Source organism: Oryzias latipes, chromosome 22 (genome assembly GCF_053564925.1).
Source record: "Oryzias latipes strain Hd-rR chromosome 22, Olatipes_Hd-rR_3.1".
In the NCBI taxonomy this organism is placed as follows: Eukaryota; Metazoa; Chordata; class Actinopteri; order Beloniformes; family Adrianichthyidae; genus Oryzias; species Oryzias latipes.
In genome coordinates this window covers 2,669,569-2,813,747 of record NC_136258.1, presented here as the reverse complement: position 1 = coordinate 2,813,747, position 144,179 = coordinate 2,669,569, and the positions used below count along the sequence as shown (strand labels likewise).

At 41.7% G+C, this 144,179-nt stretch overlaps 1 protein-coding gene and 1 long non-coding RNA gene across 4 annotated transcripts; both read left to right on the top strand.

Moving 5' to 3' along the window:
* The first annotated feature begins 43,933 nt into the window (after positions 1–43,933).
* Positions 43,934–109,529, top strand: LOC144988994 (uncharacterized). Of its 3 annotated transcripts, XR_013653112.1 has the most exons (4): positions 43,934–45,089; positions 54,056–54,151; positions 90,306–90,543; positions 108,998–109,529. XR_013653112.1 is itself a non-coding variant. In XM_078940535.1 (3 exons), exon 3 carries the CDS (start codon positions 90,645–90,647, stop codon positions 91,533–91,535), a length of 891 nt encoding a protein of 296 aa, XP_078796661.1. In that variant the 5' UTR covers positions 43,934–45,089; positions 54,056–54,151; positions 90,306–90,644; the 3' UTR covers positions 91,536–92,658. The 3 variants fall into 3 exon arrangements, 2 of the variants coding, with proteins under 2 accessions (XP_078796661.1, XP_078796662.1); XM_078940535.1 differs by lacking the exon at positions 108,998–109,529 and having other exon boundaries at positions 90,306–92,658; XM_078940536.1 differs by lacking the exons at positions 43,934–45,089; positions 54,056–54,151; positions 108,998–109,529 and adding an exon at positions 85,550–88,217 and having other exon boundaries at positions 90,306–92,658.
* Positions 109,530–120,280: 10,751 nt separating this feature from the next.
* LOC144989010 (uncharacterized) lies at positions 120,281–123,864 on the top strand. The gene is made up of 4 exons (XR_013653138.1): positions 120,281–120,971; positions 121,454–121,610; positions 121,937–122,032; positions 123,358–123,864. It is a non-coding gene; the product is annotated as an uncharacterized LOC144989010 (long non-coding RNA).
* The last annotated feature ends 20,315 nt before the right edge of the window (positions 123,865–144,179 follow it).

The window sequence follows — 144,179 nt, the reverse complement described above, 5'->3', positions numbered from 1 at the left end:
GTAGATTTTATATGGCATTTCTCATTGCTTTGTGTTAAATTCAAACTCCCAACCGACTTCTGCATTTAGGAAGCTGAAACACCCTGGTAAAAATTCAAGTTAGCTCAACTTAAAATACTTTGTAACCTGGCTGCCTTAAAATTTTGATTTAAGCTAGAAAAATATTTCTAATAATTTAAACTCAATGATAGTTTTTCCAACTTAAAGTTCAAGTTCACAGAACTTATTGATTTGTTGTGGGTACTTTTAATTTTGTAGTTTGTTGTGTCAACAATGCAAATTAAGTAATCACAACTCAATTTTAAATCTGGCCAACACATTTTTTTAAGTGGTTGGAATATAGCTGTAAGTTGACATTACTTAAAAAATTAGTTACACTTGATAAGAAAGTTAGTGGAAAATACTTGACTTCCTTAGTTGATAAAATAAAAATATTTGTTTATTTAACAAAAAAAAAACATTTCCCAAAACAAATATTGTGATATAAGTGATATTTTTAATAGCTGTAAGGTCTAAGTTTCTCTGCATATATGTATTGCTGGTAGACTAGTAATTTTCTTTTTAAAGCACAGAAATATCCATTGATAACTTGAGTAAAAGTTTACAAAGTGATTTTGTGCCACTGCATTGAGAACATTTTTGCATTTGCAACTCAATTTTTTTTCAGATGTGTTGTCTCTTATCTTGTTTTCTCCCCATCTTTGCTGATGTGTTCACAAATGAGCACAGCATAATTTTGGTCCAGTAACTGACAAGAGGGTTCATTCTGCTTGGTCCAGTGCAGGGGTCTGCAACCTTTATCACTCAAAGAACCATTTGGATCAGTTTCCCACAGAAATGAGAACACAGGGAGCTGCAACACCCTCTGGAAAACCCAGTGTTTCCAGTGAATGACCTAATTTCACTTGTTTTTAAAGTTTCACTCTTTCACTTCTCATTTAACATGTACTGTCTTCAGAGGTGGTCATGGTTAGCTTGACGCCCTGGGCGAAACAAAATATAATTTATTATCAAACATAAGTAAAACATACTTGTATAGTTGAATTCACAATTAAGATATGGTGTGTGCTTACTTAGTTTACACTTAACACGCATCAGTTTATGTTTTCTTTTTGGATGGCTGGTTTATGTCTTTTTTTTTCTTGATCTGAATACAACCCTGACATGAATTCTAATGAATACATTCTGTTAATTTCCGATGGCTTCATGAGTAAACATCAATTGCCACTAAAAGAGATATTCTTCTGTTTTTTTGTGCTTAATTGTCACATAAAACTGAACAAAAAAAGACAAACGAATGTCTACATTGCCTCTGGAGCATTGACTGTACAGTAGACCCTTGTTTTTAGCGGGGGTTACGTTCCAAAAAGAACCCGTGATAGGCAAAATCCGTGAAGTAGAAACCTTTATTTTTTAACCATTATTATACTATTAAATACTCTATTATACATTGAAAAGAAAACACAAACCATTTTACAGGCTCAAGCATTAGTTTCACAAATCAAAGGACTTTAGAAACGTTTTTTTCAACAAATAACTTCTGTACTGTACTGTCAAATAATAATTTCAATCATCAATGTAAACAGAAAGCTTCAAATTGCGGAGATTAGCCCCGCCCATCGCGACCCGAGTAATTGGATTAAATGGGAGAAAATTTAAAATGATTATGAATTAAGTACAAAGTACAGACGGACAAATAGTGACTCAGGTGTATTTCACTGCTCTTCAGACTGAGCCGCTGCATCCTGACTCCGCTCTGCAGTGTTTTTTTCTTCTGAAGCCCGCGGTGCAGCTGTGTTTGTTCGGGAGAAGAACACAGTGATAGGCAGTTGTTGTCGCTCTTTTTCTATGGGTTTTAGAGAAACTCGAAATTGCAAGATGATTTGCAAGTACGTAATGTAAATTTGGCTGTTTTACGTACGTGTACATATTAAACTGCAACGTTATTGACGCACAGGTAGAGAAGAATCGGAGGGACTTTTTAGCCAATCAGAATGCAGAACACAATGCAAATCCGTGAAGTAGCGAAACCGTGAAAAGTAAACCGCGTTATAGCGAGGGATCACTGTATATGAGAATGGCAGAGAAGCTTAGATGAAGCTAATAAACAAGACTAGTCTAATTAAGTGCAATCCTTCATTTGCCAAATGTTGCTCAAAATTTTACTCCTCAAACAGTAAATTTAGTTTTATTTGGCACCTATCAAGTTTTAATTTTGGGCACTGCCTGCCTTCCTTTATCCTTGGAGTATTTTTCTTCCTCTTCTTTCTAAATTTATGAAACTGATGTTTCCTTTGAGTTCAGATGAGTGAGATGATGGTGTGGGTACCGTATGTTCTCGGGCTGCCGGATGTTCTCGGGGTCCTTCGGGGTCCTTCGACCAATGATGACGTCACCCTATTTGATTGGCTGTAAGTTGCCACGATGACATCTAACTAAGTGATTGGTCAATTTAAAACTTTCTGTTATTTGTGAGCTCGATAATACAATAACTTTCCGTTATTTTGTGAGATCGCCAGCACTATAACTTTCCGTTATTTTGTGAGAAACATGGATTAATATTACATCGAAATTTCCCACTACATTGCACAAGGGACTCATAGCCTCACCCTCACTTCTAAGAATCCCGATAGCAGAAAGGCCACCATTCGAAAGACGTCAAAGAATTACACAATTAAAAGTAGGTAACAACAATGTGATGTGTGAGACTTGTTCGATACACGCAGATGTCACTGTTTTTGAAGACAGATTTACTACCAGTATAATTAGTCATTACTCAGTTACTAAGTTAACGCCAATTGACGTTAACATTCTCTTTTCCTGGTGGTTATTAGATGAGCAGTTGTATTACAACCATCGGGGCAACCTGCGCTTGGTCGTGTTTCAAGTGCAGGTTTGCAACATTTTAAGGAGCTGCCACGATGACATTGGCAGTGGGGGTCATCATGGCAGACGGCGGACATTGGAGAAGGTTTTAGCATCGTACCACTGGAAAACTGCACGAGAGGATGTAATGAAATGGGTAATATATATGTGTTCCCCAGAATGATAATTAGGATTTTCTGACTTGATTAATTAATTACTGAAATTAATTTATTTCAAACTATTTCAAAGGTTGATGAGTGTCCCCGCTGTCAGCACCACGAGACAGTTAAAACTGTTGCTCCTGTTCTTCATCCCATCCAAGTTCAGGAAGCTTGGAGTGTCATTGGGATAGACCTGATTGGTACCCTTCCTACCACTGCAAAGGGCAAAAGGTATCACTAAATTTTGTAGTGTGTCTGTGTGTATGAATTCATTTAAAGTTAATATAATCAGTTTTTGGATTAAAAACACCCAACAGAACATGACAGTCGTGGGTGCAACGTATATTAAAGCTAACTGAATCTCATGTTGCAGGTTCATTCTAACAGCCACAGATCTTTTTACCAAGTTGGTCGTGGCAAAATCCCTCTATACCAAAACTACCACAGAGGTGTCAAGAAAAATTGTCAACATAAACTTAAATTCAATTTGATAATTATAATATATACAAGAGAATAACGTTCTATCACAGTTAGTGATCAGAGGAGCGATGTTATATGTTTGAGAATTTATTTATGTGCTTTACATTTTATTATTTGATAAGAAATTCAGTTGTTGTAATTTTAACAAACTATATGTGTCTCTTTCGTTTCTAGGTCCTCCTCTGCTGGATTGTGGCAATTTCCGGCTCACGGATTGGTGGAGAGAGCTGGCGCATCACTATACACACACTCACAGACACACATATATATATATATATATATACATATATATATATATACATATATACATATATACATACATACACTTATGTACATACACTTAAGCATTTGTTCTAGTGCCAATACTTGTTTTTTTTTTTGGTTGTTTGTTTTGATAAAACATGAAGAGCAAAAAAAAAATTGAACAAAAAAAGTGTGTTCTTTCTTGTTATAAGTTTTTTTAATCCTTTCAACAAGTTTTAAACGGGAAATATAAACTTTGCAATCATAAATGTTAAATCTGATGAAGTTCTGTAATTCCATAGTGTGGAATTCGATTAATGCTTAGGACTGTAGGCTGCTCCTTTTGATTATAGTTTTCAAATGACAATGTTTTTTTTCTGAGATAAAAAAGGGAAACTGACATTTGGGAAAATTAAACCAGACTGCACACCATAAATAAATATTGTTTTTATACAGTCATACATTTAAATACATTTAACAAGCCCGTGCATGGATCCAACTCCATCATTAAGTTTGCAGATGACACCACGGTGATTGGCCTCATCAGTGACAACGATGAGACTGCCTACAGGGAAGAGGTACAGCACCTGGCCACATGGTGTGCTGACAATAACCTGCTCCTTAACACCAACAAGACCAAGGAGCTCATTGTGGACTTCAGGAAGAAGAATGGAAGCACTCATGACCCCATCCACATTAACGGGATGGTTGTTGAACGTGTTTCCAGCTTCAAGTTCCTGGGAACCACCATCTCGGAGGAACTGTCCTGGGCCACAAACACCTCCAGCCTGGTCAAGAAGGCTCACCAGCGCCTTTTCTTCCTCAGGACACTGAAGAAGAACCAGCTGTCTTCATCCATCCTGGTGAACTTCTACCGGTGTGCGATCGAGAGCATCCTAACGAGTTGCATCTCAGTCTGGTATGGGAACTGCTCAGTGGCTGACCGCAAGGCACTGCAGAGGGTGGTGAAAACTGCGCAGCGCATCACAGGGACACCACTTCCTGCTCTTGAGGACATCCAGAAGAAACGCTGTCTACGTCGAGCTCGCAGCATTCTCAAGGACTCCTCTCACCCTGACCAGGGACTGTTTAACCTCCTCCCCTCCGGGAGGCGTTTCAGGAGCCTCCGGACAAGGACCACAAGATTCAGGAACAGCTTTTTCCCTAAAGCTGTCTCCTTGCTGAACTCTTCCCTCTGACACCCCTTAAACACCCCCCCACACCACCATAGACTCCTCCCCCCCTCTTCAACACTCTGAATTATTTATCTATTCACAACAAGCAAAAACAGTAACTTATTACTTGCACTACTGTCTGTTCATCTGGGAACACTGTATAATCCATCTGCACATTGTAATATTTTCCATGCACTTTACTGTCCATTGCAATACTGTAATATGTTCATAGTTCTGCCTATAGTGTTCATACACTCTTACATAGCCCATCTGAATAGTTTGTTCATAGTACACCTATCTGTATATCGTGCTTATAGTATTAATATATGTAAATTATGTCCATAATATTTACCTGTATAGTTATTGTACATACTATAGACCTTTATTCTGAACTTACTGCTTATTGCACTTCTGGTTAGATGCTAACTGCATTTCGTTGCCTTGTACCTACATGTGCAGTGACAATAAAGTTGAATCTAATCTAATCTAATCTAAAATACATTTGCTCAAATTGGAAAAATAAGTTTATATTGCCAATGGTTCTCTCTGTACTACAGTACAGTTTGCATTTGGTGTAACAAATAATAATGTCAGACATAACAAACAATTATGTCAGACACCTTAAAATTAAAAATGCCATTATTAGTTATGAGTGAGAAAAACTTTACAAAAGGAAACGTAAAATCGCTAAGTAGTTTGTCCAACTGGTGTTACCGAGTAGGGTGACGTCGCTAAGTAGTAAAATCGCTAAACGTTAAATCGCTCGCTAAGTAGTTTGTCCAACTGGTGTTACCGTAGGGCAGGGGTGGGCAATTCCAGGCCTCGAGGGCCGGTGTGTCTGCATGATTTCCAGATACTCTTGCCCTACTCATGGCTGATTACCTGGTTCAGGTGTGTCCAGCCAATCAGAACATGCCAGAGCAGGGTATGCTGGAAAACATGCAGGACTGCGGCCCTCAGTGCCCACCTCTGCCGTAGGGTGACGTCATCATTGGTCGAAGGACCCTGAAGGACCCCGAGAACATCCGGCAGCCCAAGAACATCCGGTATCCACAATGGAAACAAATTCACTTTGATGCAGACTCGTTTCTAATTTTTGTTCTTTAACTTTTCATAAAATCCAGTAACCCCAATAAATTATATTCATTTTAAGAATGACAACTATTTTTTATTAGGAAGCAGTTGTTAGTTTATTGTGGATCTGAAATCATAAGCAGTGAGTCTCAGCGGTGAGTCTCAGCCCCTCCCCCGCCACTCTGCCTGTTCACATCCTATGCAGCTGCGAGTTGATTTCCCCCGTGCGCAACCCCACCTCCAGCGTGTTCTGCACAGAGAGCGCAAAAACCCTCATCATAGCAGCTAGTTGACACGATGGTAGGGGTGCCCTATGCAAATTTACATATTTTTTCGAGGAAATGGGCGGTTTTAGTCTAGAAAACTGCTGGTGGGGAAATTAAATACCTGACAATTTTTACTTTTGTCTTTTACTGCGCGCTCATGTGCCCTCTACGAGATTGCCACTGACTGTCTTTTTAGAACTTTCCAACCCATAACGGACTCTGGTCCGCGTTTACAGCAGCAGACTTTGTAGTTTTTGCTATTCCCAGAGCAGTTTGCTTCAGTAACCCAGTTGCAAGAACCATTGAAAGAGGGGGCACTCTTAGAACATCCCATCGGAGTAAAAATTATTACAAGGAAAGCTTTGGTGTGGTGGAACCAGTTCTTTACATTCTTGCCCCCCCCCCCCAAAAAAAGACATTACAGTATGTTCTGTTTTTAAAATTACTACAGCATATATTGAGTCAGAAGGCTATCCTTAACAAAGTAATAGAGAACCATAAAGGAAAAAATGAAACTGAACTAGCCTCTTTTTATTAATATGGGTCCATTAAAGATGGCAGTAATTTCATGGAAAACAATTTCTTAAATTCAGAAGAATTACGAATTTTAATTTGCATGTATATTGATGATTTTGAAACTTGTAATCCTCTGGGCACGTCTAGAAAAAAGCATAAACTGTGTGGAGTTTACTGGGTACTAGCTAACCTGCCACCAGGTTCATACTCTTGTTTGTCCTCCATTTATCTGGCTGTAATATGTAAAAGTAATGATTTAAAGACGCACAGCTATGTAAAAGTTCTAATCTAGAGCCTCTTCTGAAGGATCCCAAAACTTTGGAGGACCATGGAATCTATGTTCCTTTTTTAGGTAAATTTGTTAAGGATACACTACATAATGTTGTAGCCAATAATCTGTAGGCGGATGGCTATGCTGGCTTCATTGAAAGCTTTTCTGGAGAGTACTTTTGTCGATTTTGCACATCAAAAAGTTGTGATAGTAGGTTTCACTGCGTTGCATCTGGTGCCTTCAGCCTCAGATCAAAAGAGAGCCACAAAAACCATGTAAAAATAGCTTCTGAGAAGAACACGCACTATCTCGGGGTTAAGCAAGAGTGTGTCTTCTCCAAAAGTTTGTCCCATTTTGATGTTGTCACTGGTTTCCCCCCTGACATTGCACATGACATTTTTGAAGGAATTGTGCCTATTGAGCTATCTTACTGTCTGGCTTCTGTGATATAAAAAGAAGATTTTCACTCTAGATGACCAAAATAAGACTATCTTGTCATTTCCTAATAAATGATCAGATAAAACTAACAACCCACACATTGTGTCACCCAATTTATGTACCCAAAAAACTATCAGAGGCAATGCTCACGAAAACTGGAGTTTGCCAAGGCTTCTCCCATTTCTGATTGGGCATCATGTGCCAGCATGGTAAGGTGTTTATGGATTTAAAATAAATCGTAGAGTTAGTTGTTGCCCCTGTTCATAATGGCGAATCCATAACATACCTTGAAAGCAAAATAGTTGAACATAGACAGAAGTATGTGGAACTTTTCCCCAACATCAGACTTCTGCTAAAGCACCACTATTTGGAACACTACCCTAAGAGGATAAGACTTTTTGGTCCTCTCTCAGCTCTGTGGACAATGAGGTTTGAAACCAAACATAGTTTCTTTAAGAATATTGTGAACCATATCAGTTGCTTTATAAATTTACCTCTCACCTTAGCTTAAAAACACCAGATGATTGCTTTTCACATCAATTCCCCATCTTGCAGATGATCAAATCTTGATGTGCATCATGTGTCCTCTGTTGATGTATTGAACTACGAAGTCGGTCAAGCCATTAAGTCCAAATACCCGGACAGTTGAAGTACATCTTGCCAATAGTGCATCACACAGGGGCATTTTCTACAGTAAGGGGATGATAGTGGCTCACAGATCCCTAAGTGGAATCAGAGAGTTTCCAGTGATAATTCAGTTGTGCATTTTCAACGATAAATTATTTGTGATTGTTAAACTGATGCATGCTTGGTATTTTGAACACTACAGAGCCTTTGAACTAAATTCATTGTCCTCAAAAGAAGTCAGGCTTTTGTCACTCCATGATCTGGCTGACACCTATCCATTAGCTGACTATACGGTTGCAGGAGGTGTGTTAGTATTTCTTTATTTTTTTTGAAATTAAAACATTCATTTTTACTTTGTTTACTTAAAATAAATTAACAATGGGTCCACACATTTGCTTTATTTGTTTTAAGTGGGAAAAAGTAGTTTATTGACTTTTGTTTGTTTTTTCTGAGTTTTCATCCCAGATGAGCCCATCCACAGTAATCAGCAGAGGAGATTGGGAAATTCCACTGGGGAACTGCAGGGGTTGCCAACTTGGTTTGGTTTCTGTTTCCCTGTTTTGTAATCAGATAAATTAGTTTGAATGTTTGATTAGTTAGTTTTCCCCTCCCTCATGGGTCCAGTATGGTTTGTCCCTGTCTATAAAGCTTCCCCAGTGTGTCAGTGCAATGACTGAGTCTGGTCAGGCCTGTTCAGTTTAGTCCCACTTGTTTTGTTTCATTTAGTTATGTTTGCAGTTGGGGCCAATTTACTTTAGTTTTGAAACTATTTTGTTTTTGTACCTTTTTGTCTTCCTTTAAAAAAAAAAACTCTACCAAAAAAAAACCACATTAAAATATCTTTCAAGAAAACCCCCCTTTTGTCCATTGACTAATTGTGAACCTTCACAATTGGTGTCAAAAGCGGGGTAGTCAATTGGACATTAGGTTAAGTCTTGCGAGGAGCCAGAGCCAAAGTTTCAAACCTGTCATTAGACAAAGATGTACAAAAGGACTGAGGAGAGTGGAGCTGTAGGTGGCACTGCAGGTGAAGAAGGTAAGGAGCCCAGCTTATCTGACCTTGCAAACATTCTGCATACCCACATTGGACAGCAAAGGGCACAACAGGCCATGTGGGATAAAGAAGTTGACAGACAAGATCAGAGGTTTAAGGCTCTTCAACACCAGTTCAGCCTTCTTCAACGTGAGGTCCAATCACACACTACAAACCAAGAGCCCACTACACCACCCAGGTGTCAAACAACTAATGCGTCTGGTGGCTCTCACTCAGAGGCTTCATCTCTGCAAAGGGACCTTGGCTCAGGTCAGGTGATGTGTTTAATCTTCCTTCACATTTTAAGCAACAACCAAAGTTACATCCTGTGATGTGATAAGCCCGTGATGAGGACCCCACATATGTGGTGAGATTCAAGACCAAGTTCAAGGAGGACCCAGCATCCCGCCAAGAACAGCTCAACAATGTATGGCTCGAGATTGCTACAGTTTTGGATCCAACCTGCCATACAGAGGCACAGAGCAGCGCCCACCATTAAATTGGAGGACTGCCCCTTAAGGCGGTGGGCATCTCATTCAGGAGCCCATGAGAAGCTAGCTCACAAATATCTAGCCACTCCTGCAACCACTGTTCCCTGTGAACGACTTTTCTCAGTTGTAGGTCACATTGTGAACAAGAAAAGGTTAGCTTTACTTTCAGAAAATGTGAAAAAGTTAGTTTGCCTTAACAACTGGCTGAAAGATGATAAAGCTCAGTAGATTTGAAAGGTGATGTTCAAACAAAATGACCAGTTTCAGTGCAACATGTTAAAGTAGTTAGGAACTGGATTTTTGAGCAACTGGATTAAAGAATTGAGGAAAAGCTAATAGAATTTCTATGGTTTGATTTGATTTAAAAGTTTTATTGAAGATGTTTTTTTCCACATAAAACACAACAGATGACTCAAATTGTGATTTGACTACAGTAAATTGTACATCCTGGTTAAGAGGAATGCCAAAGAGGAAGCGATGGGATATTAAATAGACAAATACTATGGTGTGTAGTATGTTTCAGCGGGATTTAAACCACCATTATATGGGTGTGTTTATAAACGGACATAATATGAAAATTGTAAATCTGTGTCCTGTTATTTATCTTTTAGTATGCATTTCATGTTATATATATATATATATATATATATATATATATATATATATATATATATATATATATATATATATATATATATCTTCTTCCACTTTCGGCTTCTCCCATCAGGGGTCGCCACAGCGAACGAGTCGCATGGTAAATTTGGCAATGTTTTACGCCGGATGCCCTTCCTGACGCAACCTTCTCAAACCGGGCTTGGAACCGGCAGAGGTAGAGAAGGGAACAGGGAGCAGCCCGGAGTCGAACCCGGGTTTCACGGACGGAAGGCGCCGCAAACCAGCACGAGCTAAACTGGCTCATATATATATATATATATATATATATATATTTGTTCTCACATCCAGTGGGGCCAACATCAGTTATCTCCTCTACATGGATGACATCAAGGTATATGCTAAGAGCGAGCGTGACATTGACTCCCTGATCCACACCACCAGGTTCTACAGATCTGACATTGGGATGTCATTCGGGCTTGAAAAATGCAGCCGGATGGTGACAAAGAGAGGCAAGGTAGTCCGCACAGGAGGGGTCTCATTCCCAGAAGGAACAATAGCAGACATTGAGGACAGTTACAAGTACCTTGGAATTCCGCAGGCAAATGGCAACCTCGAGCAGGCAACAAGGAAAGCTGCAACTGCTAAATACCTCTAACGAGTAAAGCAAATCCTGAGAAGCCAGCTCAATGGCAAAAATAAGACCCGGGCAATAAACAGCTACGCACTGCCAGTTATCAGATACCCTCCAGGAATAATAAGATGGCCAAAGGAAGAGATACAGACCACGGATGTTAAAACACAAAAGCTCCTCACCATGCATGGAGGGTTCCATCCCAAATCCAGCACCCTGAGACTGTATGCTAGCCGCAAGGAAGGAGGCCGAGGACTAGTGAGCGTAGAAGCCACTATCCAGGATGAAACATCCAAGATGCATGAGTACATCAAGCTCAAGGCCCCAACTGACAGTGCGCTCAGTGAATGTCTCAGGCAATGGAGAGCAGAGGATACAGTGCTGGAGGACAGATCCTCATGGGAGGACAAACCCCTGCATGGGATGTACCACCGGACCATAACTGAAGTGGCAGATATCAAGAAGTCCTACCAATGGCTAGAAAGGGCTGACCTACAGGACAGCACTGAAGCGCTCATCCTGGCAGCTCAGGAACAAGCCCTGAGCACCAGAGCGATAGAGGCTCAGATCTACCACACCAGACAAGACCCAAGGTGTAGATCTACCACACCAGACAGCACCCACGGTATAGATCTACCACACCAGACAAGAGCCAAGGTGTAAGCTGTGCAAAGAGGCGCCTGAAACAATCTAGCACATAATGCATGATGTAAGATGCTGGCAGGTAAAGCATACATGGAGCGCCACAATCAAGTGGCTGGAATAATATACAGGAACATGTGTGCAGAATTTGGACTGGAAACTCCAAGGTCAAAATGGGAAACACCTCTGAAGGTGGTAGAGAATGAGAGGGCAAAGATCCTGTGGGACTTCCAGATCCAGACTGATAGGATGGTAATGGCGAACCAACCAGACATTGTAGTGGTGGATAAAGAACAGAGGAAAGCCGTTGTGGTGGATGTGGCAGTGCCAAGCCATGGGAACATCAGGAAGAAGGAACATGAGAAACTGGAGAAATACCAGGGACTCAGAGAAGAACTGGAGAAAGCCTGGAAAGTGAAGGTGACAGTGGTGCCTGTGGTAATTGGAGCACTCAGGGCAGTAACCCCCAAGCTGGAGGAGTGGCTACAACAGATACCTGGAAAGACCTCAGACCTCTCAGTCCAGAAAAGCGCAGTGCTAGGAACAGCTAAGATACTGCAGGACCCTCAAGCTCCCAGGCCTCTGGTAGAGGACCCAAACTTGGAGGAGAAACGACCCGCGGAGGGTGAGAATGGCGTTTTTTTTTATATATGTACAAATATAAATATATGTATATATGTGTGTGTATATATATATATATATATATATATATACACACACATATATACATATATTTATATTATTTATATTATATATATATATATATATATATATATATATATATATATATATATATGTGTGCATGTGTGTGTGCATATATATATATTATATGTGTGTGTGCATATATATATATTATATGTGTGTGTGCATATATATATATTATATGTGTGTGTGTATATATATATATATATATATATATATATATATATATGTATGTATATATGTGTGTGTGTATATATATATATATATATATATATATATATATATATATATATATATATATATATATATAAATAAATATATATATATATACATATATACACATGTGTGTGTCTGTGTATATATATATATATATATATATATATATATATATATATATATATATATATATATATATATATATATATATATATATATATATATATATATGCGTGTGTATATATATACACTGACCAAAAATATAAACGCAACGCTTTTGTTATTGCTCCCATTTTTTATGTTATGAACTCAAAGATGTGAAACATTTTCCACATACACAAAATAACCAGTTCTCTGAAATATTGTTCACAAATCTGTCTAAATCTGTGATAGTGAGCACTTCTCCTTTGCCAAGACAATCCATCCCACTTCACAGGTGTGCCATATCAAGATGCTGATTAGACAGCATGATTATTGCAAAGATGTGCCTTAGACTGGCCACAAGAAAAGGCCACTCTGAAATATTCAGTTGTATCACACAGCACAATGCCACAGATGCCGCAAGTTTTGAGGGAGCGTGCAATTGGCATGCTGATAGCAGGAATGTCCAGCAGAGCTATTGCTAGGGAATTGAATGTCCATTTCTCCACGGCCTCACAACCGCAGACCACGTGTAACCACACCAGGCCAAGACCTCCACATCCAGCATGTCCACCTCCAAGATCGTCTGAGACCAGCCACTCGGACAGCTGCCGAAACAATCGGTTTGCATAACCACAGAATATCTGCACAAAACTGTCAGAAACCGTCTCAGGGAAGCTCATCTGCATGCTCGTCGTCTTCATCGAGGTGTCGACCTCACTCCAGTTTGTTGTCGTAACCGACTTGAGTGGGCAAATGCTCACCATGCAATGGCGTCCGGCATGTTGGAGAGGTGTTCTCTTCACGGATGAATCCCGGATTACACTGTTCAGGGCTGATGGCAGACAGCGTGTGTGGCGTCGTGTGGGTGAGCGGTTTTCTGATGTCAATGTTGTGGATCGAGTAGCCCATGGTGGTGGTGGGGTCATGGTATGGGCAGGTGTATGTTATGGGCGAAGAACACAGGTGTATTTCATTGATGGCATTTTGAATGCACAAAGATACCGTGATGAGGGGCCCATTGTTGTGCCGTACATCCAACAACATCACCTCATGTTGCAGCATGATAATGCACGGCCCCATGTTGCAAGGATCTGTACAAAATTCTTGGAAGCTGAAAACATCCCAGTTCTTGCATGGCCAGCATACTCATCTGACATGTCACCCATTGAGCATGTGTGAGATGCTCTGGATCGCGTATACGACAGCGTGTTCCAGTTCCTGCCAATATCCAGCAACTTCGCACACCCATTGAAGAAGAGTGGACCAACATTCCACAGGCCACAATAGACCACCTGATCAACTCTATGCAAAGGAGATGTGTTGCACTTCATGAGGCAAATGGTGGTCACACCAGATACTGACTGGTTGTCTGAGTCCCCTGACCCCCTCAATAAAACAAAACTGAAGATTTCAGAGTGGCCTTTTCTTGTGGCCAGTCAAAGGCACACCTGTGCAATAATTATGCTGTCTAATCAGCATCTTGATATGGCACACCTGCGAGGTGGGATGGATATGTATATGTCTATATTTGTATATATATATATTTTTTTCTATGTTTATGTCTATATATGTATATATATATATATATATATGTCTATATATGTCTATATATATATATATATATATATGTCTATATATATATATATATATATATATATATATATATATATATATATATATATATATATATATATATATATATATATATATATATATATATATATACATACATATACACTGACCACAAATATAAACGCAACACTTTTGTTATTGCTCCCATTTTTTATGGTATGAACTCAAAGATGTGAAACATTTTCCACATACACAAAATAACCAGTTCTCTTAAATCTTGTTCACAAATCTGTCTAAATCTGTGATAGTGAGCACTTCTCCTTTACCAAGACAATCCAACCCACCTGACAGGTGTGCCATATCAAGATGCTGATTAGACAGTATGATTATTGCACAGGTGTACCTCAGACTGGCCACAAGATTGCAAGATCTCACCCTGTGGGGACAACATGATCACAGCGAGAATATTTCAAGATTAGCCAGTCAGTCACCAATCATTACCAGTAAGTCTTTTTTGGAAGTTTAGTGTTTGAAACAGCTTTAAGCTACTCAGTTAACTGGTTTATTTTTTTAAATACAGAAAAAATAGCAATAGGGATATTTTTACAACCACCACTCATTCCACAATTGTTTTGCGTAGTTATGATTTTTGCATGATGAATGTATTTAATAGAGCAGACGAGCATTTAATGCAAGACTGATAAAAGATTAATTTCCCCTGAGTGGAGTATAAATGTTTCTGACTTTGAGTGAAGTGGGCAGATTTAGAGTGCTTTGCCTCTCACAACAGAATCCCTAAGCTGGTGAGTTTTACTCAGCCTGTGGAAAGGGTCAGGCCACTTTGTGGTTTGAGGCTGCACTCTGGTGTACTGTAGTATTTAGCACTCTCACCTACAACAAGAAGGTCATGGTTGAAATTCAGGCTGGGTCCTTTCTGTGTACAGCTTGCATGCTCTCCATGTGCATGTGTGGCTTTTCTATGGGCACTCCCACATATGGTGACTAAATTGTCCATTAAGTGTTGCTGTGTATGATAATCTACCCTGCATTTAACCTAGGATAGGCTCCAGCATCCCTGTGACTGCACAGGAACAAGCATGTCTAGAAGATGACTAAATGAAGTAAATAACCCAACCTTTCAGATGGGAATCCAGCTAACCATGTAGATGAGCTCTCTGCCTAAATCCAGCAGCTGTCACAACCAATAAATCTTGGTTTATTCTTGGAGTGTTAAGGGCTGGGATGTACTAATTGCTTCATTGATTTGAAGTTTTTCTCCAAGACAACGCCTGATAAAGACACTCGCAAGGCAAAAAGCACAAAAGCCTAAAGAGCTTAGGTGTCCAACTTTTAGCCATTCCAAATGATAGGAAACTCTGTGAAAAGGTGATATGAATTGTCTTTACCCTCTATGTTCTGTTGTCTGAGCACATGTCACTGGCTGCATATAAACCTGAAGAGAAAACAAGCTGTCAACATCTGCCGATATGAGTCTTTAGGTGTGAAAGCCCTGCATGCAGCCCCGCAGAGAACTTTATCTTGCTTCCTCATTTTCCAGGTTTGCTATAGAGATCCAGCACAGTGATTTAATTAAACTGAGGCTTGGGCATTGTTTATCTGACTATGGCAAGTCATGCATTTCTGATTGTGTAAAAGGCAAGGTGGAACAGTGACCTGAAAGCACAGGTTCCAACTCAATTATAATATCTAATTGAAATTGTTTTTAATGAGAGCCACCTGAGTATTGGGGAAGTGTCTTTAAAACAAACTCCACTTTTAAGGTTTAAAATGTGTGTTTTGTAATTCATTGCTGAAAGTTAATAGAAAAAGGGAAGCTTAAAGCAGCTGTTCTTGGAAAAAAGTTTTCAGAGGAGCAAAACCACTACTGTTGCTAGGAGATGGACTTGCATGTAATGACCACTGACATTAAACATTTAATCTTGTGCCCAGTTTGGGTCAGAAAAACTCTGCTAACTACATCTAATACCATGTTGGTGCTGTGGACTAATATCCCATTAAAACAGCAACAGGCAGGGTTATTTTCATTTATTTCATATAACAATCTGTATTGCTAGTGCATTGCTTAAAAGGAATTTAAATGTTTTCAAACATTTTTGATAAGGAAGTCATGACAACATTGAGTAAAGATGATGTGTGGTATACGCTATTGGATGTTAATCTCAAGGAAACACCTGTTTCCACTGTAACCAATGTTTCTGTAAAAAAGTTCCTTTTTTTTTAAGGTAGTTTAATATGTCAAGAAAGAAAAATCCAGTTCTGATCCTTTGGAAAGAAAAGCTAATTCAAGAAATGAATATGAAATAGATAATAGTATGAATGAACATAAATTGTATAGACTAAAGATACCTTTTAGGTTTAATAAACAATTATTAAATAACAAATCAATCAATTAAACAATAAATAAAATCATCCATTTTTATATTCCTGAGTTATGAAATGAAAAAGCCTCTTCTACCTTAAGTACCTAACCCTTTAACACTGGACCATTGTTTACCTTCGTTGGTTAATTGGTACGAAATTAAGGTCATTCCTACAGATTTTGAAGTAAAGAAAAGCAGCTTTGTATTGACATGCAATAACAGTTTTACATATTGGTCTAAAGCCACTTTTCTTTGTGTCAAAATCAGTTGATGTATGTTGGTCGCAGGGGTGTCAGACTCCAGGCCTGAAGGGCCAGTATCCTGCTGGTTTTCCAGAAAACCTTGTCTAGTTACATGGACCAGCTGTGTTTACCTAATAAGGAGCTTTAATGGCCGGTTGGTTGGAAAACAAGTTGGACACCGGCCCTTGAGGTCTTGCGTTTTTTTACGTGATACTAACAGTTGAAGTGTAATGGTATGTCCATGTATGGTAGAAATTGGATAAAGTCCTCCACCTTCTTCAGGTGGAGGACTAGGTGGTGCCCATTGGCCCCCACTTCAAATGTTTGTAACGTTTGACGTGTCAAACGTTCGTAGCATTTGACTGATTTTGTGTAGCCCACTTATTTTTTTAAAAGCATGAATAGTTTTGCAGAATCTTTTGTTTTGCAAAAGGGTAAAAATATTAGAACGATTCCGATGTTCAGAAGTTGCCGTTTAAGAGAAATTCACAGCATTAATCCTGGTCGAAGGTAAACTTTTCTGCTCCTCCAAGCGGCTGTTTTCCTTTAAATTCTGTGACACTTCAAGAACAACTGAAATGACACGAAAGTCATTCGAACATCACCTCCCCCAAACACAAATGCAAGCACTCACATGTTCACACAACTGTTGTGCCTGTTATGAGTCAGAGAAGTTTCTCTTTATTCTTATCCATATGAGAGGTTTTCACGCAGACAAATGTTTTCAAAGCTTCAAGTAGACATTTCAGGGAGGGAAAAATAAAAGGTTCCTTTTATGTAAAAAAAACCAACTGACAATTAATATACATTTTTTTATTTTGTAATATCATAAAAAGTGTTTGGTAGCCACTCCTTCACTGATCAACCAGTGATGTTTGGGTGCAACAACCTCTTGTACTAGTCACGAGGTGAAATCCCAGGTTGGGCAGACAGTATGTTTTTGAGCAAGGCACTTTAAAGTCCTATTCTTTAGAAACCCTTTCTGATGAAAATGGTGTTTTTGGGGTTTTTAATATGCTTTTTTTTGGGTATTTTTCTAATGATGGAGGACATATGTAAAGAAAATTAAGCCTTAAATTGCAGTATTGAGTACTTCTTTATTCAAATTGTTAGGAATCAAGAGCAGACGAAAAAATGCTGTTTGAAAATGCGCTGGGTAAGCCACAAGATCCCTGCTGTGCTTAAACGGAGGGCTTTCTGCAACAGGGAGGGGAAGGGATGCAGGGTTTGCTCACCATTGTTTAGTGTTCACAAGTCAGAGGTGAATTTCTAATGAACTACTGCCGCTCTGCAGAAATTATACCATAGAAAACGACACATGGGTCTTGATTTTGGCTATAAACAGCATAATCATATTTAAAAGCACTGAAAACGCTTTGAAATGGATCAAAAGATGATCAGTGATAATTTAAGCTTTAGCTAAATGCTGTCATGCATGGATTTGATATCATCGTCGCAAAAAATAAATTTGGGATTCTTGGACTCTGCTTGATGTGAGTTGGTTTTTATTCTTCATGGGACCACTGTTTTTAGACCCAACAAACTCAGAAGAAATGATTACAGAGCTGCACTATTCTCATGTAATGGAAACCAAAAAGTGCTGTTTTTTTATATAGATACAGTACATATACTGTAAATACATACATATATGCTTAACTTTATCTCTTTTTTGTTTGTCTAAATTGTTCTGTCCAGCAGCTGAGCAAACAGATAAGAGCTGAAGGCCTTTGGCCAGATTTTACCATTTCAATAGGGGGTTAGAAATCTTCTGACATGAGGTTTGTATAAACCCCTTTTGTATTTGAGGCTGAATTTTATCTATATGAAATATAGTTACACACAAGTCTCCTTGGACCAGACAGAAAATGGAAAAGAGAAGGGTGAAAAGTAAAGTATGGATTTTACAGGTAAGAAAAGAGGAAAAAAAATAAAATAAAAGGGGGTGAGGAAGCAGGCATGTACAAAGTCTTGCCCACAGACCGTTCACGTTTTTCGCAAGCTCATGTCATAAAATCAATAATCTGCAGCCCCTAGCACTGTGTGTACGAACGCGTGATTATGATTGGTTTCTGACATAGCAAAATACAGCAAACCTTTTCCTGATGGGGAAGTTATTAAAACTGGGTGATGAAAATGGTGGAGAGCATTTGTCCTTAGAAGAAGCAGGAGTTTGCTAATGTTTGCCTGGCTCGGAACACTATGGTCTGGAAAATTAAAGACATGTCAGCCGATATAAAGAGACAGTTGGAGGCAAAAGGAGAAGAGTTTGAGTTTTTTTCATTAACCTGTGATGAAAGCAGGGATGCGTTGGACACTTTTTTTCCAACTTTTATCGCCAGCTGGATAAAGGCAGCTTTCAACAGGTGCTATGAAAATGCTGAGCTTGTTTGGCTCAAAGTACTTCTAAAAGAAGACATTCTTTGTTATGAACTTTAATAAAAACCATGTGAGGACAAGACTAACTCTCACTTGCGGGACATCTTGTGCATCAGAACCACAGTCTTTGAGAGGTAGTAGAGATCTCAATATCCCCTATCAAATTAGTGCAGGAAAGTTTTTGTTCAGCCTTCTGTGGTGAATCAATTCTAAAATTGCTGTATTTTTTTTCTTTTTAAGTGATTGAAACTACAGTGGTTTATGCTGAAAAAGATAACTGTGTTAAGTTTCCCTGTTCAAACAGTTTAAATTTAGAAGTTTCCAGTGAGCATTTAATAGTAAATAAAATATAACCTTTCATATGAACTTAATATTAACTCATTTTTATTTTCCAGACAGATTATTTTTCTCAATTTTAAAACAGTCTTCAAATGCGGACTTCACTGTCATTTTAGTTTATATCTATTTCAATGTGTTTTTGTTCCATGTGAACAAATAAAAATACCACTGCAACAAAAATGCTCATTAATCTGTTCATTTGCATTTAATCATATTAAAATAGTTCAAGAATCCAGACCGAGCGGTTGGTCCTCACACAGTTTTACCTCACCAAATCTGGACTTCTTTCCAAAAAGTTTAGACACCCCTGGTTTAAAGGATGATTAAAAGGTGGGAGGGGGTAGACGGAGCCTCTTTGAGCAGCTCTATACCACACAAAACAACAAGAAGACCTCAGCTACAGGCAGCTTTTTTCGTTGTTATGAGGCATGAACCCCTTAGTTTTTACTAAAAGGATACCAAACCAAAAACTCTGTGCCATCTTGCTGCCAGTAACAGATAAAAATGCAGATTGCTGTGCTTTTTAGGCCGCATTTACACTGCAGGTCTTGATGCCCAAATCCGATTTTCTGACTATATCCGATTTTTTTGACGACTCGCTTACATCATCATTTAAAAGTGACCCGTATCTGATTTTTGCATTTACACTACAATGCTGAAACTATCAAACGTAGACGTTCTGAGGACTACGTAGCAGCATTTCCGCACTCCGCTGACCTCTTTCGGATTTGTGTGACTGCGGTTGTCATGGAGGCAAGGCGGCGACGGAAGGAGGCGTTGCCTTGGGCGCTCCAGACCAGAGGGGATGCACGGGGGAGGAAAAAAAGGAGGGCTGCTCGGCTCTCTCTGAGTTTTGAATGAGGAAGTGTTTGAAGACGTGATGTACTAACAGTTTGATCCAAGTGTTGAACCTTTCCTGCGCGATGACTTCTCTTTTCCGACCGTAGTCAGAAACACACGGGAGATTTCCTCGGGGTTCACTTTTCCGTTCTGAACCCTCAGCCTCCAGAGTGGGTTAAGAAAGACTCCAAAACTTTTAGGGGAGACACCTTATTTTTAATTTACGGTCCTCCGACACTCCCCCGCTCCGTGCTCACCCCCCTTCTCTCCTTACACACACACACACACACGCAAGCACGCGCGCGCACACGCACACACACACACACACACACACACACACTCGGTCCCCATCATACACGCCACCCAAAGAAATAAACGGCTTCTAGCCTGTTCCAGAGCAACGGTGTCCCGCTTGATTAGTTACCGTTTCCGTCCCGACCGGGACCGGACCGGGAATAACAGCGGTTTCCGACTTCGGTCTGAAGCCTGAGGCTGAAAAGTAACACGCTGACAGCAAAATCAGCGCACAAAAGCACCTTAATAAGTCATGTGATCTCAGTTGGTGGTGTCCTGATTTGACGTCACTGAAGTACGACTCGCTTTTACTGGGGAATATCCGATCTGTCTGCTTACATGGCACACGCAAATGCACGTATCCGATTCGTTTCAGATTTATTTCCACATATGAGAGAGGCCTGTATCCGATCTGAGAAAAACAGAATCCATGCGCTTTTTTCCTGCTTACACGTTCACCGATCATATCCGATCTGTGCCACGTGAGAGGAAAAAATCGGAATTTTGTCACTTGAACCATGCAGTGTAAAGGCGGCCTTAGAGGCTCAGGTAAGAACGAGTGAAGTACTGCAGCAGAACCTCCAAGCAGTAGATTCTAGTTTAGCGACCCGATTGATCAGACTGATCAACGCTCTGAAAAAAGGCCAACATCGTGGCAATGACCGTTACTAGTTTACTTCCGCATATGAGAAAGCATGGCTGCAGCGGTGCAGAGCAGACTGATATGTAAACAAAGCATCTATGCCACATCAATGCGCTCTCCTTCACCCTGTCACGCTGCCTCATCATCACACTTTATTGTTTCTGGAAAGAATTAGTGTTTTTTTTCACCCTTTATTTTTGAAGCACCATTCAGGCTCCTGAACTGTTTAAAAGTACTGGAGAAGCTACATTAAGCAATATTGAAAATAAACAGCACTTTATTTACTTAATCATACTTTTATTAGTTAAGGCACATTCATTCCATTTGTTTTCTTATACTGAAAATTTTTTGTGGTGGAAATCAGACAATGTTGACTGTTTCCTTTCTATATTTTAAGTTCCTAAAATAAAAGTAATATGAATTTGTTTGGGTAAAAGGAACTTATATTTGAGAGACAGTTGCAGTGCTTAGCATTGTGATCATTAAATAATCTGAATTTGACAATTTTATTACAATGGAAGACGTGTTGAAATTCAGGTAGAGCTTTTTCATGGTCATATTTAAAAAAAAAGAAAGAAAACGTTTTCTGGTACAATATCGGGACTTGTATCATATCAGGATACGTATCGTATTGCCAGACTCTTGCCAATACACACCCCTAGTAATCAGTCTGAAGTCAATAACTCTCCATTTAATGGGGGTATGACATTTATCATCTTTATAGAAACACCCTTGCTGTTTTCTTGGTGCTGTTTTGTGTCTACGTGTGTCATGTTTAGCAATTTCTCTTCAAAAACATGTATGCTGGCTGAGAATTATTCCCTTTTCTCAGAAGATTACAGTTTTGGCTTTCCAAGTTCCATTCATGTTTTTATTTTTGTAACTGTCAAAGCTATTTTTGTCTCTGAGCATAAAAACAGATCCAACTGAAGACCAAGAAGCAGCGAACAGTCTCACAAGCCCAAATAGAACTTCCACAACAAAACAGAAATTGGCATCCAGATAAAGAAAAGCCTTACTGTTCTTCATTTCAGACTCGCTTACATTATAATTTAGGATTTCTTGACCTTTAGAAGAGTTATGAGACATTTTATGAGAAACTCATCAGTGGCTAACAAAGCATACCAAAAGATGATGTTATTCAGTTAGGAACACTGCTGTGTGGTGCTTTTATTGCATAATCTTAGCAGTTCCTGGTTAAATCAAATGCAGTGTCAAATTGTGAATGTATTAATTGAACTAAATGTATGAAACACAAAACATTGATGTTTTGAACTAATGCCAGTGTGGCTTCAACGTCATTTTCATCAAACACAGAAGGAAAGTCTCATCATGTACTGTATTTCTGCTGGACCTGCTAACCGGTCCAACAGGTGGTTAGATGAGTCTTTGATTTTGTGTTTAGCTCTGCTGAGGTAGTGAAGGCATTAGTCACAACTGCCATTGGTAAATACTGGCTGTCAGCAAGTGAAAAATGGGCAAACCTGCATGGGGCATGGGTGTGGCCCGTCAGAATGATCAACATTGTAGACCGCTTAGTGAGCCCATATATGACCCTCACCTGCAGCATACCTGTAGAAATAGATGTGCATGAACATTTTTGCTCTACAGGTTCACAGAGTGGTGTTGTGTAGGACATCTGCGTTCCCTGTACAGGTTTGCCCATTTTTCACCTACAGACATTCATGAGTTCAAAAAGGCCTCATCAGTAACTTTAATTTAAAGATACATTTTATCAAGCAAAGTCTTTGAAAATCTTCAAGCTTCTAGTGCAGGGTCTCAAAACGTTTTGCAAAAGGGCCAGAAATGGTGTGGTGAAACACACAAGTCAACCATTTGGTCTACATTCTTTGAACCCTTATTATAACATTAAATGCAAATAAACTATTTTTAAGAATTCTTTTGGGAATGGGTTATCTCTCATTCCTTTACATAGAACAGAAATAAATTTAAACCATCCAGTCCAACAAAAAAACTGTTGCAAAAATAATCAATAAAAATGTGGCAAGTGGTCGTAGGAGATAAAAGAAAAAGCAACAACGCCACCCCGGGTACAGGGTCCGGGGAACCCAAAGCGCTGCAACACAGGCGCGCAGATTATTGTTAAAATGAGGCCAAGACGTGGTACCACTTAAAAGTAATTTTATTTACATAAAATGTATTAAAAGCAAAGAACTCAATCACAGTGGGGAGGGAAAAATGGGAGGAAACCCTTTGAGGGCCGAGGCTTACCAACGGAGCACTGGGCAGACCCACGTGGAGATTGGCAACCAAAAATAGAACTGTGGCATGCACACACGTGGAAAAATTAAAAGAACAAAAAAAAACAAATATAAACTACATCTGAACACGCCCCAATTGAGCCTCCACTGTGGTCGCCCGACACGCTCCGTCCCTGCACTCGGCCCTAAGAAAAGAAATATAAAAACAAGGGTCGGCAATATTGTTTGAAAGAAAACCACAAACACACAATCAATGCCCACCGTCACACAAACACTCACAATAAAAACAGGTAAAACAGGATAAAACCTTAAAAACAGATACAAACAGGATAAAACCAGCACAACACAGCAGTGGCCCTTGGGAAGGGCGTGACACCTCTTAGCAGGTCCTCAGTCCAATGACCATAGAGAAAAAGAGGGGTTGATGCCACTATGTTGGCTGCCGCAACGGCCAAAATGAAGAACCGGGCTCGGTGTGCGCCTGAGGCCCTCTGGCAGGAGCTGGAGCACCGAGGCCCAGAGCCAGCAGCCACTGGTTGAAGCAAGGCACACTTGCTGTGCGTTCAAAAATCAGAAAAACCAAACAAAAGCGGCAGTGTGCCTCTGCTGTCCCTAAATACAAACAAAAATTGGAAACACAATTCATGAAATGTAAAAAGGCTCAGACCAAACAAACTGATCACCTGAGCAGTGAGGAGAAGCTCATCCACGCCTTAAGCTCACTGGGGCGTAGAGAGGAGCTCCGGATGCCAGAGCTCTTTTCTTTTTTTTGCTAAAGAACATAATTTGTTTAGAAAAACCCACAGCAGAGTCACTGGAGACGGCACCACCACACTTACAGGGGGTTAGCCACCAGGAAATGGGCGGGGTTTGAGCACCAGACACAAGTGTTCAAGTGATGGGCCAAGCCATTTTTAAACTGCTCCCAGGTAGTCAGGGGGGTTGCCTGCAGCTGTGCAGCATCATCCTGCTACATAAATAAGGTTTAGTTTTAATTACAAAAGCTTTTTTTTAAAATATCCATCTGTTTTATCAGAAGATTTATAACCCCATGGTGTAAAAATAAAATATGTCCAACACCTTCAGCTCTCATCTGTTTGCTCAGCTGTTGGACAAGAAAAATAAATGAATACAGTTTTATCAAAATTACTCTAAATTTCTGAAATGAAGACTAAGTTGTTGCCACAGATGTGTAGTTGTTTATAATATACAGAAATTCATCCAATCACAATCAAAAATTGTACAGTCAGTTTGGAAAAGTGCTGGGGGCTGTGTAATAGTGGTTTTATGATAGCAGCGTGTGGGCCGGTGGATTTGTTTTTATATTTAATTGTCCTGTCCAGCAACTCACCAAACAGATGAGACCTAAAGGCCTCTTGTTTCTGACACATTTTACTGTTTCAAACACGGTTATAAATCAACATTTTTTATCAGAACATTTTTTAAGGTACTCTGACAATTAAAAACATGTTGTGTTGTTCATCTTTTTAAACAGGTGGACATACATTTTGTGCTTGTTGACAGATTCTTTTTTTGTTTTGTTTTTAAAATTATGATCTTTTCATGAGATGTGATAATCCAACCTGACAGATCACTGGTTTGATTTCCGTTGTGACTAACCCACCACGACCATAAAAAGGGCTGTTAGACTGCCATCAAAGATGGAGGAGCTGGTACATAATTGCATGCCAGGATTGTGTTGAATCATCTGTAGTGGTTTAATATGGGCATGATATGCCTATTGGACTCGGGGAGAACAGGCTCCTATCAGTTTTTAGCAGATTGCTGAGACTGTTCTGCTATATGTTAAACAGCAGAGATAAGGAAAAACTCCCACATTAGTTCTGAGCTTCAGCATCCTACACAATGATTTTGCCATGGCTGGAATTTCTCTCCTTGTAACATATTTTTGATATGCAAATTGCTTTGCCATCAATATTTAACTAAAACAGATAGTCATCACTCTATGCATGGAAATGCATATCAGTGTGGCAGCAGAAGTTTTACATTGAGACTTAGCATGCACTTTATTGGCCAAGTAGGCATCTTAACATTTAAAATGTGAATCTTCAGTAGCACAAGCTGCAAACATTTACAATAAAATAAATGGCAAAAGAAGAACTTAAATAGAGTATTTTAGAAATTAATAATAAGATTTCAAATATAATGCATATGTGTTCAAATATGTTCATTTAGATCAGGGGTCTGAACCTAAGGCTCCAGAGCCACATGCGGCTCTTTTATTCCTCCATTGTGGCTCTTTGGCTTTGAAAAAAAAAATGCTAATAATTTACATAAATAATGGTCTTATAGTTAGTTAGGTTTTTTCATTTATGTTTAGATTTTTTAACAAAAGGAAAAGTTTAATCTACTGTCCATTCATCTATCCATCCATGCATTCATGCATATGACATTAAATGGCCTGTTTGACTTTAGTGTCTTGCATTTTAAATTCAGGTAAATAAGCTGCAGCAAGAGGATCTTACTTTACTTATTTGGAAAAGAACTTGTATGTGTTACTATGAAAAGTAAAGGAAATCAAAACTGTTTTATAGAAAATTTTAACACTGTTATAATTTGATTATTGTTTTAACCCAACAATTTATAAGCTATATTTTATAAACAAATGGCCTCACGGCCACAAAAAGATAAAATGGTGTTTTCTTAATCGTGAAGTTGGACTTTGCTGCTCTCGCTGAGTTTTGGTATGTATGAAACTTGACAAAATTGCTCTTTTCGTGTTGCACACCCCTGGTTTAGGTGTAAAAATATACGCAGATACTAAAAGTATAAAATCTTCTTATGAGCAAAATACAGGGTATGGGTGGGGTAATTCTGCAGTTCATCAGGTTGGCATTTATGGGGTGAAACTGTTTTGGCATGCAGTGCTCTGCAATGTCTGCCAGAGAGCAGTGTTTGCTAGAAGGGATGCCACAGATCTGCAGGAATTCTTTCTGCTCATTTTCTACTAGTTGTGATGGATGGGAGGCAGTTTGGTGCACTGAGTCTGCATTGTTGGTTTTGTTGTGTTTGTTGGCAGATCTAACCCACACAATGATCGAGGTGGACAGAACAGACTGGTAAGAGAGATCACGCAGCATCAAGAGAAGGGGGAACTTTCTTAAGTGTTGCAGAAGACATGACTTTTGCTGAGCCATCATGATGCCTGCAAGCTCTTTACCCAATCTCCACTTTCCATTTTTGAGGCTTTTTGGTTACCTAATAAACCAATCTTTTGAGGTGGTCTCGGTTCGTTTCCAATGAGCTTCGGTCCGCTCTGGGATTCCTCAGTCTGAATGCAATCCGTTCCCAAAGCGGAGCAACTGAACCAAAATGGCCACAGTAGCCGACACAGAGTAGAAATGGAGCAACAGATGAGCCGTGGACAAATGTAAAGCATGGATTGGCGTGGTATCCAACAGCAAAAAGTGTCCAACTGTTTATTTGGAAGGATGTTTATTTTAACACAGCTGAAAACACTTCTTACATGCTGTTTTGTGTCTCATTACACAGCATGGCCCCACGACAGGCCCTGCTGTGGCATCATCCTAAAAGCTATCTTGTAGTTCTTTGACAGAATTATTTAAAAAAACAATGCCATAACACCACAACGAGGAGATTGAAATGGGTTTGGATGAATGCAGGCCAATTAAAACAAATTTTAACGTGATCTACATTGCTTCTCACGGTTGTCCCGACAATCTATATGTCATAAACACTTATTAGCGTACCCTCTTAGCTGTCTTCTTGCCAGTAACTGCCCTGCAGCATGCCTCCACCAGACCAAAAAAAGCGAGTAAAAAGTGTTGAGCCTGACGTTGATACAGACAGTCAACATTTTTGAGCAAAATATAAAGTTTACATGAACTAAAAGTGCAGGACTTCCATAATTCCTGCCTTTTATTGCTTTGCCCCGAACTTGTAATTCCTGCAAATGAGTGAAGATATAGTGAAGAGATCTTTGGTAACATGGCTTTGTTTACAAGCTTTGGTTTTGGACAGAAAAGTCCACTTGAAGGCAGTCTGAATACAGACCAAACGCAAGGTTCAGGACTCGATCCAGACCAACGGAGTGTTCCAGTCTGAATACACGAATACTAATTTTCTTTTCCATACTGCATGTGTATAAACTAAGGATGCCACCATTCTCAGTTTAAAACTGAGTATCTTACTGACCCAAGCTGTGCTGTTCTGAAAAGAAAATGCCGTTCGACCTTATCAAAGGCCTTCTCTGCATCCAAAGAAAGCAGGGCCTGATCCGCAGTGTCTTCCAGCCCATGGATGATATTTAACACTCTGTGAACATTGTGCAAGCCCAGGCGACCTAAAACAAAACCATTCTGATCCTATTAATAACATTGGCTATGCAGACGCATCGCCAAAATTGTACATAGTATTTTTAGGTCAGAGTTTAGTAAACTTATAGCTCTCATGTTTTCACATTTATCACTTGGCTTTCCTGGCTATGGTAGTAGAATGACTAGGGCACCGGTCATTGAATTAGGAAGGACTCCGTTATGAAATGATTCTAGAAGGATGTCTAAAATTGGATTTAGGATTTTATGTTGACATTTTTTATAAAAGTCTATTGTAAACCCATCAGGTCCAGCCCCTCTTTCCAGAACGTGTATTTTCTATGGCCTTTTTCATTTCCTCTACAGTTATATTATCTTCTAACTGCAGTTTGAAATCCTCTGGAATAACAGGTATATGCAATCTGTCAAGAAATGCATTTTGAGCTTCATGGTTTACATTGTGAAACGAGTTATCAAGATTGCAGAAGAAGTTTTTAAATTCAGTATTTACTTCCTTTGGGTCCACTATGGTCGTGTCATTTTTGTTAATTATTGAAGTTATGTTCTTTTGGGCCTCCAATTGTTTAATTTGCCAGGCTAAGATCTTTCCAGGTTTGTCTCCTTGTTCATAGAAAGTTTGATTTAACAACTATCCTGAACTATCCTTTAGAAATGCAATCAGATGCTTCGTTTACTGTTTGGTGTGAAGTATGTCATCAAAATAAAAGTAAAAAAGTTAAATATAAATAAAGTAAATGTATACATTTTCAATGTTAATAATAACAAAAAGCAATTAGGTTTAACGCTTAAATGTATTAAAATAATGTTCAAAATTGTTTAACATAAAGTAACAGCCTGCGTAGTAATATTTTTCACTGTACTTGCAAACAAGATAAAATAAACTTCAAACCAAAATTCACTCTCTAATACTTAAGACCTATATGTATTTATTATTACTGTAACCTGCTGTTTCTTTTATACTTTTGGTAAGAGTGGGTCATAAAATTAAACAACATAAAAATGAACATATCCTGTGTTTTAAAGTCTTACTCTGTATTTACCATGTGAAGCAAGATTTCCATGTAGTTCTTTAACGTACTTCTTTGCCTTCTTGGATCTTAGATATGAAACTCTGGGCCTCCTCTGCGTTGGTGAATTTGTGCACAACGTCTTTGTACGTCAGCACCAGTGTAGCTAAGGATAGCATGCCATGCCTCAGTCCAAGCTGGCGCAGATGCTGGCGTGAGGTGTCGAACTGCTTACGCTGTTTGTGTACTTTTGTTGCAACATCATTCTAGAATCTCACACCCTGGTTCTTATATAGAATTTCCTTTTTGGATCTTGCTGCTTTGGACACGAGTTCCTTTTGATTGAAGTTATGAAACCTCATGATCAGCGTTCTTGGTGGTGCGTCCGAACTCCTTTTCGGTCCAGTCAGATGTGCTCTTTCTATGGTTAAGGGCTGCCGAAGTTGAGTGATATCCAGTGCTTCAGGCAGCCAGTTTTCCAAAAACACACATGAGTTGGAGCCTTCTGCACCTTTGGGTAGATTAACAAATCGGAGATTATTCATCCGTGATCTTGATTCCAAATCGATTATTTTCTCCTCCAAATACTTGTCATTTTTCACCAGCTTCATTACTTCAGCATTCATGCTTGTTTGAACATCCTCCACAGAGGAGAGACGCACCTCTGCTTCATCCATCCGCCCCGTGCATTCAGTCACCTGCCTCTGTGTGTCCTCAATGGCTTTCATAACACCATCAACCCTTCCAGAAAATTCGGACCTCAATCCCCGTATTTCCATCAGTATTTCCTCTTTAAAGGCAAACAGTTGGTCATTGCTTATCTGGTGTTGAACTGAGTCAGCCGGTTTATTTCCTCCAGCAGCGGCCGCTATTCCTCTGGTCACCGCAGCAGATTCCTGCTCGCTCACGGCGTTAGCTGTTGTGCTAGCATTAGCGGTTAGCTTTTCCGTAGTTTGCGGCCGGAAGTCCATCCATTTACATTGTGTGGATGGCTTCGGCCTGTCTATACCTCCCTTGCCGGTGGCAGGCATTTTCACAGATCTATATTGCTGTTTGGAGCAATTTAAATCATCGTTTTGAAGGATAGTTCAGAGTTTTTGTAGAGAGCAGAGTCGAGCCTGACTTTCTAGTTGCCGGCCATTTCCGGAAGTCACCAAAGAACAAATTAAACTGAGCAACTTTCTAAAAAACTCCCTTTTGTACCAGCCGGTAAAATAACTACCTGTAATTCAATTTAATTTAGTTCAGTATATTAATTGTATTCTAATGCCCTAATAGGTGACCAACAGATAACAGTATACTGAAGGGTTGCTGTTGTTATTCTCCTAAACTTGTATTTTAATTCTAATGAATTTCCTGTCTCATGTCACACGAGTAAATGTCTCAATACTGTCTTCTTCTTCTTCCTCTTTCGGCCTTTCCCATCAGGGGTCGCCACAGCGAACAAGTCGCATGGTAAACTGTGATTAGGTTAAATAAGTTTCACTTAAAAAAAGTACTTGACGTGAAAATGCTTAGCTGCTAACAGTAAGCTATATCAGAAAATAAGAGCAGATGAGACTCGCTTTGTGTTCTTGAGGCTGTCACTGTCACTTTACACAAACTGTCTGAAGCACTTGAACAGAATTGCCAATAAAGAAGATCTAGTGAAGGAGACGCATTTTATTTTTCTGACCTCTTCAAGCACTGAAGAGTCTGAAAACACATCCACACAACCAATAATCCACTTTTTAAAGATCAATCCCCTTTAGTCTGTAAATGTATTATGGTCATTAAAATGGTGACAACACAAAAATTATTAATAGTATTAAGTTCTGATATATTTGGTGAATCAATGAATCGAAAATTGATAAATAACATTTAGATTGAGACATGGTAGGTTTAATTTAATATAATGAGAAAACAACCAAGAGTCATCACAGCAGACAACACACACGTGAAGACTGCAAAAAATGACCAAGCCATCATCACTGTCCAATGTGTGGAAAGAATTTGACTCTAACAAAGACATGTGACCATACAGTCTGGTAGAAGGGGGCGACAGTGGCTCAGGTGGTTGAGCGGGTCGTCCAATGACCGAAGGGTTGGCGGTTCAATCCCCGCTCCCACCAGCCAAAATGTCGTTGTGTCCTTGGGCAAGACACTTCACCCTCCTTGCCTCCAGTGTGGCTCCACTGGTATGTGAATGTGTATGAATGGTCCCAGTGATGGTCAGAGGGGCCGTAGGCGCGAAATGGCAGCCACGCCTCTGTCAGTCTGCCCCAGGGCAGCTGTGGCTACAACTGTAGCTACCGTCACCAAGTATGAATGAGGAGTGAATGAATGATGGACACAATGTAAGCGCTTTGGGTGTCTTGAAAAGCGCAGATAAATCCAATCTATTATTATTATTATTATTAAGGTTCTCATAATGTTCCCTTTGGATTATTTTGATATGGAAAAAAAAACTGGGCTGAATTTAATGAAACTAAAATGTGAATGGATTTGCTATTAATTCCTGTTTACTTGTTTGTTTGGAAACACTATTTAATTTACACTTGATTAACTTGCAAAAAGTCTTTAAAAATCAAACAATGTGACTTTTTATCTCATTTTGTCTCTTATAGCTGAGGTACAGTCAGGACCATAAACATTTGGACAGAGACACATTCCTTCTAAATTTTTTTCTGTACATCACCACAGTTAATTTTAAATAAAATAACTCCGTTGCCATTGAAGTGCAGACTTTCAGCTTTTATTCCATGGGTTGAACAAAAAGATTGCATAAAAATGTGAAAAACTAAAGCATTTTTTAAAACACAATACCGTAATTTCCCGACTACAAGCCGCTACTTTTTTCCTGCGCTTACAGCTCTGCGGCTTTTTCAGTGACGCGCCTAATTTATGGATTTAATTGGCGGCCGCCGAGTACGTATTTTCGAACTCAGTGAATAGTTTGAATTCTCTAACACCAAGCACGAGGCATTTTTATTCAACACACCACTAGGCAGCCAAACAGCATGGACTTGACTTCAGGTCTTAGACACTTCAGTCATGGTTCAACAAAACGAAACACGCATGCCCGGCCGCATCCCAGAATCCTTTGGGGCCATTAGACCCAACGTGCACGTGATCGCCGCTACATTATGATGAAGCTTTCAAGTTAAAAGCAATCGTTAAAAGCAGCGTAAAAAAAGTCCACCGTCACCAACGGGTTTGGAAAAGCCGGTTTGCTGCGTGACGGAGAGAACAGCGCATGGAGTGAATTTACACTCCATTTACGGTTTCTAAGGAAACCGTAAAAGCGGAATTTTGCTTTGAAAAACTCACAGCCTCCGTGTGAGCTGGAGACATCTTCTCCTGCTGATTGAGCTGCGGGGCCGATGGCAGTCTGAAGGCTCCCACACGTAACAACGCACCCGCCCCTCATACACAAAACGTACAGTATTAAGTCCGATTGCTCTGCACAGACACGATTTGCTCCATCCACCGGCGCAACGGGGACGAAGTGCTCCTCCTTGAAGCTGCCCTGGCCAGAGGTGTCGGAGTAGATAGGAAGGGGAGACAAGGAGCGCGCGGGGCGGGAGCGGAGCGCAGAGGCGTCCGCGGAGTGCATTGGCTTCTGAATTCTGACGCACGCGCCGCACTGTGGCGCGCGTATCGCGCTGAGGCGCGCGCTTTTCAGTCGCCGCTGCTTTATTTTACCGTTGTGTTTTCTAACCAGTCCTGTTACTCCCATAACGCTGCTGCGACACAAGCAAAAGGAGAGCTTTTCCCGTTCACCCCTCCATGCACTGCTGCTAATTCTTAAACACGTACAACAGAATGGCGAGCCGGGCGTTGGCCCCGCCTTTAGCCCCTAAGACTCATGGGAAATGTGGAATCGCGGATGTAAATTTCCTCATTATAACTGAGGGATGTAATGTTGATTATATGGTTACTGTTTGTAATTTTATGTTAGATACCTAGATTGTCAATAAGTAAAAAAAAAAATGAAATAAAAACACCATAACTGAGGAACTTGTGAACAGAATATAGGTCCATGCTGTTTGTCAGATGTCGATACACTCAAATACGTGACCCAGAGGCAAAATTGGCACCACCCACAATGTGCTAATAAATTGCACTCACTCTGGGATGCTGGGCGTGATCTGTCAGGATGACAATATCGGCGCGGCTTGTACTCTGACGCGGCTTGTGTATGTATAAAAGCAGTCAAACACGTGAATATGGGTGGGTGCGGCTTGTGCGGCTTGTAATCGGGTGCGCTTTGTAGTCCGGAATTTACGGTACCTTAATTTCTTGGGCTTGTAAGTAATTGGACAAATGAAATAACTGAAAACCAAATGGTCATTCCTAATATTTGGTTGAAAAGCCTTTGTTGGCAATGACAGCCTTAAGTCTTGAACTCATGGACATCACCAGATGCTGGGTTTTCTCCTTCTGAATGCTCTGCCAGGCCTTTACTGCAGCGGCAAACAGTTGCTGTTTGTTTGTCTCTGAACACCTCAGAATTCATTGGGCTGCTTCTGTCCTGTGTCACGTCATCAATAAACACTAGTGTCCCAGTGCCACTAGCAGCCATGCACGCCCAGACCATCACACTGCCTCCACCGTGTTTTACTGATGATGTAGTGTAGTGCTTTGGATCAGGAGCTTCTCCACGCCTTCTCCATACTTTTCTCTTGCCATCATTCTGGTAGAAGATGATTTTGGTTTCATCTGTCCAAAGAATGTTTTTCCAGAACTTTTTTAGATGCTTTTTAGCAAAGTCCAATCTAGCCTTCCTATTCTTGAGGCTTATGAGTGGCTTTCATCTTGCAGTGTTCCCTCTGGATCTTCATCTGCATCTTTCATGCAGTCATCTTTTTATGGTAGACTTGGATATTGATACGTCTACCTCCTGGAGAGTGTTGTTCACTTGGTTGGCTGTTGTGAGCGGCTTCCTCTTCACCATGGAAATGGTTCTGCCATCATCCACCACTGTTGTCTTCCGTGGACGTCCAGGTCTTTTTGCATTGCTGAGTTCACCAGAGCTTTCTTTCTTTCTCAGGATGGACCACACTGTTGATTTTGCCACTTTATAAAAGTCTATTGTAAACCCATCAGGTCTAGCCCTCTTTCCAGAACGTGTATTTTCTATGGCCTTTTTCATTTCCTCTACAAAATTGGCAATTCATGGCATGTTTTTTTTTCTGTTTTCTCAGCTTAATGATGGCTCCTTTCACCTGCATGGAGAGCTCCTTTGACCGCATGTTGTCTGTTCACAGCAAAATCTTCAAAATGCAAGCACGAGTCCTCTAATCCAGTGGTCCCCAACCTTTATTGCGCCATGGACCGGTTTGATGTCTGGCAAAATTGTCACGGACCGGTATGTTATATGTTCTCTGCACTTTTATTTTGACACGCTAAACATTGTACATCGCACAGGTGTCATCATCCTCTCCCCTTCCCACACTCATGGTGCTAAAAAGAAATAAACACAACAGGAAGAAATAACTAAGGGTGAAACAACAGAACTGCCAGATGAAAGGACCCGTAGGCAAAAACAAACACCCGTACTCAACCCTATTTTGACCAAAGCAGGCAAAGGGGATTGATTTAATTCTCTGTGATGCCAGCTCCGACAGTAACCCCTGCAGCCTGCGGAACTCCGACAGCAGACAAAACGTGCACAACAAAATAATATGACCTGCATGAAAACGGTGGTATTTTCTAAACACAACACTAAACACGGATTATGACATGAGCATCGACCTCTCTGCCCACAACTCTCCCTGGTCGCTATTATTATAACATTTAAACATGCCTTAAAAATAAGTGCATGGAAAATCCAACTCACCACAATGCTGAATGGTTGGAGGGAATCTCCCGTTGGGATAAATCCGTATTTTAAGTAGGACTCCTGATAAAAATGTAGTTTTCTTTTTTTGGAAGTGGAAGGCTCCTCTTCTGTCTCCTGGTTTGGCCTTTTCCCCTTGGCAAAGAAACTTTCCAAAGACGTTTGTTTTTTATTCATTTTGCTAGTTCCTGGGTTTTATTTAGCGGTATCCTATAACGTGACAGAGACGAGCGAATTGGCCTGTGTCAAAAGTAACATAGACAGATGTAACAGAGAATCCGGCCATTTTTCAAAATAAAACATCTTTCAGATTCCGAAATAAATAAAACGGAAGTCATGTAAGTTATTTTATTTTTTCTGTGCGGCCCGGTACCAAATGACCCACGGACCGGTAGCGGTACACGGCCCAGGGGTTGGGGACTGCTGCTCTAATTAACTCCAGGCCTTCCATCTGCTTCACTCATAATGACATAACAAGGAAATTGTCCACACCTGCCCATGTAATGACATGGAAGTCAATTGTCCAATTACTTACGAGTCCATGAAATGAAGGGATTGAGTGTATAACACGTCAATGTAAGGGTGGGGTCATCTAAGATAACACAAGGGTTAAAAAAACCTTTAGTTTTTCACACTTTTATGCTATCTTTTTGTTCAACCCATGGAATAAAAGCTGAAAGTCTGCACTTTAATGGCATCTGAGTTGTTTTATTTAAAATTCACTGTGGTAATGTACAGAAACAAAATTAGAAAGAATGTGTCTCTGTCCAAATATTTATGGTCCTGACTGTACACCTTTCATGAAATTACAGGCCTCTCTCATATTTTTAAGTAGAAGGCAAGGCAAGGCAAGGCAAGGCAAGGCAAGTTTATTTGTATAGCACAATTCATACACAAAGTAATTCAAGGTGCTTCACAAAACAGAAAAATGCATTAAAATCACAATACATCATAGAAATAATCAACATAAAATTTACTTTAAAAGAAAAGAAAAAAAAAATTGAAAACTGATTTAAAAATAAAGGAAGGAAAGGAAAGAAAAGTGCAGATAGGACCTTTCAGTCATATACACGGCTAAACAGAAATGTTTTAAGTCTAGATTTGAACATGAACACAGAAGAGGCCTGTCTTACGACTTCAGGGAGGCTGTTCCAGATTTTAGCTGCAGAATATTGAAACGCTGATTCCCCTTGTTTAGTTCTGACTCTGGGAATCAACAGGAGGCCGGCCCCTGAGGTCCTCAGAGTACGAGATGGTTCATATGGCACTAACATGTCAGAGATGTACTTTGGTGCTCGGCCATGGAGAGACTTGTACACAAGCAGAGCTGCTTTGAAGTCTATTCTTTGAGGTACAGGGAGCCAGTGCAGAGACCTGAGCACAGGACTAATGTGATCATACTTCCTGGTTCTGGTCAGGACTCGAGCAGCAGCATTCTGGATGTACTGAAGCTGTTTTACAGCTCGTTTGGAGAGGCCGGTGAGCAGGCCGTTACAGTAGTCTAACCTACTGGAGACAAATGCATGAATAAGTATCTCCAGGTCTGGCTTTGACACTATGTTTTTGATTTTGGCAATGTTTTTCAGATGGTAAAATGCCGCTGATGTTACTGACTTGATATGGCTGTTAAAGTTCAGGTCAGAGTCCATGATTACCCCTAGATTTCTGACTTGATTTGAGGGTTTAAGAGACAGAGAATGAAGGTAGCTGCTGACAATTTCTCTTTGTTTCTGTGGGCCAAAAACAATAACTTCGGTCTTGTCTGAGTTTAGCTGGAGAAAGTTGTTCTGCATCCACGCACTGATCTGTTGGAGGCAGTAGCTGAGTGAATCCACCGGCCCATATTCACCTGTTGTCAGTGACACATAGATCTGAGTATCATCTGCATAGTTGTGATAAGATATGTTATTACTGCATATCAGTGACGTGCGGTGAGGTTAATGGATGGTGAGGCACTGACGTCATCAATCATATTTACAAACATATGAACCATACTGAGTAACTTATTCACCATTTAATTGACAACAGTTAACGTGTTTTGTTTAAAATATCATTTCAACATGTTTTTTCATATACAAACTGCAGCATAGAAAAAAGCACAAACCTTATTATCGTCTTACCTTTACTTGTAAATAAAGCCCATATGCCGCTCCTTCTGAAGAAAATGACTTGCCGCTTGCTATCACTTCTTCTATTATTTTTAGCGTCATAATCTCAGGGCTCACCGGCGCCCCCTAACTTGAGGCACGGGAACTTCTGGCCTCACCCAGTTGCTTTTTTGCCGGCGTTTAGCGCTCAGCACAAGAAACACGTCCCTCAGTTATTTATAAAAACAAACACTTTACATCATATACCTCTGTTAAATTATGTAAACTCAGCTCATAGAGTACAAGTGATTGAACCGACATACAGAGAGACAGCAGTACCGTCTGACTGCATAGGTATTGCGCAATCCAAGGTGAGGCTCAGCGGGCTGCTGCCTCATCGCACGTCACTTCTTAGTATCTGAACGGCAAATGCGGAAATTCAGCGATTTTGAAAAGAAAAAACACCCAAAAATGATACATTTAAATGGAAAATGACTGCAAAGCACAAATTACTGAACTTAAATATAATAATAATTGAATTTATTTTTCTCTTTTCTTCCCATGACAGGTGAGGCACAGCCTCACCTGCCTCTCCTGACTGCACGTCACTGCTGCATATTAACTGCCCTAGTGGCAGCATGTAGAGGTTGAACAGAAGGGGTCCCAGGATCGATCCCTGGGGCACACCACAAGTCAAGGCCATGTAGTCTGAGACACAACTCCCAATTTCAACAAAATATTTCCTGTCTTCTAGATAAGACTTGAGCCAACTTAGGGCAGATCCAGAGATGCCAACCCAGTCTTGGAGTCTGTGCAAAAGGATCCCATGATCAACAGTATCAAAGGCAGCACTCAGGTCTAGCAGGATTAAGACAGTGACTTTGCCATCAGTGTTCAGGCGGATGTCGTTGGTTACCTTGATAAGAGCAGTTTCTGTGCTATGATGGGGTCTAAAACCTGACTGGAAAACATCAAATGAATTGTTTAATAAGAGAAAATCAGTGAGCTGTTGGTAGACAACTTTTTCAAGGACTTTTCCTAAAAATGGCAGATTAGAGATAGGTCTGTAATTATTCAGTACAGTGGGATCAAGACCGCTCTTTTTCAGGAGGGGTTTAATGACTGCAGTTTTTAAGGCCTCTGGAAATATTCCAGATTGAAGACACATGTTAACTATTTGAGTAATTGATGGCAACACACTGTTCAAGACAGACTTTAGAAATCTAGTGGGTAACACATCAAGGCAGCATGTAGACGAGCTCAGACGGGTGATGGTCTCTTGGACAGTTTGGTCAGTGACAGGTACAAAGTGAGTCAGCTTAGAGTGAGTAGGTGGCCGTTCGATAGTTATATGTGTTGTGGAGTTGATGGCTTTTTTAATGCCCTGAACCTTGTCATTAAAAAATACAGCAAACTCATTACATTTAGGTGTGCAAACCAGTTCTATTGGTAGCTGGGTTGGAGGGTTAGTTAATCTGTTTACTGTTGTGAACAGGACACGAGAGTTGCTGCTGCAACTTCCAATGATTTCAGAGAAGTACCTTTCCCTTGTTCTGCATAAGATCTGGTTGTAAGCGTACAACTCCCCCTTATACATTTCATAATGAACCTGGAGTTTTGACTTGCGCCACTTTCGCTCGGCTCTGCGGCACTGTTGTTTCTGTGCCCTGACTAGATCATCATTCCTCCAGGGAGCTTTCTGTCTATGTTTTCTCAATTTAACCTTCATAGGGGCAATGGCATCCAGAACATTCAAGATGCTAGAAGTAACAGAATTCAGCATTTCATCAACATTGGCACCAGAGGCGTTTTCAGGGTTTATCATTTCTACAAACTGTGCCCTAGTGCTCTCATTTATTTGTCTCCTTTGGACAACTGCAGGGCCAGGCGGTGGTTTGGGAGCAACAGACAGGTCGAAGAATACACAGAAATGATCAGAGAGGGCGACATCAACCACACTGACATTGTAAATATTAACCCCCTTTGTGATGAGCAGGTCCAGAGTGTGCCCTCTGCTGTGGGTGGGGCAACTTACATGCTGAATTAGATCAAAGGTTTCAAGGACACCATTGAGTTCTTTTGCATTTCTGTCATTGACATTATCAACATGAACATTAAAATCACCTGTAATGACTAGACCATCAAAGTCTGTGCACACAACTGAGAGCATTTCAGTGAAATCATCAATGAAACTTTGGCTGTGCTGAGGAGGTTTGTACATGACTATGCAGAGTAAGGGAGGAGTTTGTTTTAACTCAATCTTAAAGGACACATACTCAAATGATGAAAACACACCAAATGATAGTCTGCGGGTTGCAATATTATCTCTAAACAGTGCAGAAACGCCTCCACCCTTTTTATTTTCTCGTATTTCCGATACATGTTTGTAGTTGGGGGGAGTTGATTCGACTAGAACTATGTTTCCTGTGTTTTTGTCAAGCCATGTTTCAGTTAAAAACATAAAATCAAGATTAAAAGAAGAGATAAGATTATTGATTAAAAATGATTTGTTGCATAAAGATCTGACATTGAGTGGAGCAAGTTTGAGATTAGTTTCCTTGGGACTGGTCAAAACCTTCTTGCTGGGGATATGAACTAGATTTCTTTGATTGGACAGTCTAACTGCCCTTTTTTGCATTCTACGTGGTGCAACGACAGGTATAGCACCAGAAGGAAGCTGTTCATCACAGGGCCCCAGTTTGACATTACCTTTCCTAGGACACTGGGGGCCCGTTTCATCCTAGCTCTGGGGGATAGCACGTCTAGAGGCGCGCAGGGGAGGTCGAGTTGAGGGTAGTTTGGGTGTTGGACCAGGAGGAGTGGGAGCTGGACGGGATTTGGGTGAACGATGGAGGGGGCATGTTGGAGGGGCTTTGGAGGAAGGACGTGTTGGAGGGACTTTGGGTGAAGGATAAGGAGGGAGTGCTGGAGGGGTAGGAGAGCTCCTGTGTGGTGTGAGGCTCACAGGTGTTAGGGGAGCCATCTTAATTCCTGACTTAATGAGGCTATCAAAATGGCTAGGTAGGGCCATGGGTGAAAGTGGGGGGGACGAAAAGGAAAGTGAGTCTTCACTGGGAGTAGATGTAGCAGGGGGCGTCCAGAGCTGGTCAGACGGTGGTATTTCTGGGGCCAAATCTGGTGGCTGTTGTTGTGGTTCTGCGGTTGGGTCCTTAGCTGGCGGTAGTTGTTGTGCTGGTGCTGCCGGATCCAAGTCTTTGACCGATGGTGGTGGTGGAGGTAGTTGTTGTTGTTGTTGCCGTTGTGCTGTGGTTCCTGGGACACTGGCTCGGTCCTTCCTTACTGCCATTTCAGGGCCTTGGCCTCTATGCCCCAGAGCGTGGAGGAGGTTCTTCACTAACTCTCTTGCTCCACCTCTGTTCAGGTGTGGGCCTCTTCCCATGAAAAGGTCCTTTCGCTTCCAGAATGTATTGAAGTTCTCAATGTAATGCAATCCTCTGGAAGCACACTCTCTGGAGAGCCAATTGTTCAGCTGAAACAGACGGCTGAACTTGAGTGACACCCCATCGATGTTAGGAAGAGGTCCACTGATGAAGGCTTCAACCTCTACCTTGTCAATCTCTTTAAATAACTTGATGAAGTCTTTTTTCAGACGTTCAGATTGTTCTTTTTTGATATCGACAGCACCTACATGGATGATTATTCGTTTGACTCCTTGGTACAAGACTTTAGATAAGAGTCCTGTAATCACTGGAACAGTAGAACTTGGGCAACATAAAGTTTGCATTCTTCTGTGGCTGACTCCACTGATAGCGCCATCTCCAAGCAGCAGCGTATATCTGACCTTGACGTTTGGCACAGATTTTCTTTCTGCCTGTGCTTTGTTTCCAACATTATGACTCCTATTCTGTGGTCCAATTTTACTTTGTTCTTTAACATCACATTGTGTTAGGGGTAAAAATCTGTTTGTGAGCTTTATTTCGGATGTTCTGTCATCTTTACGCTTTGGCTTAACACAGAGTTCCTCCGCACAAAGTTTCGGAAAGGACACAACATCACTCAGGTCTATGTCACTGTTATTCTTCTCATTTGTAGTAAGAGCAGGCTTCTTACCACCCGATGTTACTGGAAGGGTCTTGTGAAGTCCATTTTCAGAGTCCAAAGTAAATATCCGTGTTTGTAGCTCTTTTATTTCTTGTTGGTAGATCCGACAGCGTTCACAGTGGGAGTTTGTTTTTCTTCCTCTTCCGGACATGTCGCTGGCTTGTCAGACGTAAAAATATTGATTTGTATAGGTGGAAGTCACAAAAAAGGACCAGTCTGATATTCCAGGAGTTGTGGATGAAGTAAAATAATTAAAAATGATTAATTAAATGATTAAAAAGCAAATAAAGCAGGAAGCAGCAGGAGCAGGGGAAAAAGCGTCTGCACTGTTTTGCAGGGGGAGGAGCAAAAAAAGTAGAAGAACTTGCTCAATTGATGGCTCACAAAATACTTTTTTTTGCCCTTTCCTGTAGGTTTCCCAAAGCTCCACGTTAATTGTTTTTTGGATTTTGACATTCTTATGACTGACAGAAACATTCAGACTTATTGAAAGTTCATTACTCTGTCCCAGATTCATGTTAATAAACCAGCAGGACAAATTTACAGTGAGTAAATTCACAAAAGACAAAATTAATGTGATTAAAAAGCTACTAAAATGACAGAAAAAAAGCATTTCACTTATCTACTGGTCCAGAACGAACTGTTAAAATGTCTGTGAATGAATAAACACAATACTGTGTTCGTCGTAAAATTTGTTGAACTGTCATATTACTCCACAAAGCTTAAAAAAGAGTGCTCAAAAATTAACAAAAGTCCGTTAACAACATGGCTATCCACAAAATATTTCCCTGGAATCTTGTTTTTCCTTACCAAGAAGGAGGGTCTAAGACCAGGGATGCCCGGTTTAATTTAGTCTGTTTAGTTAGTTTAGTAATCAGCTAGTGTATTTCATAAATCATTTTATGTTTTTGTACAATTAGTGAAGCCCTTTAAGACAACTGTGTTGTAATATTGGGCTATATAAATAAGACTGAATCAAAAAATTGAAAATAACCACGAATCAATGTTTAGAGGAACCTGGAATTTTCTTTACTTGCCTTTAATAAACTGAACAGCTCTGATGCTGTAAATCAGGGCTGACCAACCCTGGTCCTCAAGAGCCTCCACCCTGTCTGTTTTCCAGATCTCCCTGCACTGGTTGATGCTGACAACTTAATCAGTAGTGTGCAGTCAATCAGGATGTGGAATTACTTGAGTCTGCTAATCAGTAGCAAGCTGGTCAAGGAGACCTGAAAACAGGCAGGGTTGAGGCTCTAGAGGACCAGGATTAGCCAGCCCTGCAGTAAATGTTGGGAAACCCAGGTATAAGTGACAGCTATGAAAATCTACTCAATAACAGAATGTAATTTCGTCCATCCCTTGACTTTTCTGTTGCAGGGCCACACAATCACTCACTCATACCCAAGAGTCAATTCAGACTCATCCATTAACCAATGAAGCATGGTTTTGTAGAACCTCAGCCACACCCGTAGAGACCAGTAGCCCCCTCAGCACTGGCAACTCAAAAACAGATGACATTAATTAAACAAACCAAAATAAGTAAACTAAACAAATGTACATGTGCTAGAAATTATTGAAAATAGATAATAAATGTATATTTTAACTCAAAGAAATGCGTCCATTTATTCAAGAATAAAGAATCTGAAATAATAAAATGAAAAATAAAGTGTGCAATGCTGGGGGGAGGTAACCGCCATTTTGTTTGTGGGTGTGGCAGGGTATGCTGCCATCACACTCACCACACCGATATTTTGGCGGACCCCTAATTCCTGCATTGTACTTTGTTCAGTAAAATGCGCTACGATTTGTAGTTCTATGTGTTGTACAAGATAGAACAAACCAGCCTGGACAAACCAAGAGATTACTTGCTGCAGTTGCAGGTCTTTAACCACTGCCCCCCCCCCTCCTAATCATGTCATGTCACATTAAGCCATGCTCCTGCAAACCTGTTTTTGAGAATAATCACTTAAGCCTCTTCGTGTTTCCTGTCTCTGTATGAAGTCACTGGGCCTGGTCTTACTGTTGGTCACCTGAGAATGAGTTTGCATTTGACCTTGCATGTTCTCCTTGTGCATGTGTGGGTTTTCTCCAGGAACTCTTTGAGTTGCCAGTGCTGAGGGGGCTACTGGTCTCTACGGGTGTGGCTGAGGTTCTACTGCTGGAGCTGTGCTGTGAGGACTGGCAAAGGAGGAGCTCAAGCCTTCACAGCCTTTAAATACTCCAGTCAGACAATTGGGAAGGCGCCATCTACAGGAACCTCCAGGGGAGAAACTTATGGACTCATTTAATGTTTATTTGCTTTGCATCTGTTGGTCATTATTTATTTTGTTCCACTTTTGATGATTTTTCTCTTCCACTAGGGGACCAAGTGTTGTGTTTAGTCTTGTTTTTATAGTCTTTGTTGAATGTCTGTGCAGTTATGTTAGTTTCCCCCATGTTTCTCAAGTGGTCTGATCAGCCACTATATGTGTTCCCCTGTTGTGTCTTTGGTTAGGTCAGTTTGTTTCTGTTTCTTGGTCTGTTCAGTTGGTTAACTTAAAGTTATTGCCTGAGTTAATTATGTTTCTGTTGACATCTTTTAAGGGCCCAGTTTGTTCAGCTTTTTACATTTTTTGAGAAAAATTAAAACTTTCATTTTTGATAAACTTCTGTTGTCCTCATTGGCCGCTCGATCCCTCACAGTGAGACATCGCAATATTTAGTCCAGTGATTGAATTCTGTGCATTATCATCAAGTAGCGATCTCTTATTTTCGTTTGTAGACCCTGTAAAACATTATGTCGGCAACATTATATCTGAAAGTCTGCACTAGTTGATCTTCTGGGTCAAACCTTCAAGATGACTTCTTATGCCCCTACATCAGCGACCTTCATTGTGGAAAAAGAGATCACTGAAGACCCATTGTTGTGGTGGAAATCCCTCTGCTCTCCAAACTGGCCCATGTGCATTTGTGTATTCCCTGGACAAATGTGGCAGCTGAGAGAGTTTTTTCAACTGCAGGAGTGTCCAAGAAAGTTCACTCACTCATGAACATGCTGTGACCAACTGCTCTTTCTCAAAATAAATAAATAAAATAAAATAATATATATATATATATACCACACCATCTGACTTCACCTCCTGCAGGAGATGATTGCAGCCCCCTTCCCTCCTCCAATCACCAGGCTGGGCGGTAAGCATAAAAGCCTCAAGCAACCCCTGTTCCAGTGGCAGCTGAATTCCTGGGAGGAATCTGTTTCATCAGCTGGCTCCTGTTGTCGGACTTGGCATTAGAAGCCTGTGGAAACTGCCTGATTTTCCCTCTTGCGTGTGGTCTTTGTTTTCCGTTATGTTTAGTGTTTTGGTGATGTCCTGCTAGTTTAAAGTCCCTCTTTGGTTTTGTTATTTATTGCATTAGTGCCTGAGCATTTATGTTTGTTACCTTCTTTCACCTTTGCAGCTGTCATTCAAATAAACGGCTGCACTGACAGCCTTTAACCTTTACCGCCTTAACTTTATTTTCTTTACGCTACCTATTTTCTCCCTCCCTTGGGGTGGGATGCAACATAAGTGGGGGCTCATCCAGGATATCTTATATGGTATACGTGGCTGTCTGCTCTGCAGTTTGTGTATTTGGCGGCTGCGCAGGGGTGCTGACGTGTCCTTGTTGCGGTTCTGTTTGTGCCACGCACGCATACCTGTAAAGGGGTGAAAACCATGGCGACTGGCTTTAGTCTGGAGCATTTTATTGCTCACCCATCCTTATCTTTGTGAAACACGTGCCACAAGTGCGATTTGGAGCAAATTTCAAGTCATTTTGGCATTTCATTTTCCAAACCTATTAACAAGCAGGCTCTTAAGGATCTCTTGGTGGGTGATCTGATGAGAATGGGCGTGGTTCGTCTGCTTGTCACTGAGGTGCCTGTTGTCCATGGACGGCGCCTCGTGAAGAGGTTGCGTGACAGCGGCGCCCGGATGATCGTGTGCACACGGAGACATCTCTGGTGCTGGAGAGTGATGAGAGGCTCGAACGGGGAAAAACGCCCTTCAGCCTCCCTCGCTATGATCTGCTCTCTCCCGGCAGCGGTGGGTCACGGGATGAGGTGCGACTGAAAGTCCGGCTTGCCCGTCTGCAACTTGACGGACAGGAAAGGGCGTAAACCCGCCACATGCAGCTGGAGATTAAGAGAATAGAAATCGAAGCTCAAACAGCTGTCAGGATCCGTCAGCCGAAGTTGGAGGCGAAGGCTCAGCTTCCGGTATCCTCAGTTAACAGCGCAAACCCTCCCCTCCTTGGATATTCCACCAGTTTGCTTGATGTAAGTAAAATAATTCCACTTGTGCCCGCTTTTTGGGAGAGTGAAGTGGAGTCGTATTTTGCGTCCTTTGAGCATATTGCTAGCACGTTAAATTGGCCCCGTGATGTTTGGCCATTACTGCTTCACTGCAAAATGTGTGGAAAGGCTCAAGAGGTCGTAGCGTCGCTCCCTCTTGAGGACAGCTTGAATTATGATAAGGTTAAATCGGCTGTTTTACAGGCCTATGAGCTAGTGCCTAAAGCCTACCGCCAGAAAAAAGCAGAAAAAATCTTTGTCTCAAACTCATGTGGAGTTTGCTCGGGAAAAGTGTGTTCTTTTTGACCGCTGGTGCACGGCATCCAAAGTGGATGATTTCTCTTCTCTCCGTGAACTTATTTTGTTGGAGGAGTTCAAACGAAGTCTATCTGATCTTGTTGTGGTTTATTTAAATGAGCAAAAGATAACTTGTATCACATCAGCGGCCGTGCTGGCTGATGAGTATGTGCTGACGCACAGAACAACCTTCCCAACATCAATGAACCACTACATTTAACTTTTGTTATAAAATATTATGCAAATATTGTACTAAAGACAAAGAAAAAAGATGTATATTTTTCTTGCAAATATATCCATTATTCATAGCAGCTCAAATTGGGGCAGAGAAGAAAGCCATGTCTTACTTTAAAGCAGCTGCACTGTATATCTATGCTACTCTTAACTAACTAGGTGCATTCCCTCAGGTTTTAAAGGAATACTTTGGTGTGACAAGTAAAAGTGCAAAGATACTTGCTTTGCAAGAGTCTGAATAAAGAGAAAAAAATTTTTTATACATAGAGATACCAGGTTTAGTGAATTAGAGTACAATAAAGCTGCTTTGTGCCCTTTGTGAAAAACTCACCTATGGGATAAAACTTCTTGTTTCCTCACATCTGACAGAAGGATTGCAACAGCTTCACTAACAAGCAGGTTTGTTTACCAGCCCTCAAAAAGACTCTTATGCAACATGGAGAGGACAATTTAGTTGCAGAGCTTGGCCTGTGAAAGCACAGCCAGCTCAGAGATAGAATGTTGGATAGCAAATGCAGGCGAGGCCGAGGAGTACAAACTCCAGTGTGCTGCCTGTTTATGCACCTGTCTTAACACCTGGCACACAAACAGACAATTCAGAGGGTTTGTCATTGAAAGACAATCAGCAGAACCACAGACATAACACTAGACAGAAATCTGAAGCTATGGTTCATGTCCAGCAGATCACTGGTGAACAAACCCTGATAACACAATCTGGCATACGTTCTCATTTACACTGTGATTTGTAGAGTCTTTGCTGGTCATCATTAGGGTATAAGTCACTTGTTACTTTGACTTTTAGGAACAAAAGTCAATGAAGTCTGAGCACATGGGTGTTGCTTTATTGCTTTAATTAATAATAAGCAATCAAATAAGCAATTAACAAAGGAATGTTGCATTACTTTTATTTACCCTTTAAAACCGGAGATGTCGTCAGCGTCAGCTAATGCTCTTTGACATACCATAACTCTTCGACTGTTTTGCGGGGTAACTTTAGATCGGCTGATTTTAAAATTGAGATAAATGGCTCTTTGTATCACCTTTGAACCGACAGACAACATTCCGGCTTCATATCAGCGAGAAGCTGCTTTTCTCTGTGATAGAATCTGTATTCTCTTGAGACTTTTCTCTGTCTTTTGATATTGAGTTTTGGATTGCTGGTTCCTTGATTGTTTGCTGTTCTCTGTGTGTGACCTAGATTGTGACCAGAACTCTGGGCATTAAAAGAGAAGAGCTTTTCATTGCTGAAAGCTGTCACAAGAGGAGGAAGGAGCTTTATTAAATCAGCTACAACTAGAAAGGGAGATTGCTTTCACCTGGTGAACGCACGATGAACCAAAGAGTCATCTTGCTGCAGTTTCATCAGCCTCTGAGCTCTTAACTGCCATCATCATCATCAACTCTCCTGCACTAAAATGATGCATGTCGATATCCAATCTGTACCGGAAACTTGATCAGTACCATACATACGCAAACCCTATATAACTTCCTCTTGTCGCCAACATTGCGACAGTTAAGCAATTTGAATGACCTTGGGTTCCGGATAGGATTTCCTGACAGCTTTGCCTCCGTTACGATTGTCCAAACCACCTAAACAATTAATATCTCCGTGTTTTTTTAATCAACAACAGACAGCTTCCCCCACGGAATTACACCATTGTAGAATATAAAAACTTTGCCTAAATGCAACACATCATTATCGAAAATTGTTGTCAATACAGACAATGAAAATCTTAATGATGCGTGATATCATGGAAACCACACGGCTCAGAGGCATTCTTCTGTATGTTTGATGTTTTTTTTATTTTTTTGCCAGACAAGTTGGCAGCAGAAAAAGGGGAGAAATGAGGGCTTTTTACTTGAGTTGCCCCCACCCGAACTACTTCAGCCTTTTTTGCAGTCAAATTAACCCTTCATATAGTGTCTGTAGCAGCGTTTCCATTAACAATGAAATTGCGCAAATTGGTATTACATTAGTAAATTCGCCTAAAGGAAACAACAAATTTCAACAAACTCGCATTTCTTTAAAAAAGTTTTTGCGCTTGAAGGAGGTGGTTTTTGAAGTATATCAAAATTGACATATTATGCAAAACTGCAATGGAAACATTTTTTTAATTACATGAGTCACGTGACCAGGAACCAGATGTGAATGCGATTCTTGGTAGGAACTGGCTCCCTTAGGCACTGCATCACATACCTCATCAAAAGTTGAGCGTTATCATGTGGAATTTTTGGATCCACAGCTCTTCTGTAAAATCACCAACTAAAATCCCTTCATCCATAGCCGCTTCTTTAGATGATCATGAGTGCTAGCGCCAGGGCAGAACGTTAAATGTATCTGCAGTAAATCAAAATATTGTTCACATCTGTCTCCATGTTTTAAATGACTTATTGCATGAGTTGGATTGTGTTTATTTGTACAATGATTTAATAGAAAGAGCTTTATTGTGAAATTGTGTTTTTTAACATTTCTAGAATTTTGATAAAGTTTTGCGCATGTGTAATGGAAACGCAGGTTGTGTTAACCAATAGTGTATCCTCATAGACTGGGGAGCAAACTGCCATTAAACAAAACAGAAGAAAACATTTGGACAACCGTGGTAGGGATCGGGTAGACCAATTTGTGCGCTCCGAATTTGTACAGGTGCAGATCTGTACAGGTCGAATTCTCCATGTGCAATAAGGATCAGACTGTTCTTTTTTTTGTTTTAGTGAGCATTAAAATAAAAATTTCCATTATTTTAGACATTTTAATAGGTACTTATTGTTAACTTCTCAGGAGACACTCAAACCGGTAGGTGCTGTAAAATGCTTTGAGCAGAAGTAGACGCATTTCAAGTATTCAGTGTACTGATTTGGTAGCCACTACAGACGGGGTAGCAACAGTGCATTACAAAAGAACCTGCACCAAAGAAATAACCCATAAATTAAGGTCATTTTCCAATAGACACTTTAGCGCTCCCTGGTGCTCTGGAGGTCTTGTTGCAGTTTTCTTTTCAGGTCTAAATTAAAGTTTCTTTTTTTCCTCCTTACCCTTACATTTAACCCTTGTGCTATCTTAGATGACCCCACCCTTCCATTGACGTGTTCTCCCTACCATGACAAAGGTGGATAAAGGTGGAGAGGATTTCATGTCATCCAGTGAAGATCACAAATCATTGTAGAAAAAAGGTTCAGAGCACTGTCTGGTGGGTCTAGATGACCCAACTCCCAACGTCAAAGTGCCTAGGATAGCACAAGGGTTAAAGATGTGTAAGCCATGAAAACACGATTGTGGTTGCTGTAAATTGATAACTAAGATGCACAAACTGTTATCATGCTCTCTGATTAAAACATCTAAAAACAATAGCCTTGAGGTGTGTTTACATAAATAATTAATATATTGAAACTTTTTTTTTACATAAATGTTAAGCTGTGTGTAACATTTTGCCTGTTTGTTAGTTTTTTTTACAAGCAACAAAATAAAAACAAAACACAAAAAACCATCATGCTCCACCTAACTGCTCTCCAGCATTCCTTTAACATAAAAACAGCTACATCTGCAGAGTTTTTAGCTAAACCCACATTCGCCAATAGAATAAATTTAAGATTATAGAGAAAAATTCTTGCATCAAAATCTACCTTAGTTCGTCATCATTTCCATATTTGCCCCCCAAAGACAGGAGGATGGCTAGAGCTGAGTGAAGTGCTTATGAACAGTGAATGTCTATCCTCCAGTTGACAGCTGTCAGAGAGCTCTCTGTTTGGAGAATCAGAGAGGAATTCAAGGGGGAAGCTGATGTAACAGCTACTCTTTTAGGGAGCAAAGATAAAGCGAAAGAATTCAGGCCTCAACCAATTTATGGTGGTTAGAGTAAAAGCTTTGCTGTGGCTTTTCACATGGCACCAGATAGTTACTTAAACTGTCACTGTATTTTCTTAACCACAGAGAGTGGTTAATGCTTAACAGCACTGCAGAAAAATTAGTCTATGCTAAGAAACAGTCCCCAAAAAGCAGAATGTTCTAGCCTCTCTAGATTGGTTTCGACAAACAATTATATTGTATTATTTATTATATTGGTGTAATTTCCAACTTCAAATGCAACACGAGGACTTTATCTTCCACTGAAAGACATTGCTTATAGGAAACCAAATTACATTGTTTATATTTGATAATCATGCTTTTCAGAATCTTACATTAGTGTTCCAAATATTTAAGTTCCACTATCTTAAGCCTTGGTGGTGTGCACCCGTATGGGGGATGACCTGTATGGGTGCTGTGGGTATTTGGGTAGATGGTCGTTGAGATGACAGACTACATCTTAATGGAAAAGCAGGTGTGTCTTTCAGTTCTCGAGGCTCATGGGGCCACCTTAATGGACGTCATGAAAATGGAACGTAGCACTGTACTGCATGTGGTAAGTGTATCGCAAAGTATTTATGAGGATAATGTAAGTTACACACACTTATGACGTACAGGTGATGTTGTTGTACGTTGTCCTATGCTGCACTCTAGACGTTACTGATCATGCAACATGCATGAGGTGATACGTAAACTCCATATAGAAAGGTCGCAGCAGGGTTTTGAACAAAGACCTTCTCAATGTGAGGCAAGAGCCCTAACCACTGTGGCACCGTGTAGCCCCCTGCTCAAAACTGAAACCTGCAAAGGATTTCTAGTTTAATATAAATCATTTAATGTAACATAAAAAGCATCAATTTCAGTTCAAAGTTCAAAACTGAGGTTATATCAGGGTTCCACACAAAAATTAACCGATGTTCCAGCTTTGAAGTGATTTTGTTAAAGCTACGTTGTTGGTGCAGTTGCTGGGGAAAAGGTTGAGGCTGTACCAGTCCAAACAGGAAGTACCAGCTAGTTCCAAGAAGCCAAAATCCCATAGACTTTTAAAGAGAAATAAGCAGCTATTACTCAGTCTTTCTATTTGTCAGATTGACCATTCTTGCTCTGGTACCTTTTTTAACACATTTTTTTCATAATTTTTTTTCTTTAGTTTTAACCCTTGTGCTATCTTAGATGACCCCCCCTTCCATTGAGGTGTTCTCCCTACCATGACAAAGGTGGATAAAGGTGGAAAGATTTCATGTAATCCATGGACACCAGTGAAGATCACAAATCATTGAAGAAAAAAGGTTCAGAGCACTGTCTAGTGCAGGGGTCGGCAACCTTTTTTACTCAAAGAGCCATTTGGGACCGCCCCTAATAAAAAAGAAAGCACCCGGAGCCACAACCCGTTTTGACATCATTATATATATTATGCATGTATATATTATTCAAAGGTGCTCATTACGTCGATTGCGATCTACCGGTCGATCTTCAATGACATAAGTGTAGATCGCGGGCCAGAAAAGATTAAAAAAAAAAAATTACTTCTTTAAAATCCACCAGCCAATCAAAATCCTCACTGAGAAGTACGGGACTTGATTGACATGTAGATTGGCCAGTCGGACATCGTCTGAAGCATATATCGCTACAAATGGACATTATGTTCTTTAAAGGATGATACCGCGGCCGCGTGTGGGCGGAGCTAAAGGTTCTGGTCTGATCGCTGCATGGAGCGATGTGTTTGTCAATGCATGGAAGACACTGAGAATGTGGAGAGATCAGGTTTATTATTTTGAAGAGTTCTACTTGGTAATCATGTTTTCATGTGTGAGTTTATAAAATCATCCCAGAGAAAGTCTCTGCTTCAACTCCTGCAGGGAAAGCTGCGTCTGAATCTGACGCCCGTGTTTCCATCTCTCTGACAGAGTTTGAAGCCAAAGCCCCTCCTCCGCCTCTCCACCTGCTTTTCCTCTCTACCTGTTCACCTGTTCACATCCTCTGCAGCTGAGATTCGTTTCCCCCGCGCTCCTCAGTGTGTCCTACACAGAGCGCGCTAAATACAGTCATCATAGGTTGACGCGATAGTCAGGGCGCTCCAGCGCAACACAAGGATGACAGAGCCGGACGCAGGTTATAGCGGGGACAGAGCGGGTTAAGCAAATGAATGGAAGAAGGAATATTCAATATTGTACAAATTTTATTATTGGTCAGAACTATCTTTTATTTAGAAAAATCTTTTATTTTATCAGTCCAGTACGAAAAGAAAACATCAACAAAAGCTGTGTTGGGTGGTTTTTGGCTGGGTCTGGCGGTTTTCAGATGACTTTTGGGCTGGAAAACTGTGACTCTATCTGGCAACATTGGCGCAAACTCTCTGTCATCAGCGAATTGATCTCACGTCAGGTTCCGGCAGAAGATCGGAGTGTTTATTGAAGCCGCCCCGCGTGCCTCTCCCTGCTATCACCTCTGCAGTTCTCGAGCTCATTACGAAGCTGTTTTTTACGTGGCACTCGCTTTGTGCGGAGCCAGCAGCGCCTTTGAAATGGCATGAAAAATTAACATACTAAAATAAAATTTAATTATTATAAAATACTCATTATTTTCCAAAGTCACAGGGAGTCACAACAGATGGATGAAAGAGCCACATGTGGCTCCGGAGCCATGGGTTGCCGACCCCTGGTCCAGTGGGTCTAGATGACCCAACTCCTAACGTCAAAGTGCCTAGGATAGCACAAGGGTTAAAGCCATAAACGGACAATTCTCAGGCCTCAATAAAAGTATGTGATTGATCGCACGTTGAACGTACACGTTTGACAGATACTCTCTAGATTCTCTCTAAAAATGACGACTGAATTGACCTCCTTTTTTGGGAGCCATAAGTAAACCATGCCCTATGGGGGACGTCACACTGTCCAGTTCTCATCTACAGTCAATGGACTGTTGCAGCAGAAGCCCCTTGTCTGATTACGTCCATGTTGTAGCAAATTAGTGAAAAAAAGTTTTCGCAAACATTTTTTGTTTTCAATATTTTCAACTACAATTTTGCCTTTTTTGGCCTCTTTACAGGCACTCTGACCCCTGAATCTTTAGTTCCCCCTAAACAAGCTAACGATGAACAACCGGATACCTCATTTATTTCTCCTCATTAATTAAATTGTAAATTTGTGAAAAGAATCACAATGACCTCATTTCAGGTTTCCTAAAACTGCGGATTTCCAATTTCATAAGTGAGAAAAAAATAACAACTCAATTCTAATCTATACATTCCCCATCTCACTCCGAATTCATTCTCCGATAGCCAACCAACATTTGCTAACCTTATTTTAAAAGTGTTACCATTTTGTCTTTTTCAGAGTCTGCACAGATAGACATCTATGATACAAATGATTTTTCCTTCCAAGATGCCACTTGGGCCCAGATTGCTTTCAGTAGATTCAAGGCTAAGGCGTGACCATGGCTCAGGCGGAGTCTGAGGTTAGGTGAACAAGTGCTGGTGATGATCAGCTAAACACCCTCTGCATGAAGCCATCTAGCTTACTCCAATCACTGGGCTTTTTATGTTCAAGGAGCAGAAGATTGTCTACTAGATCAGCACTCTCAGCTCAACTTTTGAGGGAAAAAAGCGCGCACGTACTTTGAGGGTGTTGCAGAAAAGTGTCTGCTCAGTGCTCCTCTTAGAGAAGAAGTGATGCCAGATCAGAGCACCAGGGTGCTGCGCTGGTTTCCAGTTGGGAACATTTACTTCGTGGGACTTGCTGTTGAACTGGTATGCAGGTGATTCATAAGAATGTTATTTTTTACATAGAAAAGATTTGACAGATGTGTGTAAAAGGGTGGTGCAGAGAAGAAAACATAGATCAATCACTCCTCAGCAGGTGTAGTCAGACAGCAATGGGGAGCTTCAAGAGTCTGTGACGAAAAATCAAAGAATACTGGGAACTGCTGAAAGCCTGTCAGTCATTGATCCGAGCTGGGCAGACACTTCTACTGTATAAGTGTACATACTATGTAGGGGGAAGTTACAAAACTGTTATTTCCGAAAATCTTTAAGCTGATGTGCACTTAAACATTCAACAAATGTTCTTGATTACTATAAACAGGAGCTGCACACTTTTTGGAGGAAAGTTGTTGTTTTTTGTTTGTTGTTTTTTTGAAAGAATCATCACTGACCTGCAGTCTGCAAGCAAATACACAGTAGAATGTTTTATAGACTAATGCAATTTTTTAGGACTGAAACATGAAAAACAACGCAATTGTTTAATAGTCTTAATCAATTCAGTCAACAATTATTTAGTGCTAATGATGGTACTGTATTGGAGTCTAAGTTGTGTTTATACTCAACAGTGACTTATATTGTGATTTTTAAAGAATAAATATTGGCTCTTTTATTCATCATTTTCCCACTAAGAACCAGTTCCCCTTTAGCAGTTGTTTCCCCAATAATAACCACTAGAGGGCACTGTAGGTGTGTGTATCAGTATTTGCTACTGGCAGCAATGTACAAGAAGAGCTGTCCAAAACAAACAAAACAATTAACATATTTTTCTTACTTGAATCGAGACATATTTATTCTTGTTTTGTATTTTTCCCTTCTCAGATTAATGCGGGACAGCAAGTCAACCAACTGGGTCACAGAGAGACGGAAGCGCCATCATTCAGACGCAGCTCCTGCAGCATCAGTGTCTTCAATGAGGTCATATAATGCCATAATCTCCCTTACTTGCAGTTAAGGTGTACCAATGAAAGACTGTTTATCTATGTGCTAACATGCTACTGTTTTTCTGTCACTTAAGCAATAGACGCTCTTCTTGATGTGTCAGGAACAGAAAGAGAGTAAAGGAGTAAAAACACCCACTACAGCCTTTTTTTCTGTTTAATCATTTTGTTAGAACATTAGTTTATTCTAAATAAGTCATGTCAAATGTAGGTAATGTCTCCCATTGTGAGATTGGTGCTTTTTTCTGTTTTGTTTTCCTTTGTCGTCATCTCATCTGACCCACATGACTGCAATTTTTGAAAACAACTGCAATTTTCTACCAATGGGAGCTCGGAGCTGCTCTGAAAATGACATCCAATGTGTGATGTGTGTCTGAAACTGTTAATGAACATCAGGAGCCATTACTTTGTATGCTGCTGCTTCTACGCAGGTGCAACAGCATGGAAAGTCAATACAGGTGTTTCTATGCATGTAGGTGAACCTCACCCATCAGCACGTAATCCTAACTTAAGCAAAATGTCTAATTTCACTTAATTCTCACCATTTAACTTAGAAAAACTTGCTGCACCTGTCTGTTTTTAGCTTTAAAAGGAATTGGTTGATACAAACTTATATCGAGCAACTCCACACTGTTCTCCAATAATCTTACCCTTTAACACTGAAGATGTTGCAAAAGATGCCTAAATAATACAAGGTCTTCGACATACCGGAACTCCTCGACCGTTCGCGTGATCTGATTCTGATGAGGAGAAAAGCAGCTTTTCATATCAGGATCAGCTGATGTACGCTGATTTTTGGAAGCAGTTCACTAGTAAGCTTTGCAAATGACTGTTTTTCTCCATTTTATAATCTGCTGAATGCATTAATTGCATCAACAGTTAAGGAGTTGCGGTTGTCGAAAGAATGTTTTTAACTTTGGTGTTAAAGATTTAAAACTTTTATTGACTTCCAACCAAATCATGAGCCAGAGACAAAGCATTCAAACATAGCGTTTTAACTAAAAAAATATATAAATCCTGTCTATCAAAATTTAAATAATGTAGCAGGCTACAAATGTTTTTGAAAAAGAAAATAACTTGTATCTATAATCATTATCCTGGAGTTTCTTTTAAAAACAAAAGAACAAATTGAAACCAAAGAGAAATCTTTTACACAAGGTGACCTGTTTATGAGTTTTGAAAATGTTTCAATATTTCAGAGACATTGCATTTTATTACTATAAAAGTACTAACAAAATTGATTAGACAATGAAGAAATTGAAATGTCACATGTAAAGTTCATGAATTACAATTTTACCTTATAAAAGATCAAAAGTTTAACGCCCCAGGTTAGCTGTAGGCTAACACAAAAAAAGCCATAGTTGGCTCGCAAGCTATATAGTTCCTGATCCCTGCACCAAATCATTTTCTAAACTTCTCATAGAACTATTAAGCAAAAATGTTTTTATGAACATGGCTTTTACTTTTTTGCAATTGGTGAACAGTAAAATATTGTACAATAATTTTCCTCCATTAATTTGCAAAAGTGACATAGGTGGTAGCCAAGGTGCAGCACCCCAACCATGTCTTTAACCATTGTGCTATCCTATGACCCCACCCTTACATTGACGTGTTCTCCCTACCATGACAAAGGTGGATAAAGGTGGAAAGATTTCATGTAATCCATGGACACCAGTGAAGATCACAAATCATTGAAGAAAAAAGGTTCAGAGCACTGTCTAGTGGGTCTAGATGACCCAACTCCCAATGTCAAAGTGCCTAGGATAGCACAAGGGTTAAAATGGCTCCAACACTCCCACAGAGCATCCTTAACATGTCTCAAAATCAAAACTCAAACTGTATTTATTTGTATAGCCCCTTTTATTTCGACCGAAAAAACAAAGCGCTTTACATAAAAGCCAATAAATTAGCCATAAAATATAGATATTGGTTAAAACAGAAAACGCAGGACAATCATAGAAAATTGGCAACCCTCCCTCACCAGATCCCCATCTTCACCCACCCAGTTCCCCCAGTAGAACCCTGAACAAAAACAAAGAACTGCAGCTTAAAGAAAAAGTCTGGCTTGGTTCTGCTGTGAGGAAACTGTATAATGGGGGATCCATTAATTCCAAGGCCCAGTCCGACCACGAGGGGTCATTGCCAGAGCGCCTGCCCAACACATCAGCTCAGGGCCCACTCTATGGCTATTAGACCACAGAGCGGGACCCCAACCGGCCTAATGAGAACGAGCACCGCAGCAACAGCACCCCCTACAGGCGGAGCTGGTAGTGCCCCAGATCCCCAAGAGGAAACAGTGGGGGAATGAGGAATGAGACCTCTGTCAATGGTTGAAGAGGATGGATGTAACCCTTGTTCTATCCTAGGCACTTTAACATTGGGAGTTGGGTCATCTAGACCCACTAGACAGTGCTCTGAACCTTTTTTCTTCAATGATTTGTGATCTTCACTGGTGTCCATGGATTACATGAAATCTTTCCACCTTTATCCACCTTTGTCATGGTAGGGAGAACACATCAGTGGAAGGGGGGGGGTCATCTAAGACAGAACAAGGGTTAAGTTTGACTTGGCTCCTCCCAGTCTACAGTCAATGGCGCAGACCAGAAGGCTTCCGTGTCTGGAACGTCCATCACGCGTCACTAGGTACGTTTTTCAAGTCCGGTGGCGAGCTCTACATACAAATCTGCAGTTCATCGATTGCAGGCTGACAGTTCAAGCGGTTGAACATTTTCACGCTGAATCGCAGCAACGCAGCACTGTGACCAATCGGGGGCTCGGATTTAGTAGTGACGTGTGGGTTGAATAGATGCTGTTTGAGTCTGGTTGGTTTTATAGGATTCCAACACAGACATTTATAGTAACAGAGCTGTGCAGAATTTGCACTCTTCCTATTGAAGATGGTGGACAAGCGCTAATAAACAGTAAATACACAAATGAAGAAGAATCTTTTCTTGTTGCTGCCTGCATTTGTAGCACTGATCCGGTGTGTCCAACACCGGCTGGATGCGGGTTCATAAAACCACACCGACCGGTGTGAATGCAGCATGAAATGTCAATTTGTACCCGTTTTCTTCCGTCTATGGTTGAGGAAGGGCTATACTGCCACATTATAAGAAAACCAAAACTTAGTAAGTGTAAAAAATAAAATAAAAATGTGTTACGTTTTTAACACAAAAGTACGTTTTTGGTTTAGTTTTGACAAGAGGGAGAGAAGGAATACTGTGAATGACCTGAGGAACACAAAGGGCACTTTGACAAAAGACGATTTGAGAGAAAACAAAGTACCTAATCTCCCCCCCAACCCAAAAGCCAAAATACAGTCCTGAGCGTTTGTATGGATAAAAAAACAATAATAATAACCTCAGCTTCTAGTATTGAAAAAAATGTAAAAATATGAAGAACCCCAAAGCATTTCACCATAGTTGTGTTATCAGAGGTCCCACCTTGTGTAATGTATGTGTGTGTGTGCGTGTACGTATGTGTGTGTGTGTTGGAGTGTATATTTTTGAGGGGTAAAGGGTGTGTGTACTAAAGGGTGCAGTTAAAATTGGCAGTAGGGCACTGAGAGGACATCTCCTGATTACTCACAGTGATGTTCAACCTCCTCCCCACTGACCTGTTGAATTCTCTGACACAACCTCTGAACTTTGTTTGAGACAACGTTTGAATCTCTTGGTTAATATTTGGATAAAAAGGATTCTACAATGTGATGTTCCTGGTTTGAAACCCAGCTGGGTCTTTTCTGTTTGGAGTTTGCATGTCCTCCTCATGGATTTGTGTTTTTTTTCCTGCACACTTAGTTTCATCCCGCAGTTCAAAAACATGCTTGGTTAATTGACTACTTTAAAAGTGTCCCTAGGTGTGCATGTGAGTGTTGTCCTGTGACAACTGGCAACCAGTCTAGGGTGTTCCCTGCCTTTATCCAACAGTAGCTGTGATAGGCTCCAGCAACCCAGATAACCCAAAAGGGATTAAGGGCTTTGGAGGATGGATGGATTGTCGTAGTTGAAAACACAATACTTGCTTTGTGCAAATGTAATGAAGTGAGATCTGTTTCTGAGTTTAAATTACTCAAAATGTTGTTTGTCCCCAAGTTTCTTTCCCCTCTACTGTGAGGGGCTTGAAGCCTCTCTTTAAATACATTTTCTAGGAATGTTTCCCCTTTTTGTGTTAAGCGCCCACATTGCCTCTCTTCTTTTTCCATTGTCTGGTGGGAGAAGTGGGTGTTTCACAGTATAAACTGCAGGAATAGTTTTTTGGTTTTGTTTGAATGTTGTGTTCCTTTTTGAGTTCTCATATGGAAAAGAAACTACATCCACATACTGGCACTTTTTTTTGTTACAAACTTTATTGAATGTAACAATTCAATACACAACAATTCACATACTGGCACTTACAAAGAAAAGAAGTGAAGATGTTTTATCTGAATGTAAAGCTTAGCTAACCTCTGTCTCCCCCTGTTGTCATCATACGGAACTAAAACAGGCAGGTAATCTAAAAAAACTGCGTACTGTAAGTTAACTGGCTGAACAAACATTTTTTGCAGATAAAGTACATTTATGTGTTGTTTTTAATTATTGATGTTAGAATAAAAATACATTTAATACAAACATTTTAAAAAGAAAAAAAGGCCAGCTTTATTCATGTTGAGTTGCACACTGGTGACTTTGTCCATTACCTCATAGATCACACACCATTTGCATCTCCTGCTGTTTTTTTCTGTAGTGCAGGCCAATACTATTTCTGCTGCCAAATCAACACAAACATCGACACTGACATCAGAACAGCTCAAACAAGAGTGATAAGTTCAACTCACACAGCAAAGTGTGACAAAAATATGGAAACCCGTTTAACATCAGGCGCGATTAGAATATGATTAAAGAAGAATTTCTATGAAGTCAAATCAGTACATTTATGTCATCCTCCTGCTTATCTGAGCCTCTGTGGGTAATGGAGCTTGCTCACCTCGTGGCCTGCACTGACTCGGCAGCTTAACTGATGATTTGGACATCAACAGTTATTTATTGTCTGTCCAGCCTCCTCTTTCCACTCGCCAGCCCCCTGCAGCTGTACACATGCAGCACTTTTGCCTGTAACCATTTTCAGGGATTTGTCAGCCATGTGCAACCAAGTGAGGTCTAATCTGCCGTATCTGACAGCTGACAACACTGACTAAGAGCCCAAATGCTCAGTATTGACCGTTTCCCCAGGGCAGCCGCCACCGATGAACTGGAAAAGGTAACAATGCTGTCCACGGCAGTAGCATCGGGCCGCCCGCCACCGGACTTTGGTCACGCGGTATTGGATGGTGAATCACAGCCAGAGTTGTCATTCTGCCCGCTTGATTATTTTAGAACACAATTCACCAGACAAATGATACGTCTGGAGGGGGTTCGCAAATTGGGTTGTGCGAGTTTCTCACAGTTGCATCGACATGAGATGGTTTTTACATAACTGTAACTATTAAAACCTTTACAGAGCTGATACATACATGTGTGTGTCTGTATGTGTGTGTGTTTGGGCAGCCTTCCTTAACTCAAAGCTCTTCCAAACTAAATGGATCAAAGTTCAAATACGTCTCCTGGATTTTCTTAAAATATTGACATTTTGTCAACTAATTAAAAGAAAATTTTGAACACAGCAAAAGTGGATGGCAACTAGGGATGGGTACCGTGCCCCGGTATTGAAACAGCCCCGGGGCCGCATTCTTCAAGACCGCAGTATCGTTAAGATCTGACCTGAACGGTTCTGCTATCGGTACTGGAGAAGTTACTTTTTTTTTTTTTTTTTTTGTGTCCCACAAAATATGAGCGTTATCTGCCATATTTAACTCACCAAGACAGTCAATTTTCCGTTAATTAATGATTATATTAATTTCGGTATTCTCGTTAAAGCGGAGAGCTCTGTGTCTATTTGTGTGCAAGGGGGGCGGGGCTGTTGTTCAGACAGCACGCGCCGCGCGCGCACACACACAAGACAAGGCAGCGCACACACAGTCAGTGGCGATCTTGTAGGGGACACGTGAGCGCCCTAGACTAAGAACTAACGTTTCTGCGTAAAAATTATTAAGTTTGCCGACCATGCTGTCACCTTGCTACTACGATGACCGTATGTTGCGCTGTTTGTGCAGAACAGGCTGGGGCAGCGGGAGGGGTGGGGGTGGGGGGGCGTTGCACGCGGAGCATACAACAAACAGGTAGAGAGGCGGGGCTTAGACTCACAGCTTATGATTCCAGACCCGCGACAAACTATCAGCTGCTTCCTAATACTTAATAATAATTAATAACTAATGATAGTTGTCATCCGTAAAATTAACATCATTTATTGGGTTTACTGGATTTAAAGAAAAATAAATGGAGTTGGCAAAATAGAAAGGAGTCTGCATCAAAGTGAATTTGTTTCCATCATTTAACTTAACTTAACTCTGGGTGTTTTACAGACAGAAAAGTCTATTCAAGGTTGTGGAAAATGGACAAAAGATCAAATGAAACATCACACTCATAAATAATAAAAACAATTAGATTAAATAATTAAATGAATATCCTGTCTGAAACATTCTCATGTATAAAGTAAAATGTTTTGTTAAAAAAAACAATGTTGTTGCATAGTGAGGAAATAAAACACCTTATGTTCTTAATTTGTTATTTATTTATTATTTTTCGTCCTCAAAAAGTATCGATAAGAGTACCGATAAGAGTAGTAGTATCGTTAAAACCTTAACGATACCCATCCCTAATGGCAACTGGCTTCATATTTACGCTTGTAGTTCCATTTTCCAATTTTCCAATGCGGGGGGGGGGGGGGGGGGGTGGAAGAGAGTAAAAGGAGAAGAGGTGAAAAAGTGGGGGATACAAGTACTGATTTGAATAAGTTATTAATTTAAGCTGTATCAATTATACCAGATCTGCTGGAAAGACGAATGTTACATCAAAGGTGAAAATCTGACACGAAGATGAGCGGAAAATATCTGTCCATCAATACACTGTAGGTAAGGAGGAGGGATGAAGCAGACAGGGAGCAGTGTGGCAGTGTGCACGTGCACGTGGGGGTGGAGATACATGCATGCTGCCGACGTGAACCGTGTGTTCATAAGGGGAACCAGATCCTACCCAGCCAGACCAGCCAGACCAGGAGAGGGGAGGAGAGCCCCCCAGGCCAGGAACCCCCCCAGAACCGGTCCCAGGCAGCCCGGGAGGGGGGGAGGAGGGGATCGCCCACCCACCCAGCCAGGTGCAGAGAATGACCCCCTGCAGGGGCCCCCCCAACGCCCAAAGGCATAAGCGAACCCGGCGTCCAGCCCCCAGGCCACAGGATAGGAGCGCTTGGCCGTACCAGGCGGCAGCCATGGGGGCCACCGGGCGCCGGACACCGAGACAAGGGCCAGGGACGACGCCAGGGCCCTGAGAACCCATGGGCCGCGGACCACCCAACCGGCGCCCCGCCCCCACGAGCCAGCCCCGGCACCCGGCCCGAGCATCCCAGAGATTGCCGCGCACCCACAGCCACCCCCCATAACCCTACCCTCTACAACCCTAAAATAGGAGGTCTCCAGTGTGGGGGGCCCCACCGCTGCCAAGCCACAGAGCCCCCCCCACTCCGGGGTCCCTCTGTGTGTGGTGGGTATTTGCTGTGTGTTTCCTGCTAACATGCAGTGTGTGTGTCTAAAGTGGTAGTAAAAATTGTGGGGGGGGACCAGTGAAAGATGAGCACGGATGTTTCACCCTGCCCCCCTCCACCAGACCCTCCCCACAAGGCCCTAGATGAATCAGGGTGTCTAATATGCAAGTAAAACCGGGATGGAGGACGGGCGCCGACGCGACCCCAGAGAGAAACACCCCAGTGAGCCCCGCCAGCATAACCCACCCATCCAGTTCCCGGAGCCCTATGTGACTGTTTGCAACATTTGTTTGGGTGAGACCAGGAAGGAGCAGGCGGATGGGCACAACCGGGGGAAGAAGGCTCCCCCGAGCGACCGGCCCCCCATCCGGCCGCGGTAGGCGCCCCCCCCTCCCAGGGCGGCCAGGCAGTCAGGAGGCGGCAAGCCAGCCGCAGATGGAGGCCCGCAGCGCCGAGAGACAGCCAGCAAAGAAGGGGCCCGGTGCCAAAACGGTGGGGCAGGAGGTCCAGCCCCACCGTTCATGCCCTGACCTCCCTAAGGATTAGCACACCGCCCCCCCAGGGCCCCCCACCCGATTAAAAAAAAAATAAATAAATAAAATAAATAAAGAATAAAAAAAAAAATAATAATGATATTAAAAAAAAAAATTTAAATAAAATAATAATAAAATAGTAGTTGCATTTTAATGATACTCTTCAAGTGCAAAATATTTTCACAGACTTACTATAAAAATTGTGTTTTTTTAACATGGTATTGTGGCATTCTTCTATAAAGGAGGACATACATAAAGAGAATTGATAAAAAACATGTTTCTGATTATTTCTTTGTTAAACATGTTGTTAAACAGGAGCAGGTGGAATAAAACGTCATTGGAAAAAACTCAGTTTGGGCAGATCACAGGCTATCAAAAATGAACAGTATAATAAAAATGTATTTAAAAAAATCTCTCACCTTCACCATGACATGGCACTTGACTGACATACAGAACGGCCAATCAAACATCCTCTGAGACAAACATCACTGGACATGCGTGATTATTTACACTGAGCACACATTGTTTTTGCCATCGGAACGACAGCTGCTGGACCAGTCCAGCCCGAAGAAACGTTTCTGGAGACCTGGGCCGGCTCGCTGGGAAACGAGACTGAGCGATTCATGCCTTAGGGATCTGAGCCCCCTCAGGCAGCGGTCCCCCAGGAGCAGGCGCTTCTCGAGCCCTGCCCACGGACCAGGGGCAGCCGTTCACTCAGCCGTGGTTAAGGCAGAAATACCACGCTCCTCCCCATTACACAGTTTACAGCAGAGCATGAAACACGATCGCCACAGCTTTCTGTTTTCTTAATAAAACGTCTTATCTATTCTAGTGATACAAAATAACTAAAAAAAAAATTTAATACACAAGACAAAGCTGTCTCCTCACAAAGATTTGTGTGCTCTGTGTAGGTTGTGAGTTATTAGCACGTAAACATTGTATTTTTGATTGAAGATACGGTGGGGCACCAACTCTGCAAGTTCTCCAGCTTAAACAGATGAGAAAGGCCTGTAATTTTCATCATAGGTTTACCTCAACTATGAGAGACTAAATAAGGACAAAATTCCAGAAAATCACATTGTCTGATTTTTAAAGAACTTATTCGTAAATGACTAAATACTCACTAAAAACACATGCAGAGAATTCAGCTATGTGCCATCTTTTCTTCTTCCGCACATAAGTTTATATGATGAGGTAGAGCAGGGCGCTTGTGCACTGCACATGCGCTCCTGTGCCGTAGTGACATAAGAAAAGCTCATTAATTCAAACCGAGAGTCCTTGCAACAGTTTGATTGACAGCAATCTAAAAAGAGAAATACTCAGAGGTGAAAAAATGAAATTATTTTTTATCAAATCTGCTCTCTTTCATAAGAAAAATGCCACGAAAAACATGAGAGGGGGACTTGCAGACAAATAGATCCATGCAAGTCTTTGTTTTCTGCATTTGAGCTGGAATCTGGCTCAAAACCAGTAATGATGCCAGTGCACCAGTAATGTTAGACGGGGGGGGGGCTGTAAGCTGGCAGGAAAGAGTGAGATAATGGGAAATAAAAAGAAGGCTCACTTCAATGAAATACTGCAGCTCTGCAGAAACTATATCCTAGTAAAATAACACAGGTTTCTTTCTATTTTTGCTTAAAAACATTATAATGGTGATTGAAAGACCACTGGGAATGATGATGATCGGAGCGGGACTTTAAGGATTTATTAGTTTATCCTAAAATATTCAGAAATGTGCAGAATATTGAAATGACGTGTTTGCATTCTCCCTCAAATGGAGACTCTATGTGAGTGTAAAGATGGCTTGATTTGATGGTGATGATTGCAGTGAAAATGAGAGCAAATTGATTTTCTTCACTTTTCACTGCACTGCATGCATTAGTTACAGTTCTAATGATGTGGAAATGTAAGTGGTTAGGGGGAGCTTAACCCTTCAAGTTTTGGCTTCAGTGTTGACATTCTTTCGACCGTCATAACTCCTGTTTACGCATTTAAGTAATTCCAGCAGATTGTCAAATGAAGAAGAGTAAAGGACCATAGTATTAGGACTTTTCTGTCTGCTACCCTTTGGCAGATGATACAGGAGTCTGCCTGCACACACAAACAGACTAAGAGACAGTTGTTATCCCCAAGCTGTCAGATAATTCAAATCTTGATAGAACCTTCATGAACATTTCCAATACCATGCCTCAACTCAATTTTTGTATTTAGTTCTTTCTGCACCTTGTACCTATCCCTTAAATTCTGTTATATTTCATTATTTTGACCTTTTGAATTTTTGCACGGTGCGTCTCTGCATACTGCGAGTACTTGACTATTTTTAGAGTCAAATGGTCTTTCTCATTCTAAGAATTTAATGGCATTGCTGACCTTGTGTCAATTCTGTCATTTTCAGATAGGCAGAGGTGATTCATTGAAGGAGAACTGCTGGGAATATGAGTTAAAAAGACAGGCAAGCAAATATGGGTTCAGTACCACTTGGGGTAAGCAGACAGACTGGCAGTGAAAAGCTGAAGGAAAGGGTCTTAAATGCTGTTGGGGTGATGAGTTGCAGGTGTGTCAGGACGCCCTGCCTTATTCTGGACACCTCTGGAGGAGAGATAGGGAGAGGGCGAGCAAAGAACCAAAATCAGAAAATACACCAAACAGGAACAGTAGAGGGCAGCGGAGGGACAGGAAGTGGCAAGGCCTGACAGAGCCTGCATGTGACAAATCAAGCTTCATTCATTCGTTTGCTTGTTCATTTGATCATTCAAAAAGCAGCTGATATGCAACGCTTTACAGTAGTAAAGTGCTGATGCAATCAACATAAATCAGCTCATTCTGTTACAGAGAAAAGCAACATTGCGCTGCTAAGCAACATATTAATACGCAAAGTGTTGTACGTGTTTCATAAAGACACAAAGCCAAAATGAAAAGCTGCTTTTCTTCACGTCAAAAATCAGCTGATTCACATAAGTAGAGCTACGGTATGTTTTTTGGGGGTAACTGACAAAATCCCCGGTGATAAAGGGTTAATGCTCTGAAGTGGTCAAGATTCAAATGTGCATTTTTATCCAAACTCAGATACTTCATGTTTAGACAATATTAGCACTATATGACTTTAAATAGAAATGTTCTTTTTCTGCTAGGGCAAAACAAACGAATGCTTTCTCAAGTTATTACACTGCTGTCACTGTTTTTATTTTGGCAAGTGGGTCAAATACCTAGAACCTCCTTTCTATATTTATATTCCTACATTGGCCTCCCGCCTTATTGATGCTGGCATTCGAGGTTAGTTATGGCAGTTTCCAGCCACTAACTTGTTTCTGTTGCATGCTGTAGTGTAGCCTGGGCAGGATTTGATCTCTGCGTGTGCTCATAAGTCAGGACGTTGGTGGCGTCATCTGTTATCACTTCATCCATCTCTTTGGCGGAGCAGAATGACTTGTAGATAAATCAGGTAAATAGTGGATGAGGGGAGTTTCATGCAACTCCAAGGACAGAATCTTTATATAGATTAGAGGTGTCAATCAATTACAGTGTTTTTACTGCAAATCTTCGCGTGATCTCAATAGTTTACACAAAATTAATTGCAAATTAATCACATATGTTTCACCACTTATGAATATATCGGTCAAAGCCTCAAAGGCTTCCTATTAACTATTTAATATTGTTCCAATTAGGTATTAGCATGCATGTGCTTACAGTAACATACAACGTAATTAGAAATGCTTGTGCATATTCCCACTCAGAAGTCTCAGGAACCTAAAGTGTCTAAATATGGCAGCAGGAAGCTGTGGACACCGAGGAGAGCTGCTAGCACACGTCCTACATGTAGATCGCTGCCAGCAGTTTCTGCTGGAGGCAAGTGCTGTTTGTTTACTCTGCAGCGCCATTGACGGGACAAAGAAGAACCCACGGGTCCAGGTCAAAAAGCTGTGAAATGACAGAACAACTGTTTTATCATGTTGTAATATTACATATTCATGAAAGAGTATTAATTTAATTTAAGATTATCTTCTTATTCAATTTAACATCCTCTTTTTTAATTAAGTCTGTGTATTTACATACAAAAATATGAATGTTTCAAATTAAGTGCAATATAAAAAACAGTAATGAATTAGAAAATAAGTATCACAATAGAAAATATTCAGATCATCAAAAGTTTTAAAGAGTACTAAAGAGCTTCACTTTTTACTTATTCGTCATGTCTATTCTTAGTAGGTTACAGAACTGTGCAGACAAATTATTAACATAGTGTTTGCATAATGTCTCAAAATCAGGACTATTTAGTTACTGCATGTCTGTCCTGAAACCAAAGTGACTAAGACCATACATTCACACTGTCCTGATTCTGAGCAGGATGAATAGACGACTGAACACTCAAGGAAAATGGATGCATTAAGTGAGAAACTGTGGTGAAAGCAGATGACAGATGCTGACAGGAGGACAAGCTTTTATTCATTAGAAAGAAAAGGTGAAAAAAAATTCTCTAAAGTTGTGATTGCATGTTGCCAAGCTCAAACTAACACCCCTCTTAAAGGTGAAATGAAGATTCATATTCTGAAGGATTGCATGTTACACTCTAACGAACGTAGTGTGACTCTCAAGGACAACCTTAGCTGTCGACCATGAAAGAATGCATCGCTTTTTTCACACTCCCGGAGTAAAAATTCTATTTAATTCAACTCGAATACTTTATTAATCCCGAAGGTGAAATTGGGAGTTATAGTTACTCATTTTCTGACATTATTCAGGGAATCATTGAAGCTGGCTAAAGCTATGGGATGGATCTCCTGTAGCAGTCGGTTCTGTAGCTGATCTGAGGAAGTCTCTGCCTGAAGACTGTTGTTGAGTCATTTACTGAGAAAAGGATGTTCAAGGTTTTCCATAATGGCTTTTATCTTATGAAGAATCTTTCAAACCATTAGCTGTAAAGGCTCTAGAACAAAGATGACCTTCCTTTAGTTTGTTCAGTTGTGCTCATGTTAAGTCACTTGCTGCTGCTCCAGCTTCTGGATATGGATGTGATTTATAAAAGATTTGTAATCCTGCTGCTGCAGTTTGTGCTTTTTGGCGGCACTGGGTTTGATGCTTCACTTACTGACTTAAAACCTTTGGCGAGTTGACAAATATAAAAATGTAGCTGGGTAAATATAAGGGCAGTTTACTATGAATGGAATTTACCTGAGAACCTTTAAATATGGACACACCTTGCACATGACACGCATTAAAGAACATCCAAAACGCATGCTCTTGAACGCACATAGGTCTATGGTGTTCACACTGGACTCGTTTTGGCTCTTTTATAGTGAATGTTAATAGCACACTAGGAGAGGTTTGGTGCAAAATGTTGAAGTGGTACAACTCTGTTGAATCTTGCTCCAGGCTTTTTCTTTCACACCTCTATTCTGATAAATGAAAGACTTGGTGTAATTTCTCCTCCTTGGTTATTTTCAAATGATTGGCATCCAGACATCCATACATCACTACCAGAGTCTCTGACTGATCAAAGTTTGACCTGCGTGTAATGGCCACGTGTTTTGTACGCAGAGCTTGTAAATGACCTTAGAAATTCGTGTAACTACATGTGAATGCAGTAGTCTTGAACAAGGAAGCAAAAAACAAACAAACAAACAAAAAATATATATATATATACACCTTGAAACCAGACTTAAAATTTTATTTTTGAAGTAAACATTGTATTTGTCATTGTTAAATTAGCAGGTTGAAAAGCAGTCAAATTGATTTAGTTCATCTTTTATTGTAGAAGACATTTTTCCTCTTCTTCAAGAGACTTTATTAATTATGAAATAGTTGGTCTATATGCATTTAGAAGGAAGGTGTTTAAGACTTAAACCCTCAGTCTATAGGTTAGGAGAATTTTGGGCTATAACAGAGTCACTTTAGATGACCGTTTTTTTTCCCTTCTACTTTAATGGACTCTATCTTGATGAGTGAAAATCTACACAGACACGAATGTTCATGGGGAGTTGCTCTCTTCTGCAAACTTCCTCCAATGGTCCTGGTTGGAACTGCAACATTTAAATTTTTCAGGGGCAACCATGATGCAGAACAGTGGCCATAAACAGTGGCCAACCTCTGATCAGAAGATCACAGGCTTGTGTGTCAAACTGTCCCTGTGCACGACACTGAACGCCACTTTGCTCCTGGTGGTTATAGGTTGGTGCCAATGTAAAACAGCTGAGCAGCCATCAGTGTGTGAATGTGAACGAATGGGACTGCGATTGTAAAGAACCTACTAAGAAGGTGGTAAACTGGTTATGAGTATCTCAAAGTCTTCTTTGCAGAAGCGCCAGACTGCAAATGATCCTTTAGTAACTCTCTACTGTTTGAGGAGGATGGCGATCTGTTTCCCACAGGCGCCTTGTCTTAAACAAAGAGTTCACATGTTAGCATTAGAGACACTGAGGCTCTGTACGAAGCGCGTGCTACGGACTAAAACAGCTTCCTTAATGAGCTCGTATTTATCAGGCGAGAACTGTAGAGCCGATAGCAGGAAGACACACGCGGGGCGGCTTCAATATTTTTCTGCCGGGGACTTGACGTGCCGCGGGGCAGAGAGCGACTTTCTGATGACAGACAGAATTTGCGCTCAGTGCATTTAAACACGCATCTGCAGTGACGTTTGTATCAGAGGATGTCCAATTGGCCGTTCTGCATGTCAATCAAGTCCCGTACTTCTCGTGAGAATTTGATTGGCTGGTGGATTTTTAAGAAGTACATTTTTTTAATCTTTGCTGGGCTGTAATCTACCCTCATGTCCTTGAAGATCGCGATCGACGTAATCAGCACCCCTGACTCATAGCCTCTTGAGGACATTTATGACTTCTGTAGAGGACATTTATTTTTGGTTTGTGTCATTTGTATCATTTGAAGTTCTCTCGTAAAACCCAATGTGCTTAAATAAGGACATCCTAGTATATCCCACTCAAGCATGAGTTTGGTCTCCTGGGAGATAAAACTGACTCTGCAGATGTCAGAAATGAATAGACTGGTTCTCAGCAAAAGGAGTTAGTTGTTCTATATCATGACATGCAGGATAATTGAATGGTCATCTCACTCCTTGTTTTCAGCTGACCTCGCTATCCAGCTTCTGATGCATATTTTCATACTTTAAACACTTTAAATGCACATTTTGAAAAAAAAAATCTTTTTTTGTACTTTATGGTTTTGTGTTCATTAAAATAAAAGTTTACTTTGGGAATCTGCTGTCTAATGACATTTGTTGGATTCACAAACTTTTTCAAAAGTTTTCATCTTTAAGGTTATTTGCAAACTGCTGATCAAATGTGATATTTATTCCTTCCAACTGGATAATTATATGTGGGGCTCAGGTGAGGTGACAGCATACTGCTTTCCTGTTAATATTGCAGGCTTAAAGGGTTAAATATACTATAACAATGTTTGGTAAACAACTCATTTTAAAATATGCTGAACTTCTTAAAGGTTTGTGATATTTTGATAGTTTTCAATCATTTAAGGTTTTCTTGGGTTATTCTGATTAATCCTGCAGAATTTTTCTTTTTCTTTTTCATGACCCACTGTGTCGCAGCAACACCTGAAGGTGTGATGCTGTTGATGCAGTTAAAGGGGAAATCTGTGAAAAGCTGGTCTAGCTTTTCCAGCACTTCTCCAAACAACCGGCAGCCCTGCACTCAATCTCAATGCACACATCAGTGAATTGCTCATACTGACATCTTAACCAGTTTTACAGCCATTATGGGAGATATGACCTCAGGAGAACACCACTCGGGGACACTTAATGCTCCAAGCCCAACAAAAGTCACTGCTTACAACACAGCAGAATCACTTTCAGTTCTAAAGCCTTTTACTACAGACCATTCAGCCGACATTTCGAAAATAAAATTTCGATTTTATGTTACAGATTTTATGTTCTGTTGAACAGGTTTGGACTTTAAATGCAATGTTGCTTTTGTCCTATTGAAAATTATCAATACTGTTTAAATAATTAACCCTTGTGCTATCTTAGATGACCCCCCCTTACATTGACGTGTTCACCCTACCATGACAAAGGTGGATAAAGGTGGAAAGATTTCATGTAATCCATGGACACCAGTGAAGATCACAAATCATTGAAGAAAAAAGGTTCAGAGCACTGTCTAGTGGGTCTAGATGACCCAACTCCCGATGGTAAAGTGCCTAGGATAGCACGAGGGTTAAAGTCACATATATTTTAAATGAACAACCAATCAATATGCCTGACCTTAGAGTGAGGCTCACAGATGACGTATCCTTGCATTCTCATGCCACACGACAGTTTTCTGTAATAAAGCTTTATCCCCTGTCAGATGACTAGGAACGAAAAAGTGAAATTGTACTTTAATTACAGTTGTGTTCCTAAGTTTACATACCTTGGAAGAAATTATGATTTCTTCATCATTTTTCAGAGGACTTGAATGATAACACAATAGTTTTTTTCCCTCTTATAGTTAGAAGTTGAGTGACGCCATTTATTGTCAAAAAGATTCTGGTTACCCTTTTTAAATCACAATGACCACAGAAAGTTCCCGAATGATGCTGTTCAAAAGTATACATCCCCTGATGACTTTGTTCTGTAATCACTCAGTGTGTGTGTGTGCGCGCAAAATATGAAGTAGGAGTTCAATTAGTACTGTGTAAAATTCAATAAGTATGAGTTTGGACTTCCTTTAAGATTTGCATAAAATCCCTCGTGGGCCCCCCTTTTCCCCGGGTTGCTCCTCTCCTGGGAGGGGGCGGCTAGCCCCTGCCTTGCTCCTCCCTGGACCAACCGTGGGCCGGGTGGGTGGCAGCCTGGACTGCGTAGCGGGTCTCCCTTGGGGGGTCCTGGCTCGTACCTGGGGTTGGGGGGATGCTCAGAACTCCTGGGTGGTGACTGCAGAAGAACTGGATCTCATAGTTTTTGCACATATTGTGGTAAAGTTTTATCTAGTTTTCTATGGGCCCCCTTCTCGGGTGGGGCCCTGCGTTGGGCCCTCCCGGCGCAGCGGGGGGCTGCTCTCCTGGTTGGGCTGGGGCGGCACTCTCTTTCTCCCCATGCCTCGCTGCTCTCTGGCTCTGGGGGCCTCGCGGCGGTCCTGCTGGCCCTGGCTTGGGTGGCGGATGTGCTCGCCCGGGGGGTGGTTGTTCCCTACCTGCTGCCGTGTGGCGTTGGGGGGTACCGGCTGCCGCTGCTGCTGCGACGGGGTCTTAGTGTGGGGATGGCTGGGCACTCTCTTTCCTTCTTTTCACATTCCACCATCCATTTTAGAAGAACATAAACACTCACCTGAGAACAGGTGTTAACTCACCTTGGCACTAATAGTTTGCATGGTAGAATGAATGAAATATTTCACACTAGTTGGTTTGAAGGCATAAGTATGCGTGTGAACACTATCTGTATTGGTTACATGTTGACATGTGAACATTTTTTGCAGCTAGCAGGTGTGTTGATAACATTTGAGTGTGTGTGGACAGGCCCCGCCCTTTTTGTACTACATTTGAACCGTACCGTAACGATAAACAACCAGCAAACCTGTCTGCTCTATGCTGCTTCATGGTCTTACCCCCCTTCCCCTCCTATTATCACCCCCTACCCCCCCCCCTCTCTAACATCCCTCCCTCTTCTTCCCTTCTTTCCTTTTCCGTCCGGTCCAACACCAAAGATTTTCAATCATGGTTGAAATGAATAAAGTTTGGCCTCAATTACAAAAGGGGTTTATTCAGACATACCTTTGGTTTGACTGAAGATAAATAACTCCTGTTGTAACAGTAAAATATGTCCAACACAAGAGGCCCTCAGCTCTCATCTGCCTGCCCAGCTGTTGGACAGGACTAGTTAAAAAAAAAAAAAAGATTTGCATAAAGAAAAGTTAAGAGATCAAACATTTTACAAAAAAGTCAAATTTGTAGATGAATGGATAGGCATGTTTGGGAATGTAGTTTATTTTTAGAAATGCAGTCTGAATGTTTAATTTAATCTTGTTTAGCTGCTGGTGTGTTTTCAGTTTTTTCAGGTCTACCAACACAAACATGAGCATGTCATTTAAACAATTCATAATTAAAATGTACTTTTCAAGTATTATTGTGCTTCAGCTCCCAGAAGTTTTTTAACTATCTAGCTGTTGACCTAATTTGAACTCCTTAGATGTCTTTGGAAGAAACCACTGGAGGACTTTGGGGATAGTTTCATTCCAGGAAGGTTTCACGATGACTAGATTTGAAAAGTGCTTTTGTTAACACTTTTTTCTTCCAGGAATGGAACCTGAAAGCACTGGCTGCTGAGAACACACCTTAAATTGTGCCAGACTAAGATAAAACGGACTGCTAAGTTCATACTGGGACCTGACTCACAAGATGGTTATTTGTTATTGTCTTCTTACATTCTGTTCACCCGTGGATCACCATAGAATACATATCCAGTAACACAGCAGCTTTCATGACAGATACATAGAAAGCAAGCTGGGCTAAAAATTGCTGCTCTCAGTCTTGTTTTATGAAAACACTGTGGTTGTCGACATTCATGCTGATCTGCTCTTTAATTTATACTTTTAATTAGTTTGTTGGTTACGATTATGTTTATCTGTCCACTCACATCATCTAAAATCTCAAAAATGTCAGATTTTGTCACTTAATCAACAAGCAGACACTCAGACTTTAAAGACGATGTGCAAAAACATGATTATGAAGTAGGTATGTGAAGTAATGCGACGTACAGGGAATATGCAAAGACAAATTAAAGTGTCATTAAGCTGAGCTGGTGGGAATGAAGAGCAGCAAAAACCAGCAGATGTAACAATGAAGACAAGAACCAGTGGGGGAGATTGCAGATCAGGACAGGGACACGTTTTTTTTATTTTTTAACTTGTCCTGTCCAACAGCTGGGCAGACAGATGAGAGCTGAGGGCCTCTTGTGTTGGACATATTTTACTTTAACAAGAGGGGTTATTAATCTTCAGACAAACCAAAGGTATGTCTGAATAAACCCCTTTTGTAATTGAGGCCAAACTTTATTGATTTCAACCATGTTTGAAAATCTTTGGTGTTGGACCGGACGGAAAAGGAAAGAGGGGAAGAAGAGGGAGGGATGTTAGAGAGGGGGGGGGATAGCAGGGTGATTATAGAAGGGGGAGGGGGGGTAAGACCATGAAGCAGCATAGAGCAGACAGGTTTACTGGTTGTTTATCGTTACGGTATGGTTCAAATGTAGTACAAAAAGGGCGGGGCCTGTTCGCACACACTCAAATGTTATCAACACACCTGCTAGCTGCAAAAAATGTTCACATGTCAACATGTACACAAAACAGATAGTGTTCACGAACGCGTACCTATGCCTTTAAACCAACTGGTGTGAAATCTTTCATTCATTTAATCATGCAAACTATAAGTGCAAAGGTGAGCTAGGTGAGTGTTTATGTTCTTCTAAAATGGATGGTGGAATGTGAAAAGAAGGAGGAGGAGCGCCCAGCCACCCCCACACCCAGACCCTCGCCGCAGCAGCAGCGGCAGCCGGAATTCCCCCAACGCCACACGGGAACGGGCAGGGAACAACCGCCCCCCGGGCGACCAAGACCGCCACCCAGGCCAGGGCCAGCAGGACCGCCGCGAGGCCCACAGTGCCAGAGAGCAGGGAGGCGCGGAGGGAAAGAGAGCGCCGCCCCAGCCCAGCAAGGAAAGCAGCCCCTCCGCCGCGCCGGAAGAGTCCAACGCAGGGCCCCACCGGAGAAGGACGCCCACAGCCCCAGACGAGCACCCCACCACCACCCAGGAGTTCCGGGCATCCCCCCGCCCCAACCCCAGGTACGAGCCAGGACCCCCCAAGGGAGACCCGCTCCGCACTCCAGGCAGCCACCCACCCGGCCCACGGTTGGTCCAGGGAGGAGCAAGGCAGGGGCCCGCGGCCCCCGCCCAGGAGGGGGTTAACCCCGGGGAAAAAAGGGTGGCCCACAAGGGGTGTTATAAATATGGCCCGACCAGGCTCGGCCACTGTTGTTGTGTGTGCATGTGTGTGTGTTTATGTTGGAATGTATATATTGAAGGGGGAGGGGTGTGTGTACTAAGGGGGGTGCAGTTAAAATTGGCGAGTAGGGCACTAAGGGGACATCTCCTGATTACTCACAGTGATGTCCCCTCACCCTCCCCACCAAGGGGCCCTAAATGTCTAAGGTGCGGTTAAAATTGGCGGGTAGGGTGCCAGGAGGACATCTGCTGCTTGCTTGCAGTGATGTCCAAGCACCCCCCCTACCAAGGACCCTACATGTCTAAGGTGCAAATAAAACCGAAAGAGGGGGGGCCCACTCCATACGGCAACCATAGGAGGGGGGCCACTGCCAAGTAGCCCCCCCCAAGGCGCATCGCAGGCTAGACCCCCCACCCCCTCACCCTAATATGAGGTTATATGAGGAAGGGTTAGGGTAAGTTGGGGACAGCTGGTAGACTGTCCCCCGGTGGTCAAACAGCTGTCCCCCAGCCCCCCCCCAGCAAAGGGGCCAGGGCCACCCAGCCCAGGGGCCCCATCCCCGGAGGCGCCGACACCCCAGGCCCGGCACCACCCGCCCCACACAGAGAGAGAGGAGCCAGAAAGCGTCGCCCCCCCCCCCGAGCAAGCCCAGGCCCCCACCCCCAGACGCCGGCCCTAGAGGAGATGAGTGTATCGTTAAGTATTTTTAAGGATAATGTAAGTTACACGCACTTATAGTGTACGGTTATCTACGTAATAAAAGACACATACAATACACTCGCATCTCACCTACTTTACCCTTACTTTACTCTTACTAAGTGTTTTCTTTGACCTGTCGCCCGCAGCACACCCGTTGGAAAAAATGCACAAGAACAATTTTGCTCTATGGGCTCACCTAGTGGTCTATGACTGGTACTGCAGGCAACCTTGGTGCCCCGTACAAGTTTGCCCAACCTCTCATCCGCAGTCCACCCGTACCCACCCAAAAGGGCAGTTGTGACTAAACTGGCCTAAACAAGTTTTCCGCTGCGTTACAAAAGTGGGAGATGGCTGATGTTAAGACTTTGCACATTTTGCTCTTTCTAACTCATTTAAACATTTTTTCATATCAATTTTCTGGATTAAGTATCAATTCTGACATAATCTGTGATAAACATAGTCCTTTTTGAAACTACCTGGTGACACTTATCGCCATATTCTCCCAAACATTAATTTAAAAGATGGGATAGATCAGATGATCTGATGGAACCTTTGTGTCATCAACAATGACACTGCAAATGTTTAATCATTAGCATTCATGTTGAGCAGCCCAATTTTAGGTTTTTCTTTAAAGAAATAACTAAAATGTGTGGGAATTAGGCTGTCACTGAGTTGGCCTTGAATCTTTGATTCAGTCACTGTTTTAAATGCAAATGGCCACGGCCTCTAACCTCACCATCATGTTGAGGAGCACAGATAGCAGGGGTTCAATGTAGCTTGGTATGCTCTGGATTTATGATGAGATGTGGTTTACTACATGCTGCTCATTTAAACATGGACCAGGGGGTTAAAGGTACACAGTGGTCAGGCCAAACAGAACCAACGTAGGGCTGCTATCAGACATTACTTATCATACAGATGAATTATGATGCAGAAAGTATAGGCTGGAAATATCTGTCTCACTCTGCTGAGTGGCTGTGTTCCTGCAGGAACACTCCCAGCATCAACAAACCTAAATTCACTCAGTGAAAGGGTAACAAGTTTAAAACCATATAAAAAGTTGAAAATAATTGAAAATGTATCGTCATTGTGATCAATGTATCGCAAAAGACGGCGTAAGCTGCGATAAATGGTTACCTCGGCAAGAGGACTGGAACTCCCTTAATAATAATAATAATAATGGATTGGATTTATCTGCGCTTTTCAAGACACCCAAAGCGCTTACATTGTGTCCATTATTCATTCACTCCTCATTCATACTTGGTGATGGTAAGCTACGGTTGTAGCCACAGCTGCCCTGGGGCAGACTGACAGAGGCGTGGCTGCCATTTCGCGCCTACGGCCCCTCTGACCATCACCGGGATCATTCATACACATTCACACACCAGTGGAGCCACACTGGAGGCAAGGAGGGTGAAGTGTCTTGCCCAAGGACACAACAACATTTTGGCTGGTGGGAGCGGGGATCGAACCGCCAACCCTTCGATCATTGGACAACCCGCTCAACCACCTGAGCCACTGTCGCCTTAAATAAGCAGCCACTGGGCTCTCGCTGTTCCAGTGCGTCCTAGGCTTCAAATCTCCGTTCCTCCCCTGGGGGGTCCTTTGGAGCCTCTGCCTGTAGACAACTGGCTCTGCTATTGTAAGGAGACATGGGAGGTGGCCCATCTTCAGCTCTCTTGACAACAGTGAGGGGAAGAGGGGGTGGGGTTGCTCTGCACCAATGGTCCCGCCCACACCTCCAGGGTGAATTTTGAATAATCTCCTGCTGCTCTGCAGAAACTATGTTCTAGAAAATGGCAGTTTGTTTTTTTACTGGGAATACTTTAGATTAATTAGGTACAATTCTGACAAAGGTGTGATATAGTTAACATCCATCACAAAACACTGCAAAATCTGCTGCCACTGCAGCACCTAGTTTATGTTTCCACTCTTAATTTGAGATTGCATTAATTTTGTACTGCAATGTGGAGTAGAACCACATGGAGTAAGTTAAAAAAAAAAAAACGAAGTAAAAAAAGACAAACTTGGTTTGTTTGTCTGTGGCATTGAGATTGATCAGTCAAATTTTTGTGAAAATAGTTCCAAATTAGATTGAAGAGTAGGTAATTTCATTGGTGCAAATATAACAAATAGTGCCTCGCAAAGCAAGTATTGATGGAAAAGTGATAGCAGACAGGATTATAGAAAAAAATATTTAAAATTAAATAGCAATACATATTAATGTGGACAGTTTGCAGCGTCATAGTTTTCCCTCTTTCACTTTTTGCTCTCTTTATATCCCCTCATTTAGGTCACCTTTACTGTCTGATTACATGTGTCTGCTCCGTCTTATTTTAGCCAGAAGCATGCACATTTTAACCCCATGAGGGCTTCAGCATGCCGAATTTCTTTTTTATTAAAACTATTCTTAGTCTGCTGTTGTTCTCACATCCAAGAAACAAAGATATATTTTTGGTTCCTTGAAATGATTCTTTTTCTTTTTTTCAATGCACTTTCTAGAATTTACAAATAATTTTTTGTTGTTTAAGTTGTTATAAAGTCACCACACACTGAACATCTTTTATAGTGACTTGATAAAATCTGTCTCTCTCTCTCTCTTTTTCTCTCTCTCTCTCTGCTTTCCCTAAATTAAATATTGACATTCTATGGAATTTGCAAACTGCACTACCCTTGCCACAAAGAAAATAGATTTTTCCACCATATACACAACAATAATGCAAGGCAGCAGCACATCTACAGATCCTTTTGGCTTCGATCTGAACAATGAGCACTTTTAATATTGCTCTGGAACTCTGAATGGATAGTTCTGAATGACTGAAAATCATGTTCTTAAAACTATTTTCGTCCTATTTTAAATAAGTTTGGTTAGGGGCGATATCAAACTAAAATATAAATAAATATCTTTAGCTACATACCTATTCCTCTTATGAGAAAAGACAGTTAAGGTTTGAAATGACCTTACAGCCAGACAAACCATTTGGATGAACTCTAGAGGGTTCAAGAACAGCATATGCTGAAATCTATGAAGGATTTTTACAAGAATTTAATGGGTTTCCCACAGACAGTATTTTTTGATGACAGTTAGGCCTCCATTACAGGTTTTTCAGGACCTACAAATCAATTTTTTGAGCTTTTAACCCTTGTGCTATCTTAGATGACCCCCCCTTCTATTGACGTGTTCTCCCTACCATGACAAAGGTGGATAAAGGTGGAAAGATTTCATGTAATCCATGGACACCAGTGAAGATCACAAATCATTGAAGAAAAAAGGTTCAGAGCACTGTCTAGTGGGTCTAGATGACCCAACTCCCAATGTTAAAGTGCCTAGGATAGCACAAGGGTTACGTGTATTACAGTGTTCATCCCTCACAAAAAGAAACCCAGGAGCGGTATTTTGATCTGTTCACACATTTCTGAGTATTAGTCCAAAAACCTGCGCTGTGAGCACCAGCCCCTCCCAACCCATGAAAACGAGTGGATTCTCACAGTGAAAACAGCCCCCAGGCTAACACACACGCCCACTTTTTCTGCAGGGCTAACTGATCGTCAAAACACTTCCCTTTTACATGCAAAATATGCACATCCATCTTTGCAAAAGTTCGTATGTTGTTTGTTTTCATGGGCGTAACGTAGACACGCTGATGTCATGCAATGGGCGGCACCCACAAGGAGCGAAAGCCTGTGCCTCAGAAATCGAGTCGTCTTACTTCGTGGTTGGAAAAGAGCTCAGGCAGATGCTTGCACTGTTTTTGGTGCTTTTTAGATGGGGTCTGATCAGCTGAACAGTGTAATAACTCTAAAATCATATTTTTTCATTCAAGTTGTGCAATGCCATTTTTTACCAGCTGGAGTCAAGCTATATATGAAGCACTAGCCCCCACATCTAATGAAAACACTAGCCTAGTGGTAAAAGTGTGGATCACTGTCTAAGAATGCTTACAAGAAAGGATGGGTCTCACTTTTGCTAATACGAATAAATTCAATATGTAATCTTTCTTTTTTTTATTAACACTGAAAATCAACGAATCAACAGCACTGAGCTACTAATTTTGGTGGTGTGATAGAGTAAAAATATTACAAAATGTGTCTTGATATCTTTTACAACATCTGCAAATGGGAAGGAGAACTGAACTTAAATACTCCAGTGCTGTGAAGTGAAGTTGTGGTATTATACTTGGTCCATCAGCTCCTGCCAGTCTGTTAATCCTGTGCTCTTTGTTCATCATCTTTGACCTCTTCTTCACCCAGAAAACTGGATTGTTCAAAGCTGGATAAGTCATTGCATTGATGAAATCCCTCCATTCATCTGGCCCGCAGATAAGTTCCCTTAAATTCTTCTACACTGCCTGTGTCTGCCTTCATGTCAGATTATTATTACTTTATGAAACCCCAGTAAGTCCAGTAGATCAAGGGAGATACATTAGTTCAAAGTGCAATTTACCATGAGTTCACTTACGGAATCAGCAGATTCCCAAATGACACTGAAGCCACCAACTGGTGCCACGGGAGACTGCTAGTTACTCCATGTTAGCTTACTTCTTTTTGTTTTGTAGTTCTCTACAAAAATGAAATGTGCAGTAGAGAAACGAAAAGACACACAAGAGTTTGCACGAATTTTCAAACCTTTTGCAGAAGGGGAGAGGTGGAGAAACACGACCAGTTAAGCTTTGTGGCTCTCCGCTCTCTCTGTCCTCAAGGCAAAACGGCTTTTTTATTATTCAGTGAGGGAAGATGAAAACATACAAAACACTTCATTAGAATGGTGTGCTTTTTTCTAGTTTGCAGGTGTCGTGGCTCCATTAACACTACAGTACAGAAAGAAAACAGAGACCAAAAGTCCAAAACAGGCCCACTGGTGACCTCGGCACATATTATCTGCTACTGAGGGCAGGAATCAAGCATATGTCTGCAATACAATACACATTCGTATATAGAATCCATTAAATGTATAATAAAAGAACATAGAACATATGATGTAACCCCTGTAATGCATAATAAAAGAACATGAGAAATATGATGCAACACCTGTACACCCCCACAATACCCCTGTTTAGATCTTCCAAAAGAGATCCAACAAACAATGCAATCACTAAGAAGAAACACCACCCCATAAAAGAAAACACAAACCCAGAAACATCACTACCGATTCAAAGTCACCGCATCCCCCTCATCCTCTTCCGCAAAATCACTAAAGCCCCCCCTTGCCGAAAGCAAGGGCATCATCGCCTTCGGGTCCTGGCGCTCAATAGTCGACGAAATGAGGCGGACGATAAGCGAAAAAATGCAAGGAACGCAACAACAACCACAAGTGACCAAAACAGCAACATACACAGCAACCGAAACCATGGCAAACATACCCAGACCCTTCCAGCCGCCCACAAGCCAGGACAGCCAGATATCAAAGGGGTTCGCAACACGAACCAAGACGAAGCACATTATACTGTACATAATTAATCCGATCAACATTCTTATTGGGTGTTATCGGAAACAAGGCAGCCACGACAGGGATATTTTCAAAGCCCGCTGCAATCTGATCCGCCAATTCAAATTAGTTTGGAACTCCACGAGGTACGCCATCTGCATTAATATATGTAGGAGAGGTCATGGAGAGGTCGAAATTAGAGGAGCGTGCCAAACAAGGAGAATGTCGGCGCCTACGGACAGTTGGCATCGCGTCCACCAGACGCAGGTTAACATGAGCAAAATTAGTACCTATCAAAGCAAGCGGAGCACTTAATCTCACCATTGCACACACACCTACTGAACGAAAGGGAATTCGGGTGAGGAGACGCTCGTCTCCACAAAACTAATAAAGGCCAGACCTGGCCCAGGGGCCAATCAAAGAATCGGGAAATGTAACATTACACCAAGCCAACGGCAGGGTGCCAACATCCAACTGAGGCGAGAGGGAGGTGAAATTAAAGCAAGTGTATGAACCATTTCCAGAACGCGGGGTAAAGGGACCAGAATGAGTATTGTTAGGAATGGGAAGGAAAAGACCAACTAACGTAGCACAAGCAGGTGGAGCGGCCTTTTTAGTCACATTCATCATACAACCAAAACCCCAGGCATCGTTTTTTTTAAACGCATTAAAGTTTTTTATCATCAGAACACAGTGGATTCATAAGTTGTCATTTTAAAATACAGATATTGATTAGATTTTCCCTTTTTGTAATCAGTGATGTAATATTTCCCATAAAAAAAAAGAATAAAAAAAAATAGTGGTCATGTTGTTCAAATTGCTTTTAAAATCCAGGGCTCTAGATAGTCCTGCGCTATATAGAATTACTATGTAGCAACGTGGCTAACGGAGAATGTCTGAAGGCCTGTTCACACCGGGACGAATTTCGCCCGCGATTTTCGCCGACGTTTAACGCCTCGTGACTAAACAAAGGGCACCAATGTGAGTGTGCACACCGACGCGAAAAAACACCACGCGTCAAAGCGTCACTTTTTAAAAAACGCCTCGGGTTCGTTTTTTTGGTTCGACGCGCCGCGTCAAAAACTATACGACCAATGAGAACGGCGCTTTTGCACACGTGTCTGGAGCTTCTGAAGTTACAGTAAAACACAACTTGGGGGCGCTCAAACATCAAACTGCCTTTCTGAGCACATATACCAGCGAAGAAGATAGACGCCAAGTAGCGTCTACACTGCAACGACGAAATAATGACGGACATTTCAAAATATCCCCGAACCAAGCACCAGTTGGAGCTACTGGTGCTTGAAATATTCATGTTTTCTTTGTATGATTCTGACAAGCGCGTAAATACTTGCTCTCTTCTTCTGAGCCAAAAGCGACTTTAAGAAGCGTAAAGTTGCGCAGCGCCACCTTATGTACAGGAGAATTTCTGTTTTACACTAAGCGCCATCTAATGGCAGGGAATGAAATTGCATGTTCGCTCGGCTCATCGTCAGCGAAAATTGCCTGGGTGTGAACACAAAAAACGTGGCGAAAAACGCTGGCGAATAACGCCTGGCGAATATTCGTCCCGGTGTGTACGGGCCTTGAATGACTGTGACATTCAGCTATCCGGGTTAGCATGCTTCTGGGCCGTCAGGATGCTTGTCTAGGGGGGTAAGACCCGCGGTGGAGGACTGTGTGTTTACATCAGGGATGCCTGGTGCTGGAATGCCAGAGTGGTCTATCAACAGTGCTCCCCCCTGGCTGAGTTTATGATCATTTAATGCCAGCCGTTCTACCTGTCAAGAGAATTTAGCTCCATACTGCTGGTAGCAGCATACATCCCTCCCAGCTCCACCACCAACAGGAGTGAGGCTCTGTATGAACTACACCAGCACATCAGTGAGCAGCAGACAGCACACACTGATGCCTTCCTCATCCTGGCCGGGGACTTCAACCACGCAAACCCCAAGAGTGTGTTTCCACAACTCCATGGACATATCAACTTCCCCACAAAAGGTAAAAACATCTTGGGCAATGTTTACACCCCACACAATGGAGTAAACAAAGCCCTTCCCCTCTCCCGCATGGGCGCCTCAGACCACACCACTGTCATGCTAATGCCAGCATACAGGCCAAAGGTCAAAGCCATCAGACCAGCTAAAAAGGTGGTTCGGGTGTGGCCTGAGGGATCTACTGAGGCTCTACAGGACTGCTTTGCCACCACTGACTGGAGTATATTCAAACAAGCAGGGATCTATAATGACATCACTGATCACCAGGAGTACACAGAGACTGTCACATCCAACCAAAAGCCATGGCTAACGGGAGACGTCCACAGACTCCTGAGGGAACGGAACGCTGCCTTCAGAGCTGGGAATGAGGCTGGTCAAAGAACAGCCAGGGCCAACCTGTCACGAGGCATCAGGGTGGTCAAGAGGGAGCACTCCAGGAGGATGGCTGACCGCTTCACCAGGAACCATCACGGATAACAAGCCCGCCCCACAGGCCTGCGACAACTCAACCCCTCTGCTGGACCAGCTAAACACCTTCTTTGCCCGCTTTGAGGCAGACAACAGCATCCCGGCACAGAAGACTCCTCCCCCTCCCAGTGACCTGGTGCTGAGGCTATCACGTGACAGCGTGAGGCGCTCACTGGGAAGGATAAAACCACAGAGAGACCTGACAACATTCCTGGTTGTGTCCTGAGGAACTGTGCTGATGAGCTGACAGATGTCATCACCGACACCTTCAACCTCTCACTGAGCCAGGCTGTCGTCCCCTCATGCTTCAAAGCCCCCACCATCATCCCGGTCTCAAAGAAGTCTTCTCCCTCCTGCTACAACGAACCCGCCTGATCGCTCTCACCACCATTCTCATGAAGTGCTTTGAGCGGCTAGTCATGCATCACATCAAGTCTACCCCCACTCTGGACCCCTACCAGTTTGCATATTGGTCTAACCGTTTGACCGATGAGGCCATCTCCACAGCCCTCCATTCGGCCCTCACCCACCAGGAAACAAAAGACTCCCATGTCAGAATACTTTTCATTGTCTTCAGCTCCGCCTTCAATACCGTCATCCCCCAGAAGCTCATCTACAAGCTGGACCAACTAGGACTCAACACCTCCATGTGTAACTGGCTGTTGGACTTTCTGACAGGGAGACCACAGGCAGTCCATGTCGGCAACAACACCTCCAGCACCATCACAATGAACACAGGGGTCCCCCAAGGATGTGTGCTGAGCCCCCTTCTCTTCACTCTGCTGACTCACCACTGCACCCCAACATCAAGCTCCAACCTCTTCATCTAGTTTGCTGATGACACAACCGTGGTGGGTCTCATCAACAACAATGAAGAGACCCCCTACAGGAGTGAGGTGAACAGGCTGCTCTGTGGTGCAAAGACAACAATCTCCACCTGAATGTGGAGAAGACAAAGGAGATGGTTGTGGACTTCAGGAGAACTCCCACCCAGCACGCTCCACTGATCATCAATGGTGCTGCTGTGGAAAGGGTGAGCTGCACCAAGTTCCTGGGGGTGCACATCTCCGATGACCTGTCTTGGAACCACAACACTGTGTCACTGGCTAAGAAAACCCAACAACGCCTGTACTTCCTCCGCAGACTGAAGAGGGCCAGAGCTCCTCCCCCCATCATGCAGACCTTCTACAGTGGTGCCATTGAGAGCATCCTGACCAGCTGCATCACTGTGTGGTACAGAACCTGCACCACATCCTGCCGGAAGTCTCTGCAGCACATTGTGAAAACAGCTGAGAAGATCATCAGTGTCCCTCTCACTGGGCTTCTGGACATCTATCATTCCCGCCTCACCCACAAAGCCGTCAGGATTGCAGTGGACCCCTCACACCCATCCCAGAGACACTTCCTCCTGCTGCCATCAGGGAGGGAGACTGCAAAGTCTCCAGGCCAGAACCAGCAGACTCAAGGACAGTTTCCTCCATCAGGCGATAAGGAAACTCAACTCCCTCCCTGCCCTACCCCCTCTGCCCCCTCCACTCCCTGCTACAAACTCACACTGAAAAACTTTCACACCTGTTCAGAACATCATCTTCACCAAAGACAGCTATCTCCGACTCATCTCCTTACTGTTCTTAGCACTGTTGTCTCTTTAAACTGCCACTTTAACCATCTCATTGCTCTTTTGCACTATTCAGATTGTTATTCTTCTTCTTCTTATAACTGTTATCTTATCTATTTTATTTTATTATTTTATAAGCTGCTTGCACAGTGGGGCGAGAGGAAAGTAATTTCATCTGTGCTGTGTGTCTTGTTTTGCAGCATATTTGACAATAAAGCTGACCTTGACTAGACTTTGACATTTTAGTTGTTAAGGATCAGGGTGGGAATTTGGACATAGCCTATGAGTAGTTTGTTTAAGTGGTGTGTGATATCATCATCAATAATCGTATGCCCCCGTACTGATCTGGCAGGCCATACACATATTGTACCTACACCTGCTCTGTTCTGGGATGACCTGGAAACTAGAATCTGTCATAGACAATCCTCTTCATCATCATCATCCTGTGCAGGGGACCGTGGGTGCTCTGAGGAGCTCCTTCAGTCAGAGACTTAACACCTGTGAGGTCGATCCTATGAAAAGAATTTTTGTTCAGATTATACAACAGATTATTAATAGATAAAAACTGTAGGACCATGGGAGATGTAAACACACCGACCTAATTCATATAAAGGCCCAATTCACAACTAGAGGCAGCTGAAGGTATATATAAAGAAAACATCAAACCAAAAATCTAAACCTGTTTGGAACATCAAACCAAAGAAAGTCCAAGACTCTTAATTTACCCTGTGTTGTTGTATGTTGTATAAACTCTACGCCTTTACCTTTGTTGGTTTTTTGCAATGTTTTTTGGTCTTATCTGCCTTAGGACAACAAATGTTATTTAGCTTTTGTGCTAATTCTGGCACATTGTAGCAAAGCTAGAACATAAGCATTGAAAAATATGCATTGCTCTGATTTGAATAAATGCTAACATATTGTAAAGCGGCTGAAATGAGCTTCCTCCTCAGGGTGGCTGGGCGCTCCCTTAGAGATAGGGTGAGAAGCTCGGTCACCCGCGGGGGGCTCAGAGTAGAACCGCTTCTCCTCCACATCGAAAGGTGCCAGCTGAGGTGGCTCGGGCATCATCTGCTGCCCCCCGACCCGGTCCCGGATAAGTGGAGGAAGATGGATGGATGGAACATATAGTCACAAATACAGTATCAATTCCATGTTGCAGATAGAGTGCAATTTATGTAGATGAAAACAAAAAGAACAACAGGGCTGTCCCTTCTTTTTTTTGCCCGGACGTCACAGTTCAATTCTGAGGCGGAGATGAAAACCAGACCTACATTATCTCCATGTCATCACAAAAGAGACAGGCCTGATGAGGAGGGGAAGAGAAGGGCACCATTACTCTTCCCTCATCATCTCCATTGTTTGTGGGATCCTTTTCATTGCTAATGCATGGAGCCAGAATGAAAGGAGTGTTTCAGGGTTGTGTCAGTGCTCCTCTGATATTAGATAGCACCATTATGAAACACAGTCAGCGGGAGATTTATTGAATAATTAATTGTTGATGAAAGACACAGACATTCCTATGCATTATTCAAACTGATACTAATTAAGGTTTCTGCAATCCATTGAATAAAACAGTAGAGAAAACAACTTTACCTGTTACATTGCACCGCTGGTCATACGACTGCACCATTTAGCTAAAGAAGACCTCCAGTGGGATATGAATTAAAATGTAAGCTAGTAACATTTCCACTAGATTTCAGCTCTAGAATCGAAATAGTGAATATGAACAGTTTGCCTCAGTTTTTATTTTTATTTCAAGCTCTACCAGCACAGGTCGCTAACACCCAATTTATAAGGTGGGACAAGACAATAACCAGATTCATATGGGACAATAAAATATCCAGAATAAAATATGGCACCCTCCAGCTTCCAAAAGACATTGGAGGTATGGCACTACCAAAGCGGAAAGAATACTACATCGCCTCACAATTACGGTACTTATGCTGTTGGTGTAACCCCCATTATACTGGAAAATGGAAACATACTGAATGTGAAACATTACAAGAACCCATTCAAAACATTATCGGAGATACAGAGTTATATGAAATAAAGAAAAGGCATTTAGATCCAATAACAAATCATACACTAAATGTATTGTTCAAACTGCTGCAGAAATACAAAATCTTAAATAGTGAAAAAAAATTAAAATGGGTAGCATATGACAGGCAGTTTAAACCAGCATAATACGATGAAACCTATAAATATTGGACTACAAAAGGAATTACAGCATGGTGCCTGTTAGAAAAGGACGGACAGCTGGAGAGTTTTGAGAACTTGACTAAACAATTTCACCTTGAAAAACAGGATTTTACAAATGAGAAACTACTATAAGAAAGCATTACAGAGCGACTCCTCTGGGGATGAGGGCGGGATAGTTCAAACAATAACAAAGGCGTATAAAGACAACAATACTAAATTGATTAGTACGTTATATAAATCCTTAGTGGAGTATGACAAAAACACAACTTTAAAAGTAAAAGATAACTGGGAAAAAGAATTAAACATAAAGATAGGGTGGGGTCATCTACGCATTCTGCAGGACTGGTTAGACATGTGGAGACACCACCATACCACCACTGGATCCCGAACAGGGAGAGAGTTTGCCTGGAAGAACCTTACAAGATTTTTCATAACGCCTAAACTGAAGAACAAATAGTTAAAAACAAATCAGAGCTGTTGGCGTGAATGTGGAGTAATAAATGTATGTTGTAATGTTGTATTTTGGAAATGTCAGAAAGTAACAGGTTTTTGGAAGATGGTGGGTGATCTCACATGCAAAGTGCTTGGATGCACAATTCCTTTGTTACCAGAACTGTTTTATTTGTACATGTTCTCAGGAAACTCAATCCACCAAAGTGACAAATACTTATTTAACCCTTGTGCTATCCTAGGCACTTTAACATTGGGAGTTGGGTCATCTAGACCCACTAGACAGTGCTCTGAACCTTTTTTCTTCAATGATTTGTGATCTTCACTGGTGTCCATGGATTACATGAAATCTTTCCACCTTTGTCATGATAGGGAGAACACGTCAATGGAAGGGTGGGTCATCTAAGATAGCACAAGGGTTAAAGTTATGTCACTAGCTGCCAAAAGAACATTAACCAGGAACTGTGGGCACTACGGTGATCCCTTCAAAGGAGCAATGGACATAGACAATCAACAACATATACTCAATGGAAATAATAACATACAGACTGAAACTACAATAAGCACAATTACACCGAAAGTGGAAAAACTGGACACTGTATAACAGATAGACATATGAAGCACCTAGAAGTGACCTTTTTTTGTGATGCTAGTTTGTGTTTGTGTAAAAGAAGTAAGCTAGTTTAGCTGCATTATGTCACACTGACCACCAGATTAAAGTCTGGCTTTTGTTGCAAATTATAACAAAAAAGGCTCGATAAGAAAATATGTACGGATTGGTGACCTTTTTTATGTTTTGTTTTTTAAGTTAGATTTTATGTTTTCTTCCAGAAATAGTGTCCATCTATTTCTGTTCAAATTAATTAACCATCAGTATAAAGAGTCTGGTTGTCAGGATTCTGCCTCTCCTTTTTCCTCTGGTAATAATGTTCATTACATTCACCTGTTCAGCAGTGTCCATATTTTCTTTGCTCTTTTCACTTCATGGCAGAGACTTGTCTTCATCAGCGACCTTCCAGCCTTGGGACCATTGTCTGTGGTCGCCTTTCTGTTTTGGACCTTGTTTACACATTTGAGTCCTGCATTAGCTACTGTGAGTACCTCTACCTGGAAGACAAGATGTTGAGACAGCAATACGTGATTGCTGAGTTTTGAATGAGTGCATACCGGAGTGCAGACTCAACTCTCAATGTCAGAGTTCTTCTGGTTCTTTACTTAGAGTCCCACTCCAGTTATCTTTTGATCTATTTAAAAATCGTTCCCACTGGTTCCAGCCCCCCACATCCCCAGCGTAATATTACCAGTGCAACAAAAACAGCGCGCAATAATGGAGCTACCCAGCCGTACATCTTTGAGCCAGATTCCAGCTCAGACAAGGAAAACAAAGACGTACATGGATCTAGTTTTCTACAAGGGGGATCCATCGGAAAATCCATCCAAAATTATTGTGAATTTGTCAATTTTTTGCACTGTTCAGAAGCATTTACATGTAGGCTGTAGTGATTAGCATGTCTAGCCTGGTGGTGCCTCATGATATTGAACTCATTGAAAACAGTTTGCAGCCTCTTGGCATATTTGGCAGAAACTGTTGTTTCCTATTTCACTGAAAAAAGCTGCCAATTTCCACTTGTCCTGGAAGCGGTGGCCTCTCACTGTCAACTTTCCTTTTTTATATACAGTTGATATTTTGGAAATGACCTAGAAAGTGTTACAGAAGGGTAAAAATTCAGCTAACCGCCATCAATAAATCCTACAAGCAGTTTTTAAAAAGTGCTGGGGGCCGCATATTTTTGTTTTTATGAAAGGCTGGTAAGAATTTCATTGCATGTTACATTTGGCCCACGGACCGGACTTTGGACATGCACAATCTATAATACATGCCAGACAATGATACAAAAAATATCCATATGCTGCATTCTTCATTCATTTTTGTTTGAATCATTCTACACACAAAAAATCAGAGCATAATTCTCTAATATCTGTTGTAGCTAAAGGTCTGATAAATGAAACAAAAGGAGCTTCAGAGACGCGTTTTCATTACTGGATCTGTTCAGGGCTGATAACAGAAATCTTCTTTCCGAAATTAGCCCAAAGAAATGTAGGTAGGAAAGGAATTTTCAGGTGAACGTTGTCGTCATATTCACCACCTTTGAAGCATGTCTTCTTACTGTTGTCTACCTGAGAGCGTGAGGCCTGAATGCTGTATCAAATGCTTGTGCTCTTTTCAAAATAACTCTGGAGAGACAAAAATACAGACAAGAACAATTTTTGGTAATACAGTCGTGACAAAACTGCATTGGACGGAAAAATGAAAATTGAAAATGCCAGACTTCTCACTGTGCCCATTCTAACCTCACCCCTCTATAATAATTGTCACCAAGAGTCACAGTGAGAACTTGTGTCTCTCAGTAATCATGTGGAAAATATTGAATGTTTTATAAGAACTTGTCAAGAGTTATTGAAGATGAGTAAGTAATGGCTCTTTCTGCCCATCTGAGTTGGGATTTAGCAGCTGTTTCTCAGCAAAAAAAGCTATTGATAGAAGTAAGATGGATGTATCCTCCCTATCTGGTTACTGTCTAACACCACAATATGCATGTTAAAGCACTTAGATGCAAAGGAATAAAACTGCAGTTTAAGATTTTTTCGTAAAGTTTCGATCTTTACATGGAGACAAGTAAAATAACCTTGATTACCTTTGATTAATGAACAGGAAATAAGCTACAAAAAAACCCAAGCAACTGGTTGAACAGTTTTTGTCTTGTGTTATAGAAGTAAAAGTCATTTTTAAAAGATACAGAGAAGTACCAGAAGGGCACTCTTTTCTTTTGTTATTTTGTGTGGAGAGCATTCTTTCTTTGGGAAAAATCTGGTTGTTGATTTTAGTTTGGTCTTTATGTGTCAGGAACTGGTAGTTTAGGGCCCAAAATGCATTTAAAACCCAATAAATGAAATTGATCATGAAAAAACGATTACATAAAGTAAAAGAAAATCTCACCAACTATTTTGGTCCTGTTTCCAGTTTAAATTTTTACTTTTTACAACTGACTGACTGGTGGCGTGCACACGCAGCGGCTCCTCCCTCCCCCAATCTTGGGTGTATCCTGTGTTTTTGGGTTTGGGTTTTGTGTTTTTAAGTTTTAACTGGGTTTAATTGTTTTAACCGAATGTGCACATACAGGTTCTGCTCACCGACGGAGCCACTGTTTCGGAGGAATGTACCAGTTGAGCTACGTGACTGTGGTCTGCTTCGGACAGAGTGGAGGCGCCACAGGCGGTCCATGAAGAAGCAAAAGAGAGGGAAGCGTGGAGGCATCCGTGCTAGGCTAACAGCTAGTCCTAACCGGCCAGCCCAGTACGATCTCTGGACAATAAACTGGACTATATCTGCCTGCCCCGCACATCGTCCAAGCCTGCAAGTAAGTGCTGTGTCTTTGTCGTTGTGGCAACGTGGCTAACAGACAACGTCCCGGACTTTGCCATTCAGCTAGCCAGGTTAGCATGCTTCTGGGCCATCAGGATGCTTGTCGAGGGGGGTAAGAGCCGCAGTGGAGGACTGTGTGTTTACATCAGGGATGCCCAGTGCTGGAATGCCAGATTGGTCTATCAACAGTGCTCCCCCCTGGCTGAGTTTATGATCATTAAATGCCGGCCATTCTACCTGTCGAGAGAATTTAGCTCCATACTGCTGGTAGCAGCATACATCCCTCCCAGCTCCACCACCAACAGGAGTGAGGCTCTGTATGAACTACACCAGCACATCAGTGAGCAGCAGACAGCACACACTGATGCCTTCCTCATCCTGGCCGGGGACTTCAACCACGCAAACCCCAAGAGCGTGTTTCCACAACTCCATGGACATATCAACTTCCCCACAAAAGGTAAAAACATCTTGGGCAATGTTTACACCCCACACAGTGGAGCCTACAAAGCCCTCCCCCTCCCCCACATGGGCGCCTCAGACCACACCACTGTCATGCTAATGCCAGCATACAGGCCAAAGGTCAAAGCCGTCAGACCAGCTAAAAAGGTGGTTCGGGTGTGGCCTGAGGGATCTACTGAGGCTCTACAGGACTGCTTTGCCACCACTGACTGGAGTATATTCAAACAAGCAGGCATCTATAATGACATCACTGATCACCAGGAGTACACAGAGACTGTCACATCCTACACGAGGAAGTGCATTGACGATGTCACAGTCACCAAACCCATCACCCTTCGAGCCAACCAAAAGCCATGGCTGACAGGAGACGTCCACAGACTCCTGAGGGAACGGAACGCTGCCTTCAGAGCTGGGAATGAGGCTGGTCTAAGAACAGCCAGGGCCAACCTGTCACGAGGCATCAGGGTGGTCAAGAGGGAGCACTCCAGGAGGATGGCTGACCGCTTCACCAGGAACCATCACGGATAACAAGCCCGCCCCACAGGCCTGCGACAACTCATCCCCTCTGCTGGACCAGCTAAACACCTTCTTTGCCCGCTTTGAGGCAGACAACAGCATCCCGGCACAGAAGACTCCTCCCCCTCCCAGTGACCTGGTGCTGAGGCTATCACGTGACAGCGTGAGGCGCTCACTGGGAAGGATAAAACCACAGAGAGCCCCAGGACCTGACAACATTCCTGGTTGTGTCCTGCGGAACTGTGCTGATGAGCTGACAGATGTCATCACCGACATCTTCAACCTCTCACTGAGCCAGGCTGTCAGAGGTTCTTAGAACTCTTGTCACTTTAACCATCTCATTGCTCTTTTGCACTATTCAGATGGCTGTTATTCTCCTCATTATAACTGTTAGAGGAAAGCAACTTATCTGTGCTGTATTTCATGTGTATGCAGCATATTTGACATTAAAGCTGACTTTGACTTATTCTTTGACTTAGTTGCACTTGGTATAAGACAAAACGAACCTCCAAGTAACTTTTATGAAACAAGTTTTTACTTTACATATTGTAAATCTGAAGTTTAATTTGTGAATGGTTAGCTCTCTTGTTTCAAGAAACAGACTTGCTTATTTATAGAAAATTGAAATTAATTTTTATCTCTGAACACGCTAGGAATGTATTTTACAACAGCAGGACAATAGTTTTAAAGTTAACATACATATATGTAAAAAATGTTGATAATTATCTTGAAATGTGTCACTCTATTTTTCTTTGAGATGAATATGTTCCAGAAATTATGGACTTTTAAAGCATAAAATTAAATATATTTGGAGTAAATTTACCTACTATAAAATATAAAACATTTTTAGCAAAACACAGCTATATAAAGACAAATTTTCAAATTCCAGAAAAATATACTTAAAATAAGAGTTTGTAACTCATTTCAAGATTTCATTTTGTCTTATAAGGGCAAGACTACTTATTTTTACAACGGAAAAACATCTTGTGTTCTATATGTAATTTTACTTATTTTGAGAATGACATTGTACCAGTGTAAAAACTCGAAAACCATACACATTTATACACAAATATATACACTGAGGGTAATTAACTGAAATGAAGATGCCTGTGGATGATTATAAACATTATGTTTTAAACAACATTCCTTAGGGTGGCTGTAAGAGGCTCAACGGAACTGCAGCACACACCTGCGCCCTTCGTTTAAGAAACAAGCAATCCTCTCTACTATCCTCTACGGCAGGGGTCGGGAACCTATGGCTCGCGAGCCATATATGGCTCTTTTGATGGTCACATGTGGCTCGCAGACAAATCTTTAATTATACTTTTTTTTTTCAGTAGACCAGTCCTTCTCGGGCGCGATGCGATGCCAGAAGAGCGGAGTAGTATCGGTGCTTGGAGAGAAAAATCAGCGCCAGCGCTATCACTTTACTTTTATCTATTATTACACAGAGTACCAACTGGAAACCTGTGAATTGCCGTGCCTAAAACTGCGCGCTCCCGTCTCTGAGAAAGAGCGCGCAGATGCGGGGACGGGATGTGTGAGGAAGAAAGCAGAGGGTGGGGGGGTTGTGGGGACAGCAGGTGAATCGCGCAGGGATTGTAAAAACGTAAAACCCGCTGCCCGTCACTCACTGCGGCGTGTGAGTGTGTGTTTGGCTCCCCGTCTGCATGTGAGCAGTCTTTGTCACATCTACAGAACATTCAGACCTACGATCACGTTTAAAGTCTCAACGCCTGCATGAAGCAGAAACTCACCACGTATCAACCAGACTAGACCATCAGCAGAACTACCACGAGAAATACTCATCATTTATTAGCAACAGCATAACAAAGTTATTAAAAATAATCCACAGACTTATTGTACTTTAAAAATGTTGAAATTACATCAAATGCACACATTCATTTGTATATTTAGTTTTAAACATATTGTTGCGGACTGAGTTTAACTTGGCTGTTGGGCCGTGTTACAAGTTCTGGAGTTCATTGAACGCATCAAGCAGAGATCTGATTGGCCCTCAGTTTTGTCGCTCAGCCTGTTGTTAGGTAATCTGGACCAATGGGGTTCAGCTATGGGCCGACTAAGGGAAATGGGAGGGCTGCAGCGGGAGCAGGGGAATATAAAGTTGGGAGAAGCGCTCTCTCTCGTCTCAGCGGGAGAGATTCAGGAGTTGCTGAATTATACGGCGTTTTCTGTGGTCTATAGTAACCAGAATAAAGAACCCTAAAAGAGGTTAAGTCTCCGTGCCTCAGTGTGGTAAAGGGACGCTACATTATTGTATGGCTCTTTCAAAATTACATTTAGAAATATGTGGCGTTTATGGCTCTCTCGGCAAAAAAGGTTCCCGACCCCTGCTCTACGGGCTCGGTCAACACGAAAACCTCCAGCATGGGTCCAGGGCTATACAATTACACATGACTAATGCTGTGTTCACCTTGGGCTCAGCAATGTGCAGTCTAGCGACCACTTTAAATCAAAAGTGTATGTAAATGCACGTGAATGTGTGTTTTGGGCGTCTGCGTTCAAACCTCTCACATTCATGCATTACTACTCAGGTTTTAAATATGTTTTTAGGCTCTTTAAACAAACCATGCTGCCATATAACACACATTGAAAGTTACCAAGTTGAACTCTGACCCATCTGGGACCAGGATTTGGTATCGAGGTATGAATGGCATCCTTTTTCATTCACGGAAGTGCAAACCATTTAGCAAGTGATCACAAAAGGAAGGGTCGCTGTCTGATCGCCATGGGAGAGAAATTAGTAATTCTGACTGAAATTCTATGACACCAAGTCTTTTATAGATCTGAATTCAGTTGTAAAAGAAAAATCCTGGAGCAAGATTAACAAGATTTGCACCGCTTCGACCTTTCACACTAAGCCTTCTCCATTCTCCAACTCTGAGTCCATGATCTAGTATCGGGTAGCGACAGTCCAGTGTAAACATCATAAGCTAAACTGCTTTAAAGAACATGCTGTCAGTGTGTTCAATCACATGTCCAGTGCGTACGTAGCATAAGGCTTTAGGTCTGTGGGGTGCGGGTCAGGAGGTCAGAGGTGAGTAATGCCTCATTATGTTGAGCAGAATTCTTGACCAGTGTTTCCCAAACCAGGGGCCTCATTTATAAACGTTGCGTACGCACAAAAGAAGGCGTACGCCACTCTCTACGCAATAGTTGAGATTTATAAAAAAGGAAACTTGACGGGAAAATGTGCGGTCCTTCACGCAAGCTCTGACCCAGGCGTACGCACAAAAACGGGTGAAATGAGAAACGGCGACACCGTCGGCAGATGGAAGAAACACGTGAAAGTGAAAATGACAATCCTGCCTCTCAGAAATAACATGAAGACTTCACAAAGCAAGTCTTACAATTAACAGCCTACACGAACACCCGTTGGACCGATCAGCAGTGAAACAAACAAAAAAAAAATCAAACGAAAATTACAACAGAAATTCAAATGAACACATATTTGCAGAAAGAAAAGTGAAATATGTTCTGCAATATTGGCATGTTGTGCAATTCATCCTCATAAATAATATAGTTAACAGAACGAAATAATGTACAAAACTGATATTCTCCTCAATGTGTCCGTCTGGCAGAGCAGATATAGGTGCGGGCGTGCGGACGGACGGACAGACGTACTTATTGTCCACTGGGGAAAGTTGTTTACATAGTAAAACATTTCTTCATAAGCTATGGAATTATGGTATTCATGCATATGCCTTTAGTTTGTTTTATTTTTGATAAAACAATGTATGGCTTATGTCTCAACCATTCAGAAAGCAACAAGAAATTACATTTGCTGATCAATTTCCCATTTCCACGTCGATTATTACCGACATCTGTAGCTTGTCAGATGTAATTAAATGGAGGGAAATAAAATGCCCCATCACAATGCGTAATGACGCACAATGGCTGATCTTGCGCTCTTAGAAGATGTGGCAAATGGAAGAATTCGGACTGAACGCATCTTTAGACAGCAAGGAGACTTGCTGGCAAACGAGGACGAATGGCTTATGAGCCGGTTCCCACTTCCTCCAGCCGTCCTGTTGGACCTCTGCTGGCTTTTTATTTCGGCCACGGTCCGAGGTTGTGAGGCTACAGCATTTTCGGCGTCTGCGACCGTTTGCCGCTCACGTGCCTTTTTGGCATTAGTAATGCCCACACTTTGCCCTCCAAACAACACTTTTCTCCTCTTTTCCACCTCGCCAACGATAACTTCTACTTCACATTGAGTGAGGTTACGTTTCTTTGATTTCCTCTCTGTGTTTGCCATGGTTTCGCAATCAATGAATATTCATTTGTGGGCGTTTCACGGACTATTTATGGGCAACTATAGGCGTGTTATGAAGCCGCAAAAGCTGCGCTACATTTAGAATCGGTTGTGATTTATTAAGGGAAAGATGCGTAGGATGTGCGTGCGCACGGTTTTATAAATCCGAATATTTCTGTTCGTACGCACGTCTTATGTTTCATCCGTACGCCACTTCTGACGCAAATCCTACGCAAAGTTTTATAAATGAGGCCCCTGGTCCTGTGTGTTTTCCATGTTGCCCTGCTTATCCACACCTGATTCAGCTCAACATCAGGCTCTGTATCAGCCTGACAATGACAGTCATCAAAAGGCAGGTATGTTTGAGCAGAGTTGGATTGAAAAAATGCAGGACAGTGTGCCCTGAGGACTAGGGTTGGGAAACACTGTTCTAGACCATCTACATGCACCACTTAGCCTAACTGTTTGCCTCAGGTGCACCAGCACAAAACTTAGGTGCACTAAACTTTTGGACCTTGCTTAGTGGATTTTTAGGGTCACTTCTTGTTCCAAAAGTGCTGTTTATTTGCTGCTGACTGATGCCTGAAAAGAGAGGGGACACCCAAGCAGTGCATTTATCACAGCATGAAGTGTGCTTTGTAGATGCTTTGAGCTTTTTCAGAGTTTAAACTCAAAATGTATTGTGTAAATTACGACTGACAGATCTTCATTAGCTCTGTGTTCAGTTCTGTTTGACGCGTCCTTGGGATGTTCAAAAACCAACAATTTTGTGGTACAGTCTTACAACAATAAGCAGGCTAAAAACTAGAGCCACAATGGATTGCCTGGGCTGCTTATAAAGGCCTAAAAATATCTAAGTCAAAATAGAGTTAATTCTATTTTGTACATGCATACTCACTAAATCATTCCAAATGGTCTGTCCATTCCCTTTTATTGTGTTTATGATGGTTATGCTGCTTCCAGACAGACTTATTTTCACATTGGAGCATTTAACCAATCGCATTTCAGCTGTCTTTTGTTGCCAGGCAGGGTCAGAGCTAAAGAGGCCTTCATTATCCATTCTGAACATCCTGTAATGCAAAATCAATGTCGGCCATTCATTTCTTTTCACCCAATCAGATTTTGAATTGTTGTCAGCAGGGCCTTCTAGTTTTCAGTTTTCAGAACTTCTGATTGGACAGAAGTTTCAGGAATATAGGAAACATTTTCTACATGCAGCCTTGTCCGGTTAGACACAGAGCCACGGAGCACTTTTCAATCTGTCTCAGTTAAAAACAGAGCTGACTGTAATGTGTGGTAAATCTCCCTTTGATCTCCTTGACTTCCTTCATCAGAAAAATCTGAGTGAATCGTGAAGCAGCTGTACAGATTTGTGTGTTTGGCGCTGACCGTCACCGTGTCCACTGTATCTGTCGAGCGGACATTTCCAGCTCTAAAGGGAATATGAAGAACTGGACAGACTGGACTCTCAGCACGGATGATGGAAAAGGACTTCTTGATGGAACTGAAGGGCGATAATCTACATGACAGGGTGGTCGAAGGAAATAGAGGAAGATGGGTTTGGTCTTCAGAAAATCGGATTTCTTGATGAGTGAAATGATAAAAATAATGAATAATATTCCAAATTTATGTGTGTTTTTTTCAATTTTTTTTGCTGGCTGTAGTTACATAGCGAGATTTTTATACTGTTTTGTTTATTCAGTTTATTTTGGCTCCAGGAATTTTCAAAATGCAACGCAGAGCTCGTTTCTGCATCGTAAAATAGTTAATGAGGGGTTGAGTGATTCAGACGGAGCACTACTGAAGTCCCAGGTGTGTAATGCACAGTCTACCACTTCATTATTGTAATGGTTTTTAAGTCTTTGACGTTAATTGTGTAAACAGTTGAGCTTTAGCTCCAGTGTCAACATTCTATTGACTACTGTCATTCCTCAACTGTTTACACAACTGGCGTAATTCCAGCTAATTCTAAAGCTGAGAAAAGCAGCTATGTGCTGAAATGCTACACTTTACAACAGTTAGATCTTACGCAATCAACATAAACCACCTACACCTGATGTGGAGAAAAGGAGCTTCGCACCAATTCAACGACGAAAAATCTGTTGGAATCTACAAAAAAGGGGTGCTCAGTTACATGGAGCAGTCAAACAACTGAAGGAGAAAAATATCAAAGCCAAGTGTGTTTACCCAGCGCCGCTAAAGCTTTTCAGGGAGGAAGGAGAGAAGATGGACTCATCACTTTCAGCTGCTGCCCCATTGGTGAGGGCGCTTGGAGTTTAGGTCCGAGTAGACGAAAGAGAGAAGATGGAACACGAGCTGGTTCGCTAGAGGGAATACTGTGGGAGGAAAACACACAAGAGATGCAGCGAAGCTAACCAGTGCCGATGCTAAAGCTTTTTTCAGTGGAGATTAATGACTCATCAAATCAAATCAAACTTTATTTCTAAAGCACTTTTCATATAAAAGTATAACACAAAGTGCTTTAGATTAAAACAAAACAAAATAAATAATATAAAAACAAGCATGAAAATTAAAGTAAACAAGCACAAAAATCAAAAATGTAAAAATAGGGCCCCCCTCCCCCTTACCTACACAAAACCCCCCACCTTCTTTCACACCTCCCACCCCCCTAACTGATGGGGAAAGACAATGAGAAATAGGCTGAGCACGAAAACAAGATGTTGGAAACACTAATAATTGGAACTTCCCTCTGTGAACAGCTGCATAACCAGCCAAATGCAGCATCACAGGTGGGGACCGCTCCACCACAGCTAAGCAGTGATGCAGTTTCCCACCCAGAGCCACAGAGGCTGAACAGCAGCCGACCCAGAGGGGGAGGTCCAAAATGAGAATGAAAAAGTAAACTTATTGATCAAAGCAATAAACAGTAAAACATTGAAATAGGGTAAATTAAACTTAAAATAAGACATTAAAAATCTAGTGTAAGTACATAAAACAAGATCAAATGGATACAAAAAAAATTAATAAATAAAGGTAGTTACAATTTAGCTGAAAGCCAGGTTATAAAGCTGGATCTTATTTTTAAAAACTTCAATGCTCTCTGCGGCTCTCAGGTCCTCTGGCAGACTGTTCTATGTTGAAAAGATGCTTCTCCATAGGTTTTGGTTTTTACAATCAGAATGGTTAACAGACCAGTGCCAGAGGATCTCAGGGTCTGTGAGGGTTCATACTTTATTAAAAGATCTGATAAATAAGAAGGCGCAAGACCGTTAAGACATTTAAAAACTATGAAGTATCTTAAAATCAGTCCTGAAGCCTATGGGGAGCCAATGCAGGAATTGTGGTGATGTGAGCCCCCCTCCAGGTCTTTGTGAGAACTCGTGCAGCAGAATTTTGGAGAAGCTGAAGGTTCCAAATGTTGGTTTTTGGAAGAGCAGCTAGCAGGGCGTTACAATAATCAATTTTACTCATGATGAAAGCATGCATTAGCATCTCCATGGATGAGCCGACCATTTTCTTTTCATGTTAAAGTTCAAATCCGAAGTTAGGGAACTTGAGTACTAACAGCGAGTGATAAAACCTTAAATGGAGCAACTGCTTCAACTCTGAGAGTTTCTAAGAGACATGTTCTGCTTTATATCTTTTGTTCTTTCAGTGTTGAGATTAGTTTTGGGCTACGGTTCTTGTGTGGATACTGACAAGAGTTCTATAAGTTGTAGGTTTGTGTTTAAAATTGAAGGGGTAGAATAAAACATAGAAATACTATATATAGCCATTTCATGAACAGCCTAAACTGCATTAGTTGGAACGTAAAAGGTATTAGCACCCTGATGAAAAGCAAGACAAATTTTTATCAATTGAAAACGAGACACTGTTCTATCCCAATGATCCAGGAAACGTGTCAGAAAAGTAACATCTGAAACTAAAGACAGAGTGGGTGGACAAGGAAAAGGCGGGTGGCCATTTTTATAAATCAAAATATCTATTTTAACCATAAAGAGATGATCTGCTAACATACAAAGCAGAAGGAGCAGCTCTCCTCTTTACAAATGGGAAATATTATTAACATGGGCATAGGGCAAGCTGACTGTTGGCTTTCAATTCTAAAAAGTTCTAAATTCTAAAAAGTTCAGTCTAGTAGAGTGGTGGGTAAAATAAAATTACGTAACCTAGCAACATTCCCAAAGCATTTGCTAATAATTATCAAAGTTTTTATCAGGAAGAACAGCTGCCATGAGGCATTTCTGAAATCAACCAAATTGACCAATCTATCACAGGAGGAGGCACATATAAGAAGTCTGAAAAAAACAGAGAAAGAAATTAGAAAGAAAACTTTTAAACTTAAAAATGGCAAAACACCTGGTGTGGACGGGCTATCAGGAGAATACTAAAAGACCTTCTCAAATAAACGGATACTTATTTTAAGTAAAGTTTATAACTAAGCACTGGCAGAAAGGAACCCCCCATGGTCATGGTCAGAAGTAGGGATGGGTATCGTTAAGGTTTTAACGGTACTACTACTCTTATTGATACTGCTTATAGATCCGGAATTTTAACGATACTCTTATTGATACTTTGAGGAAGAAAAATAAATAAATAAATAACAAATTAAGAACATAAAGTGTTTTATTTCCTCATTATGCAACAACATTGCTTTTTTAACAATACATTTTGCTTACATACATGAGAATGTTATGATACAGACCTGGAATGCATGTGGATGTGTTAGACCAGGGGTCTGAACACATTTGGATCAGTTTCCCACTGAGATGAAAGCACAGGGAGCCGCAACACTAGATGTGTTAGAAAAATATATCACGATAGTTCGTTTGGCAAAACTTGTATGGATTCAAAATGCTGTCAGGATATTTATTGAATTATTTAATTTGATTATTTGTATTCTCTATAAGCGTGATGTTTGCTTTGATCTTTTGTCCATTTTCCACAACCTTGAATAGACTTTTCTATCTGTCAAACACCAGATTTAAGATGAATAAGATGATGGAAACAAATTCACTTTGATGCAGACTCCTTTCTATTTTTTTCTTTAAATCCAGTAAACCCAATAAATGATGTATTTGATGAATGACAACTATTTCTTATTAGGAAGCAGCTGTTAGTTTGTCTGGAATCATAAGCGGCGAGTCTAAGCCCCGCCCCCGCCTCTCCACCTGTTCGTTGTTTTCCCCAGCGTGCAACCCCCCCTCCTCCAGCGTGTTCTACACAGACAGCGCAACATACGGTCATCGTAGCAGCAAGGCGACAGGATAATAGGGGCGCCCTAACGCGGATTTAATAAATTTTACACTGCAATGGGGGTTTTAGTCTAGGGGGATAAAAGGATTTATTCTTTTTTGGGCGCTCACGTGTCCCCCACGAGATCGTCATGGACTATCTTTCCAGAAAAACTTTCCATCCCATAACAGACTCTGGTCGGTGTTCACAGCTGCAGACACGTGTCGTGATGCGTCACAAATAGTCCAAATCGGAAAAAAAACAAGACATAAGGACTAAAAACTGTGACTAACAACCGTGCTTCCACGGCGTGCGTTAAAAAGTAATAACGCACACGTCGTCGGCCATTAACCCTTACATAACCATCATATCCTTTTTTCAAATTCTTTCTTTACTTCTTCCTTCATACAATCATTTTGAGACATGTTACAAGCCTTTAACCTTTATGGATTTATTACATTTCAATATTTTAATGTATTAACATAAATAAACATGTGCTGTCATTTATTTTATAAACCTAATGTACTTCTAAAAAAAAGCTTACAGAGTTTGAACTAAGTAAATAAAGAAAATTTGTTGTTGATATTTTGTTTTTTCCCATCACATTATACCAGAACATTTGTACTTCACTATTTCCACATCTTTAACAAAACTAACATATTTGAGCAGTTTAGGTGGTTACAAAGTAACTAATTTAAAGATTTTTTCCTTCTATAAACTATCAGTGCATATCCAGTCAAAGCAAAGGTATTGACGTTAATCTCTGCAACTAGTACAAACAAAACCTGCTGCTTCTGTAAGAGATTAAATCCAAATGTATAAAAATGTCTATACCGTGTTAATTAAAGTGTGAATGCTGAAACTGGTTGCTGAAAATGCTATACCGGTTTTCAAATTGGTAAAATGTTGCTGCCAAACGTGATTTGTGACAATAAGAAAACTGCATCAAAGCAGTTGCAAAAGGAGCCTGTTGAACATGACCATTATAAGTCTCTTCAAGAGATTTATGATTGGTGATAATAGAGCAGCAGCTCTTCTGTTGTTGGGGTCAGATTGATTAGATTAGTCAGGAACTGTATCAAGGCAAGATGTCTTCGATGGCACTGTAACCTTCTTCTGGGTCAATCTTTGATTGAGGAAGCACAGCAGAATCCCACATAGTTGGTCTGTGTAAGCCTTCTAGACTCTGAGGTTGACACCATCTTGACCTGCAGCCTGTTAATGTTCAGACTCCAGCTTTCTGTTTCACCTGTTCATTAAACACTTCCCCAAAGGAAGGGCAAAGCAGACACCAGCACTTCCAAAAACATCAGCAAGATGCATCATCAAGACCAAGCTCAAGGTTTTTACTCAATTACAAGATGAGGCAGTTAACATGTGACAGAAAAACTGTGGGTCAATAGAGGATAGAAGGCCTCTATGGCTTTAGGACACTAAGCTGCTTCCTAAACAAAAAATTAATAAAGAACATGTTCTATTTCTTGGCTCTGCCTGGACTCCATTTGATTGATACTCTTTCTGCTCAAGCCTGTGATCCAGCTTTGGGCTGTGTGATCTTGTGTGGCAGATTGGTGGATTGCATGATTTTACAAGTGTGTTTTTTGCATGTTTTGCAGTGATGTCTGTTACAAACTTGACACCCCCCCCCCCCCCTGTTTAGCAACACCTGCTCCTTATTAAGAGGGAATTATAAGAGATCCAAGGAGGAAAGTGCAAGGGGATCCCACACATCCCCTTGTGGAGGACTTTGGTCGTACAAATGCAGTCCTACAACGCATTCACACCAGAGACTCCTTGCCAGTTCGTGAGAGGTTTAGAGCACTTCCACCTTCGCTCTACAACGTGATGACCTCACGGCTTGCCGGTATGTTGGAAAGGGGTGTGATTAAGGAGAGTAAAAGTCCTTGGGCAGCACCAATAGTCCTAGTAAGAAAGAAGGATAGAACTTTGCGTTTTTGTGTGGACTACAGGAAGCTAAACGCAGTGAACCACAAAGATGCCTTTCCGCTGTCAAGGATAGAGGAGACTTTGACCAGTTTGAGTCGGGCAGAGTGGTTTTCCACCCTTGACCTGGCCAGTGGCTACTGGCAGGTTGGGATGCACCCACAGGATCAGGAAAAAAATACTTTCATAGTGGGAAAGGTGAAGGGTAGGCTGGGTTTTAATTGTAATATTCTGTATGTTTTTTGTTTTGTATGTTTAAGCTCTTTGAGTTGTGCAGACACGAGAAGTGCTTTTTTAATTTTTTTTATTAAAGTTTAATTTGAGTTTATTTGATAAGCTGAAGTTGTTTCTGATTGAAAAGATACTCTGATCTAACTGAAAACCCCTGCAGCACAGTCCTCAAATGACACAGACCGGAACAAATAAATAAATAAAATTACTCCACTTACCACTTTACCCCTCCATAGTTATTCTTCCAGGTCGGTAAATGTTATAAACCAATAATGAAGTCCTCACTGAGATAAATAATAATACTCAATATAATAAACCAAAATAGATTCAAAGGGATATTAATGTTAAATGAAATCAATGAAACAACCGGTTGTTTGTGCATCACAAGAAAAAAACTCTGCACATTTAAAACAGCCAGGTATAGGAAGTCTAGTAAAGTTATTCTCAGATTTGGAGCTCTAAAGAAGAAAGGATTTGCCTTAAGAGTAGGGTTACGATGCAATGGGAATAACTGCAACAACAGAATTATATGTATTTTTAAAACAAAAGTGATTATTTTCTAAAAGAAACTAAAAATAAATGACAGAGGGTGGTTTTGTCATTTCAGGATTTTTAAAGCGTAATGTGTAAAAGAAAGGTTGAGTCTCTATAGACTAGAGAGATGCTGATGCTGCATTACTTCAGACATCGATGAATACTTGTACCTGTTTCTGGTGCAGAACCATTTGTGATAGCTGCTGCCAACAGTCAGGCAAACGCTAGGCTTTTTCGTGTCCAATGTTAAATATTTTAACATTACATTGTTAGACTAGAGCATGCTTTAAATGACAAAATGGGCTCTGAATAATAGATCAAACAAAGCATTCATACTGTAAGCAGCACTTTGTTAATCACATTGACCTGTCTTCACACTTCTACGCGCAGGAAGTAAAAGTGCGTCCCTATGGCTCTGGCCAAATCTGTTATCGTCATAAAGGGTTGGAATGCCATCAAGTTTCTGCAGGTTAAAGCCTGTCTTTTTCTTTACTTGGCATTTATTTCTTCTGATACAAGGTCTGCCCGTATTTATCCCAAGGACCATCAAAAAGCACTCTCTTCACTGTTAGTTTGATTACAGTTCAATCTGAGCTTGCACCTTACAATGGTGGTAAAAACATAACATTGACTAACATGTGAAACATTTGGGCCAACAGGTTCTATTAGTCCTCCCTAATACTCTGCAGCCTTCTGTCAGATGCTAGTTTCTCTGCTCCCTCAGTTTACCAGCCTATTATCTAAATAACCTGTTCCTCGTTTTGCTTTTCTGACAGTTTTTGTCTCTAAACCCCTCCATCAGCCTTTTTCTGTGTAAGATTGTTTGATCCTAAATGATTACATTGATGTGTCTGCCTCTTCCCTCTGAGACTGTAAAGGCCCGTACACACCGGGACGAATATTCGCCAGGCGTTATTCGCCAGCGTTTTTCGCCACGGTTTTTGTGTTCACACCCAGGCGATTTTCGCTGACGATGAGCCGAGTGAACATGCAATTTCATTCCCTGACATTAGATGGCGCTTAATGTAAACAGAAATACTCCTGTACACAAGGTGGCGCTGCGCAACTTTACGCTTCTTAAAGTCGCTTTTCACTCAGAAGAACAGGGCAAGTATTTACGTGCTTGTCAGAATCAAACAAAGAAAACATGAATATTTCAAGGACCAGTAGCTCCAACTGGTGCTTGGTTTGGGGATATTTAAGAATGTCCGTCATTATTTCTTCGCGGCAGTGTAGACGCTACTTGGCGTCTATCTTCTTCGCTGGTATGTGTGCTCAGCAAGGCAGTTTTGTGTTTGAGCGCCCCCAAGTTGTGTTTTACTGTAACTTCAGAAGCTCCAGACACGTGTGCAAAAGCGCCATTCTCATTGGTCGAATAGATTTCGACGCGACACGTCAAAAAAAAAAAAAACGAACCCAAGGCGTTTTTTTTTTTTTGACGCTTTGACGCGTGGCGTTTTTTCGCGTCGGTGTGCACACTCTCATTGGTGCCCTTTGTTTAGTCACGAAGTGTTAAACGTCGGCGAAAATCGCCGGCGAAATTCGTCCCGGTGTGAACAGGCCTTAAGGCGCTCTTTGCCTTTGTGCTTTCTGACCCTGGTCGTAGTTATTAGGAATAAATTATGGATGTGATTGACTTCTATGGATTTTTCTTTACACATTCACCATCAACCTCATTGGTCTCTATTAAGGGTGTAACAATTAATTTTAATGATTTGATTCATATCATAATTTGTGGTTGCTGATATGATTCATTGTTAACATTGGTTATTTTTGACCAATGAAATTCACTGACCTAATATCGATCCAGAACATCTTTAGCCAAAAATTCGACCAGTGTCACTCAGATACATATGGGGAAGTTTTCCATATTTCTTGTATTTCTTGCAAGATAATCAAGTGTAAATTATACAGTATGTGTACATGCAAACAGGTCAACAAGAATGAATATTAAATCCATTCACATTTTAGTTTCAAAAAGTTCAGCCCACTTTTGTTTTCCACATAAAAATATTCCAAAGGGAACATTATTAGAACAGTCTTGAGCGACTGTTCTGTCGACCAGGAGTTGGTGTTTGGCTCCTCTGGAGTCTCTAACAAAGCCCTTCTGTGTGTTCCTCATGTATTGATCCATGTGCCTATTTATCTTGGTTGCAATGATGCCTGACATGAGCTTCCATGTTGTGGAGAGACAGGTTATTGGCGGGTAGTTGGATGGGACTGCACCCTTTGATGGATCCTTCTGGATCAGGATCGTTCGCCCTTCTGTTAGCCATTCGGGGTGAGTCCCATCTCTTTGCAGCTGGTTCATTTGTGCTGCCAGGCGCTCGTGGAGTGCGGTAAGCTTCTTTAGCCAGTAGGCATGTATCATGTCAGGGCCCGGTGCTGTCCAGTTCTTCATACCTGAGACTCTTTCTTGGATGTCTGCCACTGTGATGGAGACTGGATTCTGTTCAGGGAGGTTGCTATGTTCTTTTCTTAGAGAGAAGCTCAGAGTGGGAGTGTGGTATAGCCACCTCTCTGACCTGCTGTTCCGGCTCTGGTATTGCAATTATATTGTACTGCTTCAATTTCAAGTTGTGATAGGAATTGCCGTTTGTGAATGTTAGAACATTGGGCTACCAGTTGTTTGGCAGTTAGCCTTGTTGTGGGTTTGGAAGCATCCATTCATTCCACATTCTCTGCATGTAACCCCTCTGGGTGGGATTTCCTGAGTAGTAGCATTTTAACAGAACCTTTTTCTCACATCTAGTCCATTTTCCAAGATCAATTACAACTGATTTATTCAATCTTGAAATTATTTTCTCAATGGTATAGGTCGCGATTTGATTCAATTCAATAAACAACTTGCCTCAGAAAGATTGATCTGGTTGGAGTGTAGAAATAGAAATGTATTCCTTAATAAAGTCAATTACTTGGGTCATCAAATTGTTGTTTCTGGATCAGCTATGGGAGTAGGTATAAGTCTTTTGTTTTGAATGGTGAACTGATTAATGCCCTGTTTTTCATTAAACATGATACCTGTTGGTACGAGACAGACACTTCCAGTGTGTTGTGTGAATGGTCAGACCCAACAGAAGATATGCACAATAAAATACAAAAACAAACTCACTTTTTAAATGTTGCTTCTCCTTTTACGGTCTATTGCTGGGTTAGACCAGGGGTCTCAAACTTGCAGCCCGCGGGCCATTTGAGGTCCTGAAGATCATATTTTGCGGCCCCCGCCCTTATATGACACTTTGTCAGGGTTATGTGTGGAGCTGAAGAACAAATCAATCACGGTGGGGTAAATGACTCTTGGGGGCGTGACATTGACCGGGCTTTAAGCAGGGAAACATTTAGAGCAGGAAACTTGTCAGCCCCCTTCCCAGACCAGGAGGAGTTCCTTACTTTCCATTTTAGAAAGTGTCTAATCACACGTAATTTTCTAAATACATGCAGTCAGTGCTGAACTTTTTTTCTTGGCCGCACAGACCCGGAGGAAGGTTAAGGTTATGATTACGGTTATGTTTACACACGGCAACATAACTTGTATTAACCCTAACCAAATGGTCCCTGAGCGCAGCTGTGTCTGCAGCTGACCGCCCACCAGGGGATGGGTCCACTGCGGAGAATAAATGTCACACACCTAGATGCGTGACAGCTAATTGGGCTTTAACATTAAATATGTGTGAGCAATTACAAGATTTAATCTTAGATAGATTTAAAATACGTGTGGACAATGCAACAACAGGTGTGCTTGAGATTAACCAGGGCCTCGTTGGTGGATCGTTGGCGAGACCAGGCGGCTGCACGGGGAGAAAGGCACCTGAGATGAAGGCGATTGCTGAGCTGCAGCGAGACTGAACGAGAACAGGAAATTGGAGTTGTCCTTAACTTTCAATTGAATCTTAATATGCCTCTCCCCACATAGTATGATCTTTGTTATTAAAACTTTTATAATTATGTTAATGTTTTGTAATGTATGTAGCCAATTTTTTTCATCAATAGGCATTTAAATTTATTTTATTTGATCACTTTTACTACAAAAACGGTCAGGACACCGTTTCTCACAATGCATTGTTTTGTAGTCATTTGCACGGCTCGAAGTCAGCGCAGCACTAAAATTCCAGCTGTGTTCGCTTAGGTTGGCGCCTTTCTCGTGATATTTTGCATTTCAATTTTCAATCTGTTCCCACAACTTTCTACTACAGAATTTTCCCTAGATGCTTGTTTTTCCCATTTTCCAAGAACAAAACTCATAGTTTTACCATTTGATTCCAACGAGCAGAAAATATTCCGCCTCTTTTGATTTCCACCTTGTCACAATGAAGGGGTTTAGGTGCCGAACTGATCAAGAGGCAAATATTTTGGGGGATATATCCCTTGGTACAGCCTATCAGGGCAAATTTATGTGTATTCTGCCAAGTTATGAAAATTCAGACGATAAAATAAAACAAAAAAAAATGCAAACGCTAAACAGTATTAAATACTGTACAGCGGGTAGACTCTTTGAAAAAAGGCATTTATGTTTTATTATAAAACATTGTGGTTCTTATTTAAATTGATAGGAGATTGTAGGATGGCAGGTATAACTTGTTTCTGCTGAATCTATTTATCAGCATCTGATCTTAACCCTTCCCTGTCCAAAAGCAATTAATTGTTTTTGTCCCAGAAAACTGAAGCCTTGAGTTTCAGTTTGTGCCTGGAGGTACATTTGTAATTTGAAGGTATTTATTCCCCACTGAAAGGAATTTCTGACGTCCCCTCTCACAAATGAAGTGCTCAGTCACATGAGCCCGTGGCAAAAGCACATTATTTTGCTGAAGAACTTCTCCAATCTTCCTCAGTTACTTTGTGCATCATGACAGACTGCAGGTTACTAAATAATAAATAAAAACACATTAATGATTAAGCTTGGAGTGTTTAGTGTGACAACTACTCTGTCAGGGAGGAACACAACACCCAAGGACACCTGAGAGATGGAAAAATCTAAGTCATTATTCTTTTTTATCTTCGGGATCATCAAGGGTTCTCAAGTCAATTGGATTATTCTGGGGGCATTATACACAATTGATTTGTGCTGAACATAGTGGGAAGAGTCTTGCTTGTGGAATGATATGACCAAACCATTCCTTTTTGAGAGAGCTAGCAAGGTTTGAGGGGCACATAAAAAGACAATGTTTTCTATCATTTTTTTCTTTCCTGATTAATTAGAAAGTGTATATGACAGCTTTGTTTGCCATCTAAATAAGTCAACAATTTTAAACCTTCTGATTTTAAATAGTTATATTGACATACTTTTATTTCGTAGGAGCCAACCAGCCAACCTTCCCACCTCCACCAGATTCCGCGTCCATGGTAGGTGTCACCCAGAACAACGCGGGCCCCAAAATGTTGTGGTTCTTTGGCAATGCCTCCCCCAGGGGCACAACACCTGCTGCTCATTCCCACAATCAGCACCTGCTGGCCATCAAGGACAATATTTCTTTCTGAAGAGGACATCTAACCAGCACCAGATTATTGTTCACCTTGTGGTAACAGGCTTCGGCTTCTAACATTTAGTTGCATCAAAGATCTACTAAAACTTAACTTTTGCACGATCCCTTCCAGAAAGTCCATCCTATTAGCCTGCCTTCCTGCCAGTCTATCTGCCTATCTGTCTGTTTGACCACCTGCAAGTCCCTGTGCCAGCCGTGTTTCATCCTCTCTCCAGCCAAGTCATGATAAATCAATTCACTTGTACAAGTTTGTGTCCACACTTGGATACAGTCTTCCACCACCTTTTCCTTATTTTAACATGGACAGATCCAGCGGACATGTCTACCTCTGCTCAGCAACCCCTTCCTCGCTCTGATGTGGACCTTCTATGCCATGGACAGATGATCCATGACTTGGACCACAAGTTTTTTTTTTTTTTTTCTCTAAACTTGTTCTGTCCAACAGCTGAGCAAACAGATTAGAGCTGAAGGCTTTTTGTGTTGGACAGGTTTTACTATCACAAAGAGGTTATATAGCTTCGAGGAACTAGAGTGTAGATTTGTATAAATTCAAATTCAAATTCAACTTTATTTATATAGCGCTTTTCATGCTTCATAGCATCTCAAAGTGCTTACCAAAGGAAAAAAAATAAAACAAATAAGATAAAAAATATATATATATTAGTTAAAATAATAAACAAAGTAAAAAGAATGTAATAATAATAAAAATAAATGCAAATAATAATAAAATAAATGAATTAATAAAAACACACAAAAACCCAACACATACACATCCCTCCTTTAAAATAAGAACAAATAAAATTAGCTGTTAAAATTTTATAAAATCAAATAAAAACATGTGGACAAGAAAAACTATGTAAAAGCTTTACTAAAAAGATGTGCCTTAAGTTTTTTCTTAAAAACCTCCACAGTGGCTGAAGCCCTCACTTCCTCAGGCAGGCTGTTCCACAGGCGAGGTCCACAGTGTTGAAGTGAGGCCTCGCCGTGGGTTTTAGTTCTGACCTTTGGGACCACTATCGAACCTGCACCTGTGGACCTGAGGGCTCTGGGAGGGTCATAGACTAAAAGTAAATCTGATAAAAATGAGGGTCCAGTTCCATGTAAACTTTTATAAACTAATAAAAGAACCTTAAAATCGATCCTAAAGCTGACAGGGAGCCAGTGCAAAGACTTCAAAATTGGAGTAATGTGCTCCTTCTTTCTGGTTCTGGTTAAAAGACGTGCAGCTGAGTTTTGAACAAGCTGCAGCCAGTTTACAGTATTTCTCTTAGCACCAGAAAGAAGAGCATTACAATAGTCTATCCTAGAAGTTATAAAAGCATGGATTAATATTTCAGCACTGGCTTGTGAGAGAAAGGGTCTCACTCGGGCAATATTTCTAAGATGATAAAATGCAGTCTTTGTAACTTGGTTTGCGTGTGCTTCAAAGTTAAGATCTGCATCTAAAATCACACCGAGGTTTTTTACTTTATTGCACACATTCAGATTAAAAGTTGATAAATAGGATTGGACCCTTTCTCTCTCAGCTTCAGGACCAACAATTAAAATGTCAGTTTTGTCTTGATTGAGCTTTAAGAAGTTCTCTCCCATCCATGTTTCAATATCTAAAACACAACTTAAAAGGTCATCAATGGGTCCCATGTCATCAGGAGACACAGCCACATATAACTGGGTGTCATCAGCATAACTATGAAAGTTTATGCCATGTCTCCTGATGACATCACCTAGCGGTAGCATGTAGAGGTTAAAAAGTGTGGGGCCAAGGACCGAACCTTGTGGCACACCACATGTCAGTCCGTGCCTCCCAGATGATGCATCATTTACACTGACAATAAAATTTCTTCCTGTGAGGTAGGACTCAAACCAGCTGTACACAGTTCCAGTGATCCCAACCATGTCATGCAGTCTGTTTAGAAGAATGGAGTGGTCAACTGTGTCGAAGGCTGCACTCAGGTCCAGCAATACTAAAACAGATGTTTTCTTTTCATCAAAATTGGACCTGAGATCATTTATAACCTTGACCAGCGCCGTCTCTGTGGAGTGATGTGATCTAAAACCAGACTGAAATTTTTCTAAAATATTATTTTTATTAATAAAATCATTTAGTTGGATAAAAACTAGTTTTTCTAAAATCTTACTTAAAAATGGCAGGTTTGACACTGGCCGGTAATTATCTAGATTTGAAACATCTAAACCGCTCTTCTTCAGAGTGGGTCTCACTATAGAAGTCTATAAACCCCTTTTTGTCGTATTATTTTTTATTTATTTGTTACATTTAGTGTGTGTGGGGAGGGAGAGGGGAAGAATGTGAGGGGAGGGTGGAAGAGAGTAAAAGGAAGAAAGGTGAAAAGGTGGGGGATACAAGCACTGATTTGAATAAGTTATTATTTTAAACTGTAACAATTAAACCAGATCTGCTGGAAAGACAAATATTACATCAAAGGTGAAAATCTGACACTAAGATGAGCGAAAAAAATCTGTCCATCAATACACTGTAGGTAAGGAGGAGGGATGAAGCAGACAGGGAGCAGTGTGGCAGTGTGCACGTGCACGTGGGTGTGGAGATACATGCATGCTGCCAACGTGAACCGTGTGTTCATAAAGGGAGCCAGATCCTACCCAGCCAGACCAGCCAGACCAGCAGAGGGGAGGAGAGCCCCCCAGGCCAGAAGCCCCCCCAGCATCCGGACCCAGGCAGCCTGGGAGGGGAGGAGGAGGGGACCGCCCACCAGCCAGCCAGGCACAGAGAGGGCCCCCTACAGGGGCCCCCCCAATGCCCAGAGGCACAAGCAAACCCAGTGTCCGGCCCCCAGGCCACAAGACAGGAGCGCTTAGCCGTACCAGGCAGCAGCCATGGGGGCCACCGGGCGCCGGACACCGAGACAAAGGCCAGGGACGAAGGCAGGGCCCCCAGAACCCATGAGCCGGCCACCACCCGACTGGCGCCCCGTCTCCGCAAGCCAGCCCAGGCACGCTACCCGAGCAACCCAGGGATCGCCACGCACCCACAGCCACCCCCCATAACCCTACAACCCTACACACTACAACCCCCCCCCCCCCAACGTAATATCTGAGCCCCCCTCCCCAACCCTCTCAGTGCCCTCGCTTGGACCACAAGTTTAACGCATTCCTGGCTCAGTTGGATTGGCTTACCCAGTCTTTGTCCACAGATGCCGCCACAGCAGCACAAGCCACACCAGCCGTGCCTCCTTCTGCTTTTCCAGCAAATTCACCAGGAGCTGTGAAAGAGATTCATATCCCAGACCCCAAACCATACTCCGGAGACCTGGGTGTGTCTAGGGCTTTCCTGCTGCAGTGAAACCTCTCACTTACACCAGCGACCAAGCAAAAGTGTCATGTGTTGTTTGTCTCCTGGGAGGAAAGGCACTAGAGTGGGCAGAGGCCTCTTTCGACCGGCATGGTTTTGGTCAGCTCTCCTACTCTGACTGTGGAGAAACTGAAACGTGTTTTTGACCACCCAGTAAGAGGAGGGAATTCCACAAGGCAGTTTTTCTCCCTGAGACAAGGAGAGCCCGGAGCGCAGCAGAAGATTCTGTGGATTTATAGACTGTGGCTTTAATGACTTTAATGATGAGGCGCTGCAGGCTGTGTTCAGCAATGGTCTCAACCATTGGGATCCACCTTCAACTTTGGGTGAACTAATCTCCCTGACTACCAGGCTGGATAATAGACTGCGGGATCGAGCAAGAGAACGGGGACTTGGTCCACGTTCATTTAACCCCATCTTGTCCATTTCTAACCTGCTCCATGGTGCAAGCCCCCCCACCTGAGGAACCCATGCAAATGGGTCGAGCCCACATCTCCACTGAGGAACGCCAGCGATGGTTATCTACTGGAGTCTGTCTTTACTGTGGAACTCCTGGACATGCTGTCGCTTCCTGTCCGATCAGCTAAAAGAGAGTGGTCATCAGCAGCAGTGGGGGTATTGACAAACACGACCACCCAAACTAGCCTCACCCACACATAGACCCTGCACCCAGCTGCGTTGTGCATCAGTCATCTCATCCAGTACTAGTGTTGGTGGACTCTGGAGGAGAGGCCAACTTCCTTGACCAGACCATGGCGTCCCAGATCAGTCTTTCCTCTGGAGAGTCTCCCTTCCCCCACTGTGGCACAAGCTTTAGATGGCCGGGCGCTTTACCAAATCACTCAAGGCTCTGTCCCAATTGTCCCAAAAGCTGGAAGAGCACAATTCTCATTAGAATAAATCACTGCAATTATGACTCAATTGTGATGTAGAGCCAACTTTAAACATATCACTAAAATCAGGAAATGTAAAATACTTAGGTGTCACTTACTCCTCGTCTCTCAGACTTAGTGCAATTAAATTATGAACCATTGCTTAAAAATATTCAGGATGATGTAATGCGATGACTTAACCTGCCCATATCACTCACAGGTACAACACCTTCGGTTAAAATAAAAAATAATACTCGAAATCAACTACTTCTTTTCTATGACTCATATACATATTCGGAAGTCCAAATCTGTGAATATTTTTCATACTTTACCGAACTGATATTTTTTATTATTTTCTCAGCGATTTTAAAAAAAATGGACCACTAATTTTATTGTTTTTATTTTCCCCTCTCGGGTTATTGTGGGAAAGAGACCCTTCAAAGTGGGACACATAGACACAAAAACACTGTGGAAGTGCCTGACATACAGACAGAAACTGGCGGTACGGGGCAGCTGTGGTGCAGTGGTAGGGCGGTCAACCCATGATCGTATATTGCAGGTTCGATTCCCGCCTTGCATGCTCATGAGTCAATGTGTCCTTGGGCAATACACTGATTCCCACCTTGCCTCTGGTGGTAGGCGGGCGCCTGTGTTTATCAGCGGAGCCACCACCAGTGTGTGAATGTGTGTGTGACTGGGTGAATGGGTCTGTGACTGTAAAGCGCTTTGGGACTTGTAGGTAGAAAAGCGCTATACAAGGATACACCATTTACTATTTATGGGGAGAATCTTTGAACAATCTCATGAACCCTGAATGGAGACGTGATTACCAATATTTTAGCCCAGTGGAAATTTCAGAATAAAAGCAAAGCAACTGCTGTTGCAGTTATACTTCTATTTTGAGTTAAAGTGTTGTGTTGAGTCAAAGTTTTGTGCTGTGAGTTAATTTCATGTTGTGAGTTAACTTGTAATGACCCTTCTGGGCCACCGTAGTTTGGTGCATACACACAGTCACGCACGCAAAGGAACATAATTCATACTAATCATATTTCAAACAACATCACACACTACCGTCACAAAAGGAGACACAGCTCCTGGGCCGGAAAGCTTCCCAGCAGAATTCTATCAAAATTCTGGGACGTCTTGCCTCCAGTTTTTTATAGGTTATATTTATTAAAGAACACCCCTCACTACCTGCTAATATAAACTCTGACAACATCCTTCTCCTCCTGAAGCCAGATCCAGATCCCAGCTTGCCTTCTAGCTACCGTCCCATCTCTGATCAATGCAGATCTCAAAATTATATGTAAAGCTCTTGCTATGAGACTAAAGATTACTCCCCAGATAATTCACCCTGATCAAACTGGATTTAACAAAGCAAGACGCTCCACAAACAATGCTCCAAGACTTATTATTCTAAAAGACTTTAACTCTATTGAAAAACAGGAAGCAACCACTATCTCATTAGATACTGAAAAAGCATTTGACAGGGTAAACTGGAAGTTTGTGCTTGCTGCTTTAAAAGTTGTTTAGGTTTGGTAATTTTTTTATTATTTTTAAAATTGGATAATAATCCAGCAGATCACTCATGGATGGATGTAGAACAGTCACTATGAGAAGACATTAAACTATCAGATCTTCCTTTTATTAGCAGGTCCATCAAACGATTTATTTGCTTTAAATGTATCTATATCATAACCACATTGACAGCCTGGTGGGATTTCCTTAAAATGAATAACTCTTCTCTCACACCGAGCAAACTGACACCCAATTGGAGCAACCCTGACATCCTCATAATTAAGAACATGCTTAACTTTCGGAATTACACATTTAGAACATAAAATTCAAGAAAAAACTTTTGTATCTTTTGAAAACTTGAAAGGACGGTTTAGATTAGGTAATAAAAAAGTCTTAGAATATCAGCACCAAAAATCAGTATTAAGTGTAAGGTTTAATCTGAATCAGATAAATGAGACACTCCCTGATACAGTGAATGAATTTTGAACCTAACATCATACAAAATTCTGTCTAAAATCTATATATTTATAAGTAACATTGGAAACCAAGTTATAGGCCAAAGAAGTGGGATTGAAAAGTATTAATACAGTCAACTCTTCTTGGTTACAGATTTGCTCAAACACTTTTAGACTAACCAAAAGTCCTAATCTGCAGTTGATACAGTTTTCGGGCGACAGTGGCTCAGGTGGTTGAGCGGGTCGTCCAATGATCGAAGGGTTGGCAGTTCGATCCCCGCTCCCACCAGCCAAAATGTCGTTGTGTCCTTGGGCAAGACACTTCACCCTCCTTGCCTCCAGTGTGGCTCCACTGGTGTGTGAATGTGCATGAATGATCCTGGTGATGGTCAGAGGGGCTGTAGGCGCGAAATGGCAGCCACGCCTCTGTCAGTCTGCCCCAGGGCAGCTGTGGCTACAACAATAGCTACCATCACCAAGTATGAATGAGGAGTGAATGAATAATGGACACAATGTAAGCGCTTTGGGTGTCTTGAAAAGCGCAGATAAATCCAATCCATTATTATTATTATTATTAAAACTCTTCCCACTCGTCTTCCGGGTGAGACTGGGGTCGGCCTGTGCCCCAGCTCCTCGGTGCTCGCCTGCGTCTGGGACCCCTTCGCCTCTGGTCCCGGGGATGGGTTGGGTCCATCCTAATTGGCCCACCACTTTGTTGGGTGGCTCGCCTTCTCAGTCAGGCGTTCGTTTTCTGACGCTTCCCCCGGTTTGTGCTCGGTAGGGCTGGCGGGCAGGTTGCACGGGTGCGCAGTGCGGCTGGCCATAGGTTGTCCCGGCCTGCCTCTGGGAGTGGGGGCACAGGACTCCCGGTTGGTGCCGTGCCTCTCGTCTTGTGCTGGGGGACTGGTGCGCGTTAGGGTGGTTGCCCCCAGGTCTTTGTCTGACGGTAGGGCTCTTGGATGCCTGGATCAACTTTTGCACATATATGGGTACTATTTTACACCCATCTTCAAGAATATTGGTAACTCAAATCTTGTGTATACTGGTCTGTGTACACAAGTCAATGTGAGATAAATCTTCCATCATTAATTTATGAAAATACCTAAAACCTTTCAATAGTTGTGTGCAGACTATTTGTTGGTGTGTGCAAGTGTGTGTATTTGAGAACAAAATCGTGCAACTTACTTATGACACTCTTATGACTCTGTATCATCGACTGTCCACCCCCATTTTCCCCTATCCTAACCCCTTATTTCCCATCTCTAACATACCACTCTCTCTTCTTTTCTTCCGTCTGGTCCAATAAGGAATGCATGTAAATATAATTATAAATAAAGCTTAGCCTCAAATACAAAAGAGTTTTATACAAATACTGTATACACTCCGTCTGAAAATCCCTAATTGTAACAATAAAATCTGTCCAATACATAGGGGGTCTCAAGCTCTGATCTGCTTGTTCAGTTGTTGGACAGGACTAGTTAGGAAAAAAAAAATATTCATGATGATTTGAACAAGGTTAATTTCTTCAAAAAAGTTCAAGTTTTAAAGAAAAAACCTCGACTAGAAATAAGCATTAGGGCTTTGATGAAAAGACGATGCTTTCAAGAAACACATGTTAAGATAACATTACATTTCTGTAATGTTATAAAACCTTACATATAATCACTTTAAATTAGTGTTGTGTTTTCATTATTTGTTTTTAATTATTAACTTAAACTTCATACATAAAGTATTACTGTTTTATTTTCAAATGCATAAACTATATTTCCAGAAAATGTTTGGCTAGTAGACATTAAATGTCACTGGCTAGTAACCAAAAAAAGCAAATTTACAGCCCTGGCTATAACTATTCAAAACTTCATACATAAAGTATTACTGTTTTATTTTCAAATGCATAAACTATATTTCCAGAAAATGTTTGGCTAGTAGACATTAAATGTCACTGGCTAGTAACCAAAAAAAGCAAATTTACAGCCCTGGCTATAACTATTCACCATGTAGCATCCAACCTTCAGTTTACCTTACATTTTTGACTGTTACAGCGGCGTGACGCTGCTAAAGCACCTAATTATTGCCTTAACTGTTGGACCTTTGAGGTTCCTTTGGTCTGTGTCAAACTACTTAAGCTGTGTTACGCCCCATTTTACGTCTAGGGGTATCTAGAGGGGCATAACATGAAAGTAATGGTTTTTTCACTGATTTCAAATGAGCAAAAACAAAAACACCAAACAAATGTCTCCATACAAATATTAACACATTTATTTACAAATTAATGAATAAAAACCAACAAGAACTTAAATTGCAGCAAAAAGGCTTCAGGGTGAACCAAGACCAAAACAACAAATAAAACCCCACCTAACATGTAATCTTACCTGTAAATAAAAGAAAAGGGAAATCAATGATTAAACATTAACCTTCCTACATGAACAGGAGAAAGCATATGCAAAAGAAAATGGCAGTTCACCCCTACAACTTCACCAATAAAACTAGACCAAACAAAACTACACACAGAGTGGGCACACAACACAAAACCACAAAACTGCAAAGAACTACAAAAGAACACTTAGTGCAACAAACAAACAAACAAACAAACAAACAAACAAACAAACAAAATGGAGAATAGAGCCAAGCTGCAATGGAGACCGGCTGCAGCCAAGCTCCCTTGCAGGCTGGAGGTTCAAATAGTGCTTTTGAAGGCTGCCTTCATCAGCTTGGGTCCAAATGGAGGCCACGCCTCCATGCACCACACCTGAAAATAATTAGACAAACATACAAACAAAGATCCACAAAAACACAGAGGTCCCACTCTGATAGAGAAAAATACATAAAACACAGAACAGAAACACAGAACCCACTTATGGCCACAGCCGTAACAAGGTGTTAAAGTATGGAAGCAATTCTGTAGCATAATCAAAAATAAAAGTCAAAACCAGAAATGCGTTTTCATTTTCAAAATGAAGCTGCATTTTTTGACTCAAAATTGAATTGAAAAAGCATTCCACCAAAATGCTTTTTCATTTTCTTCTTCAACACTGCTCCTAGCATGAATGTGTCTGTTAGCAGCCGGACACACGGAGATAGCACCAACGTCATCGCCCCGCCTCCCCGCTGGAAATGCTTATTCGAATTTAATAATGAGACAATGTTCGCAGGGTGGATGTTAAAATGAAAATGCAATCCCCTCTTTGCATTTTCATTTTAATCATGACACAGAATAAGCAGTTTTTAAGTAGAAAATGAAAAAGCATTTTGAAGTATTGATTTTTCATTTTAATTTTGAGTCAATTGATGCAGTTACATTTAGAAAATGAAAAAGCATTTCTGTTAATCCAGTTTAATTGTCAAATGAGACATTTCTAAATGAATTTTGCTACACATTTACCAGAGAACTTTTTGAAAATGAAATGTCAAATACCATTTTCTTTATCATTTTAATTAAATGACAGAATAAGCAGTGTTGAAGAAGAAAATGAAAAATCATTTTGTTGGATTGCTTTTTCATTTTAATTTTGAGTCAAAAAATGCAGCTTCATTTTGAAAATGAAAAAGCATTTCTGGTTTTGACTTTTATTTTTAATTATGCTACAGAATCACTTCCATATTAAAATGACTGTAGTCATAGAGAATGAATTATAACCTAAATGAAAAAAAACACACTTTAAACTGGTGGGATTAGTTGAACATCATTTTTAAAACAGTAAAAGTCAAATCGGTTTTATCATTCAGTCATGAACCATGTGATTGCAGCATCAACCTTATTCTGTAAAACACAACTCTACAGCCACCTAATGTTGACTCCAGTACCCTGCTTTGTTAAGAGTTGCCACTAAAGTTTATGTTTGCTTAAAAATAGATTGCTCATTTCTAAACATTTCACATAAATATATTTCTTTCATTTCACCGGCAAACTGAAAAGACTGATGCGCAGAACAAGTGGAAAGCAGATGAAGTATGTAGAGCTGAAAAAAGGGCGAAGCTCACATTTTACTCATCATAAATCTTGTTACATTTATCTGAGCTCATCAGTGTTGACATCAGGTCCCATAAGTATGTCATCTGCAGAAAGCTTTCTCAAAGTTTCTACCATCACAAAAATATAAAATTTATATCTGCTCGTCTATAATGGCCCCATTGTTTCAGCTGCAGACAGACGGTTTCCTTCGAACACGTCACAGATTAGATGCAGGGAGTAATAATGAGCCCTCCTAGAGACAGAGTGACAGACAGATATCTCCCATGCAGACTTTGGTGTGACGCTAACCTGGAAGAAGTTTCTCATCCTTGAAAAATTCTGCAACCACTTTTTCACGACTTGTGTAAGAAGAAAGATCAAAGACACAATGTCAGTCACAACTGTGATGTGATTCAAGAGAACAAACTTTGGGAGTTTTAAGCAGAGTAATAATTTTCAAAAAGTTCTGAATGATAAGAGTTCTTGCATCAGAAAGCTTGTTTGCATGCACGCTAAATATACAATCATTATCTGATACTTGATAATGCGTTTTTCAAATGACAATGTGAGACAGAGTAACCAAATGTGCTTTACCCAATATGTAATTCAGTTATCACCTACTGGATTAACACGTGATTTTCTTTTATTGGGGGATTCAACATCTCAATTTATCCATTTAATTTTGTTGTTTTACATATGCATGTGTGTAAAACAACACTTTCACTCTAATTATAACACACTTAATATTACTACTTTGACATTCAAACAAACTCTCGTGGTTGCACTAACTCAATCCCTCATTTATGACAACTTCACTGTAAACCCGAATAGTCCAATGAGCTCAAAAGTTTTATAATCACTAACCCAAAAGTAACAAACAAGTTGAGTCAGCTTAAAACCTATAAGCCGATTCAACTTTTGCCACAGTTATATCTTTATTGGAATAAAACATTTTGAGTAAATGAAACCTTGGAGTCAAAACTTGTGAGTAATGAGACGTGATGACGTCATAACGTACGCCCATGAACGTGAACTCAGCCACAGAAGTCTTCAAGATGGCGGAGGTCTGATGGGAGTGTCAGCTGGCCCAAGTTGACAACGCACATACGTCTAGGTAAGTCGTAATATTTTATTTTTTATTATACTTTACGACTTTCGCCTCTGTATTATATATTTGTTGCTTCTTTTGATGTTCCTTCTAGTATATCCTTTGTATTCATGACGTGCTCCACGAGTTTGTGTGTATCTTCGAATATTTGTTCTGAATTAAACAATTATGTATGTTTTGCAGTATCATGTCATCAGAGAATTATTGCTTGTGGTTAAAAGAAGTTGTTGGGGCAAAGTTTCAAGTTTTACGTTTACCGAGTTGGTTGGCGCGCATTTTAAATTATCTAACCGTTACTAGCTAACCGTTACTACTAGCTAACCGCTAGCTCTGGCAGAGCGGCTGCCACAGCCACATATAGTGGGAATTGCCTTTTTTTTTTCTACTACTTTTTACCATAGGCTCTGTGATTTGGTAATCGTTATTTTTTTGTGTAACTTGTATTTCACGTAGTAACTTAATAAATGCAAATGTGGGCTAAGCTAGCTGCCTTACGCTAACATGTTCTCGTATCTTCTTAGTGAACCGGCGGTGCGTTTGAAATAAGAGCGGAGGTAAGTTTTGATTGTAAATAACATGGCTGCAATATCTAAGACAATATCCAAGAATCCTCCGGCTATGGAGAACATTTGACCTTATTGACAAATTAAATTAATTATAAATAAGTAAAAATGTCAAAGCTACCTTAATGTTATGTAGCAGTTATAACTTTGTCCTGAATTGGGCTCGAGTTAAAATACTAAATGTATCATAAAGTTTGCTTAATACTCAAAAACTGTATTTTGGCCACTGGTTTGGTTGTGATTTGTGTTAATGTCAAATATTTTAAAATAACTTTTTTGTCTCTTCCTAAAACATCCTCTGAAATATGTCATTCTAGCTAATGCACAAATATTAAAAAAATATCAATATGCATCCTAGATTACATATTGTGGACAGAGTATTGAGGGTATTGTAAAATGCAGCGGTTTTTCCAAGCTACCAGTAGCTTGAAAAAGCTTTAAAATGTGTTAAACATTTTTAACTTTTTTTGTAGATGTGAGCTGAGTTTCATCACATCACAAATGTCAACCTGCGAAACCGTTTTATTTGGACCTGGACAGACAGACGCAGAGGATGCTGATCTTTTTGAGACAGAAGGCAGCACGAACCGGAAGTCTCTATGTGACATTCTGCACCTCTATGATAAACAGGTGAGGTGTAACTGCATGGCATGATCAACATTATGCTTTAGCTAAAAGAAGGGGCTGACTTGGATTGGTTCTAATGAATCACTGAGCACTTCTAATAAAGTGAATGACTGTAAATGTTTACTTCACTGGAGAAAAAAACATCAATGTTGATCCCAATGCATTTGTAAATTTGAATTTAATGTCATCTTATGTTTGCTGTATTTTTTAAAATAACTATACAATTTTAAGATAATTAAAAAGATTAGATGAACTGAACTGAGCCAGACCAAAGGGTACAGTTATTTGAAATATGTTTGCCATATTAATTTGTATTTGTCTCTGTGCAGCAAGAGCAGACTGCTGATGTCAAACGTATTCCTGTCCTGTACTGGCTTCCCATATACAAACGTGAGGAGGACCCACAGTTCTTCAAAGTTTGGAATGTAAGTACTTTATGATGGATAATGTTTTATTCACTAAATAGTACCAGTGACAGTGTGCTGGTTAATACTCCAGCTGTGTGGGTAATACAACTTAACCAGAAAGTCATGCCAAAGCAATGTTATGTGGCAAAGCACATGGTCTCCTAAAATATTGCACTCCAGCTCATCTGTGCTCCTGTACCTGACCGTGGACCTCGCCTCTGACTCGTCTGGGGCCCACAGCCGTCCTCTATTTCATCTGGATGACGCCAATCTGCTGGACTTTAAAAATGCAGTTGTTGAACTAGTAAATGTAATTCTTCTCAAAGAGTTCTGGTACATCGCCTGTCCTTCCTGGGGAGGAGTTTTTTTTTATAAAGGAGTTTTTCCTTACTGTGTAAGAGGGTCTAATGGCAGGGATGCCCAGTTTAGTTTAGTCTGTTTAGTTTAGTTTAGCCAATACCTAATGTATTATAATTTCATGTTCTTGTACAATTGCCGGTATGAAGCCCATGGAGACGACTTCTGTTGTGACATTGGACTATATAAATAAAATTGAACTGAACATTTGCTCTTAAGTTGCATTGGCAAGAAGGTGACATTCTTTCCAGCAGGTTGTGTCATTTTTATGGAGATGTTCTGTGCTGTAGTTGAAAAACTGCCCCATAACAAGGACACAACCTGGTGGAGAGTAACGAGTGCTAACTGTGAGAGCATGACATCAGGAAAGAGTTCCAGAGGGTGAATACTAGGTAAGCAGCTGGGGCGGATGGAATTCCTGGACGTGTCCTGAAAGGTGCTGACCATCAGGCACAAGCTGAGAGTTATGTTGGTGAAACTGGTTAGGTGGAGGGAGGGGTGGGGTTTGGGCGAATAAATGTGATCCTCTTTTCAGATTGTCATGTTACAAAAGCTTTTGTTTATTTTTTTGTGTACAGTGCCTTATGGAATGATGAGGACTCTTACAAATAGTCTTATTTTGATTTCATTTGATTTTGTATTATATAAGCTCTGTTCTTCCAGATCCTTTTCAAGCAATAAATCAAGCTGTATTGAATTAAGCAAATGTGCTTTAAGTGACGTTTTTGTTTTATTTTCTGTCTTTTTAATCAATGCATTTCATCATTTCTGTAATGAGTTTGATAAATATGTTTAAATTATTTATTGCTTTGACTACAATGCTTGAAATCATTCATTTAAATCAACTTTAATAATTTTCTTGATGTGTAATTTCTGACCTTCTCTTAAAATGTCAATTTCAGGTTGTAGTTTTTGCATAAAGTTTTGTTCCCTCAAACGATCAATTCTCTCTCTTTAATACTACACTGTTTTTTTTTCCTTTGCAGATTAAAGCGTCACCAGAGGCAGACATCAGCAGCTCCTCTGTTGGCATTCTGACCGTCAGCAACAACAATACAAGTTCAGTGCATTTCTGTCCGCTCAGTACAGCAGTTGTGGTGGAAGATGAGCTTGTGGTAGGCGACATTCCCAAATGGGTATTTTTTTGAGCGCTAACATTGGAAATGTTAAAACAAAAAAATCTTTTAACAGATTTTACATCTAATCTACATTATTTATCCATCACTTTTAGAGCCCGCTTTATCCCTTTCAGGGTCACAGGGTTACTGAAAAGCCTCCATAGCTGCTAAGACGCCTACATTTCAAGCAGGATGGCGGTTTGTCCATCTGTATAGAATGCGCACCTTCCCATCATCACCAATAAGTGAAAAGCAATCCGCACATTATCAACTATGGATGCATTTCTGTAGCATAATTAAGTCAAAACTCAAAACCATTGCATCGTTGGGGTCCTTGCAGACAAGAATAAAAGCACTGACCGCACGGATTAAAAAGATTGAGCGAGCAGGCCCTTAATAATAATCATCACAGTAATATAAGGACATTTAGAAGATGCGTGTTGGTCCAAACGGCAAACGTTTAGCATGGCGACATGATGGGGCTCCAGCTGTACTCGAACAGCAAAATCAGCGCAGAAAGTACATTTAGGAGAGAGTCTCCTGCAGCTTCCCTCTGATTTTGCAATGCTGCAATGAGTGTCTTGGATGTAAACATGTGGGAATCACATCAGCCTTTATTTTGTCTAGACAACACTGGAAACACATATTCATATGATGATTTAGAGTTTCTCAGATCTGCGTAGCAGCACTTCCGCCTTCTGGATTGTGGCGTTTTTCTAGTCAACAGTCCTGCAGCGTCATTTGCTGGATATTAGTCAGGCCTCCTTTAAGCAGCAAATGAGTGTTAGCGAGGAAAAGACGTTGTGAGAATACACTAAACATTCGGAACGGGTTGCTAATGCTGCTGTACAACAGCAGCCCGACTCCTATGACAGAACATTTCTTGGCACCAAATTTTTTTCCCCCCACATCCCAGTAAGGAAATCATAAAAAATTCTAGATACATCTGCACAGACAATGACATTTATTCCTAAATGATGAGGTCTCCACTGCATGTACTGGATGATCCAACCATTGCGCCACTTTAGGGCACCTTCATCTCATCAATAAAGAACAGTCAGAAGTACTTTGAATACTGGGGAGATTTGGCACAGCCTATCCTGAAAGAGATCACTCATGTCATTTTTTCTCTAAATGGATGAACCTTGAGAGGGATTCAAACATTCTAAACGACATCACATCCGTAATTTTATCACGACGTGTATCTTTTGCCCACTAATCATTCATTGCTGACATTTTCACTACCCCCATTAACAGCCTCATGCCTCAACAAATTACTTCATCTCGTCTACATTGATGTAAATGCTGCATCCAATTTGTTGACAACTTGATGAGGCAGAAGAGATCATCATCAAAAACCTTATGAAAGTAAGTATATGCAGTGGATGTATGTATGTAAATTCATGTGTGGAAGTTGCGAATTAATCTGACAACTTATTTTGAGGTAACTGTAAATACATACAGTTAGAAATGAGTTTGTCAAGTCTAAGACAGTTCTACTTATTTCCAATGCTCCAATAACGTCTCTTGTCCTCATACAAAAGCACATACAGTCAATAACATTTCATACAGAAAACATACAGTGTCACTTTTCCTCTTTTGGATGCTCTTTATGTGCTACTGTCTCTTCTCCTCTGCCTTTCCCACCCTGCTTCTCAAGAAAACTTTTGTTTCTATCAGAAACTTTCATTACTTGTGTCACAAAAACTTCATCTTCCTCATCCTTCTCCCTAGTGGAATGATTTGCTGTAATACTCTCTAGGAAAATATAGAATGAAATATTGAAAGAAAATGAACAATTATTTATATAAATATTTTACAGTTTTGTCAGTGTCTTTTTCTGGGTCAAGTGTTCATTTATAAATACCTTCTGCATTTTAATTCTTTAAACTTGTTTAGTTATCTTTTGTGTACTGATAAAAAACCTTAGCAACATGTCTGAAGTCATGTGTTTTATTTTCTGTGGTAAAGGGTGTCATGCCTCCATGTCTTTGATCTTTAAATTTTTGCCTTTAATGAAGCTCTCATTTCATAAGAAGTTCCAGATTTGGCCTTTTAGGATCTTTAGCAGATTTGAAAGAGTCGGAATATGACCAAGGCCTCAATTCCAGCCAGATGACAATGACTTGCACAATCCATAAATATTGCTCATATCAACTGAAATTTCCATGGTGGATATTTTTTCATTTTCTTCTATTTAATTCAATTCAATTTATTTGTATAACCCAAATTCACAACAGCAGTCGTCTCGATGGGCTTCGTATCGGTAATTGAAAAAGTGAAACATAAAATCAAAAGGATCATGAATACAAATAATTCAATAGGAAAATATTAAATTGAACTAACTAAACTGACTAAACTAAACTGGACATCCCTGCCCTTAGACCCTCCTTCACGGTAAGGAAAAACTCCTAAAAAAACCGATTCCATAAAAAACAAAGAAACCTCAGGGGTGTCCACATGAAGGAGGGACATTAAGTTAAGTTAAATATTCTCTGAATACTAACTAGTCTGACAATAAGCCTTAACTCCTTCCGGGTTCCAGCATTTGGGTCTGTTAAGTCTCGCGAGATCATGATAGTTTGAAAACATCTATATTTCTACTTCTTCTTTGATTGTTTCTTGTATCTCGGGCCTCATTTGTCAAGGTTCAAATGCTTGCAAGATTTTATTCAGAGTCATAATTAGACCTCTGTACCGGTCCCAAGCCCGGTTTGAGAAGGTTGCGTCAGGAAGGGCATCCGGCGTAAAACATTGCCAAGTTTACCATGCGACTTGTTCGCTGTGGCGACCCCTGATGGGAGAAGCCAAAAGGAGGAAGAATTTCTTTGAGGCTTGTAGTCAGTAGCTGGCACTGTTCCTCTACCAGGTTTGTGGCTTTAAACCTGCTGTTGGAGCCTGGGACTGCTGTCTGGTAGAGGAGCCTCAGCTTGTGGGCTAACTGTTTGGTCTCTCTGCCACTGCTACAGCATTGCTTAGAAGCCTCTTTGACTGCTTTAAACCAAACGTTCGTTTCTTTTTTACAGAAAAAAGAATTAGCTTGTTGTTAGAGAAATTTTTTTTTCCATTAATTTGACTATCCCAAAGTAAAAAGGGAGTACATACATCATGAAGTATTGACACACAGAAGAGTACCTGCCCCAGTTGGAGGAGCTTAAGTATCTTGGTCTTCTCCAGAGAGGAGCCAGCCAACAGCTGTCCTAGTAATGTCTCAGAATCCCCCTGGAGGAGCTGGAGGAAGTGGCCGGGGAGTGGGAAGTGTGGGCATCTTTGCTCAGACTGCTACCTCTCCCTAAGCTCCAGATGAGTGGAAGAAAATGGTTGTTGGATGGATGGATGGATGGATGGATGGTATCAGTACCATTGCGCCCTTTCGGTCTCATCTGCTTGAAGAAAGCTGACCATGTTCTCTGATTTAAAATTTAGATTTTGTATGACAGTTTTTTTTTACTTGTACTGTCTAACAGCTGAGCAAGCAGATCAGAGCTGAGTAGCTCTTGTATTGGACAGATTTAATTGTTACAATTGGGGTTTATGGATCTTCAGGCAGACTGAGTGTATATTTGTATAAACCCGTTTTGTATTTGAGGCTAAGCTTTATTTATCAAAATTATATTTGTTTGCATTCCTTGTTGGACCGGAAAGGAAAAAAAAAGGAAACAAAAGAGGAGAAAAAGAAAGAGAGTGGGATGTCAGAGATGGAGGATAAGGGGTTAGAGTGGGGGGTAGTCGATATCAAAAAGTTTAAACATAAAAGTGTTGTAAGTAAATTAAATTACATTTAGTTCACACAGCAACAAAACAAACAAACAAAAAAATAGTCTGCACACAACTATTTATGGGTTAGAAGTATAAACATGCATCAATGGTTAAAGATTTATCTCCCAGGATTACTGCACAGGTACACACAATATACGCAATACCGATATTCATGAGGAGGGGTGTAGACAAAGAGAAAAAAACAATACCCATGCCCGTATTTGTGCAAAGGTGAATAAGCGGATGGGCTGAGTGAATGTGTGCCTCTTATAGTGAACCTTGATCACACTGAATGCTCCGGCAAAGGCAAGAGGCCCGGCACCCCAAACCCCGGAGCTGGGGGCAGACAGCGCAGCAACCCGGCCGATCCAGGCATCCAAGAGCCTCACTGTCAGACAAAGATCCAACCCCAGAAGCAGGCCGGCACCGCCCATGGTCAGCCCACACTGCGCACCCTTGCAACCTGCCCGCCAGCCCCACCGAGGTCAAGAGGGGGGAAGCGGCAGAAACCGACCGCCTGAGTGGGAAGGCGGATGCAAGCGACCAGCGGAGGCCCCAGACAGGGCCAGGGGACGGTGAGCCTGAGGGCCAGGCTCTAGCTGCTGTAAGCAACGATGGAAAAGATTGGGGTGTCCCGGTAGCCCAAGAGAGGGGCCCCACCCGGCCCCCAGGGGATGCTGCCCAGCCCACTCAGATACTCCCTCCCTGTATGGAAAAGGAGCCGCAAGATCAGGGGCGCAGTAGCCCCCACAGCGCCACCAACACCCCGGCAGCAGACGCCGGCCCATTCTACTCAGCATGGGCGGTCAGGGGACAGGGAGCAACGTGAGCATCCCCCTCTCATTGTGTGTTAAAGAGGTGCAGTTAAAATTGGTGGACAGGGGCGATACAGACTCCTCCATTCTACAACAGTAGAGTCTGATCATCCAAGCGCGTCCACCAAAGGGCCCTACATGAGTGTGTTTGTGTATGTTGGCGCTTAGTGTGTGGTGTATGTTCTAGGAGGGGTGCAATTAAAATTGGTGGATGCTTCCAATGGTCCCTATGTCTAAAGCAAACAAAGCTTGATTGGGAGGGGGGGGTCTACTTAACCTTATTTATTTCCTCAATTGCTTTTTGTCCCTATTTATTTATTTTTATAAACTGGAAAACAGAACATTACAAGAAAATATAACTGACAAACCAAACCAAAGGGCACAATCCTCAAAGTTTCAGTGATTCATACAAAACAACTCTGTGTAGGTGGGTTGGCCATTTTGGGGTAAAAAGTAAGGGTAATGATTCATTTTAACAAGGATTGTATTCGTATCATAATTTGTGTGTAATGAACTAGTCAGTATTGGTTCATTTTGAATTATCCGATTCACTGACCTACAATGGATCACTGACATTTTTAGGCAAAACTTCAACCAGTGTTACTCAGAGATACCTGTTACTGAACAGTGCAGTTTTCCAGATTCCTTGTATTTCTAGCAAGAAAATCAAGTGTACATTAAATATGTTTACAAAAAACACGCAAATAACAATAAATGTCAAATCCCTTCACATTTTAGTTTCATACAGTTCAGCCCACTGTTGTTTTCCCACATCCAAATAATCCAAAGGGAAGATTATCAGAACATTCTACTAAACTGTATGGTCACGTCTAAATTCAAATTGTGTCCACACATTGATGATGGCTTGATCAACTGCCAACACGTGCTGTCCACTGTGATGCACTTAGTCATTTGATTTGATTCTCCATCAGAAAGATCAGTGTGGTTGGATTGAAAAATTATACATTGATTCATTAAATAATCGTCACACCTTTTGCCCTTGTGCTATCCTATGGGGTCCAGATGACCCGATCCTTACATTGACGTGTTATTCCTACCATGACAAAGGTGGATAAAGGTGGAAAGATTTCATGTAATCCATGGACACCAGTGAAGATCACAAATCATTGAAGAAAAAAGGTTTAGCGCACTGTCTTGTGGGGTCCAGATGACCCCACTCCCAATGTTACAGTGCCTAGGATAGCACAAGGGTTAGTAAAAAGCTTTTTGCATGGGCTGTCAACAAAGGTTTAATTTGAAGGGAACAGAAACTTCATCTCTAAACAGGTGTTTGTGATTCAGGGTTCAAGTCTTTCTTTAATATCATATTTGCCTCTTCTTCTTTGGCTAAAAGCCTAAATGATCCGAATCTAAAATTCAGAAAACAAGGTTTTTGTCAAGCAAACATTTTTAGATTATTTGATTTTATAAATTAAAGTCGAGCAGTTAAGGCAGAAGTAAGAAGTGATGAACAGTTTCTTAAAACATGTCAGGGACATTGAAAAGTGTGGCGTTTATAAATGAAGCCCTGAGCAGATATAAAAGCATTCAATAATAAAGACATTGTGCCAGGAAATGTCTTTGGATCTGTAAAATCATGCCAGACAAACCCTCTGCAATATAAAAAATGTTACTAGTCTGCCTGTCTCCTGGCCGTTTTTAAGGCTATGTTGTATTGCAGTAAAAAAAATACTGAAACTAAGCAACATAAAAAGCTATTAGAATTATTGTTAGGCTTCTTAGGCTGTTTTCAGACTGGACACATTTGGTTTGCTTAACGTGAACCAGACTTCATTTCCCCCGATAATCCATAACAAATTTTCAGTCTGAATACACCCAAGCGGACCCTGGTCCGGGACCAGGAACAACTGAACCAAAACGGCCATCATAGCCGGGAATTGAGGAATGTATACAAAGTAGCAGAACAATGATGAGACACAGCAACTTTCTGAAATGTGATCAGAAAATACAGATATGAATAAAGTCCACATAAGTATGAAAAACAATTGCTCTAACATAAATAGAAACAGTTTTTGTGTTTATATAAATATTGTTTATATACCCGTGAACCGCCACCTTAACGTGGTGGGGGAGTTTGAGAGCTTGAGTAGGAGCTAAGCTGTCTGGGGTTTAAGCCCCTGTTGGGGTCTCCCATGGTGGCAGACATGTCCTGGGTGACGAGGCAGACAAAGAGCGGTTCAGAAGCCCCTGATGAAAAGAAAGAGCAAGGACACGATTACCTCACCCGGATTGGCATCACCGGGGCTCCCCGGACCCCATACACCTGTCTCCAGAGTGGGATTGGGGCTCGCAGGCGAGCACCTGGTGACCTCAAAAGGGGCCGGTGGAATGTGGTTTGGGTGGCAGTCGGACGCCTTGGCGCTTTCTGGCTCCTCTCTCTCTGTGTGGGGTGGGTGGTGCTGGGCCTGGGGTGTCAGCGCCTCGGGGGATGGGACCCCTGGGCTGAGGGGGTGCTGGGGGACGGACGGCCAGGGGACATTCTACCAGCTGTCCCCAACTTACCCCCTTCCTCATTTAATCTTTCCTCCACCAGTAGCGCTGGTCCAGATGGCATTGAAGCAAAGTTTAATAAACTTGCTTCCCATGTGCTTTGCTTTCCCTTGGCTGCTCTTTTAAATATCTCTTTTAGCACGTCTGAAGTCCCCTTGGCTTAGAAACGTGCAAAAGTTGTACCTCTTCACAAAGGAGGGATTTCTAATGACATGAGCAATTTTAGACCAATCTCAATCATCAACAGTATTGTCAAGGTATATGAAAAAAAATCATCTTTAATCAACTTTCGGAATACCTAACACTTAATAATATATTATCTCCTTTTCAATCCGATTTACAAATGCACTTCTCCACAATTTCAGCCTTGTTAAAATTTACCAATGATATTTTCTCTGGTTTTGATAATAACATGTTAACTGGTGCCTTATTTATTGATCTTTCCAAAGCTTTTGACATGGTAGATCACTATCTGATATTGGACAAACTTCATTCAATTGGCCTTGACAGATCCTCACTCCTTTGGTTCAAGTCATACCTTCATCATCGTCAGCAGTGTGTGCTTTTTAATGGCAGCTATTCCAACTTTCTAAGCGTAGACAAAGGCGTTCCACAAGGTTCCTCACTTGGTCCCCTCTTATTTTCTATTTTCATTAATGACCTTCCAACTAAATGCATCTACAGCAATATTCAACTCCATGCCGGTGATACTGTCATTTAGTCATCTAAATCTAACATTGTTGACATTCAGCATTCAATTCAACATGATTTTAATTCTGTTCAATTGTGGTTACAATCCAATAAGCTTCTAATTAACAAATCAAAATCCTATTTTATGTTGTTTCAAAAAAGACTACGTCCTGTAGCTGCAAGTGAAATAAATTTAACTTACCTGGACATGTCACCTATTTCAGCAGCAGAAAAATTCAAATAAATTAGTTTGTGGCTTGACTCCTCACTCTCTTTTAGTGTCCATATACAGTCCATTGTCCACAAAATTTCTTATCGTTTAAAATTACTTTATCTATCAATTAATTGTTTTAGTCTCTCAGTCAGGAAGAAAATTATTTCACAACTGATTATCCCGGCTTTAGATTATGGTGACATCATTTATCAAAACACTACTCTCACTAACCTCCATCCACTAAACGTTATTTATACCAGCTTGTGTCGGTTTATTCTTCGTTGTCCGTTTAGAACTCACCACTGTCTTATGTTTCAGCAGCTGTCCTGGCTTCCCGTATCCTCCCGACATCAACTTCACTGGCTATTGTACATTTTCAAATGTATTAACCTCAGCTACCAAGAATATCTTAAACAATATCTAACTCCTTTTCAGTCTTCTTATAATTTACGTCATGCAGATCAAATCTTTTTTGTTGTTCCAAGAGTTAAAAAAGAAAGCGGAAAATATTCATTTTATTACAAGGCACCCTCTGACTGGAACAATCTTCCTCCATCCATTCGCTCTTTAACCTCATTCTTTGCATTTAAAAATGCCTGTTTAGTACATCTTAAACACTCATGTAACTGTTTTTGATTTAATTTGATTTCTTTTCTGCTTTTTATTTATTATTATTTTAATTTCGGGTTTAGCCTGCGATGCACCTTGGGGGGTTGGGGGGGGGTACTTGGTAGTGGTCCCCCTCCCATGGTTGCCGTATGGAATCCCCCCCCCCCCCCCCCTCTTCGTTTTACTTGCACCTTATACATGTAAGGCTCTTGGTGGGGGGGTGCTTAGACATCACTGCCAGCAAGCAGCAGATGTCCCCTTTGTGCCCGCCAATTTTAACTGCACCGTAGACATTTAGGGCCCCTTGGTGGGGAGGGTGATGGGACATCACTGTGAGTAATCAGGAGATGTCCCCTCAGTGCCCCTACCCAACAATTTTAACTGCACTCCCTTACAACACACACCCTTTACTCCTCAAAATATACATTCAAACACAAACACACACACATGCACACACACACCCTCACAAACACACACACGCATTTCACAAGGAAGGTTGGACCTTGGACCATCTGTCCCCTACCCCATCCTTGGTAGGGGGTACTGGGCCCTTGTCAACGGCGGGCGTGTCCCCTGGGCCCGGCGCTCCTCTCTCCACACGGGAAGAGGGATCCCTGAGCTTTCTGGCAAGGCCAGAAGCCGGGGATCTGATCACACCTGAGCCGGGGGTGTCTGTGTCCCTGTGGTGTGGGTTCTGGTCCTTGCCCCTGGGTGCTGGGCCTCGCCAAATTTCCAACTGTGGCCGAGCCTGGTCGGGCCATGTTTATAACACCCCTCGTGGGCCCCCCTTTTCTCTCCTGGGGTTGGGGCGGGGGGATGCCCAGAACTCCTTGGTGGTGATGAGGTGCTTGTCTGGGGCTGTGGGCACCCTTCTCGGGTGGGCCCGGCATTGGGCCCTCCTGGCGCGGCCGGGGGGGGGGGGGGGGGGGGGGGGGGGGCTGCTCTCCTGGTTGTGCCGGGGCTGCGCTCTCTGTCCCCCCATGCCTCCCTGCTCTCTGGCTCTGGGGGCCTCGTAGCGGTCCTGGTGAATGTGATCGCCCGGGGGGCGGTTGTTCTCTGCCTGCTGCCGTGGCTGCTGAGGCGGGAGTCTTGGTGTGGGGATGGCTGGGCACTCACCCTCCTTCTTTTCACATTCCACCATCCATTTTAGAAGAACATAAACACTCACTCGAGCACAGGTGTTAGCTCACCTTGGCACTAATAGTTTGCATGATTAAATGAAATATCTCACACTAGTTGGTTTGAATGCATAAGTATGCGAGTGTGAACAATATTGTATTGTTTACTGTTGACATGTGAACATTTTTTCAGCTAACAGGTGTGTTTATAACATTTGAGTGTGTGTGTGTACAGGCCCCGCCCCTTTGAGATTTGTTTTAATCTGAACCTTACCGTAATGATAAACATCCAGTAGCTTTTTGCTTTATGCTGCTTCATGCTTTATGCTGCTTCTAACGCAAATGATTTTCAAATACGATTAAAATGAATAAAGTTTGGCCTCAATTACAAAAGGGGTTTATTCAGACATACCTTTGGTTTGTCAGAAGATTCATAACCCCTGTTGTTGAAGTAAAATATGTCCAACACAAGAGGCCTTCAGCTCTCATCTGTTTGCCCAGCTGTTGGACAGGACAAGTTTAAAAAAAAAAAAGACATGTTGCAATTAATTTTTTCTGACGTGTAATTTAGGGAAAACCCAACAAATTTAATAAAGGAGGAGGCGACAGAATATGCGCCAGAGTGGAGAGAGATTGTTGCTGGGTATTATCTCTGTTCGCTCTCCTTGTTTAATGGTACCTTTGGTCTGTTGTCGTTCTTCCCTTATGTTGTTACTCTGATGTTGCAGGTTGTTTTAACCCAACACCCGGTGGTGGACACCGGAAGTAAGGGATGCCGTCAAGCTAAAGAAATAGTCCTACCAGGCCTGACTGGCTTGTGGGACTCCAGAGACAGCTGACAGGTATCGGCAGTCTAAGTGAGCTGCTGTCCCGACTGTTGCGTAGGCAAAAACTTGGTCCTGGGAGGAGTTTGGTGAGGCCCTGGAGAGGGACAATTGGTTGACCTTGAAGAAATTCTGCCAAACTATCTGGCGCCACAGGAGGGGAAAGCAGTTCTCTACAGGCACGATTATCAGTGCAGGTGGGGGGCTGTTGACTTCGACTGGGGACGTTGTCGGGCGGTGGAAGGAATACTTCGATGATCTCCTCAATCCCGCTGACATGCCTTCTTTTGAAGAAGCAGAGAATGAGGACTCTGGGGTGAGGCTGTCTATTACCCAAGCTGAAGTCACTGAGCTAGTCAACAGGCTCCTCAGTGGCAAGGCTCCAGGAGCGATGAAGTTCGCCCTGAGTACTTCAAGTCTCTGGATCCTGTGCTGTCTTGGTTGACATGTCTCTGCAGTATTGCATGGCAGTCAGGAACTGTACCTCTGGACTGGCAGACAGGGGTGGTGGTTCCCTTCTTTAAGAAAGGGGACCGGAGGGTGTGTTTCAACTATTGGGGAATTACACTCCTCAGCCTCCCTGGGAATATCTATGCCAAGGTACTGGAGAGGAGAGTCCGTCCGATAGTCAAACCTCGGATTCAGGAACGACAGTGCGGTTTCCATCCTGGTCGTGGAACAGTGGACCAACTCTGCACCCTCTTTAGGGTGCTGGAGGGATTGTGGGACTTCACTCATCCAGTCCATGTGTGTTTTTAGGATTTGGAGAGGGCGTTCGACCGCGTCCCCTGTGTCCTGTGGAGGGTGCTCTGGGAGTATGGGGTCCGAGAAGCCTTACTGAGGGCTGTCCGGTCTTGGTATGACTGGAGCAAGAGCTTGGTTCACATAGTCGGCAGAAAGTCAGAACTGTTCCCGGTGCATGTTGGACTCCGATAGGGCTGCCCGTTATCACCGGTTCTGTTCACAGTTTTTATGTACAGAATTTCTAGGAGCAGCCAGGGGCCAAAGGGGTTCTGGTTTGGGGACCACAGGATTTCGTCTGTGCTCTTAGCAGAGGATGTTGTCCTTTTGGCTTCATCAGGCCAGGACATCCAGTGTGCATTGGGGGGGAGTGCGGCCGAGTGTGAAGCGGCTGGGATGAGGTTCAGCACCACTAAATCTGAGGCCATGGTCCACGACCGGAGAAAGGTAGTTTGCCATCTCTCGGTGGGTGGAGTGTCCCTTCCCCAGGTGGAGGAGTTTAAATTTCTAGGGGGTTTTGTTCACCAGTGAGGGAAGACCGGAGCGTGAGATTGACAGGCGGATTGGAGCTGCGTCCGTAGTTATGCAGTCGCTGTATCGGTCCGTTGTGGTGAAGAGAGAGCTGAGCCAAAAACCAAAGCTCTCAATTTACCGGTCGATCTTCGTTCCAATACTCACTTAAGGTCATGAGCTATGGGTCATGACTGAAAGAACGAGGTCCCGAATACGAGCGGCTGAAATGAGCTTCCTCTGTAGGGTGGCTGGGCGCTCCCTTAGAGATAGGGTGAGAAGCTCTGTCACCCGCGGAGAGCTCGGAGTACAACCGCTTCTCCTCCACATCGAAAGGAGCCAGTTGAGGTGGCTCGGGCATCTAGTCCGGATGCCTCCTGGACGCCTCCCTAGAGAGGTGTTCCGGGCATGTCCCACTGGGCAAAGGCCCCGGGGAAGACCCAGGACACGTTGGAGAGACTATGTTTGTCGGTTTGCCTGGGAACACCTTGGGGTCCCCCCAGAGGAAAGTGGCTGGGGTGAGGGAAGTCTGGGCATCTCTTCTTAGACTGCTGCCCCTGCAACCCGGACCCAGATAAGCGGAGGAAGATGGATGGAGATGGATGGATGTTTAAAATTCTTTGTTGGATTATGTGAATTTTGGGGCATCGGAAGCTGTCAGAGGAGGAGATAAAGACGAGGCTGGGGCAGGCAACGGGACCCCATGAAGAATAAAAAAAGAATAAACTACCCAAGAAAGCCAGATTAAGTGTGAAAACCATAAGCAAATACATTTTGGTGAGATCCTTCCATTTTTTTTTGGATTTACATTTCCTTGTGGATTTAGATTTTTTTGGACATTAGGATTTCTATTTAAACTCAAGAGAGACTGAAGAGCCCTAAGTGACTGAAAAGAATAAGAGGACCTTTTACTTTGTTTTAGGGTATTTGGAAAATATCTGTTTATATGTTTGACTTTAGTTTGTGTTGATTAAAAAGGTTAATTATTAATCCTACACGTCATATCATGACAAACAATGTTAATAAGCACGGTTACAGGTTTGAAGCCCTTAATACATAATAATAAAATGCACTTGGCAGACGTAAATCACATAATAACATAAATGTATCGATCTTGTAAAAAATATTAAACAATAATAACAAATTGATGGTGTTTAGAGCATAGACAGGGACAATGTGGTATCGTAAAAGGGCAAAAACCCTTCATACATCTACGTGTGATTACCAAGTTTTCCCATTGTTTTCTATCCGCAAAACAAGTGCAATCAGCAAGACGTAAAATATTTATAACTTGCTTGGGCTGTCTTGGGCGGGGGGACTGCTTTCCTGGTTGGGCTGGGGCGGCGCTCTCTCTCCCTCCGTGCCTCCTCGCGGCGGTCCTGCTGGGCCTGGCCTGGGTGGCGGTCTTGGTCGCCCGGGGGGCGGTTGTTCCCTGCCTGTTCCCGTGTGGCGTTGGGGTTCCCGCTGCTGCTGTGGGGGGGGGGTCTTGGGGTGGGGATGGCTGGACACTCTCCCTTCTTTTCACATTCCACCATCCATTTTAGAAGAACATAAACACTCACCTGAGCACAGGTGTTAGCTCACCTTTGCACTAACAGTTTGCATGATTCAATGAATGAAATATTTCACACCAGTTGGTTTTAAGGCATGGGTGTGCGTGTGAACACTATCTGTTTTGTGTACATGTCGACATCTGGACATTTTTGCGGCTAGCAGGTGTGTTGGTAACGTTTGGGTGTGTATGTGGACAGGCCCCGCCCTTTTTGCACTACATTTGAACCTTACCGTAACGATAAACAACCAGTAAACTTGTTGCTTTATGCTGCTTCATGGTCTTATCCTCCCTCCCCTCCTATTATCACCCTCCTACCCCCCCTCTTTCTAACATCCCTCCCTTTTCTTCCCTTCTTTCCTTTTCCGTCCGGTCCAACACCCAAGATTTTCAAACATGGTTGAAATTAATAAAGTTTGGCCACAATTACAAAAGGGGTTTATTCAGACATACCTCTGGTTTGTATGAAGATTAATAACCACTATTGTTAAAGTAAAATATGTCCAACACAAGTGGCCCTCAGCTCTCATCTGTCTGCCCAGCTGTTGGACAGGACAAGTAAAAAAAATATATATATATATATATATTTATAACTTGCTTAATTTTAGGTCTACTGGCTATTTTATTTATTCCTGTGTTCAGTATTGGAAAATCTATCATTTGTTGTCACCAACCTCTATCTGTGGAGAAAATTGTGGCTTGTGGTCCCTACCTTCTTAACTGTCGTCTCCTCAGCAACCACCTTGCAGCATGCCTCCACCGTACCGAAAAATAAGTATTGTTTCTGACGTTGATACAGATGTTCAAAATTGGTCAACGAAAAATAAAGTTTATCCCACAAAGAATTACTTTGCACCACCCTCATAATTCCTGACCAATGACTGAGGAGATCCTTGGTCATGTGCTTTACTTGTTACTTTGTCAAAACCTTTATCTGAACAGCATGTAATGATCGAGTGAAAGAAAAATCTTTGTGTTTTCTTGTAGCCAATCATTTCTGATCGCACAGTGGTGTGAAACAGTGTTTTCTTCTTTCTTAATTTTGCATTTGTCATCAAAATTTAAAAGAAATGTTTCAAATAAATCTAAACATTGGATAGAATAAACAAACCCTGTTTTTATAGGTGTTTCTTTTTGACAATAGTGACAAAACTTTTAATCTTCTATTCTGTGCCTTAAGAAGAACAACATATCCATTTATCTCAGTCCAAAATCCATATCAATCTTGAGGGAATAACAGATTTATGAAGCTGTGTCATGTTTCTGGAACATGCTAAATGGCATTTTAGCTTTGTTGTCATCAGCTTTAAAAATTCATTTTCTAAAAGAAAACTTGTAAAAGTCTTAAATAAAAGTGTTTTAAAAGGTCATTAATCGGGTTATGTTTTGTAAAATAAAAGCAGGAAAAGTTTTCAAACTGTCCAAGTCTTAATTACCCGATTGACATTCGTTCAAGCAAACTCCTCCAGGCTGCTTGACATTCTCATCCTCCACCTGCTGCACTGTGCCAAAGAAATGTATGATGAAGGAGATGCAGCCAAGGGGCTACATCTGCATTCATTTCCCTCTAAACCTGCGGCTCTGCAATCCCCTTAACATCTGCCTTATCCAGCTCACTGTAGCCCGAGACGTGTCACCACCTAATTACAGCATCTTGCAAAAGAACTCAAAGATGTGTAAGCTGGTGTGTATCTGGAGAAGCACACTAATACCACATTGAATTGGATTAATTTGCCTTGCAATTGGGGAACAAGCACAAGCAGGAAACTTGGTGGGAGCTGAAAGGGACATACGGAATTGACTTTATTTGGTTTTATTTTTGTGAACATGTGGGTTAGGGTTTTGTAACAAAAAGAGTTTTGTCGGAAATCAGGTGGAAAATCCTTCTATGTCACAACATGCAATTCAAGTAAAATTAAAGATAGTAAAACAAGATCTGATAATGTGTCTTTTTTGTCAGTCCTTCCTCAACAACTGTCCCTATCTTTCCACCTGCAGCGCAACAGAAACCACAAACCTCTCATATTTCATTGTGGTGGCTAAAACAAGATTTAAAGTCCCACTCCGATTGTCTTTTGAGCTATTTTGAATGCGTTCCCAGTAATTATTTAATTATGATTGACACACTTTTCCCACTATAGGGCACACCGGATTATAAAGTGCACAGTCAATGAATGGTTTGTTTTCAAATATATGTCATATATGAGGTGCATCAAACTATAAGGTGCATTAAGTGAGAAAAAAAAACTCAGAAGTCCATCAGTCAGATTTTATTTATTGGGTTCACAGTAACTCTAAAACTTTTTTCTAACACTCTGCACGTTAGCTACATTAGCATGAGCGTATTCACAATGTTTACCTAGTCAGAAACATGCTAAAAACAGACTGATACCACTAAAGCAAACATTACTGTGACGAAAGTAGCTCCCAACATTGTTAGTGACATAAAAATAAAGGACACCGATGCATGTTTGCATATTCATAATTGAACCCAACCAAACATTTTGACAAAGCCCTGTGTGGCTCTCATAATATCTCTGAGATCAATGAGCACAACCAGAATTAATCCCTTACCCCTCTGTTGGGGCAGAGGGGGTAGGAAAGGGAGGGAGTTGAGTTTCCTTATCGCCTGATGGAGGAAACTGTCCTTGAGTCTGCTGGTTCTGGCCTGGAGACTTTGCAGTCTCCCTCCCTGATGGCAGCAGGAGGAAGTGTCTTTGGGATGGGTGTGAGGGGTCCACTGCAATCCTGACGGCTTTGTGGGTGAGGCGGTAGTGATAAATGTCCGAGAGCCAAGTGAGAGGGACACTGATGATCTTCTCAGCTGTTTTCACAATGTGCTGCAGAGACTTCCGGCAGGATGTGGTGCAGGTTCTGTACCACACGGTGATGCAAATGGTCAGAATGCTCTCAATGGCACCACTGTAGAAGGTCTGCATGATGGGGGGAGGAGCTCTGGCCCTCTTCAGTCTGCGGAGGAAGTACAGGCGTATTTGGGCTTTCTTGGCCAGTGATGCAGTGTTGTGGTTCCAAGACAGGTCGTCGGAGATGTGCACCCCCAGGAACTTGGTGCAGCTCACCCTTTCCACAGCAGCACCATTGATGATCAGTGGAGCGTGCTGGGTGGGAGTTCTCCTGAAGTCCACAACCATCTCCTTTGTCTTCTCCACATTCAGGTGGAGATTGTTGTCTTTGCACCACAGAGCAGCCTGCTCACCTCACTCCTGTAGGTGGTCTCTTCATTGTTGTTGATGAGACCACCACTGTTGTCTCGTCCGCAAAATTGATGAAGAGGTTGGAGCTTGATGTTGGGGTGCAGTCATGAGTCAGCAGAGTGAAGAGAAGGGGGCTCAGCACACATTCTTGGGAGACCACTGTTTGAGATATTTTATGCAAAACCAAAGAAAAAAATGATGTTGTTGTCTAGGACAGTTTCTGCAGGGCGGCAGTCAAATTTCACCTCTGAGTTTGGGTGGGACTGCTGGCAAGTTGCAAGCCCACTTCCCATCACCCATCCATCCATGTTCCTCCACTTATCCGGGACTAGATCTCGGGGGCAGCAGTCTAAGCAAAGATGGCCAGACTCCCCTCGCCCCGGCCACTTCCTCCAGCTCCTCTGAGAGCACCCTAAAGGCCCGTACACACCGGGACAAATATTCGCCAGGCGTTATTCGCCAGCGTTTTTCGCCACGTTTTTTTTGTTCACACCCAGGCGATTTTCGCTGACGATGAGCCGAGCGAACATGCAATTTCATTCCCTGACATTAGATGGCGCTTAATGTAAACAGAAATACTCCTGTACACAAGGTGGCGCTGCGCAACTTTACGCTTCTTAAAGTCGCTTTTCACTCAGAAGAAGAGAGCAAGTATTTACGCGCTTGTCCGAATAATACAAAGAAAACATGAATATTTCAAGCACCAGTAGCTCCAACTGGTGCTTGGTTCGGGGGTATTTTAGAATGTCCGTCATTATTTCTTCGCGGCAGTGTAGATGCTACTTGGCGTCTATCTTCTTCGCTGGTATGTGTGCTCAGCAAGGCAGTTTTGTGTTTGAGCGCCCCCAAGTTGTGTTTTACTGTAACTTCAGAAGCTCCAGACACGTGTGCAAAAGCGCCATTCTCATTGGTCGAATAGATTTCGACGCGAGGCGTCAAAAAAAACAAACAACCCGAGGCGTTATTTTTTTTTGACGCTTTGACGCGTGGCGTTTTTCCGCGTCGGTGTGCACACTCTCATTGGTGCCCTTTGTCTAGTCACGAGGCGTTAAACGTCGGCGAAAATCGCCGGCAAAATTCGTCCCGGTGTGAACAGGCCTTAAGGCATTCCCAGGCCAGTCAATAGACATAGTCTCTCCGTCGTGTTCTGGGTCTTCCCCGGGGCCACCGCCCAGTGGGACATGCCAAGAACACCACGTCCAGGAGGCATCCAGATTAGATGCCCGAGCCACCGTAACCCTTGTGCTATCTTAGATGACCCCCCCTTCCATTGACGTGTTCTCCCTACCATGACAAAGGTGGATAAAGGTGGAAAGATTTCATGTAATCCATGGACACCAGTGAAGATCACAAATCATTGAAGAAAAAAGGTTCAGAGCACTGTCTAGTGGGTCTAGATGACCCAACTCCCAATGTTGTAGTGCCCAGGATCGCACAAGGGTTAACTCCTGTGCGATCCTGGGCATTGCTCCTCTCGATGTGGAGGAGAAGCGGTTCTACTCCGAGCTCTCCGTGGGTGACAGAGCTTCTCACCCTATCTCTAAGAGAGCGCCCAGCCACCCTACAGAGGAAGCTCGTTTCAGCCGCTTGTATTCGGGACCTCGCTCTTTCGGTCATGACCCAGAGCTCCCGTTCTTAAAAAGGGGAACCCCCAGGAGGACAATAAACTTTCCAGTACCCCTTTGAGAAACACCAAGAAGGCTGGGTACTCAAAACTGTTGTTTGGCCCGTAAGCCGAAACCACAGTCAGAGACCTGTTCCCACCCAGAGGCAGAGGGAGATGACCCTCTCATCTGCTGGGGTCGAACTCCAACACTTGGTGGCTGAGCTGGGGGCTCACTAGTAAGCCCACACTAGCCCGCCGCCTCTCACCATGAGCAACTCCAGAGTGGTAGAGAGTCCAACCCCTCGCTGAGGACTGAGTGTCAGAGCCCAAGCTGTGTGGAGGTGAGCCCGACTATATCTAGACCAAGGGTCGGCCACCTACGGCTCCGGAGCCGCTCCATGTGCTGCGGCTCTCTATGGTTTTGTAAAAAACCTAACACGATCTAAGATTGTCGTGGTACCTTTAACACCGTCGGGTAGTACGAGCTTGCAGGACTGTGAGCATGCGCAGGGGGCGTGTCTGCAGCTGTGGACACCGACCAGAGTCTGTTATGGGATGGAAAGTTCTTCTAAAAAGACAGTGAGTAGCTATCTTGTAGGAGACACATGAGCCCCCCCCCCCAAAAAAAAGACAGTTTATTTTCCTAATCCGGGCGACGTAATTGGGTCCTTGATATTTCTTGTCATCAGAGGCTTCTGAACCTCTGAGCACCTCTGAGTTTGGGTTTAACTGCTGCCAAGTAGCAAGCCCGCCCGATCCCGTCACCGATCTTTTTATATGCTTTTCCTCTAGCTTACAGCTCCTCACAACCACAACCTATGGGAGCCTGCACAGGCTTTTACAAAAAAAAAATAGCGAGAAATATTAGAGCTACCCAGCCATGCAGTTTTGAGCCAGATTCCAGCTTAGACGAGGAAAACAAAGACGCACATGGATCTAGTCGTCTACAAGTGGATGCATCAAATTGGAGTCAAGCAGGCAGCTTGTGGCCTACTGATTGTAGCTTCTAAGTCACAAATACAAGCTTTTTCAAACTACATCTCTGAATGAAGAAATACTCAGTTTTAAAATGAATTATTATATAGATCCTCCATCATAACAAAAAATGCTACAACGACATAGTATTCTTCTTTGTCTTTTGGCTTTTCCCATCGGGGGTTGCCACAGCGAAATAACCTCTCTTTTGAGGATGTGTTTCATGGTTAAGTTGGCAATGTTTTGAGCCGGATGCCCTTCCTGACGCAACCCTCTCAATTTCTCCGGGCTTGGGACCCGCACAGAAGCAGAGAAGTGAATAGGGAGCAGCCCGGAGTCTAACCCTGGTTTCACCGACGGAAGGCGCCGCAAACCAGCACGAGCTAAACTGGCTCCCCTTACAAGGACATAGTATTAAAAACACTAAAATAACAATTTTCACAGATAATGGTCTTTAATAAAAAAAGTTTCTTCTTTTCAAAGTTGAATGTTAAGTTTTAGTGTCTGTTCATGATGAACAGAAAACACTATTTCTGTGATATTACAGATTTATTTAGATGTTTTCTGTGTAACATCTGTATCGAAGTACTTTTTCTTCAACATTTATCCTACAGATACTGTATGGAAAGTTACAATACAAAACAAAACAGTATCTATACAAGGATGTTGAGATAAGGAGACTTGAAAATTAGCAAAAATTGATTTTATAAAGTCATTTTATTACATCAGGCACATTTGTTTTTGCAATCTACTGTAAATGGCATTAGCTAAACGCTGATCTTGCTGAGGTCAGGGATGGTGGTGTTTGTGGTAAGAAGCTCCATGAGAAGGTCAGGTCAACCATTCAGCTGGGAAAATAATGTCCGCTTTGTGTCTCCGCTCTGCAGTGGCGGTGGCGATTATGGGAAGGCCCCTGAGACACATATATTCACAGAGAAGTTGTGTTTACAACTGTCACTTGTTCTATGTAGCTGGAGTAGAGCAAACAGACAACCAGCAGATGAATGGCCAATGTACTTCCACCACAGTGTGTTAGACAAATGATAGCTACTCAAGACAGGTCTATTTCCCCCACTCCTATTGACAGATGGACTGGAGATGCCTTTCAATCACATGGTTGTACATTTTCAGGTACATTTATGTGAAAAGAGTCAGTTGTGAGGCTTACTGTGAAAATGCTGCCAAACTTTAGGTGTTGTTGGTCACAATTCTTTTCTGACTAATACTCAACAACAGCAATCCATCCATTGAGCTGACAACAAAGAAAAAAGTTTAAATGTTGGTAATTACTGTTTGTGTGGCAGGATTAATTGGCTCGGGTGCAGTAGGGAGGATAATTACTAGCAGTGGCCTCATGGGGCGCCATAAAAGGCAAAGAAGCCTTCACTTGGCCAGGGGCAGCATTTGGCCATTGGAACCGCGCACTTCCTGTTTGCACACCTCCGGTTAGCTTCACAGGTAAAGTAGCGGTGGTAGGCTAATGACAGGAGTTTGTTCGCTGCCTCATATTAACACATTCTTTCAGCTCCGGATGAGACCTGCAGGCACAGA

Bases quoted from the DNA above. Each gene is read 5' to 3' on its own strand.
- LOC144988994 (XM_078940535.1), top strand. From the start codon at position 90,645: ATGCTTGTCGAGGGGGGTAAGAGCCGCAGTGGAGGACTGTGTGTTTAC.